Source organism: Ahaetulla prasina, chromosome 10 (assembly GCF_028640845.1).
Source record: "Ahaetulla prasina isolate Xishuangbanna chromosome 10, ASM2864084v1, whole genome shotgun sequence".
Lineage (NCBI taxonomy): Eukaryota > Metazoa > Chordata > Lepidosauria > Squamata > Colubridae > Ahaetulla > Ahaetulla prasina.
The window spans coordinates 2,032,641-2,153,888 of record NC_080548.1 but is presented as its reverse complement, the minus strand read 5'-3'; the positions used below and the strand labels follow the sequence as shown (position 1 = coordinate 2,153,888).

The following is a 121,248-nucleotide window of genomic DNA, read 5'->3' as shown; positions in this document are numbered from 1 at the left end:
ATTCTGGATTCCGTTAATATATGTAATATTATGTATTGAATTTCCCCCCCACCCCAATTTTCTCATCTAAGATGCCCAATAAAAATAGTTCCGGCTTCAATTTGATCTTTTGTTCAGTTATTTCTTCCAACCATTTCCTTATCTTATGCCAATACTTCTTGGCTTTGGGACATGTCCACCACATGTGGTAGAAGTTTTCCTGTTTTCACCACATTTCCAGCGTTTGGGTGAACAGTTTGGAAACATTTTGGCCAATCTGGTTGGTGGTAAATGCCAACAGTAGAATATTTTATAGAGGTTTTCCTTGTAGGCAGCTGACATTGTTAGTTTATACTTCCCCCCCCCCATAATTTATCCCAATGGTCTAATTCCAATGGTAGGATTCTGCCGGTTCTAGGCGGTTCGGCCGAACCGTTTGTTAAATTGCCGGTTTGCCTCGCCCCTTGCCCCTCCCCCCCATCATTACTTACCGGTGTCGCAGCACCATTTGTTAAATTGCTGGCTTGCACTCTCCTCCCCCCTGGGAGCACACTCGAACTGCTTGTTAAATGTCTGGCTCAGCCGCCCCTTGCCTGGCCCCACCCCACCACTATTTATTGGCCTCACTCGCAGAGTTGCAGAGTTTGCTTTAGTGACACACTGAGGCATAGCTGTAGTTATCGCTATCCTTTCGCTCGTGGCCCAGCCTTTCCTACTTTTGCCGCAGCCTACCACTCTGTTCCCCATCTCGGACTGCCCCAACCGCTCCAGCAGCAGAAGGCAAGTATAGCCGAGTGCTGCCCCTGGGGAAGCGGGACTGGGAAAGGTGGTTGACCTGCACCCGCCCGGCTGCCAGCCATGACCTACTCCCATCCAAGCACCTCGCTGGCCACGCAGCCACCAACTGAAGCCTGACTCCATCCAAGTGTCTCGCTGCCCACCGGATCCATGCACCTCGCTGCCCACCCGATCCAAGTGCCACGGGGCCGCCGACCAATGCCTACCTGCATCCAAGCCTCTTGCTAGTCAGCCGATTCAAGCTCCTTGCTGGCCACATGGCCAGCGAGGCGCTTTAATCACTGGCTAGAGAGACACTTGGATGCAGGCAGGCTGCAGTTGAGCGCGTGGCGCGATGCTTGATGGGTGGAGAGGAGATGTGGGCAGCAGCAGCCAGGCCACTGCCCACCCGATTCATGCACCTTGCTGCCCACCCGATCCAAGCGCCATACGGCTGCCGACCAAAGCCTGCCTCCGTCCAAGTGTCTCGCTAGCCAGTCGATTCAAGCACAGCCAGCGAGGAGCTTGGATCGGGTGGGCAGCGAAACGTGTGTCAATCGCCTCAGCCTGTCGCCCACCCAGCAGGACTGTCCTGCAGCCGCCTCCCACCCACGCAGTGCCAGCCTACCCTACCCCATCTGAAGAGTGATGGAGAGAAAGAGGGGGGCAGAAAATGATGAAGGAGAGAAAGAGAGATGAAGGATAGAAGGGGGAGAAAGATGAAGGAGAGAAATAGGGGGAGAAAGATGGAGAGAAAGAGAGGGAGGGAGAAAGAGAGATTAAGGAGAGAAAGATTGAGAGAAAGGGGGGAGAAAGATGAAGAAGAGAAAGAGAGGGAGAGAGAAAGAGATTAAGGAGAGAAAGAGAGAAAGGGGGAGAAAGATGGAGAGAAAGAGGGAGGGAGAATGGATTTGTTCTGGTAATTGGTTTAACAGGCATGGCACTGAAAAAGTGACTTATGACCGTTTTTTCACACTTTTTTAAAAAAAGTTTTATTTTTACAATCATATCAAACAGCTCAACCAATGTACAGTTATATACAATTAGTCGGGCTTGCCCAGTCACCACCCCCCTTTTTAACACTCTTCCCTCTTCTACCTTCTTCTACTTTCCAGATCTTCCTCTCCTTCTCTTATCTACATCCTCTCCTCCCTCCACCCTCCACCTTCCTTCTCCCTCTTCTACCCCTCTTCCTTCCTCTTTTCCTCTTTCCTACCTCCTACTCTCTTCTCTTTTCTCCCTCCCCACCGTTCTAAAATGGTAACTGGGCAGACCCGACCCTACATTAATTATATTTATACATCTTCAATAATCCCTGTACATTAATCATCACTCTATCCTCTACCCTCAACCCCCCAATTCCCCTCCCCCTTACCCCCCACCCCGACTTCCCAGAACAAAATGCAGGGTATCAAGATTAACAATCATAATCCAAAATAAATCCTAAATTATAATCTCTAGTCACTCCACACATAATCACACTCTCAATTCCTCTCCTTCAGAAATATATCTAATACAAAATATTTCCTAAATTTACTCATATGCTATTCGATATTTTTTTATCTGATACTTATTTTGAATATAATCAATCCACATTTTCCATTCTAAAATATATTTTTCTTGTGTATAGTCTTTCAAATAAGCAGAAATTTTTGCCATTTCTGCCAGATTTGATACTTTGAGTGTTCATTCTTCAATTGTAGGTAATTCTTCTTTCTTCCAATATTGAGCAATCAAAAGTCTTGCGGCTGTTATTAAGTTCAAAATCAATTTAGTCTCTATAGCTGTACAATCCATAATTATTCCTAGTAGAAAGAACTGTGGAGTAAACTTAATCTTCTTTTTCAGAATATTCTGCATGATCCACCATACTTTAATCCAAAATGCTTTAACTTTTTTACAAGTCCACCATATATGGTAATAAGTGGCATCTTCACAATCGCATCTCCAACATTTAGCCTGTACATTAGGATACATACATGACAACTTTTTGGGGTCTAAATGCCATCTATAAAACATCTTATAAAATTTTTCTCTCATATTTTGCGCTTGTGTAAATTTAACATTCTTCACCCAAATTCTTTCCCAAGTTTCCAACATTATTGGTTACTGAAAATTTTGTGCCCACTTAATCATACAATCCTTAACCAATTCAGTCTCTGAGTCTATTTCTACTAATACATTATACAACCTCTTAATATGCTGTTGGCCTTGATCTCTCATTTGTTTTAACAAATTATCCTCAGTTTGCTTAATACCTATTTTTTGATCTAATTTCCATCTAGCTTGTAATTGTCCATATTGAAACCATGTATAATTTTTCTCTTCTTCCCCCATCTTTTCTCTGGATTTTAATTGTAATTCCCCCTTTTCCATACAAAGGAGTTCTTTTTTTTTTTTTTTTTTTTATTCAAAAAGTTTTACAAAATTTTTTTCCCCCTTTCCCCCTCCTCCCCTCCTTCAACCCCCTCCCCGACTTCCCGGAACGAGCACAAGGTATAGTTAAAAGTAAAACAAACATATGCTAAAAAGTTTTCGTCCCAACTTAATTATACCCTACAATCATCAATTCTAACTTCCCCAAAAGCAATCAAAAATAATACATCATAATCATTCAAAAACAGTCTGATAACTCTTAGTCTGATATCTACGTTGAATATAGTCAATCCATTTTTTCCATTCCTTTAAGTATCTTTCTTGCGTATTGTCTTTCAAAAAGGCTGATATCTTGCCATCTCAGCCAAATTGGCAACTTTCAATATCCATTCTTGTATTGTTGGTACTTCTTTTTCTTCCAATATTGACCTATTAGTAATCTTGCTGCAGTTATTAGATTTAAAATCAATTTAGTCTCAATTACTGTACAATCCGTAATAATTCCCAACAAGAAAAATTGCGGCAGGAACTTTATCTTCTTTTTCAGAACATTTTGTAAAATCCACCAAATTTTTATCCAAAAAGGCTTTATGTCCTTACAAATCCACCAAATGTGAAAATATGTAGCGTCATCACAATTACATCTCAACATTTTGCTTGCATATCTGGATACATACACGATAATTTTTTAGGATCTAGATGCCATCTATAAAACATTTTATAAAAATTTTCCCTCAGATTCTGTGCCTGCGTGAATTTAACATTTCTAACCCAAATTCTTTCCCAAGTTTCCAATAATATTGGCTCCTGAAAATTTTGTGCCCACTTTATCATACAGTCCTTTACCAAGTCCCTTTCAGAATCTATTTCAAGTAACACATTATACAATCTCTTTATATGCTCCTGAGACTGGTTTCTAATTTGCTTTACCAAATTTCCCTCGTTCTGCTCTATACCAATTTTTGATCTCCTTCCATCTAGCATGTAATTGCTCATATTGAAACCAAGTATAATTTTTCCCTTCCTCTCTTAATACTTGCAGAGATTTTAACTGCAAATTACCTCTTTCAGTATACAAAAGATCTTTATATGTAATCATTTCCTGCTTCTGTTCTATGTTTATATTTTCTACTGTATGTCTAGGACATGCCCATATAGGAACCTTATAATTTAGTTTATAAGAGTATTTTTCCAAACACATGAAGGGCATTTCTTAGCACATGATTTTTAAAGGCCTTATCCACTTTTTTGTCATAAATTAAATATGCATGCCATCCATATAACAAATCATAACCTTCTATATTCAAAATTCTGTCCTCTGTTAAATTAAACCAATCACTTATTGCAGAGAGAGCAGCTGCTTCATAATATAATTTAAAATTAGGCATTTTTAAACCTCCCCTTTCCCGAGAATCTTGAATTATTTTCATTTTAACCCTAGCTTTTTTACCTTCCCATACAAATTTGTTAATTCCCTTCTGCCATTCCTCAAGATTCTTATCTTTCTTAATTATTGGTATCATCTGAAAGAGGAATAAAAATCTAGGTAAAACATTCATTTTAATAGCAGCAATTCTCCCCCATACAAAGGAGTTCTTTATAGGTAACTATCTCCATCTTTTGCTATATATTTATATTTTCTATCATGTGTCTCGGGATTGCCCATATTGGAATCTTTCCATCTAATTTATATTGATATTTCCTCCAGACCCTCAATAATGCATTTCTAATTATATTATTTTTAAATATTTTATCTACTTTCTTATCATATAATAAATAGGCATGCCACCCATATAACAAACCATAACCTTCTATATTCAAAACTCTTTCCTCAGTTAAATTAATCCAATCAGTAATTAATGATAAGACAACTGCTTCATAATACAATTTTAAATTAGGCATTTTAAGACCCCCCCCTTTCCCTTGTATCCTGCATTATTTTTAATTTTATTCTTGGTTTTTTGCCCATCCATACAAAGTTATTAACCCCCTTTTGCCATTCCTGTAATTTGATATCATTCTTAAGTACCGGTATCATTTGAAACAAAAATAGAAACCTGGGCAAAACATTCATTTTTATAGCCGCTATTCTTCCCAGCAAGGATAGTTGTAACTTCTTCCAATTCTCCATTTCTTTCCATACCTTCTGCCACAATACCTCATAATTATTTTTGTATAATTTGACATCTGAAGCTGTAATATATATCCCTAAATATTTAACCTTTTTAACGATTTCAAAACCCGTAGTTCTTTCTAACTCTTCTTTTTGTTGTATATTCATATTTTTAGTTATCATCTTTGTCTTTTGCTGATTCACCTTAAATCCAGATACTTTACCATACTGACCAATTATATCTTTTAAACCAGTAGCTGAGTATATTAGTTGGGATACAGTAACAACCAAGTCATCTGCAAAAGCTCTTAATCTATAATCTTGATGTTTAACTCTAATTCCCTTTATTCGATCGGAACCGTTTTTTCACACTTAAGAACATTGCAGCAAACAGTCATTAGGGCAAAGAAGCTATGTCACATGACCACCTGGACATGCCCACCCGGTCACATGAAGCACCGCAGTTATGACATGAGTGACATGGTTATTAAAAATGCTGCAATAGGCATAAATGGTGACTTGTCATAAGTATGAGGACTGATCAAAAGTGCGAGAACCTGTCAGAAATCACGTTTTTCAGATGGCTGAAAATTTGGAGTTGTACTACCAGGCCTCTGTACTTACATGGGTGAAAGAATAGATAAATTTGAGGCATAGACAATTATTGATTTTGGAGGGACAAGATCTCCAACTGGGGTGGCATGCCTTCTTATTGTATGGGGAAAATAAAATACATAGATATTTTCAAAGACATTATGTTAGAAATGCATTATTGTTAGTGTGGGCAAAAATTAAAGAAAAACACTACATGAAAAGAGCCAATTTGGCTCTCCACGATGGAGGCACTGATACATCCAAATTTTGTTAACATGGAAAAAGTTACAAGATATAAGGATATTTTGAATGAAAAAGGGGAACTTAAAACTAAGCAAGAATTGAAAAGTCTAGGGATTGATTTAGCATGGCCACATATGCAAATACAATCAATATATGAGAAAGATGCTAAAATATATGGTTTCTATAAAGAACCAACAGAACTAGATCAGATAGTAATAGGGACAGATGAAAAACTAATTTAAAAAATCTATGGGTATCTACCGAGCATTAAAACGGAAGAAGAGCAAGTAAAGGAAATGATAGTATGGGCTAAAAATTTTGGTTATACGATAAGACTTAGATAAATGGCAGAAATTGTGGGATAGGAACTATAAACTGACAGTGTCAACTGCATATAAGGAAAATTTATATAATTTATAAATTTATATAATTTATAATTATATAATTTTATATAATTTTATATAAAATGTTTTACAGATGGCACTTTCCACCAGCAAGACAGGCAAAGATGATTAAGAACATGTCTGCTAAGTGTTGGAAATGTAATCAGATATCGGGTTTGTATTATCATATGTGGTGGATATGCCCAAAGGCAAAAAGGTATTGCACAAAAATACATACATGGTTAGAAAAAATAGTAAAGCAACATATAGATTTAAAACCAGAAATATTTTTATTGGGCATCTTACCTGAAAAATACAATAAAGGGACTACATATTTAATTTTACATGTGTTAACAGCAGCTAGAATTGTGTTTGCACAACAGTGGAAAAATGAAGAGATTCCCTACAGATGAAAATGTAATAGAAAAAATATTAGTGTGCAGAAATGGATAGATTAACACTTAAAATTAAGGAGAAGGAAGAAACTGAATATTTTTTAACATGGGATTTGTTTTATCAATGACTAACTAACAGAAATAGAAATTAGAAATTTAAAAGCATAAAATAATGATTGATTATATAAGGAAAGTTTACTAAAATGGATAATTAAATATTATTACTATGTGATCATTATTGTTATGAATATTATTTCTCAAAGTTAACTGTACCCAGACAACACACTGTTTTTGTAGAACATGGATGTTTAATTAAAAATAATAATAAAAAAGCAAGAGCTCTGCCACTTGGGCTGGAACTCCCAAGGTGGTTGATCGACTAACAGCGGCTCCCACCTACTCCCCACCCCCAGTATATTTTCCTCCCTTCCCCCTATCTTTAGTTATAGCTTGTACGTTATGTATTTAGAATTAGTATTAGAATTCTTTATTAGCCAAGTGTGATTGGAGACACAAGGAATTCATCTGGTGCATATGCCCTCAGTGCAGTGGTGGGATTCAGCCAGTTCGCACCACTTTGGGAGAACCGGTTGTTAACTTTCTGAGCAGTTTGGCAAACTGGTTGTTGGAAGAAATTATTAGGGCAGAGAACTGGTTGTTAAATTACTTAAATCCCACCACTGCCTCAGTGTGCATAAAAGAAAAGATATGTTTGTCAAGAATTATAAGGTACAACACTTAATGATAGTCATAGGGTACAAATAAGCAGTCAGATCATACTAGGAAACAATCAGTATAAATTGTAATACAAGCAACAAAGTTACAGTCATACAGTCATAAGTGAGAGGAGATTTATGGTTTCATTTTAATGTTGCAACCCACCAGAAAATAAATATATTTTTCTAGGGTCCTTTTCATCCGAAGTGTTAATATCGTTCTGTAATGCACTCACAACACCAGACTTGGAATGCTGCGTCCAGTTTGGGCCACCACAATATAAAAAGGATGTTGAGAGAGTGCAGAGAAGAGCAAGAAAGAGGATTAGGGGTACAGAGGCTAAAACGTATGAAGAAGGGTTGCAGGAACTGGGCATGTCTAGTCTACGGAAAAGGATTATGGGCCACAAGGCAGCAGTGTTTGAAGGGCTACCACACAGAAGAGGGGCAGGACCGCTTTGGGAAAGCACCTGAAGGCAGGACAAAAAGTTACGGGTGGAAGATCATTAAAGAGAGATGCAACCTAGAACAATTAACCAATAGATTTAAACTTAATGTTAACCGCTTTAATCTAGATTGCAGAAAATATGACTTCTGCAACAGAATCATCAGTGCTTGGAATACTTTACCTGACTCTGTGGTCTCTTCCCATAATCCTAAAAGCTTTAACCAAAAACTTTCTACTATTGACCTCACCCCATTCCTAAGAGGACCATAAGGGGCGTGCATAAGCGCACAAACGTGCCTACCGTTCCTGTCCTATTGTGTTTTTTTTCTTTTCTTTTCTTCTTCCTATATATATATTGATGCTTATACCTCCTAATATTTACTCATATATGTGTTTATATACTATATAATCTTTTTGTATGATACCTACATATATTGCTGTGACAAAATAAAATTAAATTAAATTAATTAATTAATTAATTCGGTGGAGGCTTTTTAGAAGAGACTAGAGTCCCAGGGGTCTCCAACCTCGGTCCCTTTAAGACTTGTGGACTTCAACTCCCAGAGTCCCTCAGCCAGCAAAGCTGGCAAATAATAGAGCAAAGCTGGCTGAGGAAACTCTGGGAGTTGAAGTCCACAAGCCTTAAAGGGACCGAGGTTGGAGACCCCTGGACTGGACAGGCACGTGTCTGAAATGGCACAGGGTCACCTTGGCCACTTTAAACTTGGCGGACTTCAACTCCCAGCATTCAACTCCCAGCAAAGCTGGCTGGGGAATTCTGGGAGTTGAAGTCCGCCAGGCTTAAAGGGACCAAGGTTGGAGACCCCCGAGGAGGAGGACCCCCGAGTTCCCTTCCTCTGTTATTCTATTGTTCTCCTATTTCCAGGTGGTCTCCGGTCCAGGAACAACTGACACGCGAGTATCGACTTGTAGAAAGACAGCTTTAGATCTCTATAAATTTCTAGGGTTTTTTTCCCCCCCTTTCCGCGTGGTGCGCAATCGCCCCCTTCCCGTTTCACCCTTTACACTCCTGGAAACTGCCACGGTAGGGAGAAAATATTCTAAGAGCTTTTCGAGCAAATAATTTGACCCTCGGCAGCTGCCGTAGCTGCAACTGCCAGCCGACTCAGAAAAGATCATCGAGCTTTTCTAAATACAGAAGCCGTTCTCTGCACTGGCTTCCGGTTCCTGCTACAGAAGCGGGTGGAAACCTTTTGCGAAAACAACGTGGATGGAGAGTGTCCGGAAAAGATCGCCTTCTTCTGCTTGGAATGCAACGACGGGCATCCGCGCCGTTCAGACTCCTTTATGGTCCCTTTTCTTTACCTCGGGTGGTAAGAGAGGTGCCCGGAAACGTATTTGTGGTTACGGGAGGTCACGGAACGGCCGGAAGCTGCGGTTGTTGCGCCTCGGAGGGGCGGAGCTTCAATGGCGTGTCAAAGGTCAGTAAATATTGGTGACGTCAGCGGCCAAGATGGCGGAAGGGTGAGCTTCGGCGGGAGCGCCGGGGGCGGCGCCGCTGCAAAGGGAGGGCGCCGTGGGGGCCGGGCGGGGGAAGGGAGCGAGGGCTCTCTGGGCATGTGAAGAGCGCCCGGCCCTTCTCTCCGGGATCTTCGCGCTCTGGTTTCTGAAATGAGGCGCTGCCGCTGCTGGGAAAGCCGGAAGATGAGCTGCGGGGCCGCTCTGGGGAGTGGCGGGGGGCCGGGGTGAGGAGGGGGCGCCGGGAAGGCGGGCTCGGCGGGGGCGGGACAGGCCTGAGAGCCACGCTGGGCAGCGGGGAGAGCGGCGGTAGCGGCTGGAGGTCCTCTTGGCCGGCCTGAATGAGCTGGAAACGGTTCTTCAGTCGTTCGGGCATCTGCTCCTTCCTGACCTGAGTTTGGACGTTGCTTTTACTAGAGCCGCGTTTCTCAGCCAGAGCCAGGCTGGGGGAACCCTGGGAGCTGAAGCCCCCCCCCCCATCTTAGAGTGGCCCGAGGTTGGCCCTTGCGTGACTCCTGGACTTCAACTCCCAGCTGGCTGGCTGGCTGGCTCCCTCAGGCATTCTGGCGGTGGGATCCCCCATCTCTGGCTTAATCCAGTAAGCCTACATTCCCTTTCTGCCACCCAGACTAAGTTACACGCTGAAGTATGGGCTCACAGCCTAATTTTGTTACCCATTAAAAGAAAAATATTTTAATATCTGCTAATATCTCATTTAGGTTTTTTAAAAATCAAACATTATACCATATAATGATTGCAAAATTAATTTGTACAAGATCCTGAGGTATGATTAGGATTGTTGGAGATACTCCAGTTGACAGGATTCAAGTAATTCACCAAACGTTAAAACATAGTTAGAAACTTTATATATAGATATCAGCTTTATGTGTTTCTCCTGTAACAGGGAAGATGGAGGCTGGTGGAGGAGCTGGCTACAGCAGAGCCTTCAAACGGTCAGGGACAAGGTAGGCAGAATTTTTGGGATTATGCAATAAATAAAGAGCAATGGCCTAAAGGAGGAACTTTGTGGGGGTGGGGAGGCTTCTTAATTTTGAAGTATATTGATTGGTTGAATCCTTGAAAACATTATTTTTTAACTTCTGTAGTACTGGTCAGACATTGGTTTTGCAGGAGAGACTTTGCTTTTCTTTGCATTGGAATGGGCTGGGATAGGAGTCCAGACTTGAAATTGGGTCTGCTGGCAAACTGCTTCTCTCTGATTCTCTATTCTCCTCTCTTCCCCTCCCCCAAACTTCCAGATAAGTTTTAGAATTAGTTTGGCGCCCATGGCAGAGTGCTGGACTTCAAACAAGGAGATGTCAGTTGAAATTCCTGTTTGTTGACAAACTTGCCAGGTTGCTTTGAACAAATCACCTGCCTTTGCTTCATCCAGTACTGAAGTCTGGTTAATAATAGTGCCTTACTCAGTTGTTATAAATCCAGTAATGACTCAAAGCTATTTTGTCTTTTAAAGGCTTCCCCCATCAATTAAGTACAATTTAAAAAGCATCCGGAACTCCATCTTGTTGCTGGTCAGATGCTTAACTTTAAAACATTGAAGTAGAACATGCTAGCTTGGCTGGAAATGGTGTTCTCCATTCAGAGCATAAATCTTGGAATTGTAATACATGAGTACTAATTAGGCTCTATGATTAATTTGAGTCTTTTTTCAAACTGGAAAAGTGTATTTTACTTAATATATCGGAATAGAAACTGTGTAATAAAACAACTGAGCCATCAGATATCTAGCTTTGTTTTTTTAAAAGATTCCGTTGTATTCTCTTACTGGTCATGCACTGGAGTGATCAGAGATTTCTGGCTCCACCATTGTCATATCACTGCACCTCCTTGTTTAAATAACAGCAATTGTTTGAAATTCTGCAGAAGCTCTGATTTATTACACAAGAGTCAGTGCACCCATTCTTTCTCCGCAGTCTACGGAGGCCTTGGAGTTCATGAAACGTGATCTAACAGAATTCACCCAGGTGGTCCAACATGATACAGCTTGCACCATCGCTGCTACTGCCAGTGTGGTCAAAGAAAAGTTGGCTGTAAGTAAAGGGTCTCGTTACTGAGATGTAGGGATGCATAGCAAAGGGAAAATACCGGTAGTTTCTTTTCTTTTCTTTTTTTAAAGTTTTATTGGATTTTTATTTTTAAATATTTATTTTTAAATACACATCAATCTCAGTACATGAACAGTGTGCCTCTGGGTATAGTTCATTTTAGTATGAACAGCCATAATAATAATAATTATAATTATAATCATCATCATCGGGGCACTTGGTACCATGTCCAAGAACTTTCTTAATACATCAAGAAATTGCAGCTTCCTGCAATAACACCAGCAGAACTGCAAAGAACTGCGCTACTCGGAACATCGTACATCTTACTCGGTTGATACCTCGGACGTTGGCAGCAACCTGTGTCAACCATTAGCATCAGTCAATGGTATTTGTGATACATTTTTGAATGTTCAGTTGACTGAGTTTTGTGTTTAACGAATAAAGTATATGATGATGATAATACTGCTACTTGTTACATTAGTCAAACTTATTAGTCCTAGTATTGATATACTTGTTTGTTTTAGAGTGGTTATTCAATATTTCAATGTTCCATTTTAATGCCAATGATATTAAGCATACATAGTAATACCAGTTTTCAACGTCTAATCTTTCCATCTAATTATTACTTATATTCTATTATATGAAAATTGTATCTGGTAATATCCCCATTTCTTATTTCTACCTCTATTCTAGCTTCTAGTTAGGCCACGATTACTAATCCTAGTGTTAATGCACAGTTATATATTAAAACATAGTCCTTCATTACTGGTTGTTCAAAGTCACAATATGCCATTCAAGTACCAGTCATCCCACTGTTTAAACATACCTAATAATACCATCTTTCAACTTCTAATCTTTCTATCTAACTATTGCTTTATATAAAGGTGTGTATTCTTATTTCTACCTCTTTTTCAGTTTTTAATCAGGCCATCCTTATATTAGAAAAAAAAAGAAAATAATTCCTTTCTATCCATCATCTCCTGCCCGTTTTAATACTTCAATTCTTATTCATTTTTTGGCTTTCCTTCCATACTCCTCTCTTGGATCTTTATCTCTATCAGCATCAGTGTCTTCACCATTCAGTCTAAATATTTCTTCCATTTCTATCCTCCTAAGCTGCCAGGTCTCCAGAGTGTCCACCCAAACCCCTATCTCCCTTTCAAAAGTATCTTCCAGATTATTCTATTCCATTTTTAAATCTCTTAAAGTACTTTCCCCTTGCTTTATTTCATCAGTCATTATTATCTTTATCGTCTTCTCTTTCTCATCCTCTTGCTTTTTTTCCTGGTTTGTCTGTTTTATCTTTTCCTCCATCTATTCTTTCTGCTGTCTCCTCCTTTTCCTGGACTATTTGATCTTCATTCATTATCAGTTGTAGCATATTTTCTATTTTCCCATTTATGCCTTGCATTAGGTTTTTTATCTCTCTGTGATTCTTTGTCATAATGCCTCTAATGCTTTGCAACATCATCATATCTCTTGAAATCTCACTCATTTCCCCCTGAGAGAGCATCTTGTCTTATTTTAATAAGTCCCCTCTTACTCAAGTCCAAAAACAATATATTCAAGTCCAAGGCTGCTCCTCAGAAAGTTCAATAATCATAATTCTTTACATCTCAGGATTATCAATCAGTTCCATTTAAGTAGTCCAGGCAGCTTCCACAGTCAAAAGTCATTTTACTTTACTTAAGAGTCTTGCTTATTCTCACAATAGAGTCTCCAGTAGTCATAAAGTAGATAGCTATAGAACAGTAAGTATTATCATAGTCCTCCAGATGAATGTTGTTTATTTCTCTTACCGGGAATTTTCCTAGGCTTGCAGGGGTATGGTATGTTTTCCATTCACCAGTAGATGGCGCCCTCAGTTTAGATTTCAGCATTGTTTCAGGTCTGATAAATTGATTAATCCAAATTTAATTCAATTTATAGAAGCAAAGTGAGCTATTCAAGTAAATTCAAGTAGATAGTTCCAGCATTTTATAATGCCTTTTCAAAACAATGCCTACCCAGTTTAAAAATCCAATTTTCTATGGTTTAAAAGGTCCTTAGCTTTTCTCCCCTTGGTTCCTTTCTTTCGGGTCTAGGATTTTTCTGTCTATGGTTGTTCGCCGCTTTAAGAAGTAGTTCTAAGAGTTTCTTTTCCTGGATTTTCCTCTTTCTTTTTTTTTCTTTTAAAGTTAGAGCCTAATAAAAAAGGAATCTTCTCACCCAGCTCCAGTTACTGTTCATTTACACCACTCCTGCACATTCTTTTGTTGCCTTGACTGTCCCAGCTACATGGCAGCCATGGTGACTGCCTCTTCTCATTGTGGATGAGAGGGAAGAAGCCCTAAGTCAAGCAGGAGAGTTGCTGCTCTCTGCGACCTGCAGGGCGCCCCTCTTTTCTTCACCACCCGACACGGTGGCTTTAGCTCCTTTTGGAGCCCTCCAACAGGGAAAATTTGGCATGGGGGCAGGGAGACCTGCTCCTCACCTCTGATCTCGCCGTGACATCAGCCAGAAGTCCTTTTGTTTTAATACCAAGTAGACTGTATTGCTTTCACATATAACCTCATCCTTGGTTAAGCTTTGTAGGATGTTAAAATCTCTGTTTCCTATGACTTAATTTTGTTTGTTTCATTGTCTCTTTTTGTGTATGTAAAGACTGAAAGCTCTTCAGGGGCAACGGAAAAAGTGAGAAAAGGACTCTCCAACTTTTTGGGTGTTATTTCAGACACATTTGCACCCTCCCCAGATAAGACCATTGACTGTGATGTCATAACCCTGATGGCAACTCCATCTGGGACCACAGAGTTGTACGACAGTGCCAAGGTACATTGCAGCCCCTCCAACCCTAAAATAGAGCCCTCCCCCCCCACTATGAATGCCTCCTGTTCATCTAATTTTACCTACCTGTTCTCTTCCAGGCTCGGCTCTATAGCCTTCAGTCTGACCCCGCCACTTACTGCAACGAACCTGATGGTAAGTGGAGAGGTAATCAGAGGTAGGGAAGCTCAGAGAGGGGAATTACATAGAATTAAGTCTTTCTGGAAAATAGGGGCGCCATCTACAAGATAATGACTGCAGTTCATATCGTGGTTTTACTATTCATAAAAGCAAACCTTTCAAGAGTACAAGATGCTGTTACAAAAAAGAAATCTCTAGCTCTCAAGTCTACGATAGAAAAATCAAGTGCGGTAGATCCTGGGCAACAGATGGGAGGCTGGCAGGCAGGTAATATTATAATGGGGAGGCTGAGACTCATTCAGCCACAACTGATCAAAGCATGTTTGGATAGCTAGAAGCAAAGTTATTCATGGTAAAAATCTGAGAAGTTTGTAAAAGAATCATGGCAAGTGAGATCCAAGTTGCATTTTAAGTGTGTTTTGGGATTTTTTCCCCTTTGCCTGACCCCAGGGCCTTCCACTCCAATTCTCTGAACGGTTTCCTGGCTAGGAGATCGGAAAACCACAGGAAATTGGCCAGGCTGGGAATGGTTGCAGGGCTTGCTTGACTGTGGGTGTTTAGCAAGACTTCAGATTGCCTCTTCCATCACTTCCAAGGGCAGAGAGGGAAAACGTCCCATGTTCCCCTCTCCTATAGTGGGTAGTGGTGACGTGTGAACCTTGCTTTTTAGCATTGAAGGTGACGGTATATTATCTTCTGTGGTAGGCCAAGCATGCTGGCAAATTTCTCGGTAAGGAAGACTAATGAATTGGGGTTTTTTATTCTAGGAAATAAAAGGTAGAGTATAATATGTTTGTTTGCATATGGTAGTTATGGAATTCACAGTACATCTCGGTCTCCCATGCCTCCTCTTTCTAGCATGCTTCTTTAGAACCTTGATTTGATCCATCAGACTCTTCCTGTCTTGTTATTTAAGTCTGTAGCTTCTGGAACAAAGGAGGAAGATCGGCTTTGAGAAGTCCTTGTCCTTTGATCAGGAGGGAGGGTTGTGGTCACAGATCCAGTTTTGTCAGTGCAGAAAATGAGGTTTAGTTTTATGGGCTGAGGAGGCTTGTGTGATTGGGGCTGTTATCCTTGCTCATCTTGGCATAGCTGTAGTGATTTGGTAGACATAGTATTTTCTCCTGCAGGACCACCTGAGCTATTTGAAGCCTGGCTTTTGCACTTCAGCTTGGAGGAGAAGAAAGGAGAGATATCCGAGTTGCTGGGAAACAGCCCATCCATCCGTTCCCTCTACTCCAAAATGGTAAGCTTGGCTCCTTGGCTTCTTCTGTCTTTTCTTCAAGCCAACGCAGAGAGGTTTGTTGCTTAAAAATATCTCTGGCATTATGCTTTTCCCCCCTCTGATGGCCTTAGGTGCCTGTAGCTGTCTCCCACTCGGAATTCTGGCAGCGGTACTTCTATAAAGTGCATCAGTTGGAGCAGGTGAGTTTGCAGAAAAAGCAGGACTTTGCCCAGGGAGAATGGGTTTTGCCTGGAAGCTGTGGTTGTGTGCGTGGTCGCTCCCTCCCTCCCTCCCTCCCTTGCGCTCTGTCCCCATGTGTCAGCAGAGCCAGTCGGAGCATTGCTGATGTTTGGTTGTGTGCATTCTCTGTCATCCTAGGAGGAGCTTCGGAGGGAGGCTCTGAAGCAGCGGGCCGACCAAAGTGTTCACTCAGAAGACCCAGGATGGGAGGAGGAAGAGGAAGGTAAGGGAGCCATAAGCTCTGACCATTCACTGAAAGGGCTCTGGTCCTTTCGGGACTCCTGCAAGGCGGTCTGCCCCATTCGGAACTGCCCCGATGACTTCTCTGCAGAACAAAGACATGGAGGGATAGAATACAAAGGGGGGGGAGACGACTGAAGTCGGCATCAGCAGAGAGGCCAGGTAAGGTATTTAGGATGTAGCTGCAAAGGGTGACCCTCCAAAGCCAGGAAAAGCCCCCCAGTGAGCAGCAGAGTCATTTGAATGCCTAAGCAACTAGGAAGAGGGAGGAAATGCCTGCCTCAGAAAAGTTCTTGTTTTGGGGGCTGCAAGGTATAGATGGCTCTTCTAGGCAACTGTCCACCTTTCTCTTTAGGGGCACTGAGAGCCTCTCATGATGCCACCAAAGTGAGCAGAGCTAACCTTTTGAACCCATTTGAGGACAGTCAGTGGGATTGAAAAGTAAAGAATTTTTGTCTCATAAAATTCCCCCCTTCCATACCAAAATTATGGGTTGGGGGCATGGAGAGGGCGCTTACTCTGCTAGCTGCGCAACTCTCCTTTTTGGGTTCTCAAGCAGCATCAATGTTGATAGTGTCTTGCAAAGGTATCCAGCAATGGACAGAGTCCTGACGAAAGCCTGCTTTGCAAATCATATGCAGACATCAGTTGGCTCTTGACTTCATGAAATGTGTGAATCTGTTTTGTGGAGGGGCTTAAAGATAGTCTTGATTCCTGACAATTGCCTGAACTAGTTCCTGCAATTTTCTTATCAAGACTTGATTCTTAGGACTGAGATAGAATGAATGCGCCAAGGATTGTCTCGATTGGCTTCATGCCCTGAGGCTGCCTCGTGGATGCTCCCTTAACCTCTCACTACCCCTGACTGGCTCACAATCTGAATCTCCATTAGCTGCTGTTAGCTATGTTTTACAATGGTGTAGCTTACTCAATACACTCATTTTATAAATCTTGGTCTGGCATTATGTCTGAATGAAATCAAAACTCTGGGTAGAATTAAGGAAAATAGTGCATTCACCTTGTGGTTTCAATTATAAATGCAGGCAAAATTTGGAAACAGGGAGGAGGAATTTATAACGGCACTGAAAAAATGACTTATGGCTGGTATTCACACTTATGATTGTCACAACATCCCCATAGTTATGTGATGAGAATTTGGCAACTGGCATGTATTTATAATAGTTACCATGTCCTGGGGTTACGTGATGGCCATTTGCAACCTTCTGACAATTGAAGTCTGGGGGAAGCTGGATTCATTTAACGACAGCATGATTCACTTAATAACAGCAGTCATTCCCTTACCTGGTGGCAAAAACGTAAAATCGGGCACAACTAACTTCATCACCACCTTACTTAACAAAGGAAATTCCGGTTCTAGTTTGGTTTGTAAATTGAGGACTACCTCTGTTGATTTACCGCATTTTGTTTTCCTGGCATTGTTTCCTATGTCATTAGTGTTTCTTCTCTTGACACAGAGGAATTCCTTGGATCCTTTTCCTCCTCCTCACAAGCTGTAATCCAGGCAGAGTCTTCCCAGCCTGCACTGCCGGCTTCCCCCGTCTTGGCAGCAGAAGCCATTCCGACCCTGGAGGCCTCGGTGGAGATGTGGGCCACGCTGAGCGCCACCCCAGCAGAGGCGACCCCCTCAGAAAGCAGCGAGAGCGTCTCCCTGGTGACTCAGATCACAAACCCCTTACAGACTGGAGCCTCCCTTGCAGGAGCTGGGGACGATTCCCCGAAGCTGCAGGAAGCTGGCAGAGACGAACAGGGAAGCTCCTTGGCTAAAGCAGGGAAGCCTGCACAGCCTTCTCCACCTCCCCAGGAGGCCAAGGCCTCTTCAGAGCAGCCCAAGGAGCGTGCAGAGAGCAGGTCAGGCAACAGGACAGAGACTCTGCGAGAGGACGCACCTCTGGACTTGCGACTCTTCGAGCTCAATTCGGACAGTGGGAAGTCCACGCCGTCCAATAACGGCAAGAAAGGTGAGGGGCTGGAAGCCTCAGGCCTGATATATATCTGGGTGATTTTCAACCTACGACTCTGATGAAACTTGCCCATCTCAGTTGTAAGTCATGATGGTCATAAAGTGGGTCACCTACACAACTGACCCAATTTTATAACCTTTTCTTGTGGTCATTAAGCGAATACCATGGTCCTTAAGCAAATCAACAGTTTGCTATGGCCAGTTTTGCCGAAAACCAGAAGTAAAAGCTGTGGTCATGCATCCCTGTAACCTTGGGTGTTCCCAGTGGTGGTGGGAGCACTTAGGGCCTGAGACAGGAGAAGACACAGACTGCCAATAGGGTGAGAAGAGATGTTTAAATAGAGAAATGACAGCTGGAATTGTTTCAGTGCAAGATCCTTTTCAAGCTTTGAGGATTCTGGCAAAATAGCCAGGCTGCTGCATTTAAGAAGGCTGCTTGTCAGGTAGTTTTCATGAAGCTGCCATCCACTAATTGTTGCATGCAAAGGTTCAGTGGCTGCTTGCTAAATGTTCATTGTTAGATTTCAAAAACCTGCGCCTCGGTAGCGCAGTGGTTAGAGTGCAGTACTGCAGGTGACTTCTGCTGCCTGCTGGCTGCCTGCAGTTTGGCAGTTCAAATCTCACCAGGCTCAAGGTTGACTCAGCCTTCCGTCCTTCTGAGGTGGGTAAAATGAGGACCCAGATTGTTGGGGGGGCAATAGGTTAACTCTCTAAACTGCTTAGAGAGGGCTGCAAAGCACTGTAAAGCAGTATATAAGTCGAAGTGCTATTGCTATTTTGCAGCGGAGCATGTGTGATGTTTTCTTTCCTGTTTCAGGCTCGAGCACAGATATAAGCGAGGACTGGGAAAAGGACTTTGACCTGGACATGACAGAAGAAGAGGTTCAGCTGGCCCTTGCCAAAGTAGACATCTCTGCGGCAGAGGTAAGCGCTTGGGGATAGTCTGATGCAGCTGAGGAAGTAATGGGGAGCTTCCATAATAGCTTCTGTTTGCTGGACTGTTTAGTTGAGGGGAACAAAAACCATTTGGCATTTGACATGTGCCTTTCGTAAAATCTCATTAAAGGACATTTGGCTAGCATGGGCAACTCTTCCCCACTTTGGCCTGTTAATTTGAGGGTTTAGTTATAAGTAGGATGGCAAAAAGCAGCAGCAGCAGCAGCATTTGGTCAGCTTCCCATTTTCCTGGTAAGGAACTGAAGCTGGGAGTGTGTCAGATGACTCTACTCTCAGATATGCAAGAGGAATGTGACGTTGAATACCGATTGTCCATACTTTCTCTGGGGTCTTGTCCCCATTGATTATCTGACCATCCTTGATAGGGAAACTACGTGTTGGATTGCAGCCTTAAAAGGATGTTCAAAAGAGATTTTGGGGGGTTCCCACATCTTCGTTAACAAGGGACTGGAAATTCGTTATGTTGGATATGTTATTTTGGTAAATCACTATTTCTGAAACTTTGCAAGAACACTTTAAGAAGTATTCCAGAATTCCCCAACCAATAATAATTTTTATAAAGGAAAGCAGCCATGTGCTAATTTATTTATTTATTTATTTATTTATTTATTTAATCAAATTTTTATACCGCCCTTCTCCCAAAGGACTCAGGGCGGTTCACAGCCAACTAAAACCACAATAATAAATATAATAAAACAATAATTAAAAAACCTATCAAATATGGCCAATTTAAAATATATATAAAACAATAAAACCCAGTTAAAATTTAAAACCCCAATAGTAACATATAAAATTCTAAAATCCTATGCCAGTCCTGCTCGAAGAAATAGATACGTCTTCAGCTCGCGGCGAAAGATCCGAAGGTCGGGAAGTTGACGAAGTCCTGGGGGAAGTTCGTTCCAGAGGGTAGGAGCCCCCACAGAGAAGGCCCTTCCCCTGGGGGTCGCCAGCCGACATTACTTGGCCAACGGCACCCTGAGGAGTCCCTCTCTGTGAGCGCACGGGTCAGTGGGAGGCAAATGGAAGCAGCAGGCGGTCCCGTAAAAGCAGCTCTCGGAATTTGCTTCTGGCCACCAAGAACCAGTGCTAGCCAAAATTAGAGCTACATATTTCAGAATCCTAAGCAGTCCCACCCACCTGCCTGTCTCTTCCTGCCCCCTCTTTTAATTAGTACATGGTGATTCAACTGTATTGGCTGATTCAGGCTGAGGAGTAGATGGCTTCCTCCCTCTGTCAGGCCAGTATTGCAGAAACTCTGGTGGTCTAGAAGCGCTAATGCCAGGTGGGCAAAGAAGCCCCTCCCTCAAGAAAAGCATCGGCAGGGATGGAGCTCTGGGCTAGCAGTTCATTGCTTGACTTATTGCTAGTTCGATTTGCAAAATATAAATAAGCGTGATTAAATTAAAAAAAGAAAACAGAAACTTCACTTCAGCATTGGCCTTGAGCTCCTGTTTGGTTTGTTTTTCTATGTACATATAGCATGCATACACACACAAAAGGAAGCTCAATACAGGTGTGAAAGAGTTTTGGATGAATGTGTGTATCTGTTCATCTAAAAGTTTTTTCCATTCATATTGATCTGCTTTTTATATTGAAATATATTGCTCCTAGTAAACATTCGGATTGGGGGAATAGTATCTTGAACAGGTACATCAGTGAAGGTAAAGTGTGGGTAAGATAAAATTACAATCTTTGTTTAAAAATATCTTGGCTTGAACGTTAAGTTGGCCAACCAGTTTAACAGCTAAAATGCTTTAAATGATGATCCATTCTGGTACATTGTGGAATTCCTGCCAGGGTTTCCTCTCTTTGTAACCTCTTTTCTAAAATGACGCCTTTGTTGAACACTATCTGTCTCTTTCTCTCTCCCGTTTGCAGATGGAAGACGAAGAATGGGAGGACTGGGAATAACAAGGGCCTTTGCTCTCCATGGGCTCCTTGGACTCCAGCCTTGCCCCTCCCCCCCACACCCGCACCATCCAGTGTGAATTAAATCACAGACCAACTGGTTCCTTTCTCTCCTGTAAAAGTGTTTTGGGCTGGCTGCGCCTCATCTCTGCGCAAGTCCTCTTTGGGAACTTGGGCTAGAGCCCTTGCTCAGATCCTGATGGTTGTACAGAGGGGCTGAAGAGCAACAGTGCTACGGGTGTGTGCGCCAGAGGCCTCTGTCAGACAGTCCCCCTCCCCAAGCAGAATGGATTTGATTTCATTATCTTTTGGCATTTTAGAGTGGATTAGTATGGGGTGGGGTGAATTATCCCTGTTTGCGTGATCTTCAGAAATAATTAGGATTATTCTACCTGTCTCTTTTCAGTCTGATAGCTTGCTAACTATGCCATGTTGTGTGTCTTGAACCCCACACAACTTCTAAGGATTTGAAGGAGCAAATCTCTTCGCTTACCTGTGTGAACTGCAGTCTTAAGAAGAAGCTCTGTGAGGCATCTGTGGCTCCTATAGACCTCCCCCCCCCCCCAAAGACTCATGGTGCCTGGTTTGGAATTAACTTCTGCATAAATGAACCCATCTCTCTTCTACCCCCAAATGTAAGCGGGTCCATTTTTCCTGGAAAATGAAGCACTTTTTACAAATGGAATTATTGTTCCAAGGCCATTATATCATCCCATGGAGTATCTTGCATAGGTTCCAGTTATGGAGGGGGAAAGAGGCACAGAGGGCATTCCTCCTGGGTTGTCACATTATCATGGCTAAGCTCTCTTTGAAAGGGCCCCAGTGGCGGATAGCCCATCCCTTCAGCTAGTGCTCTGCAGTGTTGCTTGGACTCAAGTATCCCTTGCCTCATTAGGAAGAGGCACCCTGGATCTTCCTGGAAGGGTCTTCATTTGCCAAAGCTTCATAACTGTCTTCCCCTTGCATTGATGCTGTTGGGAGCATCTGTAGAGGCTCTTCCGTAGGTAGAAATCCTTGGGAAGCAAAGTGCTTGTGTTGAGAGTTTTGGTTGTTCTCCACCCTTGTCAAAGATGCTTCCTTATCTATGTTCTCTAAATAATAATCTGTACAGGCATCTTCTCTTTTTTTTAGGGAAAATGGGGGGCAGAGTGGTGCTCCCCTCTTTTGATCTTCAGATTTAGCTATTGCAGCCTTGCAATGGAATCTAATTAAGTCTTTAGAACTCATCATGCTTTTTAAAAAAAATGGGTCCAAAAGGCAGATTTATCTTCTTGGGATACAATACATCAACAGGTGTTCCTCAACACACCCACCTGAATTTGAATGGAACCGGTGCCAGCTTGCTCATTGAAGTGGGCCAAGACCCCTGCTTTCCCTCACTTGGGATGGATTCAGACTGGAGCCATCCAGCCTCCTTTTGTCCCAGTGCATCTGCATGAGAGCAGCAGCCAGTAACTCTGGCAGCTGCTCTGGCCGTGTCCAGACCACACCTCTCCCTGCCACAGTGCAGCGTTCAAATGGGTTCCCAAAGGGCCAGAGAGGAAGGAAGGAGTTGCTGCTGCTCTTCTCTTTCCTCTTGTTACAGCACCTGAGAGGAAACCCCTGAGAAGGTGAATGTGTCTGCAGGGTTGAGAAGGGGAACATGGTGCCTATGGAAGCTGTTTGGTCTCAGAATCACTGAGGAGTTTCTGATAAGATAAAAGACTGGCTTTCAGGGCTCCCCTATGCCACCAGATCATGAAAATCAATATCTGTCTGAAGGACAATTGACTTGGGAGTCAGCCCTGAAACTAGAAGACATTAAAGAGGAGGAAAGATTTCCAAGTTGGTCATCCATGGGAAATGTGAGCAAGGATGTGATTCAGCCAGAGGAAGGTGGCTTACTCTGCTTGCAGATGGCCATTTGAAATTGAAGGAGCGTGAATAGAGCGTGTGGCGATTCATGAACGTGGCTTAGTCTGAAGACCTTCCAGCCGCTCTGATTTAAAATGACAGCTGGGAGTGGGCTCCATGGCAAACCAAATGAAAGCTTGCAGTTCTGGAATATTTTAGTGCTTTAAAAAATAAAAGATATTTGCATTGTACAAGTTCCATCACGCTCCTGAGAAAACTGCTCTTTGGATATGTCAAACTAAGCTTTCTGGATGGGGAGAATATTTGTCTTGAAAGCAACTCTGGTGGTTTCTCCTAAGGGCTGACCAACCTCTTAGGAGGGTGTAAATGCATAAATAGGCCCATCTGAACCAGGCCTCATCGTTGAGCAGTCTAAAAGAGCTGATGGGTAAATGAGTGAGAAAGAGGGTCCTTAGAAAAGCCCTCAGCTCCCAGCGTTTGTGGTGACGGAACAGAATATAGGGTAGCCTTAGAGCAGCGTTTCTCCACCTTCTGGGAGCTGTTGGCTGGCTGCGCTTTGATGACAGGCACCTTGAGATGCTTTGCCATCAACAGGGAGGGGCTCCCATTTGTGGCAAGTTGCTAAAGTTGAGAAATGTTGCTCTAGAGTCTTAGTATTGGTGCTGGGAGTCATCCGAGGGCTCCGGTTTCATCATAGTTATTTTCTTTTTCTTGGTTGTGTGCAATATTATCTCATTTTTAAATTATATGGCATCTCACTGGACTGTTTTCTAGCTGGGATGAACGTGACTCTAACAGCTGTTAGTTTTGTAATTACGACTTTCTCTTCACATTTTACAGATTTGCCATTAATGGCAATTAAAGGAGTTCTACAGAAATGACCATATTGGTTTTGTGATTCTTTTCTTTTCACCCTCTCTAAGTTTTCAAGCATATATCTCGGGTGGCCTGGGCCTTATTCTATGCCAGACACAATGAGGGCAAAGAGCATTGCCACAGTGGAACTTGGCAGCACCCAGAGGATTTGATTGATAGACACACTTCCTGATCTGTTAGCCAGAAGGCCAAGGCAGGTGGTGGTGAAGAGGCTCAGCCCCTCCAACCTGCCTTGCCAAGATCATAAAGTGAAAGGGGTCTCGGACTACATATCTCTTCCAAAGCCAGCCAGACGGTTGGCTGTGCTGATGGAAGGGGATGACATTGTACGACCAAATCTCTACTTAGGTGCTGCAATGGAAAACATTACTTTTCAGGAACCTTGCTAGCATTTGGGAGCTCTCCCAATAGATTTGCTAGCTAAGGGAGCTCAAAATAATTAGAATCCAAACCATTTTGAATTTGAAATGCCCCATTTTGAGTGAGTTACTCTAGGAATCGGATTCTTTTGTCCAAACCATTTTGAGAGGGGGTGTCTCAACCTCTAGTTTGATCTGTTCCCCAAGTTTTCAGGATGGCCTGGTTTGCACTTAAAAGTGGGGTGTCTAGTTTGATTCTTTTCAAATTCAAAACATTTTGTGTACCACAAAACAAATCCTGGAGAGGCTGTCCCTTGTTGGAGCCCATATTTTGTACAGCTGAACTCCAAATTCAGTTCCCGTCAGTCCCCAGGTTCGTTCTTTCTGTCTTTGGGGCTCAGAAAAGCTCTGCCTCATACCACACCCTCCTCAGTTATTTCTCCCAAGATATGTGGAAACTTTGGCTAGGAATTCTGAGATTGTTATTTCAACCTATCCGGATGGGAACGTGTTCTAGCACCTCATTTGGATTACGATGCTGGTTGGATCAATAAGTTGGCCTGGTGCATGATGGCCCCTCCTTCCCTTTTCCAATTGGGATTTCCTGAAGATCAATGGATGGGATGCTGTTGAAGGACAGCCAGGGAGGGGGATCTACAGTCTTGGAATCCTATGGGAGGTTTCTTAGATTTAACATTTTACAGTGATTCTGTGTGTTTGAGAAAGAAATTTCGGCAAGGATTAGGATTAGACACCTTCACTCTATTTTTCTTGGCCTTCTGACTTATTTGTAACCACCTTTGCAGGCATCTTTGAATAAGGGAATGCAGCTCCTGATGAGAGGGGAATATTTTAAATGCCTTCCTTCTCGGTGGATTAAGGATAGACTAGAAACTGAGCATAACGTTAAAATATATGTGAGCATTTTGGAAACAGCCTGTCCCCTTTTATTTGGGGAGAATTTCAACATGGTCCCGTCCTCAGGAACTTGCTAACCATGGGTGCCAACTCACTTCTTCGATGGAAGGCCTCAGGATCATGTCTGGTTCCAGGAGGCTTTTGAGAAGGTCCTGGCATTCCTCGGAGATCCCCAAGTGGCCGGGGATGGACACCCCTTTCTGTTGATGGCAGAGCATCTTGGGAATGTCCGTGTCGTCAAACGGCAGGTTGGCACAAAGCATGACGTAAAGGACCACCCCCATGCTCCACACGTCACCTTTCCTGCTGTCGTGGGGCACCCCCTGCAGCACCTCGGGGGCTGCGTAGGCTGTGCTCCCGCAGAAGGTCTGGCTCAGCTCCTTGCGGTTCTTGGGGAGCAACTTGGCAAATCCAAAGTCAGTTAGTTTCAGGTTGAGCCCCTGCAGGAGGGCATTTTCACACTTGAGGTCACGATGCGCCACCCCACAGCTGTGGCAATAGCGGATGGCTTCTACCAGCTGACGGAAGAGCGCTTTGGCCCGGCTCTCGGGCAGGGGCCCTCCTTGCAGGACGCAGTCGAAGACATCGCCGTTCTCCGCCAGCTCCATCACCAGGTAGATCTTTCCATCTGTGGACTCCAGCATCTCATACACCCGGATGATGTTCTTGTGGTCTAGGCGCTTGACAATCTGGAGCTCTCGAGGCAGGAATCTCTCGATAAACTCTGGGGAGGCAAAAGACAAAGTTGGCCACAACACAAGAAGTCTGAAGAGAGATGAACACTATGCTCCTTGTAATGTTCCTGGCTCCCAACATCATAATTTCCCTTGAGAGGGAGAATAGGGGTTTTTCTGATGATGCTGGAAACATTTTTCTCCTGTTGATTCACCCTGGGCCTGACTCCTCCTGGTGCTTTCTTCCATGCTTCTCTAATTGTACAGAATTGTAAAGGACTGAAAAGTATAACATAGCATCCCAGTGCTGTTCAGCTAAAGTACCCAGCCAGGTCTGTAGGGAGGGGGCATTTAGGAAACAGAGGTTCTCAAACTTTGCAATGCTGTGAGCCCTGAAATGAAATCCCATGGTTCCCTTCAATAAAACAAATTATTTCACCGAGCTTAGGTTGGGCAAGAAATAAACATACATGTTGATTAATGATTTTTTAATCCATCATGAAGGCTTTCAAAGTTTGTGATACCCAACTCCTCCTGGGACTTTCTCAGGTAGAGCAGAGAGCATGCCTTCACATTTGCTCCTACTCTGCAAGACAGGTTTAAAAATATCACACACACACACACAGGTTAATGACCCCAGGAATGGGTGGAAGAAAATAGTTCTGTATTTTAGACACATGCAGCCTCAAACGAATCAAAAATTTTGCATAGATTATTGAGAGAAAGTATCCCAGATTTATAGATCAGTATGTCAAAAAACAACAGCTAGCTGTTGGCTAGCTAAACCATCATTGTGCTAACCATGGTAAATCTGAATAAGTAACAACTGCAGTGAAGATTATACAGCAGTTGAATCTGAATTTGTCAAGAAGAGGATGGGGCCAGCCCCAAAATTCATTGGATTTAATATAGTTTGAATGTACAGCAGTTGAAATAATGAAAGGATTCCATCAGCTGTATTTCATCCCATTATATGTCTGAAAGTTTCAGATGGTGGAGGAACTGGCAAAACCTGCAAATGATCATGGCCAAAGGGCACTCAGCCTCCTTTGGGAAAAGAGTTTATAAGGCTGTGGTTGTCATTCAAGGCTCCCTGCCTGACTAGGGTTCTCCAGCCCTTTTGGTTGGAATGTTGGAATATTGAAGTTTAGGATTTGACCTGGAACGTCAGAGGTTAAGGGCTAATTTAAGCTGAACCTTGGTATTTTCCTGGACCTGTACATGGTTGCTAGCTTAGAACATAGAAAAACAGGGTTGGAAGGGACTTTGGAAGTCATCTAGTCCAACCGCCCGCTTGAGCAGGAGACCCCAGACCATTCTGGACAAATGGCTGTCCAATCTCTTCTTGAAAACTTCCAGTGAAGGAGCATCCACAACTCCAGGAGGCAAGCTATTCCATTGATTAATTGTTCTCACCGTCTGGAAATTTCTCCCTAATTCTAGGTTGGATCTCTTGTTAAAAATCTTCCACCCATTCCTTCTTGTTTTGCCCTCCGTGTTTTGGAGAATAGGGTGACCCCGTCTTCTCAGTGACAGCCCCTCAAGTATTGGAAGACTGCTATCCTGTCACCCCGAGTCTTTCTCTTCACTGGACTAAACTTACGTAGCTCCCTCCCCATTCCTTGTGTGCTTTAGCCTCGCCTCCAGACCCTTTATAATCTTTGTTGTTCTTTGCACTCTTTCTAGAGTCTTGGCAATTTTCTCTATTGTGTGACCAGAACTGGACACAGTATTCTAAATGTGGTCTTAACTAAGGCAGTATAAAGCAGTACTAATACTTTGTGTGATCTTGATACCATCCCTCTGTTGATGCATCCTAAGATGGCATTGGCTTTTTTGGAAGTTGCAGGACACTGGTGGCTCATATTTAGCGTAAATGGTTGTCCACTAGGACACCTAGGACCAGGGGTGAAATGCGCCTGGTTCGGACCAGATTGGCTGGCAGGGCGTGGTTCGGAGAACCAATAGCAAAAATCCCTGGCCCCCACCCATGCCCACCCAATTGCCCGGTCACTCGCTTGCCGCTTCTTTTAAAAAATGCTTTTAAAAGGTAAAAAAATCACAGCTGCCTGATCGTCAGAGCCTTTTTTTACTTTTAAAAGCATTTTTACAACCTATTCAGATGAAAAGGTTGTAAAAAAATGCTTTTAAAATTTAAAAAAAGAGCACATGCCATAGCTGATCACCCCCCACCCCCGCACACTGCTCTACTTACCCCATGCCTCGTTTTGCAGTGCACTGCACGGGCGCATGCGCAGCCAGAGAACCAGTAGTAAACCGACACAGATTTCACCACTGCCTGGGACCCTTTCACAGTTACTGTTGTTGAGCTAGGTACCACCTGTTTTTTCATGCCTAAGTATAAGACTTAGGCATTGCATTTTCTTGTAGAGGACCAAATGTTCAAGTCTGTCAAGATCCTTCTGCATTTTGAATCTATCCTCCAAAGTGTTGTCTATCCCCCCAGCTTGATGTCATCTGCAAATTTCCCTTCTAGTACTGGGCTTAAGAGTGGTGAAATTCAGCCAGTTCTATCCGGCTTGGGTGAACTGGTAGCGCCGGCAGTGAGAGGTTCCACCCACCCACCTGTATGTCATCACATCCCATTTGCGCAGAAGGCTCTGGACATGCGTGGAGGATGCGTGGAGGATGCGCATACACTCACATTTGCAAACTGGTAGCGAAGGTAAGTGGATTTCACTCTTAGCTTAAGACCTTTATGATATGTACTGCTTCCTTCCTTGCATGTAGATGTAGTACCATTAAGGACTACACATTGAGTGCAGTTTTTCAGCCAACTGTATATCCATCTAGTGGTGATGCTGTCTATTCTACATTATTTTATCTTAATAAGAAGTAGACTGTGATCTACTTTACATGTGCTTAAACATCTTTTTCTTGCAAGTCTTTTAAAAACTGTTGCATGTATCACTCATGCAGCAGTGTATTCTGGAAGTTACCCCAATCAGAAATAATCATATCCAAGGAAGTTTTTGGGAAGATAAACCCCCCTCGTTAGTCCCCATTCATTCCATTCTATGCCATCTTTTCTTTTGCATGAGATCCAATTTGCTAAAAGTTTCCACAGTGCTAAAGACAGGTTTGAAAAAAATGTGAATTTTCTGCCTGTGATGCCATGGGCCCAACTAGAATAGGAAAGTCAACTGGAAAGGTTCAAAATACAACTGAAGTAAGAGACACTACTATCAACGTTAAATCTCCAGCCTTCTTAAAAGTTCCTTTCCCCTAACAGCTTCCTCGTCGTTTCCTAGGCCAGGGGCATACATTTCATCAGCAGAATCAAATTGGACCGAGAACAGTGTAGCCTCTGGGCAGAGTGGAGCCACATCAGATACGCTTGTTCTACGGCTTCTGAAATGGTACTTATAGCTTGTTGCCTTCAGGCAGATAAATATCTCTTGGCAAGATAGATGCAGAAGGGACAAAAGTCTGCAAAACTGCAAGTATACAATAGATGGTAGAATAAAAATGCACAAATCTATGTTTATAGGGATAACACTACAGAAGCATCTGTGGGCCAGGGTGCAGCAAGTAAAATCACATATATCATGATGACATCATGGAAAGAACAGGAATTATTTAATTTGTATTGATGTCATAGTGGATTTTATTCTCTACTTATGGCGATGTAGATTTTCTTTAGAGGAGAGACAAAGTTTATTGGAAAAAAAATTGCAGTGGGGAAAATTTGGCCCTTGGAAACTGAAGTTCAGTTATTTCTAAAAACATGCCCTATCCTATCCCATCCCATCTGCTCTGTCTTGCTTTAACATTTTGTGTTCTGCTTCTTACCTTCTGGTCCTCCCAGTTTGTCTATAATTTTCACAGCCACTTTTCGTTGGTGTTTTTTTGAAAAGGCTTCTTTGACCTTTGAATACGTTCCTTCCCCAATGGTTTTGCCCATCTGGTAACCATGGGAGAGAAGAAACTCCTCCATCGTGTCTTTCACTCGCTCGTCTGTCATTCTCAGGACATCCTGTCATCACAAAGTCTATACATCGCTGTCCTTCTCCACCCAGACTAGGGTCTGCATTGGCTGCAGCCCAGGATGCTAGATCATTTTTTCCTGCCCAGACAAGGTCCTTCGATGAGGGGTGAAACTCAGATTGGACATCTTGAAACTTGAGCCTCCATTGTGATGCAACCTTGTGTTACTTGAAGACCAGAGGGGAAGGTGGGGACTTGGCACCAATGAGAAGCAGCCACACATCCTCCTCAGAAAAAGGGTTGCACCAGGCCTGACCCTTCAGGGGGATGATGGGTTAACCTAACAAGAGGCCCAATGCTGTGAGGCCTTGGGTAAGAAACCATTGTAGCTCGTATTGTAGTGTAGGTAAGGCTACTCATTATCAGGTTGGACATGGATGGTTAAGTTGTCCACACCATGGAAGTCTGCTGGCTTGAAGCTACTTGGCAGGGTTTGGGCCTAGCTACATCAGGCAAGCCTTAAGAGTAAGTATCACAAGTCCCTCAAATTCTGTCTTATTTAAGAAGATAATTTCTTAAGGAGTTGTACTTGTTGGATGTACTGGGAAGAGACTGAGCTTTAGATCATCCATCGAAATTCAGCAATAAGGCAATTTCAGCATAAGAGCACAAAAGTGCCTACCGTTCCTGTCCTATTGTTCCCTTCATTATATCAAATTAATATAGTTGATGCATATTTTTTTTACTTATATATATATATATTTTCTTAAAGATATGTCGACTTATTTATGACAATGTTTGTGTATACTGTTGTGACAAAAAGAAATTTAAAAAAAATTGAATTGGTTAGGATAGGGAGATTCAACATGATTCAGGAAAGAGTCTTTCCTCAGTCCTGGCTGGGAATTGTAGTTACTATACCCAGAGGGCACAAGATTATAGAGGAACCTGGTCCATACAGTCTTACATTGATAAAAATAAATCTTGGTTTGGATCTCTGAATTGTGACTGGTGTGGATAAAGATGGCATCTTTCAACCTAAGCTACTACATGTGGATGTTTTCTGCTTCCAAGAGAAATGATGGTATACCAATTAGCAACCAAGCGGCTACAGTTGAATTATGTTAGCAGAATACAGAAGGGACCTTGGAAGTCTTCTAATCCAACTCCCTACTTAAGCAGGAGAACCTAGACCTGTGATGGCGAGCCTATGGCACGCGTGCCACAGGTGGCACATGGAGCCATATCAGTGGGTATGCGAGCATTACCCTTGCTCAGCTCTGGAGGGCCTCTGGGGGGATGGGGAAGGCTGTTTTCACCCTCTGCAAGAAGCCTCTGGAGCCTGGGGAGGGAGAAAAATGAGCCTACAGGGCCCACTGGGCCATCATGTGCCAAAAGCAAGGTGAATGCGGTGTGGGGTCATGTGCGCATGCGCAGGGGCGGGATGCATTGAATTATGGGTGTGGACACACGTGTGTGACCCCCCTGTGCTCCCCCCGCTTTGGCATGCGACGGCAAAAAGGTTAGCCATCACTGACCTAGACCATTTTAGACAAATGGATGTCCAGTCCCTTCTTAAAATCGTCCAGTGTTGGAGCACCCACAACTTCTGAAGGCAAGCCATTCCACTGGTTGATTGTTCTTACTGTCAGGAAATTTCTCCTTAGTCCTCGGTTGGTTCTCTCCTTGATTAGTTTCCATCCTTTGCTTCTTGTCCTGCCCTCAGGGGCTTTGGAGAATAGGTTGACGCCTCTCTTCTTTGTGACACCTTCGATATTGCCTGTCTTGATGAGATCAAATTATTAGGGCAAACATTTGAAACATTACAACAAGAAACCCTAATAATCTTGTCTAAATTAACAGAACTGTAGAATTCATCTATAAGGACATAAGAGAACCTGTGGTAGGCAGATATAGAAGTAGAACATTTAAGCCAATCTTTTCTTCTAAAAAGCCGACTCGGAGCGCATCACAGCAATTCCAAAGTAGGTGTGGCACCTCTGCACCCTGTTTTTGCTCTTGCTGTCAGGTAACCAGAGTGATTACTTTTGTAGACAGACTACCTAAGCTGGGCATGAGAGAAGCTGAATCCTGGGCTGTAGGGGTGAGTTTCAAAACTGGTCGCTACCGGTTCTCTCATGGGTGTGAGCACTCGTGTGCGTGCGCAACACTTCTGCACATGCGCAGAAGCATCCGGGCAGATGGGTGGAGCCTCCCGCTGCCGCCGCTACTGGTTTGGCCAGTCCAAGGCAAACCGGTAGCAACCCACTACTGGTGGGCAGTCATGGCCTTGGGATGGCTGCTGCAAGGAAGTCCTCCTACTGTTAGCCTAAAGTATCTTTGTCATGTTTAAGTAAGCATTTACTTTATAAACCCTTTCAAAGCTCAGTTTCATGGTAGGCCCATCACAAAATTGCCTAAGCCCATTCTTCAAGTTGGCAGCAACTGTTTTTTCCCTAACTAGTTCGATCTTCAGACTCCTCGTTTTTAAGCAGAAGGATTTCTTTAGTCGGTGGAGGCGGTTGCCAAGAGGTCACAGCTTTGTTTTTTGGACTCCTTAGAGTGGCTTTTTAAGTAGCACGACTACTTTTGACCAACCTGGAGTCCAACCTTGCCAAATTAGGTTTCTCCCCAGCTTTAATACTCGAGATGGATTATGATCTAGCAAGACAAACCTTGCGACAAAGGATGGAGGACATCGAGAGTCAGGTGGACTTAGGGAAAGCTCTGCTGTTTCTGGCTCCAGAGGCCATTATTTATTTATTTATTTATTTATTTATTATATTTGTATACCGCCCATCTCCTGAAAGACTCAGGGCGGTTCACAGCCAAAAAACAACAGAAAACATATAATACATATAAACAGCTAAAAGAATAGACAGTTAAATTCAATTGATGCCCTAAAACTTTTAAATACAAATTTAAAACCTCAATTAAACCCCTTTTTTAAAAATCCCAATTTAAAAACTACGTTCAAGCTAGTCCTGCTCTTCGAAACAGCAACGTCTTCAGCTCGCGGCGGAAGGACCTGAGATCGGGGAGTTGACGAAGCCCCAGAGGGAGCTCGTTCCAGAGGGTAGGGGCCCCCACAGAGAAGGCCCTCCCCCTAGAGGTCGCCAGCCGACATTGTTTAGCTGACGGTATCCGGAGGAGGCCCTCTCTGTGAGAGCGCACTGGTCGGTGAGAGGTTAATGGTGGCAGTAGGCGGTCCCGTAAATATCCCGGCCCTAGGCCATGGAGCGCTTTAAAGGTGATAACAAGTACCTTGAAGTGAACCCGGAAGACCACCGGGAGCCAGTGCAGACTACGCAGGAGGGGTGTTACACAGGAGCCACAAGGTGCTCCTTCTATCACCCGCGCATTAGATGTGTTGTTGCTCCTGCTGGCTATCTTAGTCAGTTGGGATCATCAAACCACCGGAAAGCATTTGCGCTTGCACGGTGCCATGTGCTTCCATCGGCCGTCCTGTATGGCAAGTATAGAAGGATTCCATTCACGGAAAGACTCTGTCCCTGCAGCTCAGGAGAGGTGGAGACTGTGTGCCACATGCTCCTTAGATGTTCTTTTTATACGGGGATTAGGAAAAACATATTCTGCCAATAACTGCTAAGTATCCTGGCTGCTCCGACACCACCTATCTTCAGTGGCTGCTTAAGGATGAACAGGCCAAAACTACAGCGTAGGTGGCCAGATTCTGCGCAACAGCACCAGGGATTTGTTCGCAAATACGTGTCTTCTACACCATAGCGATGTATATAGCAACTGTGGCTAAGCCTTGCACCGCTTAGCCATTCCACTTTTAGTGTTGAACCCACAACGGGCCACACGATTTAGGGATTACAGTAATTGTATAGTCAGACCATGTATAATGGACACTGGATTTTATTATAGATTTAGCTGTCATTTATTATTTTATACTAGAATTCTTAACTGTATATATACTAAGTGCTTTTAATTGTTCTGGTCTAAGACTATAATAATAAATTGATTTGTCCAACCTGGAAACTGCCATCTTGAACGTTGAGAGCATGGATTTCATTCACAGGCATTAGTTTTAGGTGAATGTTAATGACAGTTCAGATCTGGAGAAACTAAAACAGGCATCACATTTCTCCACTCCTGAGACAATATAAGAGCAGACTTTGCTTTCTGTTATTTTTCTCCAGCTTAGGCAAAGTCTTTTTCAAAAATGCCACATAACAAGTGTAGCTGCTGTTAACCCAGGATGGCTGCCAGTTCACAATCAGGGAGAGTTGGGGGTTTAACCTTGGGGGTGGGATTGGTAGGTGCTCCAGTGCAAAGTGATTGTGATTTTTCATTGGGAACTTGCTCTATATAAGTATAAGCAAATGCGATTGGAACCCAGCATTATGTAGGAATTAGTATTAGTCTCCTTGGTAAATTTTGCTCTGCAGGTTCAGCATGTTTTTTTAAATTATTTGTTTATTTAATTTGTAGTGTCCTAGGTGCAGTCTGGGCTTGGCTGTTTTCTTGCAGACATTTCATTACCCAAACTAGATAACGCCATCAGTGCTAGTAAGGACTGGGGTTTGCTCTGATTTTACATACTGGTGGTTTGCCCTGCGAGTGTTGGTGGTCCTGGTTTTGATGCTTCCTTGAATGGATTGTTGTTTACTGTCAGCTTGTTGGTCTGAATTGGTGGTTCCTTTATCAAAGTATTGCTTGTTTCTTCATTATTAATCTAATGTTAATGTTACTGTTGGCTGTGCTCATCTGGGTGTTGATTGCTGATGAAGAGGTCTTTCTCTCTTTTTGTTTTCTTTTTGGCTTTTTAATTGTCTCCTTTGAATAGTATATAGATGTTGTTTGCCTCTGTGTGTGTGTTGATTGCCAGGCTTCCAGAAATTCTCTGGTGTTTTTGGACTTGACTTGGTCTAGGATGGTCACAATTTCCCAGTTGCAGCTACCGTGAAGTCTGTCCACGTGTTCTGAAATTAAGGAGTTTCAGTTATGTTCTCTGACTACTGCTGGTGTTCAAGATGCGTTCTGCTCAGTCTTATTAAATTTCTATGCCTATGCTGTCTCACTGGCACAGTGACTCTGGGTGACTTACAATATAATAAAAAGTTAAAAGGTGCTTAAAAAAACCAAAATTAAAAGTTAAAAACCAAGATGATGGGCAGCCTGAGGGAGAGAATCTTCTTTTACCTGGTCAGCCACCCCCAACACAGGGAGCCCGTTGTGGCCCCAGGCTAAGCGGTAGAGCCAGGTCTGGGGGCTTTTCCTATTGACCTTGTTGTCTTCTTCACGGGAGACTATTGGCTCTCCATTCCTGCCCACCACATGGATGTCTGGAGAAATGGAAGACGGAGGCGGCCACATCTGACCTGAGAGGCTCAGGAGAGGAATGGCCTGAAGATGACTTGGGGGAGGTCTGGCATTCCTTAGCCTAGAACTCCAAGCAGTGAGAAGACCAGGGCCCATTATGATGCAGGCGCCACCCTCCTGCCTCACAATGGGAGTGGAGTCCTGGCCTCCCTCTAGGCTGTCTCCCAGCCTGCCCTTTGCAGGAGGCCCTTCAAGCTGCCAGGTCGACTGTAGGGAGCCCTCCTCCGCCTTCCTTCGATTGGTGAGGCTGGGGCAGAGTTGTGGGGAGGGAGAAGCCCTGAGGGAAACCACTGGGGCTCCCTGGTGTTGGGCCTTGTTAATGACCACCTTCCTCCACCAGGAAGGCCTTTGGGCTTCAACCCCAGAGCCTGGCTTTGAAATCACCATGCTAGGATGCTTCTCCTGCAGGAGGTTTCGGTGCCGGGATCCAGGTGCCGCAAAAGACATAGGGTCAGATTCAAATAACAAGTAGAGCCATTGTATGATGAAGAGCTGTCCAGTTATGGGGTAGCTGGAGGGCAACTGGGTCATGGATTTGGTTAGGAAGAAGTTTCTAATAGCCTTTTGGTGAGGTCCCATCAAGGCTGGATGACATTAATCGGGAATATAGAAATACTAGGTATTTGGCGACGTTCCCATGCCTAGGATCCACTTGTTACATTTTTTTAAAATAGTTTTAAATTTTAATTTATAGGCTGGCTGACTCCTCAATGTCATGGGTGATTTACAATTAAAAATCAAATATTAAAAGAAAGTTGACCAGAAGAGCAAAATAAAATAAAATAAAAACAAGACCCAAAGAAGCCAAATCAAAATAAAACAAAGCAAACCCAGGAAGTGGCTCCATTGTCACCTGGTCCTCAAGGCCCAGGAGAACCAGGTCTCTCCTGGATGATATAATGATGGAACCAGAAAAAATTCAGGGGGAGACCACTGGAGGGAAGACGCAGGGATCCTTTGGTTTCATTTCCAACTCGGTCAACTGACTTCCAACAACTTTTTCCACCCCCAAATTATGTGTTAAAAATAATCTTGAGACATTGTATGCAAAAAATAAGACTTGAAAATCTAAAATTAACTTCTCAGATCACAGTCATGTAATGGGCTGATGAATGTCTGAGCGTGGGACCCCCAGAAATTCCTTGGGTCCCTCTATGTCTTGCCAGTTTAGCTGGTGTTGGGTTGCTCTTCTTAGTCCTCTGCCTTGTCCTCATGGCCACCTTTTCCAAAGGCAGTTCAAGGTCCATTTGGGGGTCTCCGAAGTGGGGTAATGTGTAGTGTTGCACAAAGGAGGGCCCTTGTCCTGCTCACCCTTCTCCTCTTCAACAGACAGGTCTGGGGCTCGGACATGAGCTCCCAAGAGACCCCACAAGCTCGGAGATTTCCAATAGAGGCAGGAGATTCTCCCAGCCTGGCAACGGCCCCCGAAACTCAGGAGCCCGTTGCCCCCGAGCGCGCTGCAACAAGGTGAGCACAAAGTCGGCAGAGAGAAGCAAAGCTGCCCATGCTGTTCCTTGGACTTTAAGGAGAAGCATGACAGTCATTCATTCCATGTACTTTCTGCTCTGAGCAACCAGCTGGTCTAAGAGTGGGAAAGTGCGTGTCTCCCTTTGGAAAGAGAAGTGGCCCACAGGGATACACTAATGTCCTTTTAAATGGCAGTTCAGAGCTGGATCTTCCAGCAGTCACCGAGTGCCATGTTAACTTTGCTTAGAAAGCCAGCCCGGAGCTAAACACCTGGCGAGTACAGGTGGTCCTCAGCTTGCAACCATTCATTTAGTAACCATTGAAGTTACAGTGGCACTGAAAAAAGTGACTTGCAACAAGTTCTTGTGCTCACAAGCATTGCAGCATCCCCACATTTATGTGATCAAAATTTGGGGGCTCAATACTTGGCATGTATTTATATAATGGTCGCAGTGTCCCAGGATCATGTGATCTCCATTTGCGACCTTCCCAGCCTGCTTGACAAGCAAAGTCAATGGGGGGAGCTGCATTTATTCAACAGCCACATTGTTCACTTAACAGTTGCTGTGATTTGCTTAATAATTGTGCAAAAAAAGATGGTAAAAGTGGTTGTAGCTCACTTCACAACTGCCTTGCTTAGCCATGGAAATTCTGGTCCCAGTGCCTCTAGATGGGACATGCGGAACAAAAAAGTTAAGTTACAATTTACAAATATATATATATATATATATATACCTAGTTTCTTTAGACCATGTTTCTAGGGAAATTGCCCCTTTCTAAAATACATTTTAAAACTCACCTTTTAAAATGTATTTTAGAAAGGGGCAATTTCCCTAGAAACATGGTCTAAAGAAACTAGGTTTGTATCATTAGTTGTATAGTAGTAGCCCCTTCTAGTAGTAGTAGTAGCCCCTGTAGTAGTAGTAGTAGTCCCTTCTACTACCTCAATTTTTCTTTTTTTCTCCTGGGTTGGTGGGCATGCCGCCTTAGGAAATATATACGCGCAGGAATCTAGCAGCATGAGTAAAAATTATGTTGATGGTGGAATTGGTCCTTTGCTTTGCAGCACCTGAGTTTCCCCCGTCTTTTCAAACCTTGTAAGGTGGGCCTTAGGCACCCTGTGTGTAACCAGATTTTCTCCCCTGGATTAGGTGGTGGCACTGCGGAGGAATTCAGACTCTCAGGCAGCCCAATCAAAGTGTGTTCCATGCAGCCTTTATGAATATTTTTGAATAGCAGTAGGAAATATTTTATGAGAAAGCACTTTAATTCAGGAGCAAATTCTTTCTTCCCTTCCTCCCTAGCTACTCTTGCACATCTTCACTTTATTTCAGCAAGGTATGTGCCATAGAACTTCCCCTTAGTGAGGCTATTTCCTTCTTGCATTTTTAATTTTGTAGAGCCTGCAGAGATCCTACTGGAGTGGCCTGCAGTGGTGTCACTAGAGCAGTGTGTCTCAATCTTGGCCTCTTTTAAGATGTGTGGAATTTAACCCTTGCTGGCTGGGAAATTCTGGGAATTGAAGTCCACACATCTTAAAGCAGCCAAGGTTGAGAAACACTGACGAGGTGGATGGATTTGGGCGATGTTCCTTTGCCCCTTTCCCCTTTGAAATTTTTCAAATTATTTACAGCTGAAAGTCAGCAAGTTGCCAGTGAACCTTCGTAAGGCAAGAAGCCATAAAAAATGGGGACTTGGGCCCACTTACGGCTTTGGGTGTCCCTCTTTGTGAATGCCAAATGGATCAGATCTGTCTCTTGCACTGACTCTCCAGCCAGAGGGAGAGCTGGAACAAATGATGTACATTAGGAAAGCTCAGTCTGTGAAGTTTAAAAAGCAATTTATCCCCAGAAAAGGCTCCCCCAACTTTTAAAAGGAGGACACTCTGGGACCCATTTTGCTGTCTTGGGCCATAGTGCACCTGCACTTTCTAACAAACCCAACGGTTCTCCCTCCCTGCAGGCAGCTGCGAAGATGTCCAGGGTGCCACTGCCTGACCTTGCCCAACGTCCCCATTGATGTCTACATTGCCATGGGTGGGAGCCACAGGCCACGAACTACCTGAAGACTCCCCCAGGTCGGCTCAAGTGCTGAGGCCACAGCGGCTGTCCCAGAAAACACACTGACAGCCAGACAACAGTGAAGCAAGCCACACAGAACAGTGACGCACATTTTAATAAAAGGACACCTTAAAATGTTTCTGTGACTGTCCTTCCTGGAAATCTGCTCCGTTTCTCTCTGCCAGAGCCCCCTCCCCACTGACACCAGAGGGAGCCGAGTTGAGGCTTCATCAGAGGTGGGAAGCTCAAGGCTCAAGGGAATCACAAAAGGAAGCATCCATCAGTGGGTGCAGTTTTTTTCCTTGCAGAGATTAGCCAGTTTCCCCAGTCCACCCATAATGGGGCTGGCCCACCCACTGGATAATGTGAACCAACTAGTCCCAGTAACAGAATCTGTTCTTTGGCTGTTCTTCCTCTGTCCCTCTCAGAAGACAGAACCGCATGGCTTCTCTTCCTTCCTGCTGATTCCCAGGTCTGCGAGTGTGGGAATTGAAGGGATCCAGATGGTTTCCAAAAGTGAAAGACGGGGTGGTTCCATTCTGGCTCTCTCTTCCCTCTCTTGGCCTCCAATGGATTTTGGAGGGTGGCTTTTGAATCAAAGAGGCTGGCTTCTGCTCCAGAACTTCTCCTGAGAACTTTAATGCTGCCAGGTGGCATCATCATCAGTCGTGTCCAACCCTCAGCCACTCGATGGGTCAGCAGTCTCCATGCCCCTCTGTCTCACATCACCTCCTTCAGATCCGCCACATCATCCCAGTGTCATCCTTTATAGTGTCCAGCCAGCGGGTGCGAGAACGGCCCCTTCTCCTTTTGCCATTGATCACTCCCAGCACGACTGACTTTTCGAGCAAGTCAAATTTCATGACATGACCAAGGTATGAGTCTCTGTTTGGAGATCTTGGCTTGGTGTTTTTTTTAAAATCACATTGTGTATTTTAATTGTAGTCACATGAACATTTGTCCGAGTACAGAAAAAAAAACCTTTAAAAAAGCCCAGATTTTAAAAAATATATACCATGTTTTCCCGAAAATACAACATGTCCCAAAAATGTCTCCTCGCAGGGCTTCTTCTGATGTCCCATATGTACGGATTTCCATGCCTTCCTTTACGGGAGGTCGCTTCACGCATCTCACATCTCTCCAGCCCCACTCGTCCCCACCTGCCACCCCCAATTTGGGCAGGGGCAGGAAGCCCTGCTATACCCGGTGAAGGAGGGCGGGAAGAGACAGCAAGAGGAGCAAGGCTGGTCTCGCTCCACGTGTCTCGCTTCTTCCCCTGCCACCCCCCTTGTTAAGAGACGGCGGGGAAGGGAAGAAGCCAGGCTGCTGCTGCCATCGGGGCGCATTTCAGGGGTGAAATGCTCCCGGTTCGGACTGGATAAGCCAATCCAGTAGCGATGGCAGTGGGTGGTTCGGAGAACCGGTAGCAAAAATTCCTGCCCCCCCGCCCCCAGCCCATGCTCCCCCAATCACCCAGTCGCCTGCTTGCCGCTTCTTTTAAAAAATCCTTTTAAAAGATTAAAAAAAAGGCTCTGACAATCACAGCTGAGCTGCCTGATTGTCAGAGCCTTTTTTTTACTTTTAAAAGCATTTTTACGAGCTATTCGGCCAAATAGGTTGTTAAAAATGCTTTTAAAAGTAAAAAAAAAGATCACGCACCACAGCTGATCACACCCCCCGCGTGCTGTTCTACTTACCCCATGCCTCCTTTTGGTGCGAACTGTGCGCATGCGCACCTCGCCTTTGGTGTGTGGTGTGCACTGTGCATGCACACGTGCAGCCAGCAGACCGGTAGTAAACTGGTTCAGATTTCACCCCTGGGCATGTGGAGCCGCCTTACCTGCCTTCCAGCTCTGTCGCGTGTCTCGCCATTGTGTGGAGGGAACCACGTTGTATGATAAAAAAAATACTTCTTGCGAGTTTGAGAAGTTTGATTGAACTTGTGAGGTTTTTTTTTACCATGCTTCCTGCCACACAATGCGATACCTGCGATGGAGCTGGAAGGCAGGTAAGATATACGTCTAATGTCTCCCAGGCGGAGGCGGGGGGGGGGGGGCGGGAGAAGAGACGGCAAGAGGAACAAGCCCCATCTCGCGCCACTCTTCTTGCTTCTTCCCTGCCACCCCTTGTTAAGAGACGGCGGGGAAGGGAAGAAGCCAGGCTGCTGCTGCCATCGGGGCGCATTTCAGGGGTGAAATGCTCCCGGTTCGGACTGGATAAGCCAATCCAGTAGCGATGGCAGTGGGTGGTTCGGAGAACCGGTAGCAAAAATTCCTGCCCCCCCGCCCCCAGCCCATGCTCCCCCAATCACCCAGTCGCCTGCTTGCCGCTTCTTTTAAAAAATCCTTTTAAAAGATTTTAAAAAAGGCTCTGACAATCACAGCTGAGCTGCCTGATTGTCAGAGCCTTTTTTTTACTTTTAAAAGCATTTTTACGAGCTATTCGGCCAAATAGGTTGTTAAAAATGCTTTTAAAAGTAAAAAAAAAGATCACGCACCACAGCTGATCACCCCCCCGCGTGCTGTTCTACTTACCCCATGCCTCCTTTTGGCGCGAACTGTGCGCATGCACACCTCGCCTTTGGTGTGTGGTGTGCACTGTGCATGCACACATGTGCAGCCAGCAGACCGGCAGTAAACTGGTTCAGATTTCACCCCTGGGCATGTGGAGCCGCCTTACCTGCCTTCCAGCTCTGTCGCGTGTCTCACCATTGTGTGGAGGGAACCATGTTGTACGATAAAAAAAATACTTCTTGCGAGTTTGAGAAGTTTGATTGAACTTGTGAGGTTTTTTTTTACCATGCTTCCTGCCACACAATGATGGAGCTGGAAGGCAGGTAAGATATACGTCTAGTGTCTCCCAGGCGGAGGCGGGGGGGGCGGGAGAAGAGACGGCAAGAGGAACAAGCCCCATCTCGCGCCACTCTTCGTGCTTCTTCCCTGCCCCACCTGCCACCTCCCTTGATAAAGAACCAGGCGCTGTGGAAAAGGGAGGTGGGCAGGCGCGGGCTTTGGGTGTCTGGGGCTGCTGGGGGTTGCCTGGCGGAGAGGCAGGATCGGGGTGGGAATTTACAGGTGAAGGGGATGGATGAATAGATGGATGGATGGGAAGCGGGCAAGCACTAAGAATGCCAAGGAGATTCCCACCTTTGGTTGCCTGGTGAACAGCTGACAAGCAGCTGTGTTGCGCTGCTGAAGTAACAGGACAGCAGCCACAAGGTGGCCATGCTCCTGGACCTCCAAAATAGTAAGACCCCCTCCCCCAAAAATAAGGCCAAGCCCTTATTTCGGGGTGCAAAAAAAATATAAGACAGGGTCTTATTTTTGGGGAAACACGGTAGTAAATAGCTTGCTTAGCCAATCAATTGCTATTAACAATACTCCTGTCCTGACATTCTTTCTCAGAGACGAGGGGGGGGGTCCCCTCTCCTGGGCGTTTGAAAAGATCTTGAGCCTCCCCCCATCTTGTTGGGGGCTCACAGAGCACTCAGCCATGGGCTCGGTTAGAGTCTTGAAGGCCCCCTCCCAGCATTTTAATTAAGGTTTAATTATTTTTAATGTCAAATTTTAACTATCCTTGCCTCTATTTCAAATTTTTATATTGTATCGTTTTATGACCAGAGTCCTTCTGTGAGGGAGATGTTTCTAAATTTGATAAAAACATTGAAAAATAAAAATAAAATAAGTTTAAATTAAAAAATAATTTCTTTCCCTGGAGGAAAGTTAGGAGAAGCGTCTCCTTCTTGCCCTTCTCCCCCAGAGGGTCCTGGATCTGGGGCTTTGGACGGGGTGCAGAGCTGCCCCCGCCCCCCTGGCCATCCCGAGAGCGCGGAGCCCCCCCGAGGCTTCGTCGCCCTTGGAAGCCAGCGGGGCTCGCCGGGGGGGGGGGTGTCCCCGGCTCCCTTCCCCACCAGCGCTTCGCCTGCAGGCCACGGCCAGCCGCTGGGAGGCGCCCGAGAGCCCCGAGCCGCAGCGGTCCCACGAGGCGTCGTTACGGGGGCGAAGCTTCGGCGCGAGGGCTCGCCGCGTAGGCTGTCCCGCTTCGGCCGCCGTCGCTCCTATTAAGCTCCGCCCTGGACCCCCGCCCCGCCGGCTCGGCCCATTGGCCTGTCCGCCATATTGTCGGCGAAGGAGGGACGGGACGGAGCGGCGGAGATGGGTGAGGCCGCCGGCGGGGTCGCTCTTTCTCTCTCTCTCTGCGCCCCCCCCGCGCGCGCGCGTCAGGTCGGGGTCCCCACCCCCGCGGGCTCCCCGGCGGCTGCCCAGCGTCTGGCGGCGGCTCCGGGCGGAGGGGCGTGGCTGGCGGGGCGTCCGGAGGCGCCGAGGAGAGCCAGGCCGCCCCTCGTCCCGCCGCGCGCTGCTGTCCCCGGCGGAGCGCTGGGCCTCCGGGGCGAAGAGCGGCGCTCCGACCCCCTTAGGCGGGGAGGGCGCAGCCTTTGGCGCGGGGCGTCCGACTGCGGTGCGGGCCGCAGCCCCTCCGGGAGCCCCGGTGGAGCCAGATGAGCGGGGCGCTGCTCGGAGGGGAGAGATAGAAGCGGAGAAGCCGGGAGCTCTTCGGCCAGGAGAGGCTTCGTTTCCCCCCCTCGGGGGTCCCGGGCAGGGCGGCGGGGGAAGCTGGGCCCAGGCTCCGAAGCGAGCGGGAGGCCGCCCCTCGGTGCCCGCTTCCCTCCCCTCCCAGGGGCTCCTCTCCCCGAACGGGCATCCTCGGGAATGAAGCGGCGTCGGTGGGCCTTCCGCTCCCGGGTCGAGGCCCCGCAAGGCTTGGCGTGTTGTGGCGGATGGGATTTCGGGCTGGGGGGGCCTTGAGGAGGCGGCGGCGCGAGGGGGAGGGGCTCTTTCTCCGCCGAACGGCCGTCCCGCGTCAGGCTGAGGCGTTCACGGGGAGAAACGGTCGTTGCCCTCCGGCGTTCCGTAGTTGTTTTAAATGTGGGATTGTGGGGATTGTAGTTCCCGCCCTCTGGTAGGCACCCCTGGACTCTCGTTACAAGATAAATTTAGTTTATAAACTTTAGTTTATTGTCATTGCACCTCCTGCCACGAAATTAAATGCCATCTTCAGTGTACATTGTAGCCATAAAAATAAAACACAAACACAAATCCTTCACATTCTATACCAGGGGACTCCAACCTCGGTCCCTTTAAGACTTGCGGACTTCAACTCCCAGAGTTCCTCAGCCGGCTTTGCTCTATTATTTGCCCGCTTTGCTGGCTGAGGGACGCTGGGAGTTGAAGTCCACAAGCCTTAAAGGGACCGAGGTTGGAGACCCTTGTTCTATACAGTTGAATTGAAAACCCAATATTGCATTAGTATTGCACTTTACCGTAGAATTCAATATGGTTATTGACCTAGGATAGACGCTGTTTTTCAGCCTATTTGTCCTTGTTTTTATTGTCCTGTACCATCTGCCAGATGGTAAAAGTTCAAAAAAAGTGTGCCCAGAATGAGATGGATGTTTAAGAATGTTTTGAACTTTCTTAAGGCAGTGCGAGCTATAAAGCTCTTCCAAGGAAGGGAGACGGTAACCAATGATCCTCTGGGCAATGACGTTGACCCTCTGGAGAGCTGTCCTATCTGGTACTGTGCAATGCACAAACCATACACAGGCTCAGTAAGTTAAAATGCCCTCTATGGTGCAGCGGTAGAAGGTCACCAGCAGTTTTTAATTCAGTTGTTGTTTCCTGAGAAGTCTCAGGTAGTATAATCTCTGCTGGGCCCTTTTGACCAGTGCTGCAATGTGAGAGCCCCAGGTCAGCTCCTCTTTTATGCTAACACCCAGAAACTTAAAACTGGCCACTTGCTCCACTCAGTCTCCACTGATAAGCAAGGGCTGGATGTCTGATCTCTTCCTTCTATAGTCCACTATAAGCTTCTTGGTCTTATCGGTGTTAAGGACCAAGTTATTGTCTCCACACCACGAAAGCAACCGGTCCACCTCATCTCAATAGGCAGACTCACCCTCACCCCGAGTCCCACAATTGTTGTATTATCTGTAAATTTAGTAATAGTATTGCTAGCGTGAGTGGGAATGCAATCATGCACATAAAGAGTATAGAGTAAGAGACTCAATATGCAACCCTGTGGTGTACCAGTGTTAAAAATAAAGGCTGAAGAGATGTGATTATCTAATCTGACCCTCTGAGAGCGGTCAGACAGGAAATCCATAATCCAAAGGCAGATTGAATAAGAAAGTCCAAGATCCATAAGTTTAGACACTAGTCTATGTGGAAGTATTGTGTTAGATGCAGAGCTAAAATCTACAAAAAGCATCCTTACATAGCGTCCTTCCCACCCACCCACCCACCCCGGCATTCCAAATGAGTCAGAGCAGTGTGAAGAGTGATGGCTATAACATCCTTTGTAGATCTATTTATTCTGTATGCAAACTAGTGTTTAATATATGTGGAAGATCAGAAATTACGTGCCAGAAGACCAATTTCTCAAAGCACTTCATGATGATAGAAATGAGTGCTGCTGGTCCATAATCATTGCGGTTATTGATAGGGAACTTCTTTGGCAAGTGGAACAATGGTGGAAGCCTTCAAACAAGATGGGATAGTGGATTGGGATAAAGACCGATTGAAGATCGGATAATAGAAAGCAACCCAAAGTGGTTGCATGTTATGTTTTTTTAAATATGCTTTGAATTTAGAGGAAAGAGATTGGACTAGCGTAAGAAAACCTTCTTTATAACAAAAATTTGCTCTGCGTAGTATGCAAATATGTAGCATATACGAGAATTTTTGTATGAGGACCCACAAACCCCCTAAAATATGGTGGGTTATTTTCTTGCTAGTGCAAGGGGGTTGGGGAGGATGCAGCGTTCTTATACAAGGCTCAGTCATTGAATCTGCTTAGGAATGTTGTAGAAGCGCTGAAAGTTGTGACTTGTTGGGAATCTACAGGTCTGTGCCAGAGAGGGGAAATGAAAGGGCATGTTGCTTTTTTATGCCTCAAAATCAGAATCTCGCCAATTTCATTTATTTTTATTGATTTATTTGTGTTATACTGCCCTAGCACTTTCTGTTAGCAGGTTTCTGATAATGAGGTTTTAAGTTTGCAGAGATGACCGGATAATAACCATTTACCAGCCTGTGAAATATATAACGGAGGCAATCACTTGCCTCTGTTATAGTCTTTAAGTCAGTTTAGGGTATATTTACATGGATGGGCAGTGATGCTACAGGGGAAGTTCTTAGGTGTGACACAGCTATACGTTGTTCTCAGTAATTTTAGGAAACAAATGGGCTACCTCTGCATGCCATTATTCCTCTAAGAAGGGCTTCCACCTGAGACTTTTAAAAAAACCAAACATCTGACAAAGTAGGCATTACCAGGTTAGAGAAAAGGGATCTGATTTGTGTAAGGAATTATGGTAAATGTGCACAAGGTGGTGAAGCCCTCAGTAATTTATTTGGGTAGTAGTTCAAGCGAGTATTATCCTTCACAACGTTCTCAGAATCATGTCATCCAAAGAGGTAGGCCCCCCCTCTTGAGCTTTTCCCCCACAATGGATAATTTATAAAGTTCTTGACATAAGAGTAACAGGGTAGTAGAAATTGAGGAAATGAAACACAACCAGGGGGCAAATAAATTCTATGATTATCTCTATCCTTCCTTGCAGGTAGTCCCCAACTTACAACCACTCGTTTAGTGACCATTCAAAGCTACAATGGTACTGAAAAAAATGACTTATGACTCTTTTCACACTTATGACCGTTGCAGCATCCCTGTGGTCATCTGATCAAAATTCAGACATGTGGCAACTGTCTCATATTAATGACGGTTGCAGTATCCTGGGGTCATGCGATCGCCTTTTTGTGACCTTCTGACAAGCAAAGACAATAAGAGGCCAGATTCACTCAACAGCCATGTTACTAATTTAACAACTGCAGTGATTCACCTAACTGTGGCAAGAAAGATCTTAAAATAGGGCAAAATTCAAATAATTGTCTTTCTTAGCAATGGAAGATTTCAATTGTGGTTCTAAGTCGAGAACTACCTGTAAAAGCTTGATTGCCTCTGCATACTGAGATTGCTGGCTCCATGTAGAGAACCCTTTTAGGCGTAACGTGGGACTCTGTTCCTTTTATTCAGCTGGATTAATTTTTTATTTTTCTTTTCTTTCTTTATTGTGTAATGCCATTTTATATGTCCTGGAGGAAGTGGAAAAGAAAGCTAATTTAAAATGGATTATTAAAAAGTGCTTTGTGGTTTTTCCAGTTTCCTAAAAAATATCCCTTAATAACAAGGAACTAAATGGGCGTTGCATCCAGAGTTGGTACCCATTCTTTATGTCGTAAAACTGAAGGTTTTAAAACCAGTTTCTTACCAGTAAGCTTACAAAATACTCAGTAACTTAAGAATCTACTTAAAATCTTAGTATCCTGCATTTATCAGTTATAATTATGAAATAAAGTTTATGTGAAAGAAGAATACTTGAAATATTCTCTTGTTTTCTTGAAATCTTTCCATTCAGGAATATCTTTTGAATTGTGGATGGTACAGGGTTATTTGAATTTTATATTAAAGATATTTAGGGGGCAATTGCAAAAGCAAGACTATGCAGTTATGTACAGGTAGTCCTCGACTTACAACAGTTCATTTAACAACCGTTCAAAGTTACATCACTGAAAGAAGTAACTTACGACTGTTTTTCACAGTTACAACCTTTGCAGCATCTCAAAGATCATGTGATCAAAATTCAGATCACATGATTTGGCAACTGCTTCATACTTAAGATCGTTACAGTCTCCCAGGGTCATGTGATCACTTTTTGCAACCTTTTGCCAAGCAAAGTCAATGGGGAGTGAGATTCACTTAACAGCCAAGTTACTAACTTATCAACTGCAGTGTTTCACTTAAGAACAGTGGCAAGAAATGTCATGAAATGGGCAAAATTCATTTAACAAATTCTCACTTAACATAAATTTTGTGCTCAATTGTGGTTGTAAGTCAAGGGCTACCTGTATCTGGACATGCACAAACCTGTTAAAGGGGATGCTATGATGGGTGGGTTGAACTGGTCACGATTAGCTGAAAAGCCTCGGTTGTGGCTTCTTGTCTATCCACATGAGGTATTTTGATTTGAATAAAAGTTTCATGGAAGTGACTTCCTATAGATATCACCCTAATCCACTACTGTTAATACACATGTTAACACTCAGTGCTTGATCAATTCTGCTGAACTATTTCTGGGGTGGGGAGGGGCAGTCCTTAGTACTCTCTGACCTTGGTTATTTTCTTGCAGATGTTTCATTATCCAAACTAGATAACAGCAGCGATGATGTTACCTAGTTTGAGTAATGAAACATCTGCAAGAAAAAAGCCAAGCTCAGAGAACATCAAGGACCGCCCCCACCCCGTCCCCCCCAATCCTGACCTACTTGGTCATACTCTCCTTGATTGAACTGTTTCTGCAAATAAGACTGATTTGCTTAATCCTTCGATTTTCTGTACCTTACTCATAGGCACCAGAATGCCATCTGCCTTGGCATCTCTCTTCGTCTGATTTTATTTTTTTTAAAATCCTTTCATAAAAAAATAAACAGGAAACCACGGATCCTATATAAAGACTGTATTTTCCCAGAATACATTAGGGGTTGTGTGGCATTTTCCAGATTTCGGAATATGTTATTTCCACATAGAAAATAAAATGAATGCTGGTGAAAAAAAATATAGTGTTTTTATTGTTATACTTTCTTGTAGGATGTAATGGGCCATGTTAGCTGTGGAAATTGTAGGACTCGAGTTTTTATTTTTCACATTTTTGAACCACCTATCTCCCTCAGAGAGCAACTTTATTTGCAAAGTAGATATTTTATCTTAACTAGCTAGAGTCTTAAATGATTTATTCTTAATACTTTTAGCTTGTAAATAACTCCTAATTTGCATCCAATGTTGATGGATAAATAATTGAATTGCTCTGGTTGGTGACCCCCAGAATGAGTTGAAACAAATGTGTGCATAGAATAAGCTAATATATCATTTGTTTATTCTGAGCCATAATTGTTGAACACATATTTAGTATTGCTTAAGATGTTTACAATAATGAACAGTATTTAAGAATTTATGTATTATGTGAGTAATATCATACATTCAGGGTGAATTTAAGTTCAGAGTGAAGTATTGGATTTGCTCTATTGTACAAGTGTAAGATAAAAGAATTGTTTATTTTACAGTGTTTTTGACAGTGCCAAGGCTGAGAAATAACAGATACACATCATTTCTTTGTACTTTCTTCTCTGTAAATTGGCTTATGAGAAAGATTAATTATGGGATAGTACATACACCTTGCCATTTTTTGGTGAAAAATAAACTGTTGGCTGTTAATGTATACACTAAACAATATAGCAAAATAATGGAGAGTAGTCTTAGCAATTGATCTCAGTAAAGACAAACCAAACAACTTACAGATCTCTTGCTGCTGCTGCTGCTGCTCCTACTTGTGCAACCACCTGGGAAGAATTCTGTAGGACCTGGATTTGACTGGCTGGCTGGCCGGCTGGGTAGGTTGGACTTTGATACTCAGGGTTGGCTACCATCAAATTAACCCCATCTAGTTGTAAAGAAATGCCTGTTAAAATACATAGGGACTGGGTTCCCTTGGATGTGGCTGTGACTTCTCTGTGTGACACAGTTGGTGAATATCATCAGCATATATTTAAATTGTCAACTATATTTTGTAACCAAGAAGCTGGAACAGTCTTGGAGAGCATCATACCACCAGATTTGTAATGTTGTGCTGTCACTGTGACCATGCGATTGTTGCTTCTGCTGTTTGCCAGATTGGCTGGCAGAGAGGCTCCTCCAGGCTGCAACGTCAGACTTTTGCCTGGATTCATGCAACTGGTCGACAAAAGGAAGGCCAGCTTTTCTTAAACTGGTGATGACTTCCCCAATCTCCGAATCCTTCTCCATCCTCTCTCTCGCACAGAAGCCAGTGCCACCTTCCCCAGATGTCTGGGTCTAGCTAGCGTTTGTGAGCTGGGTGGGCGGGCAGGAGTGACTGGGCGCCAGAGAGGCTAAAAGGTTGGTGAGAGAAAGGGCAGGCTGTTTTCCTCCCTCTCTTGCATTGGGGTTAAGCCCTAGGGAGCTTCCCCAGTTTAACAGACGGTTCCTGGCACTCCTGAAATCCCTCTGCGGGATTTTGGAAGTTTTGTGCTAAATGAATCAACGTTTTCCAAAAAGAAATTATATAAATTATATAAACTCAAGAATCTTGGGAAAGTGAAAAATATGATCATAAAAGCCAATACCACTGAGAAACACAAACAAGAAATCCAAGATGGCTGCACAAAGATCTCTCTGATAAACTGAAAAACAAAAAGGACAAGTACAAAAATGGTAAAGAGGACACACAACTAAGGCAGAATATCTGCCAGAATCTGCAAAGATGAAGTCAGGAAAGCAAAGGCTCAGAATGAGCAAAGACTTGCAGTAAAAGTCAAAGATCATAAAAAAAAGTTTCTTCCAACATATAAATAATAAGAAAAAAAGATCAAGGAAACAGTTGGTCCACTAAAGAGAGAAGATGTCAAGGAAGTAAGAGGCAGCAGAGAGAAAGCAGAGGTGCTTAACTTATTCTTTGCATCTGTCTTCATTCAAAAAGAAACTATAGCCCAACCTACCAAAAACATAACTCTAAAAGGCAGACTAGAAATAATACTTAAAATATTCTTGATGAACACAAATTACGGGGCCTGATGGATTACATCCCAAAGTTCTAAAGGAGCTGACAGATGTCGCCTCAGAACCACTGTACCACATCTTTCAAAAATCCTGGAGCACCAGGGAACCACCAGAGGACTGGAAAAGAGCTGATGTGGTTCCCATCTTCAAAAAAGTGAAAAAAACAGACCCAGGAAACTACAGACCACTCAGCCTAACATCAATACCCGGGAAGATACTAGAAAATAAAATAAAAATACAGCTCTGCCAACACCTAGAAACGAGTAAAGTAGTCAGCATGGATTTGTTAAAAACAGATCATGCCAAACCAATCTTATCTCATTCTTCAACATAATGACTAAATTAGTAGACCAGTGAAATACTGTGGACATAATAGACTTCAGCAAGGCATTTGACAAAGTAGACCATAACCTACTTCTTGGTAAGCTAGAAGAAAGTGGGATAGATAGCATCACCACCAGATGGATTCGTAACTGGCTGACAAACTCTACTCAACAAGTAGTCCTTAATGGGTCTAAGTCTACATGGAGGGGAATAAGTTGTGAAGTACCACAAGGTTCTATCGTAGGGCCAATACTCTTCAATATCTTCATAAACGACTTGGAATGAGGGAATAGAAGGGGAAATTATTAAATTTGCAGATGATTCTAAACTGGCAGGAATAGCTAACACCCTAGAGGATAGGCTCAAGATCCAGATGGATCTTGACAGACTTGAACACTGGGCCCTATCTAACAAAATGAAATTCAGTGTAGAAAAAAGTAAGGTCTTACACTTAGGCAAGAAAAACCAAAAGTACATATATAGACTGGGTGAAACCAGGCTTAATTGCAGTAACTGTGAGAGGGATCTTGGAGTCTTAGTGGGCAACCAGCTAAATATGAGCCAGCATGTGCAGTGGCAGCTAAAAAAGCCAATGCAATCCTAAATTGCATTAACGGAGGGATACAATCAAGATCACATGAGGTACTATTACCACTCTATAAAGCCTTAGTAAGACCATACCTAGAATACAACATTCAGTTTTGGTCACCACACTATAAAAAAGATTTTGAGACTCTAGAAAGAGTGCAGAGAAGAGCAAACAGGATGATGAGGGGACTGGAGGCTAAAACATACGAAGAACGGTTGCAGGAACTGGGCATGGCTAGTCTAGTGAAGAGAAGGACCAGGGGAGACATGATAGCAGTGTTCCAATATTTGAGGGGCTGCCACAGAGAGGAGGGGGATCAAAACTATTTTCCAAGGCATCTGAAGGCCCATAAGGAATAATGGATGGAAACTGACCAAGGAGAGATTCAACCTGGAAATAAGGAGAAATTTTCTGACAGCGAGAACAATTAACCGATGGAACAGTTTGCATTCAGAAGTTGTGGGAGTTTCATCACTTGAGGCTTTCAAGAAGAGATTGGATTGCCATTTGTCAGAAATGGTGTAGGGTCTCCTGCTTGGGTGGGGGGTTGGACTAGATGACCTACAAGGTCCCTTCCAACTCTGTTAATCTAATCTAAATTAATATTTGGCACATAACATATTGGTTAAGTACAAAACAATATATGATGTGTCTGAATTGAATGGGGAAATGGGGGCAGCTGCTGTTTTTTAATTTCTGCATGTCTGATCTATTATCAGTTTTGCATATTCCTATTTTGCCTTCACCATCTTTGAGTTGCTTAAAAAAGTCTATGGAACAAACTTGAGGAGTGGGAGGTTTGTTTCAAGGGGCGTAAATTGACAAGTGCTTGCACTGCTATTTATTAACTTCTTCTACTTGAATGTACCTGGGCAGTTTATGAGCAATTCTAGAAGGAAGTAATCGACTTTTAACTTGGTCATGGTTACATGATGGTTATCTTGCATGCTGTCTCTTTTTTGGGTTGCATTCTTGGACATACAGTGTTTTTGTTTTTGCTATTTACAAGGCCATGAATATGAAAACCATAGTCTGCTTTAATTTCTCCTAATGTTTTTATCGTCCAAATCACGTTTTTTTTCTTTTTCCCTTTTTCCCAGCCCAGTTTTATTCTGGCCCTTGGATATGTAGTGACTTTGTGACAGTCTTTTCTAGCTTTGTAGAAGTTAAGGAGTTTTCTTGTTCGATTGAAAAGCAGAGGTAAACCAGGGTTTAAGGTGGAGGTGATGAGATATCATAACGTACAGTTCATGTTAGAGTTAGACTAATGGAGCATCTGCTTTGCCAGAAGCAAGCATTGGCGCTTGGCCTCTGTGCCATTGAAATGTGGGATATGATTGGATTTGTTTGTTTAGCAAAAACATAGCTTTTCACTTACTGCAGCCTTTTCTTCTCAGCTAGGAGAAATTGACTAATGGCATGTATTTATTTGTTGTTGTCTGCTGCCTCATCTAGCAGTTCTTGGCAGCTTACATCATAAAGTAGTGTTCCTGATTCTCAAAACACCCTCTTCAGTAGCTCAATTTCAGAATAGAATAGAATAGAATATAATTTTTTATTGGCCAAGTGTGATTGGACACACAAGGAATTTGTCTTGGTGCATATGCTCTCAGTGGACATAAAATAAAAGATACCTTCATCAAGATACAACATTTACAACACAAATGATGGTCAATATATCAATATAAATCATAAGGATTGCCAGCAACAAAGTTACAGTCATACAGTCATAAGTGGAAAGAGATTGGTGATGGGAACTATGAGAAGATTAATAGTAGTGCAGATTTAGTAAATAGTTTGACAGTGTTGAGGGAATTATTTATTTAGCAGAGTGAGGGCCTTCGGGGAAAACTGTTCTTGTGTCTAGTTGTTCTGGTGTGCAATGCTCTCTATAGCGTCGTTTTGAGGGTAGGAGTTGAAACAGTTTATGTCCTGGATGAGAGGGATCTGTAAATATTTTCACGGCCCTCTTCTTGATTTGTGCAGTATACAGGTCCTCAATGGAAGGCAGGTTGGTAGCAATTATTTTTTCAACACAATTATGTGTTGATTTTCCCTTTCCACAGAATGCAGGTATGGGAGAATACCTGAACCGGAGTCCGTCTGTGCAATAACATGAATTCAAGCGATTTGGCTAGGTCTCATGTGGACAGGCTGTGGGTCCTCAGGTGTGCTCATTGATTTGCATAAATAGGCTCTTGTTATTAACTAGTGGTTTTAGGATGTGTAAGCTTTGTGTATTTTTGGTTTTAATGTTTTCATTTTAATGGATGAGTTTTGAAGTGTCAGTTTGAATAACTTCTGTGGCTTATTTGTGATCAAAATTAATAATAGCAATACCGTGTTTCCCCGAAAATAAGACCCTGTCTTATATTTTTTTGAACCCTGAAATAAACGCTTGGCCTTATTGCCCAGTTGGGCTTATTATTAGGGGATGTCTTATTTTGGGGAAAACAGGATAGGAATAGGAATAGGAATGGAATAATAGAATAACAGAATAACAAGAATAACAGAGTTGGAGGGGAGCTTGGAGGTCATCTAGTCCAACCCCCTGCTCATGCAGGAGACCTATAGTAGGGATTTGAATCGCTGAATTTCCGATCCAACCCTCTGCACAGATAGAAAACCCTATACCATTTCAGACAGATGGTTGCCAATCTCTTCTTAAAAACTTCCAGTGTTGGAGCATTCACAACTTCTGAAGGCAAGTCGTTCCACTAGTTAATTGTTCCCATTGTCAGAAAATTTCTTAGTTCTAGGTTAGTTCTCTTCTTGATCAGTTTCCACCCATTGCTTCTTGTCCTGCCCTCAGGTGCTTTGGAGAATAGTTTGACTCCCTCTTCTTTGGGGCAGCCCCTGAGATATTGGAAGACTGCTATCATGTCACCCCGAGTCCCCCTTTTCATCAGACTAGATACACCCAGTTCCAGCAGCCGTTCTTTATATGTTTTAGCCTCCAGTCCCCAAATCATCTTTGTTGTTGTTCTCTGCACTCAACATCTAGCATCTCAACATTTTTTTTACATCATGGCGACCAGAACTGGATACAGTTCTTGATCACGTGATCTTGATTCTATCCCTCTGTTTATGCGGCTTAGAACTGTGTTGGGTTTTTTTGGTAGTTGCAGCATTAATAAAATAGGCCAGGAATTTTTTGGCCTTCTGAGGAAAAAGGAAGGGCTTCTTAAACCCTCCCTGGAGTTCCTCATGTGACCATCTTACTTCCCCATTTATTTTTCTTCTCTTTGAGCCACCAATAACACTATAAGGGAATTGGACCAGAGGCCTAGGAGTGCGGTTCACCCTATCTCTCCAGCCCTTCCCTGCATGAACTGTTGGAGGAATACACACTCCGCTTGTGCAGCGAAAAATCTGAAGCAGACACATGTGGATGGAGGGTGCTAGTACTTCAGTAAAAATAGCTGGGACTTAAGTTTTTCCAGTTTAGAAAAATGAGATAATGGTAGTCTCAGTCTTTATTCTATGGCGATGGCCACATGCTTGGCCCCGGCTGAATTCTGGCTTTTCAGAGGCAGTCTCCTGAGTTACTTTGTCTGGAGCAGCTTACCTCTTTCTGCTGCTGGTGTGTGCAGGTGGCCTCTGTTGCCGGATGGCTCTTCCCCTTGTATTTCCTCCAGCAGTAATCCTTAAAAATGGCACATAGTGTAGTTAGATTAACTCATTTAAACCAATGAGCCATTCTTACAATATGCCGGTCATGGTACATTGGAAAGATACTTCAAAGACAGATATCTACTGAGTTTAATAATGAAGAATGTGACATATGTCTACTGTATTTATTCCTTTTTTTTTCCTCCCAGTTTGCAGAATGATTGTCTCATCTGCTCAACAATTTCATTGTTAGATTTCTTAATCTTGCATGAAAAGTTCTTTGGAGTTTAGAACGTTGCCTAGTTAAGCAAGATTTGGCAAATAGAAACAGATGCTGCAAATAAGCAGTTGCATAGTCAACTCCGGAAAAGTTTCTAGATTTGTTTGTATCTGATTTCATGCTGAAAATACGGATAGGGAAATCCAGGGAGTAGGATTAATTAAAAGGGTAGAGGAGGACTTAGATAAGTGGTGCCTCTGTTTTCAATTTTGATATTACTAACCTGTGTATAAGCAGGACATCTCTATTATGCACCCAGGACCTCTGGATATAGTTTTTTCTTGGTGCCCATGTCTGCATTGCCTTCTCTCTTCTGTTTTCTTGAGAAATCCTGTCTGGTGTAACCAATAAGCCCGGAGATTGTGGGGTCCTTAGTGCTCTCTGAGCTCGGTTGTTTTCTTGCAAACACTTCATTACCAAACTTACCAGCACACCATCAGTGCTAGTAAGGAGTGGGGTTTGGTGGGGGTGGTCCTGATGCTTTCTCGATTGGCTTGTTGTTTACCATTAGCCGGCGGTTCCTTGATTGAGGTATCGTTTGTTTGAGTTATTTATTTGCCTTCTGTAGCTGCCCATCTCAGCAGACAACTGGGCAGCTCACAGCTCAAAACATACATTGCAATTAAAATTTGAAAAATATGTTAAAACAGTAATAAAAAGCATTAGAACAGTAAAAGAATTTTAAAACGTCTAATTTGAAGTATATAGAAAAGCAAGATATCTGGCCTGTTAACAGTTGCTGGTCTAATGTTAATCTTGGTGTTAATCTCTGCTTGTCTGGCTGTTGATTGCTGGTGAGGAGGTCTTTTGGTTCTGATTGGAAGACAGATTGTGGGGGGGGGTGTCCAATTCTGCATTTCACCCCATAAGCCAACCTTGGTCTCTAGTTATTACTTGTCTCAAGATTTCAGTACCTAAATTTAGATATAAATAATACAATTTCCTATTGATGTTTTGTGACACAGAAATGCAAAATAAAATAAATGGAGTTTAAGGCTTATATTGAGCTAAATTGGATATTGAAGGTATTTTTTTAAAAAACCGTCAATCGGAGATATACCAAAGTGAGTGGGCTCCAAAACAAAAGACTCTGCATTACACACACAAGCACCCACTACTGTGTGTGTGAGCTAGTACTCACTGCTCTCTACTCCACTCTTTCTCATTGCTGCTACACCTCCTGCTCCTGCTTATTTTCACAGAGGATCTCTTCCCACCTGGCTGCCTCTGCTCAGCTTTTGTAGTTCCCTTGCTAAGGAGGGAGAGGCAGCCTGTCCTCTCACCCCATCCTAAAGTGGGGGAGAGAAAACTGAAAATCCCTCTCACTCCCACAGTAATATGGTTGCATCCTCACCCTGTCAGTTTTAATTTTAAAAGGCTACTTGCTATAAACTTTAAGTGAGTCAATAGACGCTAATCAGATACAGGCCTTATCCAGTGAGACCCTTGAATCCCACTCTGATTCATTTGGAATCTGACATTCACAGAAAGAGCCTTTGTGGTCGTGGCCCCTCCAGCTGTGAGGGGCTTTTCCTGGTTGGGTAATCAGGTTGTTTCGATATCAGGTTAAACTTTTCTGTTCTCCCAGCATCCGCAAGGCTAGGAAATCAGCCCTACTGAGAGGGTAAAACTATTCTGAGATTTATTTATTCATGAGACTTTACATATATTTACTCATTCACCCTCAGTGACTCAGGGCAGCTTATGAAAAATAATAACCCACCATACAAGCAGTAAAAACAATCCGCCCTCCCTGCCCCCCCCCCCTCCGGCAACAACAATCCAATCGGATAAGCCACTTGCTGTGCTCCATCCCACCACTCTGGGCTCCCCAGGCCCCTTGGCAGGGCCAGGTCTTCAGGGCCTTGAGAAAGAGGGCCAAGGTGGGGAGCTACCACAGAGAAGAAGGCTGTGCTTCTGCCCCTGCCTTAGCAGAGGGTACCCACAACACTCCCTGCAGTTCAAAGGCACTGAATTGACAAAAGATTGGCAATAATAACAAAATCTCACAAGTTTGATTTTGCTACTTCGCATCCTCTTTCTTCTTAGAGGTCAGTGAATTAGGAAGGCTTCTGCTTGAGCTGCTTCCAAACGTCGTCTTAAAATTCTGGACTTTCAAATGTTTCGGCCCCTTTTATCTCTCCATCCAGGCCGCCTTCCTTACCTTCCGTTCCTAGGCTTTCAATGTGTCGTCATTTTAGTTGTTGTGCAGCACCAGCAGATGTGTTTTCAATGCATTCATATTTGCCAGTGTGAATATTTGGATTTTATGCTGACAGTCTTTTTAAACATAGATTTTTTTGTAATACACAGTCTTTTTGTAGGTTAATCAGCAAGATTCCTAGAGAGATCTACAGTGAATATTAATGATAGCATGTAATCTTGTCAAACTGCATCCAGTTCAAATATGTATGCATAATAATGTGTATGTTTTTTTTCCAGTTATCCCGAGTTCTGCTGCTTGGACCTCCATGTTTTATGGTGCAATTTGGGATTAAATCCTGTGACATTTGATCAATGCACTTGATTAATAGTTTCACTGTCTGGTTTTGCCTTGACTCAGCAATTCAACTCCTCCTTTGGGATGTGTGAATTTCTACAATTACTCAGCAGAGATTTGTTGTTGTTAAACAAGAAGCGGAATGAGATGTTCAGGGCAAAGAGAAAAAAATATGTGACTAAGCTTTATACTCCAGCTTGCCAAACTTCAGAGTCAGTTTGGCGATAGATAGCTGTGGTTGCTGGCATATTAAATTTATTTAGATAGCCCTGGAAAGCAGCAAAAGCTCTAAGCCTCCGTGTTGAACTCTGAACTAGAAATTTAGCCATACATTGTTTCAAGCTATGGTTATTTCAGATTCAAGCTGAGGCATAAACCATGGTTTACAGTGACTGAGTTCACACATTTTACTATATTGATATATTGATCATCAATTGTGTTGTAAATGTTGTACCTTGATGAAAGTATCTTTTCTTTTATGTACACTGAGAGCATATGCACCAAGACAAATTCCTTGTGTGTCCAATCACACTTGGCCAATAAAAAAATTCTATTCTAGATGCGTTCTTATGGTTTGATGATTGTGAAGACTGAAAACTGAGACAATAAAAAGAAAAGGATCAATATCTGGGTTTCATTGCTAAAGGTATTTGATCCTTTGATTTATTGTATGACTAGCTGAATACCCATGCTCCACTAGAAAACTATGTGATTGGGCTTGATAAATTGACACTTAGAGTTTGAAAATTAATGAGTAGTTACGATTGGCCTCTCCTCGCTGTTCTCTCCCTCAGACTTGCCCCACAGAAGCCTCTCCTTTCTATCACCTTCTCTCCCTCAAGCTGGCTCCACAGAAGCCTCCCTTCTCTCCCTCAGGCTTGCCCCATAGATCCTCTCTTCTCCCTCAGGCTTGCCCCATAGATCCTCTCTTCTCCCTCAGGCTTGCCCCATAGAAGCCTCTCCTCTTCCTCAGGCTTGCTCCATAGAAGCCTCTCCCCTTCTCTCCCTCAGGCTTTCTAGCCCCTTCTCTCCCTCAGGCTGACCCCACAGAAGCCTCTCCTCTCACCTTCTCTCCCTCAGGCTTTCTAGCCCCTTCTCTCCATGAGGCTTGCCCTACAGAAGCCTGTCCTATGCTATCCCATTCTCTCCAGAGTTATTTTCAAGTTGGGAGGGGGAGTAGAACGTCTAACTAATTAGCATCAGAGCATATTATAATAATATAGGAAATACAAATGCTCTGATGGTCATTTCAAAAAATCCTTTCTTAGTGAGCACCTGGAAGCCAAGAAGAACATGCGTGGCAAATTTCAAGTTTGTAGGCTTTACGGTTTTGGAGATTTGGTGATTAATGCATGAGTAGTTTTTGCTTTTATATATATAGATTGAGCTTTGCCAATTCATTTTGATGATAGTTTACCAGGATTAGTTTTGCAGTTATCCCAAGTAAATCCACATTTATTTATCTGATTATTTATTCATAGTTCATTTTGTTGTGTTCTATAGTCTGAAGTCACAAATCACTTGTGACATACCTTGTTGCCATGGAAAAGTGGTGCCATTATTGTGTATCTTTGTTATGACATCATTAATCAGGACAGATCACAAGAGATCAAAAAAAGCTCCAGATTAAAGACTGGCTGAAATTTATTGAAAGTCTAGCATCAGATAAACAAGTGTTGACTCTCTGTGCCTTATGCATGCTTTTTTTTCAGTTTTCAGTTTAATTTTGAAGATTTTCAGTTTTTCCTGACAGTTTCTTAAATATGGCATCCCCTGAAATTTGATAAGTGTTTACAAATGTGCATTTTGGGGCACCTTTTGAACATTCCCAGCGGGAACCAAGCTTCTAAAATAGGAAATCAGTGGCCTCCAAATATTGCTGAGCTCAGCCTACCTCCCAGTGGACTCTCGGGAGCATTTGGAGGGCCCATCGATGCTCCTTAGGAAAGTAAATTGTTCTTTGGAGTGACAGTAGTGAATTATGATGATTTGCAAATCACAGTGTAGTAATTTGTGACTGATATCCTATAAGAATAGATAAATCTTACATCAAGCCAATGTTCAACTAAGTCTAGTATTTTGTGTCTTAACCGTTGTCTCTATAGTGCTTGTAGGCAGGAGATGGAAATGATCAATATGATCCTCTCTTGCCATTGTCCAATTGGTATTGATATTTGTATTTGGTATTTATAAGGCAGTGGCCGGAGTCCTCTGCAACCACTTGTCAATCAGACCCTTGCCCTCTTGAGGGCTGATAAAAGCCTCCAGGACGCTGAGCAGTAGGTGGGTTCATGCCGTGCAAGAAGAGCCATTCCTGGGATTTTTTAAGGAGGCCCCGGTTTGATCTCTCCTTAAAAACCCCACCTGCCTGGACAACTTTGGTCCAGTCTACCATCGTTCCTTTTTGGTGAAAGTGCTTGAAAAGGTGGTTGCTCAGCAGCTCCAGGGGCTCCTGGATGAAACAGATTCCCTGGACCTCTTTCAGTCAGGATTCAGGGCTGGCTGTGGGACGGAGCCTTGATAGCACTCCTGCTCGATGTCTGGTGGGAGCAGGAAGGGGGCAGAGCCACCATTCTCGCTCTCTTTGATCCCTCAGTGGCCTTCGATAGCATTGACCATGGTTTCCTAACTACGGACCACAAGCGAGAGGGGCTGGGAGGCACAGTCTCTCTCTGGTTCACCTCCTTCCTCCGAGGCTGGTCCCAATCATTATTGACAGGGAGTGAAAGATCCAGCCCCTGACTGCTTCCTTGCAGGGTCCCTCAGGGCTCAGAACTCTCTCCTCTTCAACATCTATCTGAAGCCTTTGAGTCAGATCATTTGATACGCTGATAACATACCCAGGTCTGTGCCTCCGTCCCGGGTGAAGTGAGTGATGCAGTGGGCACCCTTTTGCGGTACTGGGAGGCTGTGGGGGCTTGGATGGGGGATGACACTGGATCCTGGCAAGACTAAGTGGCTTTGGGTGCATGGAGCCTCGGGATCCGAGTGTCTGTCATCCTTAGTCCAGGACGGGTTCTCCCTGCCCCCCGCCCCCCATTCAGACCCAGTTTGCAACCTAGGGGTTCTCCTGGACTCGTGTCTTCTGCTCGAAGAGCAGCTGTCGGGCATGGCCAGGAGGGCTTTTGCACAGCTCCGGTTTGTGTGCCAGCCGCGACTTTTCCTGCATCAGGAGGACTCCCTGCACTCAGTTACTCAAGCCCTGGTCATCTCTCATCTGGACTGCTCCAATGGGCTCTGCGCGGGGCAACCCTCGAAGCCCATTGGGAAGCTTCAGCCAGTGCAAAGGGTGGCAGTGAGCACAGTCTGTGGGGCCCCAGGATGGCCATCTCACACCTCTGCTCCATGAACCGCACTGGCTCCCGGTCTGCTTCCAGGGGCAGTTCAGGCTGTTGCTTCTGACCTTTAAGTCGCATAATAGGTCCAGGCAACCTGATGAACCACCTCAGCCCCTCAAATATTGGAAGACTGCTATTCTGTCATCCCTACTCCTCTTCTCACTAGACTACACTGAGAGCGTATGCACCAAGACAAATTCCTTGTGTGTCCAATCACACTTGGCCAATAAAAAATTCTATTCTATTCTCGACAGACACACTCAGTTCCCGCAACCATTCTTTATATGTTTTAGCCTCCAGGCCCTTCAGCATCTTAGTTGCTCTTTGGGCAAAGACAAATTCCTTGTGTGTCCAATCACACTTGGCCAATAAAATTTTTTATTCTATTCTAGACAGACACACTCAGTTCCTGCACCCATTCTTTATATGTTTTAACCTCCAGGCCCTTCAGCATCTTAGTTGCTGTTTGGGCTCTTTCCAGACTCTCAACATCTTTCTTATATTGTGGCGACTAAAATTGGATGCAGTATTCCAAGTGTGGCCCTAGCAAGGCCTTATAAAGCGATATTAACACTTCACATGATCTTGATTCTAGCCCTCTGTTGATGCGGCCTAGGATTGCGTCAGCTTTTTGGATGGCTGCCGCACACTGCTGCCTCATATTTAAGTGATTGTCCATTAAGACTGCGAGATCCCTCTCGCAGTTACTACTATTGAGCCAAGTTTTATCTAATTGTATTTGTACAGATTAATTGAAAAGGCCCTGTGAAACTGAGAAATGTTGAAGGGTTTTAAGGTGAGCCACTGTAGGTAAAGGCCAAGGATTTTTTCAGATCAATGCAGTGGAGTGACTCATTGCAGAATCTGAACAGACCTCCAGATGACCGCATCCTTTGGTGTCCTTCAGCCCCAGGGCCTGTGCGAGTAGCCTATTTTCTATTGATAATGCAAAAAAGATGGCATCTGTTTTTTTTCCCCCTGGCCTGCAGAAACCATGGCGAGCCCAGCAAAAGAGAACAATTACAGAATGAAAAGTTACAAAAACAAAGCTTTGAACCCAGAGGAGATGCGCCGGAGGAGAGAAGAGGAAGGGATCCAGCTACGCAAACAGAAACGGGAGCAGCAGGTAAGGGATCCCGGCTTCCTCTTTTTGATTGCCCATCAATCAAAAGTGGAGTGAGGTAGAAGTATTGTACCTGCTTGTCATTTTTGGCTTATCTGATAGTTGGCAGTCAATACTTGGAAGAGCAGCAAAACAGATCATAACAGAGGAACAATGTTGGAAGAGGCCATTGAGGTCTTCTAGTCCAACCCCCTGCTCAAGCAAGTCTCCCTATACTATTTCATTTCTGGTCTTGTGTTGTAACAGGAAATGGGAGAAGGCAGTTAGAGAATCTTTCCTGCTAATAATAATAAAATTAAGCTAAGGTTATTTATGGTTTTGGTGTTATAAAATGAGGTTAGGAAAGCAATAAAAATGCAAACAAATTAAGTCCAGTGAAATTATTTAAATATTCTTTAAATTATGAACAGCTGTAACAAGCTGACTGTTCCTTATGCAGTACAGATAGTCCTTGACTTACGATGATAATGAAACCAGCCATTACGATCATAAAGTGTGATGGCCATAAAGTGGGACATGGTGTGACCAGATCTAATTTTACAACTTTTCTTTGCATCAGTTGGTACATAAATGTTGTGGCTGTTAAGTGTTCTCTATGGGGCACTTTTGCAAAAAAAACAAATCACGGTCACATAACTGTCAGATGCTTCAAATGGCCATCAGTCAAGCTGGTTGCTGAGCAACCAAATGCAACCTGTGACAACTGGGGATGCAGCTGTCAGAACTGGACTATAGAGTCAGTACCTTTTGGATGTCCATAGTAACTTCAAAAGATCATTAAGCAGCCAGTCATAAGCCGAGAACTACTTGTATTGTAGAGTGGGCTGAAGGTTGTTCAGGATCTGCCAGTAAATTGCTATCTCAGAATATAAAATAGGGTCAGTTTCTGACTCCTGGCACTGGAATTCCTGTCATCCCACTTGCTCAGGTAGCGAGAAAAATATGTGCCTGCTTGGTAGTGAAACCAGAAGGTTGCATTGTGGATGACAAAAAAATGAATGAGAGCAGTTCTGGGCTGAGCAGCTGTTGGGAGGCACCTCATGGCTTAACTCTAACGTGCAAGCTTTATTTGATGTCTCATTATGGTTGATCTTCAGAAAAGGAAGAAAGGGGCTGCCCTAGGTCTGCTGACACTTGGTGCAAGGCAGTAGTATTTCCTGTTGGGTTCTTTGCTCTTAAAACACTCTGTGCGTGTGTATGAATTTAATATAAATTTTATATGTCACTTGTTGGCAGTTGAAGGGGTAAGAACTATTTAGAGTAATGAAGCCATGAGAACAGTTTGGAGTGATTTGTGATAGGGGAGTATGAAATGGGTGCGTCCCTCTACATTTGTAGATTGTGAGTGCCAAGCCAGAGTAAGTTTTGCCCTTATGCGACCTGGCTCAACGGTGGTGCTGCCTTGTAATAGTACTAAAGAATAAGAATAACCACATTAAACTACTTTTCGGTTAAACCACATATAGTAGCCCTACGTGCAGGACGGAGCAGCATCAACTAGGAGGTGGGGTTCTGCTTGATGAAACATCAAAAGTCAGGATAGTTACCAGTGTTGGGTTGCAACACTGAAGGGCAGAGGAGCTGTTTAGCAATCTGCGGGTGACCACTGGGAATCAGGGTTTGGTTTGTTCCGCTAGGATTTCATTCATTTTCCATTGCAGCTCTTTAAAAGGAGAAATGTGGAGCTAATTAATGAAGATGCTGCTATGTTTGACAGTCCCCTGGTAGATTCCTTGGTCAGCTCTACAGTTGGAAGTGTAAGTAGAGATATACTGTGTTTCCTTCTTACTTCTCGCTCTTGTTCAATATCAGTAAGAGATCTACATATACTAAAAAACTTCCATGCACTTTGTAAATGTTTTCTGCCTCAAAAGCTAAGGAAATCAACCTGTCAATTTCATTCTGAGCATTGGCAATTAGGTTTGAACTAGAAAAGGGGATTTATCAGCTACCCCTGCAGGACTTCAGGTTCTCCATCCTTGGGCTAGGTGACCCAATTCATATTATTGTATCTCTGAAAAGGTTTTTAAAAGAATTTCCTGGGATTTAGAAGTCTTTCTTCTTAACCCTAGCCTGGAATCTTCTCCTTGAAAATTGGAATAGTCCTGTATTAAATCTAAAGTTTGAGAATTGTTATGAAAGGTGGGCATTAAATTTGGTGATGGATTAATGTCTGATCTTTTCAGGAGGGTGTGATCACAATGGAGATGGTAAAAATGTTGTTCTCTGAAGATCCTGATCTTCAGTTAGTAACTACCCAGCGATTCAGGAAGCTACTTTCAAAAGGTACATTCAACTGTAACTCTTTTTAAGAAGGGTTTCTGTTAGGCCCTCAAGATATATTTGTTACTCAAATACTTTGCCAAAAACATCTGAAAATTTTCTAGAGGTGGGTGGACTGAACAGATGAAATCCAACAGCAGGAGCAGACTATCTGAACTGCTCATTTTTTAATTGTACTGAATTACAAATCGCTTTATTTAAATGCCTTACATTTCAGCAGTTAAATTTTGACATGCCAAGTAGTGTGCAATGAACATACTTGGCTAAACACAGATAAAATGCAAGCATACATTGTGTTACACAGAATCACAGCCTCAACTGGAGAGATTAAATGTGTATATGGTCATGTTGGTGATGGCATGTCTGCACAGGATTATGTGCAAGCTGGGATTGTGATATTCATCCCTTCTCTCCCAAACGATAGGCAAGCTTTACCCAATACTGTTTGATAGGTGTTTAACTTTATTCCCATCCTTCGGTTTCTTTTTAAATTTTATTTTAGAGCCCAATCCTCCAATCGATGAGGTGATAAGTACTCAGGGAGTTGTGGACAGGTTTGTTGAGTTCCTCAAGAGAAGTGAAAACAGCACACTACAGGTAAGAGGAGGGCCAGTTGTTTCTTGAAGATCTTAATCAGTTTTACAGCTTGCTCTATCTTTGTCCTGCTTATGTCTGTGGTTGTGATCCAATTGACCAAAGACATCTCACTACAAAACAATACCAAAAATAGAGATGTATGGCTACAATGTTTAACAAAATTACTATTAAAAATTTAAAACCATTGTTGTAAGGCTATTTCAAAGTCTGCAAGTTTGACTGAAGCGATAATCCACTGTAGAGTATTTTGTTAAGGGATATGTGTGAAAGGAATACTTTGTTATTAGTTCTTTATTCCTGAATAAGATCCTTCCTGAGGGACAGTTTTGGTTGAAACCCAGACACCAGTTATTCCACTGGGATCTAGCTGTGGAGTGGCTTTCTCTTGCCTTCCTGGTCTTTTTGGCCTCCTTCCAGCTTTTCTCCTTGGTTTTGGTCTTGTGAGTGATGGGAAACAGGCAGCCCCTCCTCAGTTGTGCCTCTGCCTTTGATTTGCATGCTTGGGTGGGTGGGTGGGAGTTCATTGTGGGGGAAAGACTTGCAGCAGCCCCACTGAAGAAAGAGCTGCCACTCAAAGAAGCTGTTACCATCCTGCCACAGGCGAATTCCTCCCTCTGCAGTGTCAATGAAACAACATCTATTTTATGGCTTCTGTGGCTGGTTTCTCACCTTCCTCCACAACTAATTGTCTTCTGGAAGCTTTCAGTTGAAATCAGGTTAGAAATGGCAGCCAGAGTTAGGGGCAGGGGTGAAATGCTCCCGGTTCGGACTGGATCGCCCGATCTGGTAGCGATGGCAGCAGGTGGTTCGGGGAACCAGTAGCAAAAATCCCTGCCCACCCCCCATGCCCAGCTGAGCCGCGCAATCATCAGAGGTTTTTTTTTTTTCTTTTGAAAGCATTTTTTCTTCGGCTGAAAAAATGCTTTTAAAAGAAAAAAAAAGCCTCTGATGACCGTGCAGCTCAGCTGGGATCATCAGAGGCTTTTAAAAGCATTTTTTAACAACCTCTTTGGCCGACGCCTACCCAGTCACATTGCCCCCCCTAGCCACGCCCACAGAACCGGTAGTAACAAATTTTGCATTTCACCCCTGGTTAGGAGGTCTCATTTCTGAATTATTTTGCCTTGTGGAAGGCTCCCCCCCCCCCAAGGAATAAATGGGGACTCTGGTTTGATCTGTTGAGGTTCAATCCCCAAACAACCTTTTTCTCATTGATTGTGGCTCTCCACTGGAGTCGGTCATTCACTGGCTGCTTCTCTTCCAGTTTGAAGCTGCGTGGGCATTAACCAACATCGCCTCAGGTAACTCACTACAAACTAAGATCGTGATTGAGGCCGGGGCAGTCCCGATCTTCATTGAATTGCTGAGTGCTGATTTTGAAGATGTCCAAGAGCAGGTGAGACTCATGGCAGCTCTTGTGCTTTTGATCGTTCCCTCTCAAGCATTTCTGCAGCAGAATAGCCAGCTCAAGTTGTGAACAAAACACAATCAACCGTGTCCTAAGAGGGCAGCAGCTTCCCAATTTAAAAATTATTGAAATGACTGATTCTCACAAGATTTTTAAAATTTATTTGTTTAAGTAGGGAGGTGTCTGGAGCTTGGAAATGTTTTTGGCTGATCTAGCCACTTCATATTGCTTGTCTACACCTTCAACTATCCCACCACATTGTAGGTTTACAGTTATATTGAAGTTGTGAGTGCTCCATCACTGGAGACTTTTAGGAAGAAACTGGACAGCCATTTGTCTGTAATGGTGCAGAATCTCCTGCTTGAGCAGGGGGTTGGACTAGAGGACCTTCAAGGTCCCTTCCAGCTCAGTTATTCTATGTTCCATGGTCTAATTATGGTGTAATTACATCACACTGATTACTTGCCTTTCCCTTGGAAGGCAGCATACATTGGGGTAGGGGTCTTTTGCTCAGTTTATTCTCACAACAACCCTATGAGGTTCGATGGCCCATCTGGCTCTCTTATCACCCTGGGACTTAGTGTCTAACCTTCAGGCCCTACTGCTGTTGTGATGCGTCGGACTGCCTAGGGTAAGGCAAGGTTATGGCAGGAGAGCTGGGCCAGTTGGCAAGAAAGAAGCACAGACCCCTAAGAGCTATTGGAAGGCTTGGCTTATAGAATGGGATGAAATAATCAGATACGGGGTAGTAGCTGTCTAGAGGAGGGACAACTGCAAGGTGATGCATTGTCCAGGCTTCCTCCGTGTGCTGGGGCTGCTAGGCTGAGAAGGTTGCCTAGACTATTTTGCACTGCGTTCATCACAATAAGAATGGAAGTGACTACGGTCAGCGATTCATTTGCAAGGCCCAACTGACTGCTTCGCTGTTGCTCTTAACGTACTCCCTTCAAGGACTGAGTCCTGAAGCCCCTGCTCTTCTTCCAGGCTGTCTGGGCACTGGGGAACATCGCTGGAGACAGCTCTGCCTGCCGTGATTATGTCCTAAATTGTGGCATCCTTCCTCCTTTGTTGTTGTGAGTAGCCACTGGGAGAAATTCCACCACTTTGTGGCTCCTTGATTTCCTTAGGCTGCAAGTGCTGAGTGGGGCAAACTTGTCCTAGAACCACAACTGATTTTCTTACTTTCCCTGAACCATCTAGCTGCTAGGACTGTTTATAGGATACAGTTGCCAAGCCCTTAAATAGCTTGGTTTAAGGCCAAAGGCCGTAATGTGGACGTAATCATCGTTTGGTTATATTTCAGGCTCCTCACAAAATCTACTAGGTTGACAATGACACGAAATGCGGTCTGGGCTTTGTCGAATCTCTGCAGAGGGAAGAACCCACCCCCAGAGTTTGAGAAGGTAAGATCCAAATGTGTATTACTTTATTTTCCCAGCCACTGGCATCTCTTGTGTTCCACAGACCTTCTCAACCGTGGCAACTGGAAGATGGGTGGATTTCAACTCCTAGAATTCCCCAGCCAGCACAGTTGAGAAACACTATTTTATCTAGGCTCAGGATTAAAACTCACGTCTTGCTCCTATCACTTAACTCTCCTTCTTGCATTTCAAAGCACCCGAAGTATAGTACCTGTGAAAATAGTAAAAGCTATGCCTTCCTTTTCATTGGGTTCATTGTAACTCAAGTCCTGATAGTGCTGATTGCAGGCCAGGCGTCTTACAAAGTTTAGTATTTTATTCTCCAACCGACAAGACAGTCGGTGTGAGTAGTAACTCTAAGCCAGAGTTACTGCTGTATCTAGCATATGAAACCCTCAAGGTCTACTTAAAACAGTAACTTAGTCCCCTGTAATCCCCATCCAAACTATCTTCGGGTACCATTGAATCAGGCTCTCTTCTATAAGATACCCCTAGAGAACACGGCGGTAAAAATCAGTGCTAGAAACAACATGCTCCAGAAGCGATGTGGAACTAAATGGGGAGCTTCAGCTGCCACTCTCGGGTCATCAGCACAGGCCAAACTTAACGACATCATGAGAGTTATAAGCGGATGTATTAAAACCACTCCGACTTGACTTCCTGTTCTGAGCCACATAGCAGTGCCAGCTTTAGGAAGGCTCAATGCACAACTGAGAGAATACGGAAAAATTATGAACAACTCACTCCTACTAGTGCATGCCAACCTTCCTCACTGATCAGCAGAAGACTCAAATTCAGGAAGCCCCCACATCTGCCCAACAACTTTAACACGGATTTCCAGTGGAAAGCCACATGGGCCTCTGAAGGCATATCGCTGACCCCACAAAACGTGTGTGCCAGGCTTTGAACTACCTCGTCAGCAATGGACAATCCTGAGTAGGATTTGCACCTTGCACGGCGTCTGCCGGGGACTCTTTATCAATGGGGCCTGGCATCCTCCGCTCAGTGAGACCGCGGCTGTGGTGGGTTTCTACCGGTTCGCCCCATTTTGGGTGAACTGGTAGTGGTGGCGGGAGGTTCCGCCCACCCGCCTGGACGTCATCACAGACACTCTGCACATGCGCAGAAGCTCCAGGAATGAGCAGAGCGAGAGCACGTGCATCCGGTTCCAAATGGGTAGCGAAGGTAAGTGGAATCCACTAGTGGACTGCAGGGTTCCATGTCAAACTGGTCCAGTAGCTGATTTTGTAAATATAGACGATGCTGTGCTTCAATGGTTAGATGGCCTAGACATCAGTATTTGAACACAGATCTTTTTCAGCATTTATATTTTATTATGCTTTACTAATCTAGGTGAAACGTTCATATAAAATGCTAGTCCATGTACGATAAGCCATACGCTAAATAAGATAGACTGCTGCATCTATGGATAGAGGGCTGATTACTATGGATAGAGGGCTGATTACTCTAAAATAAGCGTTCAATGTGACTATAGCATGAGACACTGATTGGAATATACAAGCTGTATTTCTGAATTGAGTATGAAATGAGAGATTTGATTTTACACACCTAAAACTCTGTGGAGAACTGCCGAAATGCCTGTAACTTCCACTTGACCTCTTGGACCGGTGCTCTCACAACCTCTTGCAATTGTGTGTTTTGGGCAGGTGTCGTCCTGTTTGCCGGTCTTGTCTCGCTTGCTCTTCAGCAGTGACTCGGACTTGCTGGCAGATGCCTGCTGGGCCCTTTCCTATCTGTCGGATGGACCCAATGAGAAAATCCAGGCGGTCATAGATTCAGGAGTGTGCCGGCGACTGGTCGAATTGCTAATGTAAGTGTAAAAGTGCTAAATTATGGTTTGCTTAGCTATAGCTTATTGAGTAATTGGTTAGATTCACACATGCCACAAATAATGGTTTGCAAACTACTCTGGCTGTGTTCATTTTGTGAAGTCAGATCTGAAGAGTCTGTGTGGGAATGACCTTGGGAGACAGGAGGAAAAGCTGCAGAAAAGGCAGCTCTGGGCTAAGGGGCAGCCGTGCCCTCACAGAAGGAGAGGGGCCTGGGAAATGTCTCGGGAGGGGCCTCCCCGGGTTTTTGGACTGGGAAGCCAAAGGGGGAGAGACGGACTTCAGACTTGCATGGTTCTGCGAATAAAACTTTAAACACTGCTAGCACATCTGGGTGTGCTTGTTGCCTGGACTGCCTTACAAAGTTGTCAATAGGTCGTGTGCCTTCTTCAAGTTAAATCAATTTCACAAGAATTACACTTGAATATTTTCTGACACATTTATTTATTTATTTATTTATTTATTTTATTTATTAAATTTTTATACCGCCCTTCTCCCGAAGGACTCAGGGCGGTGTACAGCCAAAAGATAAAAAACACAGAAATGTACAATTAAAACGACAATTTAAAACCGAGCATATTTAGAAAAAAATGGCCACATTTAAAAGTTTAAAATTTAAAATTATAAACCATATAATAATAAAACCCCAGTTAAAATTTTAAAATATTAAAAATATTAAAAATATTATAAATATTATTCCAGTCCCGCTTGAATAAATAAATGCGTTTTCAGCTCACGGCGAAAGGTCCGAAGATCAGGCACTTGACGTAGTCCAGGAGGAAGTTCGTTCCAGAGCGTAGGAGCTCCCACAGAGAAGGCCCTTCCCCTGGGGGCCGCCAGCCGACATTGTTTGGCGGACGGCACCCTGAGAAGTCCCTCTCTGTGAGAGCGTACGGGTCGGTGGGAGGCATGTGGTAACAGCAGGCGGTCCCGTAAGTACCCGGGCCCTAAGCCATGGAGCACTTTGAAGGTGGTGACCAAAATCTTAAAGTGCACCCGAAAGACCACAGGAAGCCAGTGCAAGCCGCGCAGGATTGGTGTTACATGGGAGCAATGGGTTGCTCCCACTATTACCCGCGCAGCTGCATTCTGGACTAGCTGCAGCCTCCGGGTGCACTTCAAGGGCAGCCCCATGTAGAGAGCATTGCAATAATCCAAACGGGAAGTGACAAGAGCGTGAGTGACTGCGCATAAGGCATCCCGGTCAAGGAAGGGGCGCAACTGGTGAACCAAGCATACTTGGTAAAAAGCCCTCCTGGAGACGGCCGCCAAATGATCATCAAAAGACAGCCGCCCATCCAGGAGGACGCCCAAGTTGCGCACCCTTTCCATTGGGGCCAATAACTCGCCCCCGACAGCCAGCCGCGGCTGCAGCTGGCTGTACCAGGGTGCCGGCATCCACAGCCACTCCGTCTTGGAGGGATTGAGCTTGAGTCTGTTTCTCCCCATCCAGACCCGTACGGCTTCCAGACACCGGGATAGCACTTCGACAGCTTCGTTGGGGTGGTCCGGGGTGGAAAAGTACAGCTGCATATCATCAGCGTACGGGTGGTAACTCACCCCGAAACCACTGATGACCTCACCCAACGGCTTCATATAGATGTTGAACAGGAGAGGCGAGAGAATCGACCCCTGCGGCGCCCCACAAGTGAGGCGCCTCGCGGTCGATCTCTGCCCCCCTGTCAACACCGTCTGCGACCGGTCGGAGAGATAGGAGGAGAACCACCGATAAACGGTGCCTCCCACTCCCAACCCCTCCAACCGGTGCAGCAAGATACCATGGTTGATGGTATCGAAAGCTGCTGAGAGATCTAATAGGACCAGGGCAGAGGAACAACCCCTATCCCTGGCCCTCCAGAGGTCATCCACCAACGCGACCAAAGCTGTCTCTGTACTATGACCGAGCCGGAAACCGGACTGGAACGGGTCTAGATAGACGGCTTCATCCAGGTACCGGGGAAGCTGCCATGCAACCACACTCTCTACAACCTTCGCCACAAAGCGAAGGTTGGAGACTGGACGGTAATTCCCCAAAATAGCTGGGTCCACGGAAGGCTTCTTGAGGAGGGGTCTCACCACCGCCTCTTTCAAGGCGGTGGGGAAAACTCCTTCCACCAATTAATTGGGGGTGTAGCTGAAGTCGATCCAATTTTCAAAAGAGGACAAATGCTAATCTGTGCCGTGATACTGAGGCGGTTTCCTTTCTTTTAAACTGGGGGGTGGCATCCGCAGAAGGTTCAGCCAGTTCCTAGAGGATGGTGAGAACGCCCATCGAGCGCAAAGGATTGCTGCAGTCTGCTGTTGCGATGGAACAGTGTGGGTCTCCCTACTGCCCTACGCTCCCACCTCCAGTTGGATAAATAGGAAGGGGGCTGAGTGAACTGAGGTGCATTCGGCAGAGCTTGAAGTCCCAGCTTCATCCATCCTGAGTCTAGTGTGTTCCAAGTAGGTGGGACTGTATAAGTCCCAGCACATCGAAGTAGCTTGAATCCACCTGAAGCAAAGATCTGGTGTGGGCAGGTCCAGCTTTCTAGAAGTACCCTTTGACTTATGACTGGTTGCTTAGCAACCGTTCAAGTTACAACTGACCCCAAAAAGGGGACTCACAACCTGGGTTCAAAGTGTTCCATTGCTGAAGGTTTTCAAGAGAGGCTTGGACAGCCATTTGTCCAGGATGGTATAAAGTCTCCTACCTTGGGCAGGGGGTCAGACTAGAAGACCCTCAAGGTGCCCTCCAGTCCTGTGAGTTGATTCTGACAGACAGGGCCCCAGCCCGGTTATATGTCCAGGCTCTGGGCATTCGGCAACATGGCTGCATATATGGCATTTGCATGTCCCATGGTCATACGACTGCATGTTATGATGGTTTTGCTGAAAACCTTTTGGCAGAACATATCCATAGCGAACCATTAGTCAGAATGGCAATCTCCATTATGATCTTCTGTCAAGGACTACCAGAGAATCTGGAGCTTCGAGCTATTATTTGACATGGGAACCTTGACTGTGGTGCTCCAGACCATTTTAACGAAAGCAGGGCCTGGTGTAATGTGCCCTGGTCATTCATATAAGGCAGGTGCATGGCCTATGACCTTCCAGATGTTGCTGAGCCACCACAGCCAGCAGCCCGGAGGAGCACGTGGTGGATTGCAGCTGAGTAATATTGAGGGTCTTCCTTGATTCTCCCACTGGCCTCTATGGGGTTTCCTGGATTGCGTCCTGGCTTTGCACGAATAGACTTCACTGGGATGTCTCTGATGGAACCCATGATTGGTGAATAAGAAAGACTAAACTTAAGGAACGTTGAGTGTATTGTTGTCTTCTTCTGCACACAGGCACAGCGATTACAAGGTGGCTTCCCCAGCTTTGAGAGCAGTTGGCAACATTGTGACGGGGGATGATATCCAAACCCAGGTGATGGGGGGGGGGGCTTGTACAGCCCATTGCAGGCTTCCCCCCCAGGAGGCCCCTGAGCTTGTTCCCTAAATCTTCCTTTGAAATATCTACCACCAATCTGGGGAAATCAAGCTCCAGGACTTTTGCTTCCAGTCAATAATCAGAGAGGTGGTGGAATCTGGCCGTGCTCCTGGCCTTGGTACTCAGACTATGATTTAAAACAGAGACTGGCTTAATGTCAGGGACGGTAATTACTCACTGACGTGGGGAACACTAAATTTGTTTTTGTTGAAGCAATTCACTGAAGGCTAGGAATTACTTTCTTTTCTGCTATCTTTTTATTGGGTATTTCTATTTTTGCATCTTCTTGTTTTCCTTATAATGCTAACAGCAAGGGCTTAGGAGAATAAGTGGATCTTTGGGTCTGTTATGGAAATTACTACACACACACACAGTTGTCTTGCCACTCCTCAGATGTCAGTCGTCTCTATTAACGTGGGGTCCTTGAAAGGTTCACGACTCAAGACAAAAAGACAAGGGACAGCCAGTAAAGTTTAGGGCTGTTAAGCAATTTGGAACGTGGAGAATGGAGCTGCTCAGAGACATCCCATCCCCCCGCCAAGGAGATCCCTGAGCTTGTTCCCTAAGTTCTCCTTTGAAACACCCACCGCTAATCTTCTGGCTGTTTTCTTGGGCGGGAATCTTGTAAATAAAATGGATGCTAGCAGTTGGTTCTTTGCTTTTCCACTTCCCTGTTTATGTATGTTTTAAAAGTATTTTTAATTAAAAAAAATATTACTGGCATTACTGTAACACGATGGTGCCAGATCAAATTAGTAATCCAGAGATATGTGAAAACATACTAAGAAATCCAAAGAGAGCTATACCTGCCCCGTTTAGGTCTGTTTATTGCCCATAAGGGTAACCAAAGCTTATTTGGTCCCATAACCAAGGGACCATGACTGATGGGAACATGCTAAGCAGCTTCATCCAGTCATACGTGTCCTTCAGATGGTACCTCATGATCAAGCTCTGGTCTGATTTGGGAAGGTAGTTCTCCAAATTTTCTCCTGATTAAACTCTCCCTGCTACTTTCTTTAGAGTAATGAAGAATCTCTTGAGGCCGGCTGATCTTTAGCTTTGGTTTGCCCTGGTTCAGCATTCCTGTATCTGTAACCAAATTATGATCCTCTCTGTACCCCCTCACCCCCGCCAATGGATGATGGATGTCCTTCCTCTTGACTGTTAATCCATTGGCGGGGGTGAGGGGGGCAGCCACCTCTCTTGTCTAATTGTCTCCTTGGGAGCATCTCTTTCCCCAGATCATCCACCCATTTTGTTGCATAGGCAGAAGTGTTGGACCAGGGTGCTTATTTGCTTTTCCTTTCTAGGTGATCCTAAATTGCTCCGCTTTGCCTTGTCTCCTTCATCTGCTTAGCAGCCCTAAAGAGTCCATCCGGAAAGAAGCTTGCTGGACCATCTCCAATGTGACAGCAGGGAACAGAGCTCAGATACAGGTAATAAGCCAACGGAAGCAACACTCCTGAGGCTTAAATGACTGTGTGCTTCTTGGACTCTTTGCCCCCAAGGCAGGGGTGAAATGCTCCCGGTTTGGACTGGCTCGGCCAATTCGGTAGCGATGGCGGCTGCTGGTTCGGAGGACCGGTAGCAAAAATCCCTGGCTCCGCCCCCTCTGCCTCTGCTGAGCTGCACCATCAGCAGAGGGTTTTTTTTTTTACTTTTTAAAGCAGTTTTTCTTCAGCCGAAATATGCCTTGAAATGTAAAAAAAAACAACCTCTGATGATCGCGGGGCTGAGTAGAGATCATCAAAACCCTTTAAAAGTTTTTTTTAAAAAAACCCTCTTCAGCCGAAGGGGGAAAAAAGGGGGGGGGGAAGAGGTTTTAAAAGCCTCCTCTGGCAATCCCAGAGGAGTTTCCTGATCCCCACAGGCTTTTAAACTCACTTTTTAACAGTCCCCACTTACAAGAGCCCCCACCCTTGCCCAGCCAATTTCCCCTCCTCACTTACCTATAATTACTGCTCCTTTCGGGCACGGCATGTGTTTTTCTTCAGCTACTGATTACAGCTTGCTTTGACTTCCTGCTTTGCTGAATGAGGAGTTGAAGTCCACAATCTAAGTTACTAAGGTTGGAGACCCCTATCTAAAAAAATAAATAAAAATAATAAAATAAAATATTTGTGCAGCTTTCTGAGATTTGGTGTGTTTCTTTAGTGTTTCACTCTAACTGCACAAACACACAAAATCTCACAAAGCTGTATGTGGCATTTGTGTGTGTGTGAGAGAGAGTCAGTTGTGTTGTATGTGTGTAAAGTGTGAAAGTGTGAGGTTCCTGCTTGTTGCAGGGGCCATTTTTGGTGAAATGCAGCTGCTTTTACATTGTGTGTGAGTCAGTTGTGTTGTATTGTGTGTGTGTAAAGTGTGAAAGTTGGTTTTTGGTACCTCTTATTGTTTTGTATACCTTATTCATTATTTTTTATTATTTATTGTTGTTGGCCACGCCCACCCAGTCATCTGACCACCAAGCCACGCCCACCAATTAAGCCACGCCCACAGAACCGGTAGGGAAAAATTTTAGATTTCACCCCTGTCCCAAGGGCAGGATCTTACGTATAGAAACATTGCGCCGGAGTTTCTACATTTCCGACTAATTTTCCAGCCATGCCAAATCATTTCCCTTGTTACGAATCCCTCCAGAAATAAGAGTATCAACTCTATTACACGTCTTTGTGTCACTTGCAAAAAGACAAACCTTGTCTAGCAATCCTTCATTTAATCAGGTGATTTGTATTTCAGCCTTCACCAATTTGGTAGCCTTCCCAATAGCTAGGTTGAATCTCAGAATTCTCAGCAATGCTAGGCTTGTTGGAGAATTCTGGAGATTGATGACCATACACCTGAAAGTCTATCCAGCTCAGGAAAGTCTTCTTTAATGCTGCCCCACCTTGCTTATGTTCCTCCAAGGGGATAGAAGAAGATTATGTGGTAAGCTATTTTGTCATATTGAGAAATCTCTACTGCAAGAAATATACTGCTTTTACCCTCCGATCCAGCCACCAATATACTGGTATAGTCCTTTTTCAGCCTTTTTGAAACCGTATTAAGCAGACACCACAGTCATTAAGCAAACCCATTCATCTGAACGGGCAAGGGCTTTTTGCCAGAAACTAGCAAAAAACAGGGTGAATCCCAGTTACTTGGCTGTGGAATGCCACAACTGGTCATGAAGCTGACTCGGCCGACATGGAGTCATGTGACGGCAGGGGTGGTCATGCAGCCAGGACCGCTTTACGGGCCATAAAGTATCTGTGCGGTGACTCTCATAACTTCCAGTGGTCATAAAACAACTGGTCATTAAGTGAGGACTACCTGTACTGCTGCTCTGTCCTCACCTTCCTGGAGGTGATTGGGGGTTGGGCCCAATGCTCAGCTTCTCGCTAACCCTGTCCTGCCTCTGGCCCTGCAGGCGGTCATAGATGCAAACATCTTCCCGGTATTAATTGAGATCCTGCAGAAGGCAGAATTCCGCACAAGGAAAGAAGCGGCCTGGGCCATCACAAATGCCACTTCAGGAGGAACGCCGGAGCAGATTAAGTAAGGCGTAACTTTAACTTTAGAGTTGGGTTTTTTTTTGTTTGTAATTGTGCTTCTCTCTTATTAACAGGTTTGTAAGAACAAAAAATTTAAAAGAACTTGTGGGGTTCATGGGGATAACCCTTGCCAACATAAAGTTCTTGGCACAAACAAGTTTTACTCTGTTTCCAATTTTTAAATTTAAAATTATTTTTTTTCAAGAAAATCAACAATTGGATACCTGGATGAAATGAGATAACCCAACATTAGTTGTTCATCTAAGAAGCTTCCAGTCATTAATTTTTATTTTTTTATTAAATTTGTTTGTTGCCCATCTTGCCACAAGGTGACTTTGGGCAGGTGACAGCATTAAAATGGTGACTAAGGAATGAGAAACGTGAAAGGTAAGAGGTTCTGCCTCACTATCTGTCAGCTGAGAAGAAAAATAACGAAAGGTAGGATGAAAGCCTGACAAGAAAGTTGTGTTCTTGAGATGTGTGGCTATATAAACCAAGGAAGGAAGAAGACACGTGGTTTCCTCCACCATATCATTTCCCCTTTGTAACTAATGGAGGATTCGGTTTTGATGATGAGGCAAAAGCTGGGTGTGCCTAGGGAGCCACCACTTTAGCGCTGCAACTTCCAGAAAGGCCAACAAGAGAGCATCAAGAGCATGAGAAGTGATAGCACTGCTTTATATGGCACTATTGAGGCCACGCTTGGACTGCTGCACCCAGTTCTGCTCACCATGATACAAAATAAGATGCTGAGATCATAGAAAGAGTGCAGAGAAGAGCCACAAAGTTGCTAAGGGGTCTGGAGGCTGAACTTTAGGATGAACGGTTAGTCTAACAAAGGGAAGAATCAAGGGTGACATGATAGCTGCCTTCCGGTACTTGAGAGGCTGTCACAGAGAAGTGGTGGGGGGGTTGACTTACAGTATTCTCCAAAGCACCAGAGGGCAGGACAAGAAGCAATGAGTGGATGCTTCTTAGAGAGCCAACCTAGAACTAAAAAGAAATTTCCTGATAGTAATAACAATTAATTAATGGAAGGGCTTGCCTACCACACTTGTGGATGCTCCACTGCTGGAGATTTTCAAGAAAAGATTTGGACAACCATTTGTCTGGGATGATGGAAGGTCTCCTGCCCTGGGTAGGGGGTTGGACTGGAAGACTTACAGGCTCCCTTCCAGCCCTAGGATTCTATTCCAGGGGTCTCCAACCTTGGCAACTTTAAGACTTGTGGACTTCAACTCTCAGAGTTCCTCAGCCAGCAAAGTCCACAAGTCTTAAAGTTGCCAAGGTTGGAGACCCCTGTTCTATATCACTATGCACTTCATAGCATGTGGATTCTATGGTTCTCATTAGTCTGATAACGACAGCTGATGGTTTGTCCTTGTTTACAGGATTAAACAGTTATCTGCTGCTCATAAACAACACCTCCATGATTGGGGAGAGGGGCGAATAGAATAGAATAGAATAGAATAGAATAGAATAGAATAGAATAGAATAGAATAGAATAGAATAGAATAGAATTTTTTATTGGCCAAGTGTGATTGGACACACAAGGAATTTGTCTTGGTGCATCTGCTCTCAGTGTACATAAAAGAAAAGATACCTTCATCAAGGTACAACATTTACAACACAAATGATGGTCAATATATCAATATAAATCATAAGGATTGCCAGCAGCAAAGTTACAGTAAAACAGAGAATAAATTATATGCATCCTAATACTTTATTTTCCTCTTATAGTTTGCTAACTATAGGAGTCTAAGCTTGAATTTCAGAAGAGGAACTGGGGAAGAGGGCAAGTCTTCTCAGCAAGCAAATAATAATGTCCAAAAACGTTCAATTTTACCAGTAGTTTTAGTCTTCTGGATTTTTTTGCTTCCTTTCCAGATACCTAGTAAACCTGGGCTGCATTAAACCCCTGTGTGACCTTTTGACCGTCATGGACTCCAAGATAGTTCAGGTGGCCCTGAATGGCCTGGAGAACATCTTGCGGCTGGGAGAGCAGGAGGCCAAGCAGAGCGGCACTGGCATCAACCCCTACTGCAGCCTCATCGAGGAAGCTTACGGTGAGGGCCGAGCCTTGAACGTGGGCCGTGGCTATTTGAAATGGAGGCTCTCGTTTGAGGCGCCCCTTTGTGGAATTCCTTCCCAGTGGGGTGTCCCTAATGCCCTGAAGTTGCCTTCCCAGCATCAGGCTAAAATTTTAATTTTTCAAATTGTTTAATCAGTCTCTGCCCTTTTTCCCCCAACCCTCAATGTTTAATAAAAATGATCCTCTACCCCATACGCCAGCGGTCCCCAACTTTTCCAGCAGGGGGGTTGGTGGGGGGGAGGAGATCATTCAGTGCGAGTGGCAGGCATGCCTGTGAACTCCATTTGCACCAATGGGTGTGCATGCCTGCTGCTCGTGCAAGTGCTTGTCAGCACCATTGTAGCTTCAGACAGTCACTAAATGTTGAGGGGTGCCTGCACTCGATGGCTCCGTTGTGTGAGCCGCTTGAGCTTTGGTGGGGAATTCCATGTAAATGATGTCTTTCTCCTTCAGGCCTGGATAAAATAGAGTTTCTCCAGAGCCATGAAAACCAAGAGATCTACCAGAAGGCCTTCGACTTGTACGAGCACTACTTCGGCATCGACGACGATGACTCCACTCTGGCCCCCCAAGTGGATGAAGCTCAGCAGCAGTTCATTTTCCAGCAGCCCGAGGCCCCCATGGAAGGCTTCCAGCTATAACCAGTGTGCGGAGTTGAGGGGAAGAAGACCCTCCCTTTGATGGAAAGTCAGCTGCCGAGAGCCTTCCCACCCCCAGCCCCGTTCCCTTCTCAGCCACGCGGAAGGCGGCCCTGCCTGCTCTGCCCGTTGCCAAACAGCCTCGGTTGAGTCTTTTCTGGAGAGGAGATACACTTACGCACTGTTTTTCTTCCCATTTTTTGTGCTGCACGGGTGTGTCAAAAAAGCAGGTGCTGAAGTGGATGGAGGAGGGAGGTGTAAATGCCTTTTAGTTTGTGGTTTTCCTCCAGGTTTCTTTTTCTTTTGTGGTGTATTGTTTTTTTCTCCTCAGATGAGATTTTTCACTTGGGTACTTGAGAGATGACTTTTCCCCCACTGGGAGAAGGCAAGATAACCTGAATTGTAACCAAGGAGTCTAATCTGGATGCTTGGATTCAACTATTTAAAACAATTTGCACATGCTCATTTTTATTAGAGACTCTTCTTAATTTGCCAAATGCACCACTTTGGCCCATATGGGGTCTTTTTTTTTCGGGGTGGGGGGGATCCTCTTGCCAAACAGCACCTTTTGAGGGAATTGGGCCAAGTTGCTGCTGTTTTTATCCCTCTCCTCTACTTACTTATGTCTAAAAAAAAAAGAAGAAAAAAAAAAAAGAAATTCTGCACAGAGATGCAGGCTGAATTGGACTGTCCCACCAGGCTTTGGGAAGGCTTCCCCTATCAGGCGGGGAGAGCAATTGAAAGATCCAAAAGAGCAGGAGCTCCTGATGCTCCAGTTTTAAGGGGAAGGCACAAAAAAAGAACTCAAAAGCACAGCTGCCTTTTTAGGTGGACTTAACATTTGCTACTGACTGAAGTGAACTGGGAGAAGAAACCCCTTCGTGCATCTTTACTTGAAGAAACAAAATTGCAAAACTCATTGGAGCCTTTTGGGTTGTGCCATTTTATTTTGAATTTTTCTTTCTCTTGGACCACTGGGGTGGGGGCGACTTGGGTGTGGTAGAGCTGGGGGGGGGGCTTATCATCTGCTCTCCATGCCACCCGTCCTACGGCCTGTGTCTCTTTCAGAATTACCTCCTGCTCACAACTGTATCGTGTACATTTACTTCAAAATGAAGAAGTCAAAGCTCTGTATTTTTTATATATTATATATACACGTAGACATTGGTCTCATTTGGTCTGGGGAGGTGGGGGGGGGCTGATAGAGAGGATGACGTTCTGGGGCAAGCCGGCCTAGAGAATTGGCTCACCACGGCTGCCATTCTCCTGGGTCCCCCTCTGCCTGTTGCACGAGTGACCCAATTTGGTGGTGAAGGGGCTTTTGTTGGAGGCCGACTGGGCCCCTGGCTGGTTCTCCCTTCCAGAGAGAAGCCCCTGAGAGGCCCCTTCGGGTGTCTTAAGGAAAGTTCAGACGGTGCGCACAGCCCCTTCCTTGCTCTCCTTGACGGGAAGAAGGTTCTCAAAGCCGTCAAGAGCAGAGATTCAGGCAGGGGTGAAGTCGGACGTGAAAGCCTTGGGCTGTATTTTGTAATAGAGGTTTGCTTTTCATTGTTTAAAGAAATGCCAAGGAAATTTAATAAACTTCATCTCTGCATTCAGTGACTGCAATCCACACATGAGTGGACTGAAGCATGTTGTTTTTTTCTTGCAGCCATGTCACAATTGTCATTCCTGGAACCGTGAAAGACCTTTTGGGAATCATGGCTGAGTTGGCTCTCAAAGGGCCAAAGATCTCAAAGAAATCCCTTTTGCTGAAATAAGGTTGAGATGCTGCATGTTGGTAGAAATCAATATTTACCATGAAATGCCATGCTCTTAAAAGCCGTGTGTGTGTGTGATGTAAGGTGCATGACTCCAAAAATAACTCTGGGTGGCTTATGTAATTGAAAGAGAAAACAGGCAAAGCAAAACAAAACAAAACACCAACCTAGAATTGTTTAAAAGATCACCCAGTGCCTAAAATACTCCCCCAACAGGGTCAGGGATCACAAACAACCCAACCCCCAACCTTTGAGCAAAGCCATATTTTAGAAAGACTTTGAAGCCCTTGCAGGAGGGGGCCATGGGGATGCTCTTCCGGAGGGCAGGCAGTCCGATGAGAGAATGGGCCCTTCTGGAGCCTTGCTAGATGACACTGTTTAATAGTGAGGACCCAGAACACTCTCCGCCCACACTATGGAGGCCTTTCTACGCTTTGGCCATTCACTGCTTTTGCAGCCAAAGAGGAGTCTATTAGGTTCTGTTGCAGCATTTCAGAGCCCATGGCGCATGCGCACAACGCTCATCTGCCATGGCCTTTTCCCAGGATTGCACATTGGCTCCACAGGCCTGGAAATGGGCCTGGCCTTCCAAGAATTACACAGCAGCCTTTCCTTCGTGCTCCAAAGCACCTTCTTTGCTTCCAGATCTGATGTGCGTATCCCAAAATAATCCAGAATGCAAAGATTAATGCTACAAATCATTAAAACATATTCACATATTTACTTAAATATTTATTATTGCTGGAAAATAACCTTGATTGGGAATATTCAGGACTGAATACCGTAAACCATTTTCTGCTTGTTAAACTTAGATTCTTAGTGACTCTGCAGCATGTGGAATGTCATCTTTTACTTCAGTATCTTGGCTCAAACCACATTTTCCAGAGAGCAAAAAATGTTCAAATTGCACAAAGCAGCAGGAAATTCTGAAGCTCTATTTAGGTAATGCAAATTGAATGGCCCTATTCATCTAAGATCCCTTTATTTATAAACCAATGTTTTTGACTTCCCAGGAAAATTAGGATGCTTTCAAAAAGAAGGAAGGAGAACACGTTAGGAAATTTACACCTGAGTGTATCCTAACTTCACAATTGCAAATAAACTGTCAGGTATAGAGAAGGGTTAGATTTTGTCAAGGACTCTCACAATTTACTACGAAGAAGAAAAAACTTGGAAATAAAATTGGGAGGAATTAAATGGTGTTTTATCTGCTGTCTATTCTTACAAAATTTTCAGAAATGTCACTAATTATTTAATGTGATGGTAACTTTGTATGTGTTTGTGTAATGGATGTCATTCAACATAGGTAAGCACAAATTTGAAAAGTTACTGGGGGAAATCTCGGGCCTCAAAGAATGCCAGCGTTAATATGTGTCAGGTTGGTATTGGGACAATGATAAGGTTTTTTGCATTCGGCCTCTATGCACCAGCACACAAAACATGCATTGAATTGAATACTTTTATGTAGCCAAGTGATTATATATTCAAGGAATCTGTCTCCGGTGCAGAAACTCTTGGTGTACCTACAAAGCAAATGATGATAATACCAATAAGAAAGATAATGAGGACAAATAATACTGCAGCCATACTACATGGTGAATGCACATGGACGTTAGACAGCACTATGAGAATCAGGTGTTGAGTGAAGTGAAACATTCAAGATGTGAGCCAACACTTTCAGCTTTGACAAAGCTTGGGGTTTGACCAAAGTGGCATGACCCACTGAGGAATTGCAGCCACTTTTAATACACCCAGCTCCACTTTTGGTGGCTCATAAATGGTTAACATAGTTAAAATAAGGATTGTTTTTAATTCGTGGATGAAATCCTTCATAGTGAAGCTGAGGGTGGGCATGGCCAAACGCTGAGTTTCCTCCTTTGAGATCCTTTGCTGCGCCTTGACCAGCTGCCTTCGGCTGTTGCTTCTTTCGGCCTCCAGCAACTGGGCAGCCGCGTTCTTGGCTTGGGGCCAGGGGCCTGACTTGGCGGTTTCTTTGCTGAGGTTGCTTTTACCCTTGGGTTGCTTTTACCATAGGTCCCTGTTTCTCCACTTAGGCAACTTCAACTCCCAGAATTCACACATCTTAAAAGTTGCCCAGGTTGAGAAATACCAGTAGGTTTTGGGTCACAATATGAAGCAGCATCCTATCAGTTTTGCAGCATTTGGCTGAATCTGAGCAGATTCATAGCTAATTTCACTTCAGAATTCATCCTACTACTGTTATCAGCAATCAGGCCATCAATAAACACCACTGACGCGGTTCCATTGACAGCTGTGCATGCCTAATGCCATAACTGCCTCCATCATGTTTGGCAGAGAAAGTGGTCCGCTTCAGTTCCCAAGCTGTTCCTTTCCTCCTTCACAGTTTTCTATTCCCACCATTCTAGTGCAAGTTAATCATAGTTTCATCAGCCCAAAGAATCCTACTCTGGAACTGGATCGGCTTTTTAAAAGTTTTTCTGGCAAAATCTAATCTGATCTTTCTGTTCTTGAAAGTTACCACTGGGTTGCACCTTATTGTGAAGCCTCTATATTTACATTTGTGAAGCTGTCTCTTGACTGTAGACTTTGGCAATGACACTGCTACCTTCTCAAGAGTATTCACGACTTGGCCAGATGTTGTGAAAGGGTTTTCCTTCACCAATGACAGAATTCTGTGGTTATTCACTTTAGTGTCTTCCTTGATCTTCCAGGCTTTTTGGTGTTGCTGAGCCTGCCAGCTAATTCATTCTTTTAAGAAATTTCCAAACAGTTTTGGCTACTCCCAACATTTTTGCTCTCTCTCTGATGGGTGTTTTTCAGCCTAATGATAGCCTCTTTCCCTTGCGTAGACGCCTCTTTTGGGACCTCACGTTGAGTGTTCTAGTTGGGCTGCCAAAAGAAGAGCGGAGCAAACTATAAGAAGGCAGGGCAAGAAACAATGCATGGAAACTAAGCAAGGAGAGAAGCAACCTGAAACTAAGGAGAAACTTCCTAATAGGACAAAAAGCCAGTGGAATGGATTTCCTTCAGAAGTTGTGGATGCTCCATTACTGGAGGCTTTTTAAAAAAAGACCGTACATCCATTTGCCTGAAATGGTATAGGGTCTCCCGCTTGAGCAAGGGTTTGGACTAGAAGACCTCCAGGGTCCCTTTGTTTCTCTGTTATTCAAATATAACTGTAACACTCAGAACCAACCCGAGACCTTTACTCGCTTGATTTGTCATGGACTAATGAGGGAACAGGTCACCTCTGGTCATACAACTTTCATCATTTAGGAGTCACCAAAACCTGGGTAGGTGGGTATATTAAAAAGACTAATTCCCCAATGGTTCAAATTCAATGGGGGGGTGGGGCTGCAGAGGCCAAATGCCAGAAAACTTTCATTGCCCCAATAAATACCAACCTGACTGTATGGGTGGAAGCGGTGAAAACAACTAGCTTCATGCTAGGAATCATTAGAGAAAAGAAGTAATGATGAAGGGGGTATTTTGCCTTTTTACAAATCTGTGATGTGAGCAAATCTGAAACCCTATACTACAGTATATGCCAGGAGCGTCAAACTCCCGTCATCACAGCTTCGTCACGTGACATATCGGGACTTCCCCCCCCCCCTTTTGCTAAAATGGGTGTGGGTTGCATCCAGCCCACAGGCCGTGAGTTTGACAGCCCTGCAATATATAGCCCTGCATTCAGAAAGTATTCAGACCCCCTTCAGTTTTGTCAATTTTGTTATGCTGCAGCCTGATAGTACAGTTGTTGAAATTAAATTTTTTCTCATTAATCTACACTCAGTTTGCCCTAATGACAAAGTGAGGACAATTTTAGAAATGAAAATTTATAAATTTATTAAAAAGAAAAAACTGAAATATCACATTGGCATAAGTATTCAGACCCTTTGCAACAACACTTGAAATTTAGCTCAAGTGCCTCCCATTTGTCTTGATCGTTGCTGACATGTTTCTATACCTTGGAGTCCACTTGTGGTAAATTAAATTGGACACGATTTGGAAAGGCACACAGCTCTCTAGATAAGGCCTTACAGCTTACAATGCATACTGTAGCAGAGCTAAGGCCATAGGGTCAAAGAAACTGCATGCAGAACTCAGAGACAGGACTGCTGCAAGACATAGATCTGGGGAAAGCTATAATAAAATTTCTGCTACACTGAAGGTTCCTAAAAGTGTTGTGGCCTCCATAATTCTCAAATGGAAGACATTAGGCACAACCAGGACTCTTCGAGGAGCTGGTCAAACTGAGCAATTGGGGAGAAGGGCCTTAGTAAGAGAGGTAACCAAGAACCTGACTGAGCTCCAGAGCTTGGAGATGGGACAGAGTTCCAGAAGGACAACCATCACTGCAGCCCTCCACCGATCTGGGCTTTATGGCAGAGTAGCTAGACAGAAGCCTCTCCTCAGTGCAAAACACTGAGGAGCCTGCTTGGACTTTGCAAAAAAACACCTGAAGGACTCAGACTGTGAGTCCGGATTGAATTGTTTGGCTTCAATTCTAAACGTTGTATCTGGAGGAAACCAGGCACCGCTCATCACTTGCCCAACATTATCCCAGCAGTGAGGGTGGTGGCAGCATCGTGTTGGGGTGTTTTTTAGCAGCAGGGACTGGGAGACTGCTCAGGGTTGAGGGAAAGCTGAAAGGAGCAAAGTACATGGATATCCTCAATGAGAACCTGCTCCACAGCACTCAGGGCCTCAAACTGGGATTCAGATTCACTTTCCAACATGACAATGATCCTAAGCACACAGCCAGGACAACACAGGAGTCGTTTAGTGACATCTGTGAATGTCCTAAAGTGGCCCTGTCAGAGCACTGGCTTGAACCATATTGGACATCTCTGGAGGGACCTGAATATGGCTGTCCACTGACAGTTGCTATCCAACCTGACTGATCTCTCAGAGGATTTACAAGGAAAAATGGCAGCAAATCTCCCAATCCAGGTGCGCAAAGCTTGTTGCATCATACCCAAAGAGACTAGAGCCGTGATGGCGAACCTATGGCACGCATGCCACAGGTAGCACGGGGAGCCATACCGGTGGGCACGTGAGCGTTGCCCTAACTCAGCTCCAGTGTGCATGCGCGCACTGGCCAGCTGATTTTGGGGCCTTCTGGGCCCACAAGAAGTCAGGAAACAGGCTGTTTCCGCCCTCTGGAGGGCCTCCAAAGGGGTGGGGAAGGCCGTTTTCGCCCTCCCCAGGCTCCTAGAAAGCCTCTGGAGCCTGGGGAGGCTGAAAAACGTGCCTTCCTGTCCCACAGTGCCATCGTGTGCCAAAAGCGGGGGGAGCACAGGGGAATTGCGTGCACATGTGCGGGGGCCAGGAAGCATTGAATTATGGGTGTGGGCACGTGTGCAGATGACCCCTCCACGCTCCCCCCACTTTTGGCATGTGACGGCAAAAAGGTTAGCCATCCCTGGACTAGAGGCTGTAATTGCTGCCAAAGGTGCTTCGACAAAGTACTAAGTAAAGGGTCTGAATACTTATGCTAATGTGATATTTAGTTTTTTTTCTTTTTAATAACTTTAAAACATTTATTTTATTTTATTTATTTATTTTGTCATAACAGTATATATAAGCATAAGCATGAAAATAACTATATAATATATAAGCATATATAAAGCATAAGTATGTTTATATATATATATATTTGTTTTCTGAGGTTTTCGTGGGTGTTTGTAGGTAGGACTTTGGTTATTCGGGTTTTCTCCCGCGTAAAATTGGAAGTGTCTTGGCGACGTTTCGACGAAATCCCATTCGTCATCATCAGGCTAGGTGCTTACAGAATGACGCAAGACCCATACTCGTGAGTGCCACACAGCATGTCACCACCACACATCCATACAGAAAGCAGATTCAAACCCACACCGATAATGAAGCACGACCACGGACCAGAAGCCAGACCGCAGCTGCATCATTAGCCATTTCAAACCCCTCCAATCCATACATGCAGTAGGCTGACACCCACCATGAAGATGGAGCACGACCACAAACGCGAAGCCAAACAACAGCAATGCAACTCACCAATTCAAATCCCCCTGCATCTCAAACCAACCTGAGCACAACTAAGCCCCCCACCAACAGAACACACCCCCAGCCAATCAGAGCACAGCCAACCCCACCATCCAATTAGAGCACAGCCAAACTCCCAACCAATCAGAACACACCTCCACCCAATCAGAACACAGCCAAGCTCCCACCCAATCAGTTCAAACCCCCACTAGCAGTTAAAAGGAAGAAACAGCTGCGATCACACACAAATATATATATTTGTTTTCTGAGGTTTTCACGGGTGTTTGTATATAGGTCTTTGGTTGTTCGGGTTTTCTCCCGTGTAAAATTGGAAGTGTCTTGGCGACGTTTGACGAAATCCCATTCGTCATCATCAGGCTAGGTGCTTACAGAATGACGCAAGACCCATACTCGTGAGTGCCACACAGCATGTCACCACCACACATCCATACAGAAAGCAGATTCAAACCCACACCGATAATGAAGCACGACCACGGACCAGAAGCCAGACCGCAGCTGCATCATTAGCCATTTCAAACCCCTCCAATCCATACATGCAGTAGGCTGACACCCACCATGAAGATGGAGCACGACCACAAACGCGAAGCCAAACAACAACAATGCAACTCACCAATTCAAATCCCCTGCATCTCAAACCAACCTGAGCACAACTAAGCCCCCACCAACAGAACACACCCCAGCCAATCAGAGCACAGCCAACCCCACCATCCAATTAGAGCACAGCCAAACTCCCAACCAATCAGAACACACCTCCACCCAATCAGAACACAGCCAAGCTCCCACCCAATCAGTTCAAACCCCCACTAGCAGTTAAAAGGAAGAAACAGCTGCGATCACACACAAATATATATATTTGTTTTCTGAGGTTTTCACGGGTGTTTGTATATAGGTCTTTGGTTGTTCGGGTTTTCTCGCGTGTAAAATTGGAAGTGTCTTGGCGACGTTTCGACGAAGTCTCATTCGTCATCTTCAGGCTAGGTGCTTACAGAATGACGCAGACCCATACTCGTGAGTGCCACACAGCATGTCACCACCACACATCCATACAGAAAGCAAATTCAAACCCACACCGATAATGAAGCACGACCATGGACCAGAAGCCAGACCGCAGCTGCATCATTAGCCATTTCAAACCCCTCCAATCCATACATGCAGCAGACTGGCACCCACCATGGAGATGGGGCACGACCACAAACGCGAAGCCAAACAACAGCAATGTAACTCACCAATTCAAATCCCCCTGCATCTCAAACCAACCTGAGCACAACTAAGCCCCCCCCCAACAGAACACATCCCCAGCCTATCAGAGCACAGCCAACCCCACCATCCAATTAGAGCACAGCCAAATTCCCAACCAATCAGAACACACCTCCATCCAATCAGAACACACCTCCACCCAATCAGTTCAAACCCCACTAGCAGTTAAAAGGAAGAAACAGCTGCGATCACACACAAATATATATATTTGTTTTCTGAGGTTTTCACGGGTGTTTGTATATAGGTCTTTGGTTGTTCGGGTTTTCTCCGTGTAAAATTGGAAGTGTCTTGGCGACGTTTTGACGAAGTCCCATTCGTCATCTTCAGGCTTCAGCTTCGTGCTTCTGGGAGCAATGTGTGATCGCAGCTGTTTCTTCCTTTTAACTGCTAGTGGGGGTTTGAACTGATTGGGTGGGAGCTTGGCTGTGCTCTGATTGGATGGGGGTTTTTCTGTGCTCTGATTGGCTGGGGGTGTGTCCTGTTTTGGTGGGGGCTTGGTTGTGCTCAGTCTAGTCTGTGCTGCAGGGGGATTTGAGCTGGTGAGCTGCATAGCTGTTGTTTGGCTTTGTGGTCGTGCTACATCTTCATAGTGGGTGTCAGTCTGCTGCATGAATGGATTGGAGGGGTTTGAAATGGCTAATGTTGCAGCTGCAGTCTGGCTTCTGGTCCTTGGCCCCACCACATACATTGGACAAACCAACAGAAGAATAACACAAGAACTCATTCAAAAAAGAGGAACCAACTTCTTCCCTGGTCCAACACTTTAAAGTCACAGGACATGATATTGACTTTAAAAAGACCAGAACTATCGCCAAAACTGAACACTTTAACAACAGAATAATCAGAGAAGCCATTGAGATAGAAAAACGCCCACACAGCATGAACAAACGAGATGACACCTCCCGCCTACCAGCCATTTGGAAACCCGCCCTTATTGACAAACGAGTCCCTAACACGAGGAATGACACCAGACCCACACTCACAAGGTCCACACAGGATGTCACCACCGCACATCCACCCAGAAAGCAGACCCAAACCCACACTGATCATGAAGCACGACCAAGGACCAGAAGCCAGACCGCAGCTGCAACATTAGCCATTTCAAACCCCTCCAATCCATTCATGCAGCAGACTGACACCCACTATGAAGATGTAGCACGACCACAAAGCCAAACAACAGCTATGCAGCTCACCAGCTCAAATCCCCCTGCAGCACAGACTAGACTGAGCACAACCAAGCCCCCACCAACACAGGACACACCCCCAGCCAATCAGAGCACAGAAAAACCCCCATCCAATCAGAGCACAGCCAAGCTCCCACCCAATCAGTTCAAACCCCCACTAGCAGTTAAAAGGAAGAAACAGCTGCGATCACACATTGCTCCCAGAAGCACGAAGCTGAAGCCTGAAGATGACGAATGAGACTTCGTCGAAACGTCGCCAAGACACTTCCAATTTTACACGGGAGAAAACCCGAACAACCAAAGACCTATATATATAAGTATGTAGCCGCGGCTGACTGTTGGGGGCGAGTCATTGGCCCCGATGGAAAGGGTGTGCAACTTGGGCGTTCTCCTGGATGGGCGGTTGTCGTTTGAAGATCACTTGACGACCGTCTCCAGGAGAGCTTTTTATCAGGTTCGCCTGATTCGCCAGTTGCGCCCCTTCCTGGACCGGGATGCCCTATGCACGGTCACTCATGCTCTTGTTACCTCTCGCTTGGATTACTGCAATGCTCTCTACATGGGGCTCCCCTTGAAGAGCACTCGGAGGCTCCAGTTAGTCCAGAATGCAGCTGCGTGGGTGATAGAGGGAGCAGTTCGGAACTCCCATGTAACACCCATCCTGCGCAGAGTGTCTTCCGGATGCACTTCAAGGTATTGGTTACCACCTTTAAAGCGCTCCATGGCTTAGGACCGGGATATTTACGGGACCACCTACTGCTGTCTTGTATCTCCCAGCGACCTGTGCGTTCTCACAGAGAGGGACTCCTTAGGGTGCCGTCAGCCAAGCAATGTCGACTGGCGGCCCCCAGAGGAAGGGCCTTCTCTGTGGGGGCTCCCACCCTGTGGAACGAGCTTCCCCCTGGACTTCGACAAATACCTGACCTTCGGACCTTTCGCCGTGAACTTAAGACTTATTTATTTCGTCTTGCTGGACTGGCTTGAATTTTAATTTTAATTTTTTAGCCGATTTTATGGGGTTTTAATTTTTACTAATTTTTAGGGTTACTTGTATTTTAATATTGGCCCAAATTTAATAAGTTTTAAAATGTTTTTTAGTATTGTATGTGTTGCTGTATTTTATTTTGGCTGTAAACTGCCCTGAGTCCTTCGGGAGAAGGGCGGTATACAAATTAAAATATTATTATTATTATTATTATTATTATTATTATTATTATTATTATTATTATTATTATTATTATTATTATTATTATTATTATTATGTAATATCTACCTTAATTGGATATAATGAAAGGAAAGAATAGGACAGGAACGGTAGGCACGTTTGTGCTCTTATGCACACCCCTTACTGACCTCTTAGGAATGGGGTGAAGTCAATAATAGACAGTTTTTGGTTGAAGCTTTGGGGATTTTGAGAAGAGACCACAGAGTCAGGTAGTGTGTTCCAAGTATTAATAACTCTGTTACAGAAGTCATATTTTCTGCAATCAAGATTGAAGCAGTTAACATTAAGTTTAAATCTATTGTTTGCTCTTATATTGTTGTGATTGAAGCTGAAGTAGTCTTTAACAGGAAGGACATTGCAATAGATGATTCTATGAGTTAAACACAGATCCCATCAGAGGCGGCGGAATTCTAAGTTTTCTAAACCCATGATTTCAAGTCTGCTGGCATAAGGTATTTTGTTGTATTCAGAGGAGTGGAGAACTCTTCTTGTAAAATATTTCTGGATGCATTCAATTGTATTGATGTCTGAAATGTGGTATGGGTTCTAGACAGGCGAGCTGTATTCAAGAATTGGTTTAGCAAATGTTTTATATGCTCTGGTTAGTAGGGTAGTGTTTCTGGAGAAGAAGCTACGTAAGATTAGGTTTAAAACTTTTAAAGCCTTTTTTGTGATGTAGTTGCAGTGGGCTTTGGCACTTAGATCATTGGATATGAAAACTCCAAGGTCTTTAACAGGGTGGGGGTCATCTGTAAGGTAATGTCCATCGAGTTTGTATTTAGTGTTTAGATTCTTTTTTCCAATGTGTAACACAGAGCATTTGCTGGTTGAGATTTGGAGTTGCCAAGTTTTTGACCATTCTGACACAAAGTCAAGGTCTTTTTGAAGGGTAGCTGTATTGTTGGTAGTGTTAAATAGTTTGACATCGTCAGCGAAAAGAACACAATTACTTTTAATATGGTCACAGAGATCATTAATGTATAATCTGAAGAGTGTTGGTCCAAGAACACGGCCTTGGGGAACGCCGCTATTGACAGGAACAGGATTTGATAGGGCACTGCCTATCATTGAGGGAATTGAGGGAAGCGAGGCGTTGCTACGCCTCCTCCCTCATTGCGTCGGCAGATAACCGCCCAGCCGCCCTGTTTCGGGTGACTCGTTCCCTCCTTCACCAGGGGGAGCGGGATGACCCGTTGCAGGGACGTGCTGAGGAGTTTAACGGTTATCTATATGATAAAATCGTTCAGCTTCGGGACGGTTTGGACCAAAATTGCGGTGACTCAGGTGAGATGTCTGAGGGTGGTCTTGGTGACATTGTTTGGGATGAGTTTGACCCTGTGGCTCCCGAGGACATGGACAGGTTGTTGGGTAGGTTGAATGCCACCACGTGTTTACTGGACCCGTGCCCCTCCTGGCTGGTGCTGGCCACTCAGGAGGTGACACGAGGCTGGCTCCAGGCGATTCTGAGTGCTTCTTTGGTGGAGGTGTCTTTCCGGCCGCCTTGAAAGAGGCGGTGGTGAGGCCCCTCCTCAAAGCCTTCCTGGACCCGGCTGTTTTAGGTAATTATCGTCGGTCTCCGCTTTGCGCGAAGGTTGTAGAGAGTATGGTGGCATATCAGTTTCCTTACACCTGGATGAAACTGTCTATCTAGACCCGTTCCAGTCCGGTTTCCGGCCCGGTTACAGCACGGAGCGGCTTTGGTCGCGTTAGTGGATGATCTCTGGAGGCCAGGGATAGGGTTGTTCCTCTGCCCTGGTCCTATTAGACCTCTCAGCGGCTTTTGATACCATCGACCATGGTATCCTGCTGCGCCCGGTTGGAGGGATTGGGAGTGGGAGGCACCGTTTATCGGTGGTTCTCCTCCTATCTCTCCGATCGATGCATGAGCGTGTTGACAGGGGGGCAGAGGTCGGCTCCGAGGCGCCTCACTTGTGGGGTGCCGCAGGGGTCAATTCTCTCGCCCCTTCTGTTCAACATCTATATGAAGCTGCTGGGTGAGATCATCAGGGGCTTCGGTGTGAGGTACCAGCTGTACGCGGATGACACCCAGCTGTACTTTTCCACACCGGGCCACCCCAACGAAGCTATTGGAGTGCTATCCCGATGTCTGGAAGCCGTACGGGTCTGGATGGGGAGAAACAGGCTCAAGCTCAATCCCTCCAAGACAGAGTGGCTGTGGATGCCGGCATCCCGGTACAGTCAGCTGAGTCCACGGCTGACTGTTGGAGGTGAGTCATTGGCCCCGATGGAGAGGGTGAGCAACTTAGGCATCGTCCTGGATGAACGGCTGTCTCTGGAAGATCATTTGACGGCCGTCTCCAGGAGAGCGTTCTACCAGGTTCGCCTGGTGCGCCAGTTGCGCCCCTTTCTAGACCGGGATGCCCTATGCACGGTCACTCACGCCCTCGTGACGTCTCGCCTGGATTACTGCAATGCTCTCTACATGGGGCTCCCCTTGAAGGGCATCCGGAGGCTGCAATTGGTCCAGAATGCGGCTGCGCGGGTGATAGAGGGAGCCCCTCGTGGCTCCCGTATGACACCTATCCTGCGCAGACTGCACTGGCTACCTGTGGCCTTCCGGGTGCACTTCAAGGTCTTGGTAACCACCTTTAAAGCGCTCCATGGCATAGGGCCGGGCTATTCTGGGACCGCCTACTGCTACGAATACCTCTCACCGACCCATGCGCTCTCACAGAGGGACTCCTCAGGGTGCCGTCAGCGAGGCAGTGTCGTCTGGCGGCGCCCAGGAAGGGCCTTCTCTGTGGGGCTCCCACCCTCTGGAGCAGACTACCCCAGGACTTCGTCAACTTCCGGACCTTCGAACCTTCCGTCGCGAGCTTAAAACACACTTATTCATCTGCGCAGGACTGGATTAGATTTTAAATTTATTGGTTTTAAATGGGTTTTAAATGGGTTTTATTTTTTATATTGTTTTTAAACATTCGGCCTTTTAGAATAAGTTTTTTAATTGTTATTTTAAGTCTGTATTTATGTGTTTTTTATTTGCCTGTGAACCGCCCTGAGTCCTTCGGGAGATAGGGTGGTATATAAATACAATTAATAAATAAATAAATAAATAAATTTTGACCACTTGTTGTCTGTTTGACAGGAACGCTGTTGGATAACTAAATCCTACGGCATCTCCAGACCCTTCCATAATTGGATATGGAAGGGTCTGGAGATGCCGTAGGATTTTAGTTTTAGAAGAAGTTTGTCATGTACCACTGAGTCAAAAGCTTTACAGAAGTCTATGTAAATTGCATCTATTGTTTTGCCTTGATCAAGATTTGTAGTCCATATGTTTTTGCAGTGAAAAAGTTGTAAGTTACATGATAATTTTTTTCTGAAACCAAATTGTTTATTAGAGAGTAGATTGTTTGTTTCTAGGTGGAGGATAATGGAGGTAGGACTTTGGTTATTCGGGTTTTCTCCCGCGTAAAATTGGTCACACAGAGAGGGACTTCTCAGGGTGCCATCCGCCAAGCAATGTCGGCTGGCGGCCCCCAGGGGTAGATCCTTCTCTGTGGGGGCTCCTTCCCTCTGGAGCAGACTACCCCAGGACTTCGCCAAATACCTGACCTTGGACCTTCCATGAATTAAAAACATACTTATTTATTCGCGCGGGGCTGGCTTAAATTTTATTGGTTTTAAATTTTATTGGTTTTAAATTTTTACTAGTAACTTTTTAGTGGGTTTTAGTTTTCATGTTCCAAAGTTTTAGGCCAATTTATGTAATAAGTTTTTTTAATTTGTATTTTAATTGTATATTATATTGTTTGTTTTACCTGGCTGTACACCGCCCTGAGTCCTTCGGGAGAAGGGCAGTATAAAAATTGAAATAATAATAATAATAATAATAATAATAATAATAATAATAATAATAATAATAATAATAATAATAATAATAATAATAATAATGTGCAACTTGAACATTCTGTTTTAAAATTCTGTTTTCATTTTGTCATTATGGGGTACTGAGTGTAGATTAATGAGAAAAAACATGAATTTCAACAACAGTAGAATCAGGCTGCAGCATAACAAAATTGATAAGTGAAGGGGGTCTGAATACTTTCTGAATGCACTATAAAATGATCCTCCTATCTCAACCAAAGTAATCTCAAAAATGAACAAGTATGGTCAAAATCCTGAGGAACTTGAAGGGAAATGTATAGTGGCAGCATACACATGAAAAGATGTGTTTACCCCTTGATTTATTTATAAAAATAATAAAGGCAGTGTTAAGTTTGGGCAATGAAGAGGCAGGAGACCAGTGAGTGACAACAGCTCTTTAGTTTATAGTGATCCCAGCAAGAACAACAGGCAGAAACCCCTCTTTAAATACTTTTTTGGCTGAGGCTTCAACCAATCAGCAACGTGCTTTGTTCCTGCCCAAACTTCCCTCCTAAAGTTTAACTACATTACACTCCTTCCCTCCCAGAACGCTTTGTACCCATATTTACATAAAATTTGCAATTATTTTTCCACGTAGTCACGCAGGTAGACAGGGCGTCTCCTAACTCTTTCTGACCTGTGCAATTCATTCTCTGGGAGTGAGTCGAGCTGGTCGGAGGGACTGTTTGTTCCTCCCCGCTTCTCCTCTGGGCCGTCCGGCCCCGGATTATTGGCAGAGTCATCCCTGCTGTCTTCAGGAGGAGCCGGTTGGCGTCGCTGGACTTCTTCGGAGTCAGATAAGTCCTCCGCTCGCCTCGGGTTTGAATCAGCTGTAGATTCAAACATTTGGTAGTCAGGGCCTGGCTGTTTGGTTTCTGGATTGCCTTGTACTCTTTTTCTTAATTGGTCTATGTGGCGTCTCCATACCCGGCCATCCTCCATGTCCACTATATATGATTTCGGCCCGGTTATGCCTAGAATGGTCCCTTTTAACCATACTGGGCCTTCGCTATAGTTGTGTGCCCATACTGGGTCACCTACTGACATTTCCCTGGTTTTTTCTTTGCTACCCTTGTACCCATCTGGGGTGTATGTTGGGTTTAATCGGTCTAAGGGGCACCTGAGTTTTCTACCCATCAATAGCTCTGATGGGCTACGGCCAGTTGTCACACAGGGGGTTCTATGTTGGACTGCCAAGAAGGTATCAATTTTGGTTTGCCAATCGCCTGGACTTATTCTAGATAGCGCTTCCTTGGCGCTCCGAACGAAACGTTCTGCAAGTCCGTTCGTCGCCGGGTGGAAAGGCGCCGAGAGGACATGTCGGATGCCCTCTTCCGCTAAGTACCCCTCAAACTGGGTTGCCGTGAATTGCGGGCCGTTGTCGGAGACTAGGGTGTCTGGTAGGCCGTGTGTTACGAATAGATGCCTCAGGACTGTGATAACTGCTTCGGCCGTTGTAGTTTTCATAATTATGATTTCTAACCATTTTGAGTAGGCATCTACTACAATTAAAAAGGTCTGCCCATGGAACGGCCCGGCAAAATCTATGTGAATCCTGGACCATGGGCCCTGGGGTTTCTCCCACTCTCTAATTGGGGCTGTAGGGGGTAGTGGCCTTGACTCTTGGCAGGATTGGCATTTCCCTACCCTGTCGTTAATGTCGTTATCCATTAGGGGCCACCACACATAGCTCCTCGCTAAACTCTTCATCCTCACAATCCCCGGGTGGCCCACATGCAACAATTCCAACACATTTCCGCGTAACTTTTCCGGAATAACCACCCTATCCCCCCATAACAGACACCTCCCTTGAACCGACAGTTCCGATCGTTTTTTCGCAAAGTCTTTGAAACACTCGCCCGGCACAGCGGGCCATCCCCTTTGTACCCAACCGATTACAGTCCGTATGATAATATCCCTGTAAGATGCCCTAGCCACTTCCTTAGATGTGACTGGGCCAGAGTCCAAAGAGTCAATTAGTAAGACGGGTGTCCCCGGGGTCGGGTCTTCGATAGTCTCTGGTAAAGGGCATCTACTAAGAGCGTCCGCATGCCCTAAGTCTTTTCCTGGGCGGTGGAGCAATTTGTAAGAGTATGCTGCTAGGAAAATCGTCCATCTGGTCAGCCTGGGTGACAGTGCGATGGGTGTTGGGCGGTCGCCCGCTAGGAGTCCCAATAGGGGTCTATGGTCCGTGACTATCTCGAAATCTCGCCCAAATAAGTATTCGTGGAATTTCTTAAATTGACTATGGCCAATGCCTCTCTGTCTAGTTGGCTGTAGTTCCTTTCTGCTGAGGACATTGTTCGGGAGTAATACGCTATAGGGGCTTCTGTTCCGTTCGGTAACCTATGGCTGAACACAGCCCCCACCCTCTATGGTGATGCATCGCAAACTAGTACTAGGGGCAATGTGCCATTGTACTGGATGAGGAGGCTATCGCTGGACAAGAGGTTTTTTATCCCCTCAAATGCCCTAGCCTCAACCCTGCCCCAGGCCCAAGTAGCTTTTTTCGCTAGTAATTTATGTAGCGGTTCGGCTACTGTTGTCTTATTCCTTAAGAATACTGCATAGAAGTTAACAAGCCCTAAGAATGCCTGTAATTCCGTTTTATTTTTTGGAGCTGGAGCCTTTCTAATGGCTCGTACTTTGCTCTCAGTGGGGTGGATCCCTTCCCTATCTATTCGGTATCCCAGGAACTCTACAGATTCTACCCCTATTTGGCATTTGTTGAGCTTAACCTTAAGCCCAGCAGACCTGAAAATGCCCAATACTTTCCTCAATTTTACCCCTAACTCGTCTAAGTTCTCTGCTGATACCAATACATCATCGAAATAGGGGACCACCCCGGGTAGACCCTGTAACAGCCGTTCCATTAGGTTTTGGAATAACCCTGGAGCCACACTGACTCCGAACTGGAGTCGAGTGCATTTGAAGGCGCCTCGATGTGTGACAATTGTCTGTGCCTCGGCTGTGCTGTTATCTACGGGTAGTTGTTGGTAGGCTTGAGCCAAATCGAGTTTGGCGAAAACCTGCCCTTATCCTAACGAGTGCAGCAAATGTTGCACTACTGGGATGGGGTATGTGCTCTTCTGCAATGCTTTGTTAAGCGTTGCCTTGTAATCAGCGCAAATTCGGACTGATCCATCCGGTTTGACTGGGGTCACTATGGGTGTCTCCCATTTGGCATGGTCGACGGGGACTAGTATCCCCTGGCTTACTAGTTTGTCTAACTCCCTGTCAATTTTGGGCTTTAGGGCGAATGGGACCCTCCTAGTCTTTAACCTAATGGGGGCAACTTGTGGGTCTAGGTTGAACGAAATAGGGGTCCCCACGTACTTGCCCAGGCAGTCCTCGAAGACGTCCTCGAACTCCTTCAGCAGTTCATCTTTAAGGTTGACTTCGTTTCTGTAGACCCCGGTCACTCCCATGCCCAAGGCCCGGAACCAGTCCAGCCCTAGCAGACTCGGTAGAGCTCCGTCTACGACGGTGATAGGCAGGGTCTTCTTGAACTGTCCGTACTTTACTCTGACAGACGTGACTCCTCGAACAGGGATCCGATTTCCTTGATAGTCTTGCACTCTCAGTTTCTGGGTTTGTAGTTGGCGTTTTGCGATGTCTGGCAGGTCCCTCGTGATGGTGTCCCAAGACATAATTGTGATTGATGAGCCGGTGTCCACCTCCATTTTGCACGGCACTCCTTCAATGTATGTTTTGGTAAAAATCTTTTTTTCTAGTCGTGTCGATGCGTGGCCCACTCTCACAGTGGTTTGATTCAGCTTCGCGCCCTTTTTGAAAGGACCAATCCCGGGCCGCTTCGCTGCTCCGGCGCCCTGATTGGTCGGTTTGAATTTTTGGCGGGAAGGTTGGGGGGCTCGACAGGCCTGAGCTATATGTCCTTTCTTTTCGCACCGCCGACAAACCGCGTCTTTGAACCGGCAGTTTTGTCGTTGGTGTTGGCCCCCGCAACTCACACATTCGTCCCGGTCACCTCTCTCCGGCCTCCCGGTGTGGAAAACCTCTTCCTCACTTCCGCTGGCAACGCAGGCTTCGCGGACGTTCCCTTGGGATCGTCTGCCCTGGGTTTCGTCAAACCGTCCCTGACAGCGTACATGGGCTGTCAAACGGTTTGTGATTCCCTCCCCCGGATGAAGGGAGAGGGAAGAGTGGTCAGGATTTGGGTAGAGCTCCCCGGGATCCCCTGGAATTTAACCAGGGATCGAAGGGTGAGCTCCTATAGCCTAATGACTCCGTGCCAGGGTGCTTCTGTTTACACAGAGCGAAGCGCGACCATCTCTGTGTCAAGATTTATTCCTAAAAGAGAATTCAACACAGACAGAACAGAGCAGGAGGACTAGCAAGAATTTGCAAGTAATAAATCTTAACTTCAGCTCATAAATAGCTTTCCTTTGAACTAACTTTCAACTTGAGTGGATTTAAAATGGCGTTTGCAATAAACAAAGGAAAACGAAACTATAAAGAAGAAGAATATAACAAGCTACTTTTACAAGAACTGTTAATAATTTTTCTCCTTTTACCTTTTCTTTATCACAATGTTTAAGAAGAAAGTTTATTGAAATTTTTCTTTTTCTCTTTTGGTAGATTTTACAGTTTATGAATGGCTCTTAAGCAAACAGAACTAACTATTAAAATCTTGCAAACTTTTTCATTTTAAATACGGAAACTTATTTTTTATTTTATTTTATTTTTTTAATAGAGAATTTGCAAGTAATAAATTTTAACTTCAGCTCTTAAATAGCTTTCCTTTGAACTAACTTTCAACTTGAGTGGATTTAAAATGGCGTTTGCAATATACAAAGGAAAGCGAAACTATAAAGAAGAGCATAACAAGCTACTTTTAAAATGAAATGAAATGAACAAGAACTGTTAATGATTTTCACAACTAACTTTCAACTTGAGTGGATTTAAAATGGCGTTTGCAATAAACAAAGGAAAGCGAAACTATAAAGAAGAAGAATATAACAAGCTACTTTTACAAGAACTGTTAATAATTTTTCTCCTTTTACCTTTTCTTTATCACAATGTTTAAGAAGAAAGTTTATTGAAATTTTTCTTTTCTTTTTGGTAGATTTTACAGTTTATGAATGGCTCTTAAGCAAACAGAACTAACTATTAAAATCTTGCAAACTTCTTTATTTTAAATATGGATCTTTTTTTTTATTCTCTTCTTTTTTTTTTTTTAATAGGAACTTTTGGAGGCTTATCTTTTCTTAATAAGTTTTTAAACAAGAGATTTTTACACCAATATATTAAGGATTGGAAAGTCTTTATTGTTAGATGTTAAGCTGATTGGGTGAGCAGATGGAGGAGAATGTGTAAGGAAATGTGTAAGGAAATGTGTAAGATAGAAGACAAGGGGAAGGAGAATGCTTAAGGTGATTTTGATGGTATTTTCTTTTTTTAATATATATACATAGGGTTTAATTTTTACAACTGACTTATTTTGGGTATATCACTATTTGATATATGTGAGGTATAAAGGAATGGGAAGATGGAATATTGTTTAACTTTTGGAGGACAGATAGAAAAATTTATGGATGTAATGTTGGTATTTGGTTAAATAGAATTTAATTGTTATAATTGATATATTTTGGATATAAGTTATAATTTTAATAATGTTATTTGTTAGATGTAAGGTAAATTGAAGAAATATTAATATTTGTAATGTTATTTGATTTATGTAAGTGATATTTTTGGAGATTGAAAATGTGTAAGGAAATGTGTAAGATAGAAGACAAGGGGAAGGAGAATGTTTAAGATGTGATTTTGATGGTATCTTTTTTTATATATATATATATATATAGGGTTTAATTGTAAGGTAAATTGAAGAAATATTAATATTAGCAATGTTATTTGATTTAGGTAAGTGATATTAAAGATATGAGAAGATAGAATATTGTTTACTTTTGGAGATTGGATAAAAATTTAAGAATTTAAGCTGGAAATATGAATTATGTTTGGGACACTGTTAAGGAAGAAAGGTATATTATAGAAGAATTTTTGATGAATACTGGAAGATGGAATATCGTTTTGGTCTTGATCGATGAAGATTGGATATATATTTGGTCTTAATTGATGAAGATATTTTATTGATGAACTGAAAATACTAACTTAATTGGAAGATTCTGAAGATTTTAGGAGTGGAATGGACTGATATATAATGGACTGGAAGAAGAATGTTTTTTTTTTGTTTTTGGAAGGGGAGTTAAGGTCTTGACTTATGTTGTATTTTAATTTATGATTGTTAATTTTATACCCTGTACTTTGTTCTGGGAATGAAGGATCAATGTAAAGGAATGATTGAAGATATGTAATTAAGAAATAGAAATAATCTGAAATGAAAGCGGGGCTGCTCAGCTGCCATTTCAGAAGGGAATGGAGAGGGAGAGGAGGGAGTGAAGGAAGAAAGCAGGTAGGAAAGAGAGAGGTAGAAAAAGGGGAAAGGAGAGGAAGAAGAAAGGGGAAAGAGAGAGGGTTAGAAAGGGTGGAAGAGAAGAGTAGGGAAAGAGGAGAGGATGTAGAAAAGCGAAGGAGAGGAAGGATGAAGAAAGTAGAAGAAAGTAGAGAAGGGAGGAGGAAGGTTTGTTAAGGAAGGAAGTGGTAGCTGGGCAGGTCCGAATAAGTAACAAATGAAAGTTAATGATTAATGTTGAATAAGAGACTGTATATTGAATAGGTTGTTGGAAAATGAAATAAAACTTTTTACATACGAAAACCTCTTCCTCTTCCTCACCTTCCGATTCGGCCTGGACTTCCTCGCTGTGGACCGGTGTTGTTTTCGCTCTGGCACCCTGCGTGTTCGGCTTTTGCAAGGTCTCCGCCGCTTTGGTGGACATTTCATGAGCCCTGGCCTCGTCCAAGGCTATGGCCAGAGTCAGGTTGCTTTTGGACAGCAACCGCCTCTGTAGTCGGATGTCCCTGACCCCACAAATGAGTTGTTCGAGTAAGGAGTCCTCCAAATCTCTGTACTCACAGTGGTTCGCGGCTTTACTCTGAACCGTTGGACGAATTTTGAAGGTACCGGTGCGTAGTGTGCTCGTAGTGTTGTTTGTAGTGTTTGCCACGGTACCGATTGTACCGGCGTCGGTTCCGACAGTGACTCTGCGGTATCGAAAACCTCTGGTCCGCAGTGGCTCAGGAAGTACGCTCGCTTCCGATTATCCGAGACGCCCTGCAGTTCGTTTGCTTCGAGGAAACACTCGAAACGAGCCATGTACGACCCCCATTTCTCCTTGGCTGGGTCAAATGGTGTTGGCGGCGTGTAGCTTGACATCGCTAATATCTGCCCTTTGAAACTGGCTGGGTTCGCGAATTCCTTCAGCTCTTTTTCCCAATCTCACTGCCTCAAGATCCCACCTTCGTCGCCAATGTTAAGTTTGGGCAATGAAGAGGCAGGAGACCAGTGAGTGACAACAGCTCTTTAGTTTATAGTGATCCCAGCAAGAACAACAGGCAGAAACCCCTCTTTAAATACTTTTTTGGCTGAGGCTTCAACCAATCAGCAACGTGCTTTGTTCCCGCCCAAACTTCCCTCCTAAAGTTTAAATACATTACAGGCAGGATATAAATCAGTCAATACACTAAACCATGTTTATTGGCTAAATGAGGAATCGGCAACCCTCGGCTCCGGAGTCATAAGTGGCTCTTTGGGCCCTCTGTCCCATCACTAGTTCGCTCCGCCCCTCTTATTTCTTTTTTGGACTCCAGCCCAAAGTGGCAAGAAGCGAAGGCTGCCTTAAGCGCAAATGTGGCATAAAGCAGGGGTCTCCAACCTTGGTCCCTTTAAGACTTGTGGACTTCAACTCCCAGAGTTCCTCAGCCAGCTTTGCTTGGTCTTAAAGGGACCAAGGTTGGAGATCCCAGCGTAAAGTCAGGTAAAGGCAGCTTCGCTCCTGCACTTTCTTCCCCCCCTCCTCTCGTAACCCCCTGGCCGGCTGTGGCTGAGGGACTCTGGGTGTTGAAGTCCACAAGTCTTAAAGGGACCAAGGTTGGAGACCCCTGACATAGAGAATAGTTTTTGTGGCTGGATAGACGTGGCTACATGGTCATGTGACTGGGTGGGAGTGAGTGACATCGAGTTGGCCAGGTTTTGTGGCTCTCAGTGTGTCTTTTTCCTGTAGGAAACAGGTCCAAGTGGCTCTTTTGAGTGTTTAAAGTTGCCGACCCTTGGGCTAAACCATAATTAGATGGCTTCACAGAAGCTTCTGGATGCAGGAAGCAGAGAGAAATATTGCTAGTCCTGCAGCCTTGGTGTCGGCTGTAACCTGAATTCTTACCTGCCTTTGATGAGAGTCATGTTTTGCCAATGCGCTCAGCCCCTTTGGACAGTGTGCAGGAATTGACCACCCAGGAGGCCTCTTATCCTGAGCTACAGGGCTCTCTATGTCCCAGTCTTAACCAGGTCTTCAGAGCCATTTTGGTCCAGTGATGACGGGACCAGGATAGAAGACAAGACAGTGAATTCTAATCTCGCCTTAGGCATGACAGTTGGCTGGCTGGCTGATTTTGGGCCAGTCACTCTCAGTCCAACCCAAGATTAATGTTTTGGGGAAAATAGGAGGAGGAAGGAGCATTGAGTATGTTTGTCACCTTGAATTATTTATGAAGTAATAAAGGCTGGATAAAAATTAAAAACAAATTTCAACCAAACCTGCCTCGACAAATTTCTCAGGCAACCTGTGGAAATCTAAGTGGATCCAACCACCCTGTAAGGTCTTGCCTCTCCAATCTTCCCAGGAAAGCAGGACTCTTGAAACTGCAGTTGTTCCAAAAGGAGCTTTTATTTATCTCTTTGTGTTAACAAGAGATTTAGGCAACAACTAAGCTTCTCACTTAAAACCAGCTATTTAAAGCAATGCTAACAAAACCCCTCCCACACTACATCATTGCAGGGAAACAGAAACTGCAACTTCATGTAGAAATTAACAAAGTAATGCAAGAAACAGAAACATCATATAGAGATTAGCACAGTAATGCAGGAAGCAGAAACTTCATATACAGATCACTCCATTCCCCCCACCAAAAAGCTAGCATCCCTGCATACATTTCTCGGACCTGATACGCCCCCCCCCCGACTGATCCTGCTAATGTAGCACCAGTCAGCTCTGCCCAAATTAGAGAGTGACCAACAGCCACGAAGATGCTGATGTCTCCCACCCTCAAGATATATATGCTCCTAACAAGGAAAAAGAAACCTCTAACACCGGTTGTTATGCCAAGGATGTGACAATCTGGGGAAAGCTTACAATCACCAGATGGTCCTCACCATGGGAAAGTTCATTGCCCACTCAGGAGAAAGGCCTTGGAGCTCAGGGAGGGATGGTTGCAGATATATAAACACCACGAAAATGATTTTTGTGGAAAAATGTATTAAGCAAAACTGTATTAAAATTGGGGGAAAATAACAATTATTGCTGAGATCCTCATATAAAGCAACTTATCTAAAGATAAAATAGGTAATCCTTAGGCTGCGTCCATTGGCTCAGCATCCGTTCAAAGTTACAACAGTGCTGCAAAAATGGAGGACCGTCTTAGAAGTTCTGGCTGTTGTGCACTCCTACTGCAATGGGTCCAAAATTTGGGCACGTGGCAACCGGTCTGCATTTATGACCTCCTCTGCCCCCATCTGACCTTTGGCAGCTCTCACCAGAGTCGCCTCCAAGAATCGCTGCAGTGCATCTTCCTGTCCTTCACCTGCAGGGGAGGCCTTGCACAAATGAGGATGGTTTATGGTTTATGGTTTATTAGATTTTTATACCGCCCTTCTCCCGAAGGACTCAGGGCGGTGTACAGCCGGAATAAGAACAAAATATATACAATTTAAAACAACAGTTAAAAAGAGCAAATTTTAAAAGGCTGAATTATTAAAATTTAGATTTAAAATTTAAAAATATAAGAATACCCAATTAAAATTCATCAATAATTATGCCAGTCCCGCTTTAATAAATAAATATGTTTTGAGCTCACGACGGAAGGTCCGAAGATCAGGCACTTGACGCAGGCCAGGGGGAAGTTCGTTCCAGAGCGTCACTGCCCCCACAGAGAAGGCCCTACTCCTGGGGGCCGCCAGCCGACATTGTTTGGCGGACGGCACCCTGAGGAGACCCTCTCTGTGAGAGCGCATGGGTCGGTGGGAGGCAAAGGGTAACAGCAGGCGGTCTCGTAAGTACCCGGGTCCTAAGCCATGGCTCTGCTGGGGGTGGCACCCGGTGCAGAAGTCTTGGTGAAGGCTCCTTCCTAGTCAGGGGGCGGCACCTGCTACCCTGTCCATTTTTCCACAAAAATCATATCTCAGGGGCTGCCCCAAAGAAGAGGGAGTCAAACTATTCTCCAAAGCACTCGAGGTCAGGACAAGAAGCAATGGGTGGAAACTGATCAAGGAGAGAAGCAATTTAGAACTAAGGAGAAATTTCCTGACAGTCAGAACAATTAACCAGTGGAACAACTTGCCTCCAGAAGTTGTGAATGCTCCAACACTGGAGGTTTTTAAGAAAATGTTGGATAACCATCTGACTGAGATGGTGTAGGGTTTCCTGCCTGGGCAGGGGGTTGGACTAGAAGGCCTCCAAAGTCCCTTCCAACTCTGTTGTTGTTGTTGTTATTATTATTATTATTATTATTATTAAATTGGTTTCTATGGCAACCCATCTCAGAAACGCAACTCTGGAGGACTAACAACATATTAAACCAATAAGAAACGTTATTTCTTAACGTTAAAAGCCGATGAACCTAAGAGGGCATTAAACAGAATCCTCTCCGCGGGTGTATATGTAACCTTTTGTTTTTTTGAAATGACCCATACAAAAGTATCCTAAATCAGGGGTCTCCAACCTTGTCAACTTTAAGACTTGTGGATTTCAACTCCCAGAATCCCTCAGCCAGTAAAGGAATTCTGGGAGTTGAAGTCCACAAGTCTTAAAGGGACCAAGGTTGGAGACCCCTGTTCCAAATGCCTGAAGTCTCCTCACGTCTAACCTCCCAGCAAGAAACCTGCTTCCCCCCACCCCACCGAGGGATGCTGGGAATTGTGGTTTCGGGCCACCCGCTTCCTTCGCCGAGAGTTGAAATCCAATCCAGATTCCCGCCTCGGGTGGCGCTTTTCCTTCCGACGTTTCCCAGCATGCCTTTCTCGGTCCCTCCCGCTGATTGGCCGCTGACCGTAGCGGCGCAGGCGCAGTGCGAGTCTGGGCTGGCGCTGCTTCCTCGCAACCCTGCGGAGCGTTGAGGAGCCGCTCAGCGGAGGGAGGCTGGAACGAGACCCCGGCAGCCACGAAGCAGCGGGGAGAAGGAGGCCCAGCAGCCGCGCCAGGACAGCGGAGGCCCGGAGCGGCTGGTCCTCTGGTTCGCCGAGTCGCTTCGAACGCGTCATACCTCTCGGGCGTGACGTCACGGCGGCAGGGAGTGACGTGATAATACGGTGGGGAGAAGCCTGCGGAACTTCCCGCGGGAGGAGGAGGAGGGGAGGCGAAAGCGGAGGGGGGAGGGCGGGAGGAGGGCGTGGCCTGGCCGAGGGCTGCAGCCGGAGGAGGGGAGGAAGCCCCCCACCCCCGCCGAGCCCCACCTAGCGCAGCCCCCCCCCACCCTCCGCCCCCCCGCCCGATAGAGCCGGTCCTGGCTGTGTGGGAGGGAGGGGGGGGGCTGAGGACTTTGTGGTGGGGGGGAAATAAAAGGAGCGTTAAAGGACTATTTCAGGAGGGGGAAAAAAGAGGGCGGGGGGCGCGTGCCAGGGGCTGGGGGGGGAAAGAGGTTGGGCTCCCCTTGGAATGGGCGAGAAGGCGGATCCAGAAAGGCCTCCCTGGGGAGGGGGAGGGGATTTGCCTCCAAGTACTTGGAATACTCTCACGGGCTCTTCCTGGGATCTGTCCCTTGTGGGGCTTGTGCAGAAGTGAGCCCGCCTTCACTTTTTGATCCTTGTAAAGCGACCAAGAGGATCCCTGAATGTGTGAGTCTCCAAAGCGCTGACAGGGACCAGTGACACGCTCATTTGGGCAGGAGCGGTGCAACCTTTGCCCTGGGGACCAGCCCTCCTGGGGTCCTCCTTTGTGGCCCAAGGAATCCTGTTCTTTAAATCCCTGGCAGAGAAATAGAGTCATGAAATGCAAGAACCTTAACAACAATAGTAAATGGGGTATTAAAAAAGAATCCCCCCAATTCAAGGAAAAGATGCAGATATTCTGATGCTGTCTGAGTGCATGTCGTGTCTTTACTCTGTGATAGTCTTCTGCCAAAATAAGTGCAGCTCCCAGTTTCAAGAACTCAGCAGGTCTGAGGTCATACTACTTATTTATTTATTTATTTAATTTATTTATTATTTAGATTTTTATACCACCCTTCTCCCGAAGGACTCAGGGCGGTGTACAGCCAGATTTAAAACAATACAATATACAAATTAAAACAACAGTAAAAATAACATATTCTATAAGTGGCCGAAAATTTAAAACCGTCAAATTTGACCCATAAATAAAATACCCCAGTTAAAATTATTAAAATTCAGAAAATTTAAACAATTAAGCCAGTCCCGCTTGGATAAACAAGTGCGTTTTCAATTCACGGCGAAAGGTCCGAAGGTCAGGTAATTGATGCAAACCAGGGGGAAGTTCGTTCCAGAGGGTAGGTGCTCCAACAGAGAAGGCCCTTCCCCTGGGGGCCGCCAGCCCACATTGCTTGGCAGACGGCACCCTGAGAAGACCCTCTCTATGGGAGCGTACGGGTCGGTGGGAGGCATGTGGTAACAGCAGGCGGTTCCGTAAGTACCTGGGCCCTAAGCCATGGAGCGCTTTAAAGGTGGTAACCAGAACCTTGAAGTGCAGCCGAAAGACCACAGGTAGCCAGTGCAGACTGCGCAGGAACGGTGTTACACGGGAGCAACGTGTGGCTCCTTCAATCACCCGCACAGCTGCATTCTGGACTAACTGAAGCCTCCGAGTGCACTTCAGGGGTAGCCCCATGTAGAGAGCATTGCAATAATTCAGACGGGAAGTGACAAGAGCGTGAGTGACCGTGCATAAGGCATCCCGGTCAAGAAAGGCAAACCAGGCGGACCTGGAAAAAAGCTCTCCTGGAGACGGCCGCTAAATGGTCTTCAAACGACAGCCGTCCATCCAGGAGAACGCCCAAGTTGCGCACCCTTTCTGTTGGGGCCAATGACTCGCCCCCAACAGTCAGCTACTTCCTAGGCAACCGGTCGATCAATCACTGATATTCTGTAATGTGTGACAGCACGTTGTACACCGCCCTGAGTCCTTCGGGAGAAGGGCGGTATAAAAACCTAAATAAATAAATAAATAAATAAGCAGTAGGTACTAATTCATGGAGAGCAAACAATTGTTAAAATTGCCACTTGTTCGCTATAACATTAATGTTCCTTCGGCTATTCCAGTTCTTATTTAGTCTTTATTTGCATGTGTGCTGTTGCCTGTTGTTTTTGTTTTACATAGATACTGCCAAAAGTGGCTTTGAAAGTGAGGTACAATGAAGAACCAAGATGGTGAAAGCAAAACGTCTCTTCTACCCCCCAGCCCTTCCCAAATAAGGGATGCTCTGGGGCCAGAAGATAGTGACTTAGCCGAGGCTCCTGGAGGGATTGCAGGAAGTGGAGATTGTCGCCACCAACTTGGCCTCTCCGGCTTGAAACACTTTGCTGATGACAGGCTTGAAATGCCAGTGAACGAGGAGCAGAGGAAGAAAGAAGAAGGTTTGTTTCCCTGAGAGTCACTAGTTTTATTTCTCTTTAAATGTAGAATTTGGGGCGCCACCATCATTTGAGAGATGATTTTTACCCTATCCTTAACTAATACCCTCAACAGCTGTGTTTTGATTTTCGTTTTCTTCTTTGGACCTCTCTCTTCCTTAATGTTGAATGGTGCTTTCTACTGTCTGCAGCACATCTGGCAGAGGAGGCTCTGCCTTGCCAGCCAGTCCCTGATGTTTCTGAAGAGCTGAGCAGACAGCTGGAGGATATTCTGAGCACTTATTGCAGGGACTCCAACCAGGAAGGGCCTGGAGAGGACAATGGCCAGAATGAGTCTGTGGAGCTGGATGAACCAGAGAAGTGCCGAAGTGACTCCCCCCGGAACGGGGACCAGGAACAGAGCTGCCCTGAGATAAATGGCGAGAAGGAGAGTCCCAGGGGAATCGGTGATGAGAGTGGAGAGCGTGACCACAAACGAGTCCAGGAGAAAAAGAAGCCCAGAGGGCTTGGTAGGAAGTTCTCTGCTGACAGGCCTGCATTCCCTTTGTTCTTCCAAAAAGCAGGCAATGAGGAGGCCCGGGGAAGGGATGTGTGCACAGAGAGGCTACCCTTTCACACACACCCAGCCCCAGTTGCTAAATCATCCCGGCTCTCCGTATCCTTAAGGAAACTTCCAGGGAGAGCATTAGCAGTTTAAATGTGAATCTTGGATGGGGCAACCTGTGTTAAATCATTTGGGGTGATTTTTGGCATTCCACAAGTCACCTACCTCTTGAGGTGGTTGTGTAACTAAAATATACGGAGGTTCCCAGCTACCTTAGCTTGAGCGATTATAGCAGCCTGTAGCTGGAATATGTCTCGTTTGATTTCCCACATTCTAGAGGCTTTTTAGTTTCTAAGTCGGTGCTGTTTCCAACTCTGTAATGCTGCCCTGCCACCCTGCCTTTGTGCTTGCTCTGAATGAGACTTTGCTTTGTCCTTTGTTTCCAGGCAAGGAGATCACCCTTCTGATGCAGACCCTCAACACCCTCAGTACATCTGAGGAGAAGCTGGCAGCCCTCTGCAAGAAATACGCGGAATTGGTCAGTGCCTTGTGAGGCTGGAGAGGCAACTGAGCGGGCTGGAGAATTTTCTCCGCTGTCACGTATGCAGGGAAATGGGATGCCCCCAAGGGGAGTTGCATGCCTTCACACCATCTTCACTTGGGCAGCTGCACGAGAGAAAAGAATCTAGAACACAGTTCTAGAACACAGATCCGCGTTTTGTGTTAGCATCCTTGTTCAGAAAAACCTAGCAATGAGTGATGATTAAAAAAGGCTGATTAATTTAACACAACATGTCTGCATTTATGCATATTCAAGGGGAATGTAGACTGAAGATAACTAGTATCTAGATAATTATATCTCAGTAAAAGGGGCTATCTCCATTCTGATACATTGGCTGATATCAGCCGCCCTCCTTGCCCAGTAGGCTTGCTGAATTGCTGAACAATCAGAGGTTGTTTGGTTGGCAAAGGCAGAGCAAATCAAAGAGACACATCAGCATCAGGAAAGGGAGGCCTCTGTCAGAACCTTTCTCCACAACTGTAAAGCCTGTTTTTCCATCTTGAAAACTTTTAAGAAGCCAGGGGAATTCTGGGAGTTGGTCCACACATCTTAAACTTGCTGGGCTAGAGAAAGACTGTTGTAGAACATACGTGGTGAACTTTACAAACGTGAGGTCAACCAGGGAAGTCAGGTTAGCATGAGAAACCCACCCCCCACTCTGACTCCTTCCCTTGGATCTTGTTGCCATAGAATAAGGGAGCAAGCGAAGGAGTAACAATGTCCTGCTTTAAAGGCTCTGCTATTCCTGCCTACCTCAATAGAGTTCAATATAAGGTGTCTCCTTTACCTGTCTGGCTTACCTCAAAGGGCTGACAATTTTGTTGCTGAAGTGCTGGCTTTTTTGGCATCGCCTTATGTTCTCATTTTTCGTGGAGAGTCTTCAGTCATTTCTGCTACATGATATATTCATTCCTTATTTTTCTTCCTTCCCTTCTGTCCCATCAGCTGGAGGAGCACCGAAACTCTCAGAAGCAGATGAAAATCCTGCAGAAGAAGCAGACTCAGTTGGTGCAAGAGAAGGACCATCTCCGAAGTGAGCACAACAAGGCCGTTTTGGCTCGCACCAAACTGGAAAGCCTCTGCCGGGAGCTACAAAGACATAACCGCACTCTCAAGGTACCCAAGGCGGCCTGATGCCAGCTGAGAAAATGGTCATAGCCTAACTTAACTTCTCCCCCCCCAACACCACCAATACTCCCCCACCCTCAGAGCCTAAGGTGGCAGCTCCTTCCAGGAATTTCCCAGGCACCTTCTGGCCCTTTGGGGGGAAGGGATCTCTTCCTCTGGCTCAACACTCTTGTTCAAGGAGGAGGAGGAAGAGGAAGAGGCTTTCTTCCTCCTCCCTGAACAGAGTGTTGAGCCAGAGGAAAAGAGCCATTGGGCCTGGGAGCCAGAGGGGCTGATGACAGATAGTCCTTAATTGATGACCAGTCTTTAGCGACCATTCAAAGTTACGATGGGCCCCTAAAAAGGGACTTGCGACCCAAAGTTCTGTTCCCCGCCAGTCACATGACCATGTTTCGGTTGGTTGTCAAAGCCCGCGCTTACAGCCGTTTGCGGCATCCTGCAGTCACCTGCCTGCAATCACACGATGTTTTTTCCAGAAACAAAAAGAGGCATTTACTTCCGGTTTGTGGCAAAATCTCACCCCGTTGTGAACAAAGGGTTTTCATAACAGCCGCTGTAGTAAAGGTCATAACATCAGGCGTGGCCGCATGATGACCCACTTTACAACCATCCTGACTTAAGACTGAAATCGCAGCCTCAGATCTGTTTGTGAGTCGAGGACTATCTGTATATTTTTGTCCTTCACCTCAAGTACAACCAGGGTTACAGTATCATGAATAAGACAAGTGGATATTTTTCAAAATACAATAAGATAAAAATCCTCTCCCCATATAATGGAAAGAATAGCCCACAATCACAAGGGAGAAAGGCCTAGAGCCAAAGGTATCCAGCCCACGGGAGGCCCCTTCATGACACCAACAGGCCATGAGGGAGAAAGAGGTAAAGAATCTGACTTGGATTCGGGAGGGAGGAAGGGCTGGTTTCTGAATGGCTGATTGCAGCTTGTCATTCTTGAAGCCCGGCAGCACCTCCCGCGGGGTTTGTGAGCCGGACTTCTTTGCCTTGCTGGAGTTGTTCTGCTCTGTGAGGCTCTTCAACTTGCCTCCACAGGAGGAGGGGGTCCAGCGAGCTCGCGAGGAGGAAGAGAAGAGGAAGGAGGTAACTTCTCACTTCCAGGTGATGCTCAATGACATCCAGCTGCAGATGGAACAGCACAACGAACGCAACTCCAAACTGCGCCAGGAGAACATGGAGCTGGCCGAAAGGCTGAAGAAGCTCATAGAGCAATATGAACTGCGAGAGGAGGTGAGCAGGAGCAGCAGGGAGGGAGAAGCTATGGGGTGGCACCCATCCCCCCAGCCCCCCGGCCTGCTCTTCAGATGTACCCCCAGCTCCTTCTCCTCTCTCAGAGAAGCCCTTTCCTGCAAGATTTGGTTGGCTTCTTGGTCACTCGACAGCTCTTCTGGGCTCTAGAAATGAGAGTTTGTAGGTAGTCCTTGACTTATGGCCATAATGCAGGTTACCCATTATGGTCTCAAATGGTGATGGTGTCAAGGTTCCAGAAAAACCTCTTCTGCATAAAAAAAACTCAGAAGCCATTGTTTTCCAGAGTTCTTTACTAGCATGAGGAAACTGGCACACGATGAGTGAAATTCCAAAACTGAACTTCCGGATTCTTTTCCCAGTTATACAACCCCCAAGAGTCCCACCCCCCTGACCCCTTTGATGGTCACATGGTCCCACGTTCTCCCAGTTCCTTCGAATATCTTCTTGCCACTCTTCCTGAAGATGTGAACACCATCCGACCTTGACCGCTTGAAGAATGTTACCATACCCCTCAGCCCCCCTCAGGGGAAAAATGTGGCAGCGTCTGGAACCCTACAGTCTAATATGGTTTCCAGGCCTGACAGATGGTTGTTAAGTGAGATCACCTCACTTAACAACTTCCCCATCCCTGCTCTCCCTGATGCAGTCATTAAGTGTAGCATGGGTGCCTCTCGTGGGGGAGGCCGTCCCACGTCCCCTGAGACACCCGTTGCTCCACTTCCCACCCCTCGGGGTCCCTCCACTTCTTGGGCCTGCTTCCCACCCCACTGGGCCCCACACCCTCCCCCTCACTTACCCTTTGAAGATCTCAGGAGGTCAGGGGAGGGGAAGTCAGGCCCCTCCGTTGCTGGGCCACATGGCACAATTCTGGAAGCGGTCGCCATTTTCCAAAGGGCCTCATTGAATTGTGGCTGCTCCAAAAACGGCGGCTGCTTCAGGGATCCTGCTGCGGAGCCCAGCAGTAGAGCAGCTTGCTTTGCTAATGTGAGCTGTGCGGCCTTCTGCTGCAGCGATGCTGGGGCTGCAGGTTCTGTTATGGAGCTACCATGCCATGCTGGACGAAGGCAGGGGCCGGCCTCCCCCATATTGCTGCCATTCGCACAGGAGGCCTGTGTCACCAGGGACTGAGCTTAGCTTGACAGAAGCTTTACCCTTCCTTAGTTGGTTGCCCCCTTCAGGAAAACATGTGTATCCAAATGCACCATTTCATGGCCAGGAAATATCTCAGCCTTTTCTCTCACAGGTCTGAATGCGTGTTGGGACAAGCGAGGCTTCCTTTGGGGAAGGATCTTTGCCTTCGGATCAGGCTTGGGAGTTTGGCACTGAGCCCAGCTGTGGCTGCCATCGACTGACGCCTGTTGTGTTTCTCTTGGCAGCACATCGACAAGGTCTTCAAACACAAGGACCTGCAGCAGCAGTTGGTGGACGCCAAACTCCAGCAGGCTCAGGAGATGTTGAAAGAGGCGGAGGAGAGGCACCAACGGGAAAAGGACTTTGTGAGGCTTTGCATGGTTTAATAAACAGAAATCTGGGGGCGGCCACGTTGCCCTCCTCAAGCAGGCTTGGAAAGTATTAGGAGGGAGCAGATTCTGGGTCAGCTTAAGAGAAGGAGGAAGGATCTGGAGCTGCCCTGGAAGAGGCCGGGGCTGAAAATCCCAGGAGATTCTGGTGGAGTTGTCAGGAGTTCTAATAACCAGTTACGGTAGTCCTTGACTTACAACTGCTTGTTTAGTGACTGTTCATCACTACCATGGCATTGAAAAATGTGACTTACGACCTGTTCTCTTACTAACGATAGTTGTGGTATCACCATGGTCATGTAATCAGAATTCAGGTGCTTGGCAACTGGCATCCATTTATGACGGCGACAGTGTCCCGGGGTCACGTGATCACTCTTTGCAACCTTCCCAGCTGGCTTCCAACAAGCGAAGTCAGTGGCCAAAATCCAGATTGTTTAACAATCTTGTGATTCCCTGCAAAACTGCAATGCTTTGCTTAACTACTGTGGCAAAAAAGTCATAAAATCGGATACAACTCATTTAATCCTTAACTGCCTTGTTTAGTAACGGAAATTCTGATCCCAGTTGGGGTCCTAAGCTGAGGACTGCCTGTCTGCAGCCGCAGTGTTCAAAGAGATCTCCTTATTGGTGGCAGCATATCTTGTCCTCATCAGACCCATTTATCAGTGAAGCACAGAGATCCGGGTTTGGAAAGAACTTTCTAGAGGGAGCAGATGCCAGTCTTTTGCCTTCATCCTTGGATCCATTCCATTCGGGAGGAGAGGCTGAATAGCAGCTGAGGAGGGGGGCGGGGGAGCAGAGGCAGGCCTTCTAAGGAAGGAGATTCCCTGCCAGTCAGCGAGACTTCCTTTTTTCCCCTCCAGGGGTGGCACTGACTCTCCTTCTTGTTCTCCTCTTCCTTCTCTCCTGCAGCTGCTGAAAGAGGCTGTGGAGTCCCAGAGAATGTGTGAGTTGATGAAGCAACAGGAGGCGCATCTTAAGCAGCAGGTGGGGTGGCAGGGGGCATCTTTGCTCTGGTTCACTTGGTTTAGCCCAGCAATCTCCAACTTTTAAGACCTGTGGACACGGCTGGCTGGGAATTCTGGGAGTTGAAGTTCACAGGTCTTCTAAGGTTGGAGATCCCTGTTTTAGCCTAAGGGATGCTTGTCACTTCCCAGAAAGGGAGCTTGGAACTTACTTTGGAGTAGCTGTCTTTCCCAAACCCAGTACGGGATGGAACTGGGTCATCTGTGGCAGAAACCCAAATGGTGGCTTTTAGGTAGTGGTGCAGGATCAAAACAGGAGCTTTACTTGGTTGCCAGCGTCTGCCATCTTGACTTTTTGGACACCGTCTGAACCCATAGACACCCCGGGATGGGACTTGGCTGCAGCCACTGCTCTCGGGGATTGGAGAAGAGGAATTTGTCCTCCTGCCAGCATGTGGTGCCATCCTAGTTTCTTTTCTCCCACCTGACTCTATAGAACAGCTGCAAACCTGAATGTTCCAAGCAATCATTCCTCTCTGCTTTCTCCGATTCAGCTGGCTCTTTACACAGAGAAGTTTGAAGAGTTTCAAAACACCCTTTCCAAAAGCAGCGAAGTGTTCACCACGTTCAAGCAAGAAATGGAGAAGGTATACAGGGGATCAAGGCTATTGGGGGCAGGAGCGGGGTGGGGTGCGGGGAGTCTCTGATTGACCGGTGCCAGTTCGTGTAGGTGAAGACGTTAAAATCTTAGAAATGTTTTGCAGATTCTTATCTTTCCTAAGATATCTCCATCCCATTTATTTAGTCATATCCCACCTTTATTATTTTTACAAATAAGACAGCAAACATATCCAACACACCCCCTTCCTATTTTCCCCACCACAAACAACCCTGTGAGCTGGGTTGGGCTGAGAGAGAGAGACTGGCTCAAAGCCACCCAGCTGGCTTGCACGGCTAAGCCGGGACTAGAACTCACCATCTCCTGCTTTCTAGCCATTATTGCACATTGCTTCTCTCTAAATACCTTCTCACCTTGAATATATTTGCAGCATTATCAGTGTCAGAAAAATTTAAATTCTTTTGACAATTTGTTATTGTGCTTGGAGCTGCTTTTGATAAATACTTAGGAGTATTCGCTTCCTCCTCCTTTCTAAGAAAAGTGCTTTTTTCCCCCATAAAACAAGTTTGTAGCACTGCCACTGTTTTTGTACCTATCGGGACTCAGGGAAATATTTTAATTTCTTGTTTGTTTCCATACTTTCATACAAGGCTATCTTTCTTGTAAAGAAATCAGTGGTTTTATCCATACTCAACTGCCTTTGTTTGCAAGAGCAAGAACCACATCACTCAATCTGGTCTTCAATATTCCGTAATCCCAGTTCTTGGCTTGCTGAAGATTGACAGGACAGGCTCAGCTCACAGTCTTGGAAAAGTAGGAGGCGTTTTGTAACTGCTCTTTCCTTGTTTCTGTTGCCACTGCGTAGATGACCAAGAAGATCAAGAAGCTGGAGAAAGAAACAACGATGTACAGATCCCGGTGGGAAAGCAGCAACAAAGCCCTTCTAGAAATGGCGGAAGAGGTAAGGTGGCCTTCTCCTCTGGGGAGACCGAGGCTTTCACATTGGGGGGTGGAACGTAGCTAAACAGGGCAGCCTTCCTAAATAGAGTGTTGTGGTCCATCAGCAGCCTACAGAGCTGGCAACAGAGTTGGACAGCGATGAAGCTGAGGTGAGGCCAGGGCCATCGGGGAGTGAGGCGCAGACTCCATTGCCTCCAGAGACTGATAATAGTGAGGCAGAGGAACAGGAGGAGCCTGTTCCTAATGCACGCTTGAGAAGAGCTGCCAGAAGGCAAGAGCAGCTCAAGCAGACAGGACAACTCGGGAGTAGGGCCAAGAGATTATTGGCTCCTCTCATAAGGCTTAAAACAGACCAGTACCGGCATTTCAGCTTTGCCGGAAAACAACGATGTAGCTGCGTCTTCTGTGCCGTCTTCTGCTTCGTATACATCTTTGTTTTTGTGGCTTCTGGATGTTTGCCAGGAAGGGCCTTTGGCAGTTTGCCTAATTGGACTAAGGTTTGTTAGATAACTGAGGCATTTGTGTTGGGAGGCGTTTGTTTTACTTTTGAGTTGAACGACGCTGGGGTTGAAGTAATTCCCAGCTGTTCAAATAGTTTGTTTTTCCACATACTAAGTTTATTACTACCTACTTGGGCCTGGGTCACAACATAGAGATTTAAGCCATCTATTTCTCACAAAAGACTTACAAACAATAAAAATAAAGATAAATCTAGAAACAATTACAAGTTTTTAAAGTTACCTAAGATCTGAGATCAAGTGGATGGATGGTGCAGGGCTGAGGACTTATCCTGCCAACCATCTACAGCAAGGAGTGCCCCCATCGGCACTCCAACTGATGGGGGAACTCCTTGCAAAGGCAAGTTTCACGGTCCCTCTGGAAGGCTGGGCGGGGGAGCAGATCTCATTTCTGAGGGTAGGATGTTCTTCAGGCCAGGGGCCCCAGTGCAAAAGGGTCTTCTCCTCCACAGCTCCAACCAAAATTCCTTGACAGATGGAGTCTGCTGAAGTGAGTGGGCTGGGCTAATCCCATTGGGGTGAGACAATCCATTGGCTTGTCTTCTGAACTTCCTTCCGATAACTGTCTTTAGATGTTTCCTTCTAAAAACTGACTCTGAAATTGATGCTGCTGTTCCTATGCAGAAAACCCTCCGGGACAAAGAACTGGAAGGGCTGCAAGTGAAAATCCAGCGCCTTGAGAAGCTGTGCCGGGCCCTGCAAACCGAACGCAATGACCTGAATAAAAAGGTCCAGGATCTGTGTGCCTTTGCGTCTCTGACCACAGGGGCGGAGGTCAAGGATCAGCCCCACGGCATCCCGGAGGAGCTGGCCCTGCAGGCCCCCCAGGCAGGAGAGGGCTTTGGTCTGGCCCAGGCAATGGGCCACGCAGGGCCCCCTGAGCAGCCTGGGGCAGTGAGCACAGGCCTGGCTCCCAGGCAGCCAGCAGAGGAAGCTGCTAACTCTGCTCCGTAAAGGGGAAGGAAATGCAGGCAGTTGCCACTTTCTCCAGGTGGATCCGTTCCTCTTTCGAGGCCCCAGGCTCGGATGAAAACTGTTTCGGGGCTTTCAGGTTAAAGCTTTTGACAATACTGAATGCTTTTTTGGCTTTTAAAATAATCTCTCTGTATTATCCAACACGATGTACAGCAGCAACATCCACCTTTTCTATATAGATCTATAAATGAAATTGACTCTGTTCTCCGCGTGGTGCTGTGTGAACATCTAGGCGTGTGGCAAATCCAGCCATGTTCCTTTTAAAAGGTGGGAAGCTAATTTTGACCTCCTCCCACTGCAACATCTGGCTGTTGTAGCTCTCAGTGAGTGCCATACTAATGCAGATGCAAAGCAAAAATCCCAGTGGGACTTTGAGGGTTGATTTTTTTCCCCCTGAAATTTTCTCTCTTTTTTTTTTTTTAATTACCAGATCTGCCCTTTAAAGCCAGTGCTGGAGACTCAGGAGTTTGATAATGTGGTAGATGATTCTTTTTAGTCTGTAGTTTGCAGGGCGGGGTGGGTGGGGGTGGGGAATAAAGCTGATGTGTTAGTGTGACATGGGGAGAGAGACCAAGGTGCCCCCTTCGTGGGTGTGGGTGGAGGAGGAGGAGGAGGAGGAGGAGGAGGCGTCATCTCCAGGACTTTGCTACTTCCAGAATTGATGTCTCAATAGCCTTATGACTTCACAGTTGCCTCTATAATTATATATGTGCATGCACATAAACACACAGACACAAGCAAGTGTATGTATGTACTAAAGATTTAATCCAAAGGTTTTGCTTCCTTAACTGTTTTGCACATGCTAAGCATTCCTGCCTGTGTTTGTGCCTGGTGAATTTTGGGTGGCAAAGTTAATTCTCCTGTGTGTAACTTTCAAGGAGACGAAGCTTAACCTCTCAGTCCAGACCACATAGGCCATGGGCCCAGGAACTAAAACAACCTTGGTCCAACTCTTTGGCTGCCTGAGGTATGTCCTAATAGCACTTTTGATGGATCGTTTGTCTACAGAATCATGTGGTGAGGAGGTGTCCTCGGAGGTTTTTTGGTAATTTTGTTCATTTGGACCCTTCTTCACTTATAGCCAATTCATCATTTTAATTTGTGCCACTTTTGGTCTTAAGAGCAATCATAAATCTTTTAGATAGATGCTAAATCGGGGCCATTTTAAGTATTAATATAAAATTCTTCTATTGCTAGTAGTTTCCTTTTCACTTTGGGAGAGAGATTTGGGAGGGGTACTCACAGTTGAGTGCAAGGCCCGTCTGCCTGACGTGCCCAGTTCCTCCCCCCTCGATAGAAGTTCCTCGGGAAAAATAGACCAGAGTTTTAGGAAATGAGAATTACTACTACAGTTTGTACAATGTAACCCCTGCCCCAAGTGGGAGATTGGGGCCCCTGTTTTCTGTGGGGTTCAGTTGCTGCTGAAATTTTCCTCCACTCAGTCAGCTGGCAAGAAGAGAATGAACTGTTGTAAATGGGCCCCACAGATTGTAAGCTGGGAAGATCATCTTTGTCCATATTTTTCTCTTGTCTTCTGCAGTGTCAAGAAAATCTTCCAATTTTTAATGCTGTTGTACAATAGACTTTCTGTTGTATGTATCTTTGTACCCAATAGAAATGCAACATGTACCTGTTGTTTGTCTTCTTTTTTTGTCACCCATTTTGATCCTGTGAGACTTCGATACACAGTAGTTGTTTCTACCTCTTCTTCTGAGCCCTGCTAAACTGCCTTGGGGTGTATGTGTTGCTTCTGGGAAAGAGGAGCCCAAGTGGCGGGAAGCTGTTCATGCCCAGCAGGTTCAGCCAAGGCCCTGTAAGGTCTTTCCAGCTAAAGAAGCGGACATCCCTGTGGGCAGCTGCGAGACAGGAAGTTGCGGGAGGCAAACAGTCATTTTTGTCACCAAAAGCAAAGGCATCTTGTAATGAGAAAACAATGATCAACGAACTTTTACCAATTTTTACCACGTGGCTAAACAATTTAAGGTGATTGATGATATAATACTGAATGATGCCGAGGCAGGAAATAATGAGAAAAACTGTTGGACCAAATGGCTTAGAATAGATAAAGCAGAAAACAATTTGTCATTTTATATCAAACTGACAATGATTTCTTCATTGCTAACAAACATATTCTTCAAATCAAAATAATGCCCAGACAGAAATCAAACTGATTATATTGATACATACTGACTACATTGAGAGATGAGAAAGTGCAATTATAATAGCAAAATATGGACTGGGTTGACTGGGACAGATTGCAAACCGCTCGTGTGCAAATTCTCAGTTGGACTAAAGCAAAAGAATAAAGATTTCTAGTTTCCACAATACGCTCTTCAGCATATAGCAAACGCAATAACACTTAGACTTATCTACCGCTTCACGGTGGCTTTACAGCCCTTTCTAAGCAGTTTACAGAGTCAGCCTCTTGCCCCCAGCAATCTGGGTCCTCATTTTACGGACTTCAGAAGGATGGAAGGCTGAGTCAACCTTGAGCCTGCTGAGATTCGATCTGCCAAATTGCTGGCAGCCGGGGATAAGCAGAAGTAGCCTGCAGTATTGCATTCTAACCACTGCGCCACTGTGGGTTATAACCGCCATTTTCAAAGACAACACCAGGAATCGCTTTGAGTTCTGAACTAATTGATCTGTAAAGAGGAACCAATGCAAGGGTATCAAATGTGAAAGTGAAAATAGAGTGCTTAAGAGGAAGAAACAGAAGGAGGCATGCTGGATGTCAGAACAAACTGGAAATTGTTAAGGAAAAAAGAGGCCAAAGTCAAGAAAGATAAAAATCTTGGGAAGACTTACCAGTTCGAGAAAGCTGATAGAAAAGACAAGGCACAATATTACATCTGTAATGACACTGAAGGTAGAAACATGGAAAAATGTCTGTCGAGATCTCTAACTCAGAAAGAGATTCCAACCTGAAATTGGTGTAGTAAAGGACACCAATGGATAGACCGAGCTGGTTGAAAGAAAGATGAAAGCAAGGTACTGAAAAGTACAGAAGAGATGTGGAGATCTAAGTGGGTGGCAAGCACAAAATGGGAGCATTCAGAACCCTACACCACCGGCATGGATGTTTGCCTACCAGTAAAGGGAAAAGAAAAGAACTAAAACAATCAAGGAAACCCGCAGAACTTGTGTCTATTCCATCTGGGCCTTCATCAAATCCAGAAAAAGAGCCAGCAGGAGCACCTCCATAACAGATAAAGAAGAGAACAACAAATGAAGCAACATTGTCATTCCATGCCATGCAGAAATGCCTGAAAAGCTCAGGAGGATTTTCAACCAACACAGCACACATGTACACTTTAAACCCAGGAACACACTAAGGCAGAAGCTTGTCCACTCCAAGCATAAAACACCCAGGCACAAACTGGGCAATGTGATATGTACAATACAATGCAGTGAGACATGCAGATCTGTACATTGGAGAAGCAAAATGGCCACAAACACTTGACTCCACAGATGGGGAGGGATAGGACACCATCCATCTCCTATCTACAACACAGTCCTTTCAGCTGTTCCAAGGAGGTTCCACACCCATTTGCACTGGGACCCTGAGGGCACAGGTAAACTCCCCTGGCCTTAGCGACTCTCCGAGGGAGTGCTAATGACCAGATGATGCAAGGAATATAACTCCTTCTGTTCCCCACCATCCAGTCAGCACCGAAGAAGCTTCTTGGATGAGAAGGGAAACAAAAGACCTTTTGAAAAAGCACCTTTTGGACACCCATGATCGGGATGACTGAGAATCTCTACAGACGGGGTGGAAGAGATGGCTCCAGCTTGCCCACCGAGCAAGGCCAGGCAGTGTCTTC

General features: G+C 44.9%; 6 protein-coding genes across 13 annotated transcripts; 4 read left to right on the top strand and 2 right to left on the bottom strand.

Annotated features, from left to right (window-relative positions):
- Nucleotides 1-8,949: 8,949 nt before the first annotated feature.
- BSDC1 (BSD domain containing 1) lies at nucleotides 8,950-21,170 on the top strand. Of its 3 annotated transcripts, none has more exons than XM_058195822.1 (11): nucleotides 8,959-9,466; nucleotides 10,408-10,468; nucleotides 11,438-11,554; nucleotides 14,213-14,380; nucleotides 14,476-14,530; nucleotides 15,646-15,761; nucleotides 15,872-15,940; nucleotides 16,119-16,203; nucleotides 17,696-18,199; nucleotides 19,019-19,125; nucleotides 21,037-21,170. In XM_058195822.1, the coding sequence occupies exons 1-11, from the start codon at nucleotides 9,453-9,455 to the stop codon at nucleotides 21,067-21,069; spliced, it is 1,329 nt and encodes a 442-aa protein (XP_058051805.1). In that variant the 5' UTR covers nucleotides 8,959-9,452; the 3' UTR covers nucleotides 21,070-21,170. The 3 variants fall into 3 exon arrangements, with proteins under 3 accessions (XP_058051808.1, XP_058051805.1, XP_058051807.1); XM_058195824.1 differs by lacking the exon at nucleotides 8,959-9,466 and adding an exon at nucleotides 9,478-9,509; XM_058195825.1 differs by lacking the exon at nucleotides 15,872-15,940 and having other exon boundaries at nucleotides 8,950-9,466.
- Nucleotides 21,171-23,646: 2,476 nt separating this feature from the next.
- TSSK3 (testis specific serine kinase 3) lies at nucleotides 23,647-30,307 on the bottom strand. Its single transcript, XM_058195830.1, has 2 exons — nucleotides 29,561-30,307; nucleotides 23,647-25,797 (listed from the first exon to the last, which is right to left on the bottom strand). The coding sequence occupies exons 1-2, from the start codon at nucleotides 29,730-29,732 to the stop codon at nucleotides 25,136-25,138; spliced, it is 834 nt and encodes a 277-aa protein (XP_058051813.1). The 5' UTR covers nucleotides 29,733-30,307; the 3' UTR covers nucleotides 23,647-25,135.
- FAM229A (family with sequence similarity 229 member A) lies at nucleotides 27,817-38,709 on the top strand. Of its 4 annotated transcripts, none has more exons than XM_058195827.1 (3): nucleotides 27,817-28,433; nucleotides 29,001-29,127; nucleotides 38,474-38,709. In XM_058195827.1, the coding sequence occupies exons 1-3, from the start codon at nucleotides 28,397-28,399 to the stop codon at nucleotides 38,574-38,576; spliced, it is 267 nt and encodes an 88-aa protein (XP_058051810.1). In that variant the 5' UTR covers nucleotides 27,817-28,396; the 3' UTR covers nucleotides 38,577-38,709. The 4 variants fall into 4 exon arrangements, with proteins under 4 accessions (XP_058051810.1, XP_058051812.1, XP_058051811.1 ...); XM_058195829.1 differs by lacking the exon at nucleotides 29,001-29,127 and adding an exon at nucleotides 36,374-36,511 and having other exon boundaries at nucleotides 28,341-28,433; XM_058195828.1 differs by lacking the exon at nucleotides 27,817-28,433 and adding an exon at nucleotides 36,374-36,511 and having other exon boundaries at nucleotides 28,611-29,127.
- Nucleotides 38,710-42,572: 3,863 nt separating this feature from the next.
- Nucleotides 42,573-80,917, top strand: KPNA6 (karyopherin subunit alpha 6). 2 transcript variants are annotated; one of them, XM_058195258.1, is made up of 15 exons: nucleotides 42,670-42,729; nucleotides 58,124-58,210; nucleotides 61,892-62,028; nucleotides 63,687-63,782; nucleotides 64,212-64,311; nucleotides 64,811-64,905; nucleotides 66,170-66,301; nucleotides 67,298-67,386; nucleotides 67,617-67,716; nucleotides 69,402-69,565; nucleotides 72,917-72,995; nucleotides 74,369-74,494; nucleotides 76,465-76,592; nucleotides 78,476-78,654; nucleotides 79,134-80,917. In XM_058195258.1, exons 3-15 carry the CDS (start codon nucleotides 61,897-61,899, stop codon nucleotides 79,319-79,321), a joined length of 1,608 nt encoding a protein of 535 aa, XP_058051241.1. In that variant the 5' UTR covers nucleotides 42,670-42,729; nucleotides 58,124-58,210; nucleotides 61,892-61,896; the 3' UTR covers nucleotides 79,322-80,917. The 2 variants fall into 2 exon arrangements, with proteins under 2 accessions (XP_058051240.1, XP_058051241.1); XM_058195257.1 differs by lacking the exon at nucleotides 58,124-58,210 and having other exon boundaries at nucleotides 42,573-42,729.
- Nucleotides 80,918-82,742: 1,825 nt separating this feature from the next.
- On the bottom strand, nucleotides 82,743-96,369 carry LOC131204243 (uncharacterized protein K02A2.6-like). Its single transcript, XM_058195259.1, has 2 exons — nucleotides 95,297-96,369; nucleotides 82,743-83,949 (listed from the first exon to the last, which is right to left on the bottom strand). The coding sequence occupies exons 1-2, from the start codon at nucleotides 96,367-96,369 to the stop codon at nucleotides 83,877-83,879; spliced, it is 1,146 nt and encodes a 381-aa protein (XP_058051242.1). The 3' UTR covers nucleotides 82,743-83,876.
- A 9,500-nt stretch (nucleotides 96,370-105,869) lies between these two features.
- Nucleotides 105,870-117,955, top strand: TXLNA (taxilin alpha). 2 transcript variants are annotated; one of them, XM_058195885.1, is made up of 11 exons: nucleotides 105,870-106,093; nucleotides 108,114-108,370; nucleotides 108,559-108,876; nucleotides 109,358-109,449; nucleotides 110,419-110,589; nucleotides 111,652-111,846; nucleotides 113,244-113,363; nucleotides 114,300-114,374; nucleotides 114,907-114,999; nucleotides 115,837-115,932; nucleotides 117,074-117,954. In XM_058195885.1, the coding sequence occupies exons 2-11, from the start codon at nucleotides 108,148-108,150 to the stop codon at nucleotides 117,401-117,403; spliced, it is 1,713 nt and encodes a 570-aa protein (XP_058051868.1). In that variant the 5' UTR covers nucleotides 105,870-106,093; nucleotides 108,114-108,147; the 3' UTR covers nucleotides 117,404-117,954. The 2 variants fall into 2 exon arrangements, with proteins under 2 accessions (XP_058051868.1, XP_058051870.1); XM_058195887.1 differs by lacking the exon at nucleotides 105,870-106,093 and adding an exon at nucleotides 106,449-106,618 and having other exon boundaries at nucleotides 117,074-117,955.
- Nucleotides 117,956-121,248: the final 3,293 nt, after the last annotated feature.

Coding starts and splice junctions, on each gene's coding strand:
- BSDC1 (XM_058195822.1), top strand. Junction 10,469..11,437: donor TTCAAACGGTCAGGGACAAG/GTAGGCAGAATT, acceptor CTTTCTCCGCAG/TCTACGGAGGCCTTGGAGTT. Junction 15,762..15,871: donor GTTCCCTCTACTCCAAAATG/GTAAGCTTGGCT, acceptor TGATGGCCTTAG/GTGCCTGTAGCTGTCTCCCA.
- FAM229A (XM_058195826.1), top strand. CDS start 36,315: ATGTGTAGTGTTGCACAAAGGAGGGCCCTTGTCCTGCTCACCCTTCTC. Junction 36,512..38,473: donor CCCGAGCGCGCTGCAACAAG/GTGAGCACAAAG, acceptor CCCTCCCTGCAG/GCAGCTGCGAAGATGTCCAG.
- TSSK3 (XM_058195830.1), bottom strand. CDS start 29,732: ATGACAGACGAGCGAGTGAAAGACACGATGGAGGAGTTTCTTCTCTCC. Junction 25,798..29,560: donor CAAACTGGGAGGACCAGAAG/GTAAGAAGCAGA, acceptor TTGCCTCCCCAG/AGTTTATCGAGAGATTCCTG.
- KPNA6 (XM_058195257.1), top strand. Junction 66,302..67,297: donor TTGAAGATGTCCAAGAGCAG/GTGAGACTCATG, acceptor CTCTTCTTCCAG/GCTGTCTGGGCACTGGGGAA. Junction 69,566..72,916: donor CGACTGGTCGAATTGCTAAT/GTAAGTGTAAAA, acceptor TTCTGCACACAG/GCACAGCGATTACAAGGTGG.
- TXLNA (XM_058195887.1), top strand. CDS start 108,148: ATGAAGAACCAAGATGGTGAAAGCAAAACGTCTCTTCTACCCCCCAGC. Junction 115,000..115,836: donor TCAAGCAAGAAATGGAGAAG/GTATACAGGGGA, acceptor GCCACTGCGTAG/ATGACCAAGAAGATCAAGAA. Junction 115,933..117,073: donor TTCTAGAAATGGCGGAAGAG/GTAAGGTGGCCT, acceptor GTTCCTATGCAG/AAAACCCTCCGGGACAAAGA.
- LOC131204243 (XM_058195259.1), bottom strand. CDS start 96,369: ATGAAGAGTTTAGCGAGGAGCTATGTGTGGTGGCCCCTAATGGATAAC. Junction 83,950..95,296: donor CCAGAGAATGAATTGCACAG/GTCAGAAAGAGT, acceptor TTCTTTTGGCAG/CCCAACTAGAACACTCAACG.